This window comes from Argopecten irradians, chromosome 1, assembly GCF_041381155.1.
Source record: "Argopecten irradians isolate NY chromosome 1, Ai_NY, whole genome shotgun sequence".
NCBI classification, from domain to species: domain Eukaryota; kingdom Metazoa; phylum Mollusca; class Bivalvia; order Pectinida; family Pectinidae; genus Argopecten; species Argopecten irradians.
The window spans coordinates 219933-364111 of NC_091134.1; the positions used below are offsets into that span (position 1 = coordinate 219933).

The window sequence follows — 144179 nt, forward strand, 5'->3', positions numbered from 1 at the left end:
CAAAACAGAAAATTGCCCCTCCTGTTTAACCCCCCATAACTCACAAAGGACGCCGACCTGACCTTAATCATATGTCCTATCATCATGTCCTAAAGCCCCGGTATATGTAAACAAAAAATAATGCTGATCGGTGATGGCCACCAGAGGGCCCAAAATGACACTCCTCCTTTACATGCCACACACGAATTGAATCATTTTCAATGCTGGATGTTTTGTAACACTATGGTCAATGGGACGGAATCATAACTCTGACGATCACCTGTCAGAAATCCTCCATCCGTCACTCAGAGCTACATTGATAATATCAGTAGCGGAATATGTATTTCGACTTGTGAGACAAATATTACAGAAAAAGCCAAGCTAATGCCCGGCTAACTAACGACTTTACTGAATCACTTGCTATCACAGATATCAAAAGATTCATTTCCAATCTGTTGGAGAAATGTTGATATGTGTACATTTATTTACTATGGAACAGACTGTTGTGATTGAGACTTATATATACAGGTGATATGTTTGATAATACCAATTAAAAAGATTAAAAAGACTGACAGTTTCCAGGAATCTGTCAACAATATTGACACTGACAGTTTCCAGGAATCTGTCAACAATATTGGCACTGACAGTTTCCAGGAATCTGTCAACAATATTGACACTGACAGTTTCCAGGAATCTGTCAACAATATTGGCACTGACAGTTTCCAGGAACCTGTCAACAATATTGACACTGACAGTTTCCAGGAATCTGTCAACAATATTGACACTGACAGTTTCCAGGAATCTGTCAACAATATTGACACTGACAGTTTCCAGGAATCTGTCAACAATATTGACACTGACAGTTTCCAGGAATCTGTCAACAATATTGGCACTGACAGTTTCCAGGAATCTGTCAACAATATTGACACTGACAGTTTCCAGGAATCTGTCAACAATATTGACACTGACAGTTTCCAGGAATCTGTCAACAATATTGACACTGACAGTTTCCAGGAATCTGTCAACAATATTGGCACTGACAGTTTCCAGGAATCTGTGGGTGTTTATAAAAGTTCATACTGTTTTTGTTCTTGCAGATATGTACAGTGATTTCCATTTACATTAAAATTAAGATGTTGATGATAGGAAAGTGTAGAAAGGATCAGTCTTATAAAATCATATCATTACCTTTTTCACACAGAGTTTAGGAAATTAATTACTATGAAATGGTAAAGACTTGAAAAAACTATGATTTTGACGATATCTATTTTTAAACAAAACTGTAAACAAAAACTTTATACCTTGAAAAATTTAAAGATAGAAATGTTTTATGACAAATATTTGCACCAGGTGGAGGATGTCTAAGGATGCAGGCTGGGGTGTGATGGTCTCACATAGAAGTGGTGAGACCGAAGACACCTTTATCGCTGACCTGGTCGTCGGTCTCTGTACAGGACAGGTAAGGCAATATCTCGTTAGGTCAGGTAAATTTTATCTCAAAATAGACAGGACAGGTAAAATTATAACTCAATATAGACAGGACAGGTAAAATTATAACTAGATATAGACAGGACAGTTAAGGCAATATCTCATTAGGACAGGTAAAATTATATCTCAAAATAGACAGGACAGGTAAAATTATAACTTGATATAGACAGGAAAGGTAAAAATATAACTAGATATAGACAGGACAGGTAGAATTATAACTAGATATAGACAGGACAGTTAAGGCAATATCTCATTAGGACAGGTAAAATTATTTCTCAAAGTAGACAGGACAGGTAAAATTAAAACTTGATATAGACAGGACAGGTAAAATTATAACAAGATATAGACAGGAAAGGTAAAAATATAACTAGATATAGACAGGACAGGTAAAATTATAACAAGATATAGACAGGACAGGTAAAATTATAACTTGATATAGACAGGACAGGTAAAATTATAACTAGATATAGACAGGACAGGTAGAATTATAACTAGATATAGACAGGACAGTTAAGGCAATATCTCATTAGGACAGGTAAAATTATTTCTCAAAGTAGACAGGACAGGTAAAATTAAAACTTGATATAGACAGGAAAGGTAAAAATATAACTAGATATAGACAGGACAGGTAAAATTATATCTCAAAGTAGACAGGACAGGTAAAATTATAACTTGATATAGACAGGACAGGTAAAATTATAACTTGATATAGACAGGGCAGGTAAAATTGTATCTCAATATAGACAGGACAGGAAAAATTAAGCTAGATATAAACAGGACATGTAAAATTATAACTCAATATAGACAGGACAGGTAAAATTATAACTTGATATAGACAGGGCAGGTAAAGTTATAACAAGATATAGACAGGACAGGTAAAATTATAACTAGATATAGACAGGACAGGTAAAATTATATCTCAATATAGACAGGACAGGTAATATTATAACTTGATATAGACAGGACAGGTAAAATTATAACTTGATATAGACAGGGCAGGTAAAATTATAACTCAATATAGACAGGACAGGTAAAATTATAACTTGATATAGACAGGGCAGGTAAAATTGTATCTCAATATAGACAGGACAGGTAAAATTATAACTCAATATAGACAGGACAGGTAAAATTATATCTCCATATAGACAGGACAGGAAAAATTATAACTTGATATAGACAGGACAGGTAAAATTATAACCCAATATAGACAGGACAGGTAAAATTTTAACTCAATATAGACAGGACAGGTAAAATTATAACTCAATATAGACAGGACAGGTAAAATTATATCTCAAAATAGACAGGACAGGTAAAATTGTATCTCAGTATAGACAGGACAGGTAAAATTAAACTAGATATAGACAGGACAGGTAAAATTATAACTTGATATTGACAGGGCAGGTAAAATTGTATCTCAATATAGACAGGACAGGAAAAATTAAGCTAGATATAAACAGGACATGTAAAATTATAACTCAATATAGACAGGACAGGTAAAATTATAACTTGATATAGACAGGACAGGTAAAATTATAACTTGATATAGACAGGGCAGGTAAAGTTATAGCTCAATATAGACAGAACAGGTAATATTATAACTTGATATAGACAGGACAGGTAAAATTATAACTTGATATAGACAGGGCAGGTAAAATTATAACTCAATATAGACAGGACAGGTAAAATTATAACTTGATATAGACAGGGCAGGTAAAATTGTATCTCAATATAGACAGGACAGGTAAAATTATAACTCAATATAGACAGGACAGGTAAAATTATATCTCCATATAGACAGGAAAGGTTAAATTTTAACCCAATATAGACAGGACAGGTCAAATTATAACCCAATATAGACAGGACAGGTCAAATTATAACTCAATGTAGATAAGACAGGTAAAATTATAACTCAATGTAGACAGGGTAGGTAGGTACAGTCAAACCTCGATGTATCGAAGTTCAAGGGACCGTCAGAAAAACTTTGAAATATCGAGACTTCGAATTATTCGTGGTTGAAATTAGACCGATGTTTTTTTTAACATGACCAACTGCGGTAGTTGTGTACATGTCGTCTCCGTTCTGTAAACTTTATAATCATTGTATTTACTACAAGCAAAACAAAATAATAACAAAGTATGCAATTAATCACATGTATTGCTATCGTTAGCAATACATACGTATATCATAAACAAGACTTACGTGTACTAGGCCTAACCCATGTACAAGTGTTCGTTTGGTGACTATTTAAGCGATGGTTAATATTACGGAATGAATATAAAAACGAAAACACGTAAAAACGAAACTAAAAAGGAGGAACCAAAAGCGCTACAACACCTACAAAATACTTCGATTTAGAATGATCGATTTGCTCCAGTATTTACGCCAAAGTTGTGCAATGTAACAGTTTTGAGTATGAGTTACTAATAATGTGGCTCGCTATTTACCGTTCCGTAAATTCTACAAACCGCTACCAATGGCGGCGGCGAACATCAAAAACGACTAACTGTATCTTTGCCGTACTAATGATTTAATAACGCAGCTTGTAAAAACAAAGCACCGGGTATCGGCCTGATTAGTCATATTAATTATCTTGATGATATCAAGCTAGCAACACAAGCCGTCATAATCCCTATTGTCCGGCGAAGGGCCATCGCGAGACAGCTACAGGTGTGACAGCCTGCCGCGGGGTATCGGCAAACACCTGAACTGCACAGGTAAATTTTTATTCGAATCATCGAGTGTCAGTTACCTATGATTCTATAACAAATGGTCCATGAAAAAAGTTTGATACATCGAGAACTTCGATTCATAAAACTTCGATTCATACATGGGTTAGTTAGTAATGTTATATAGTGAAGAAATTCGGGACCAGACAAAAAGTTCGATACAGCGAGAAATTCGATTCATCGAAGTTCGAATCATCGAGGTTTGACTGTATAGGTAAAATTATTATACAAGATATTACCGGTATTGAAATATTATTGTGTGACACAAGAAAATACATTAAGCCACATTATTAGGATGTCCTCATGTTTCATCATGTTTCGTCTGTGGTCGTGTGCAGTGTGTAAACTTTTCTCATTTTGAACATCTTCTCAAGTTCTACCAATGCTATTTAGCTGAAACTTGCATGAAATGATCCTGACATTGTCCCAACAAAGTGTTGTTATTTTTCGGGTCGATCAGAAATCCAAGATGGCTGCCACAACCACCACCTTGAAATCACTTTTTGAACTTCTTCTCAAGTTCTACTGGTGCAATTTGGCTGAATTCAGATTTGATGAAACCTACTCTTCATAGGTTAAAAGGTCTGAAGGCCCTTTACAAAAATTGTGAATTTCTTAGCCCTTGGATCTCAGATTTTCCTGTGGGGAGGGAATTAAAATTTACCATATTTTATAAAGGAAAAAACACTTTTATGAGCATTATTTGATCAATTTTTATAGGAATGAGTGAAACATGGGTAGAATTATTACCCTGAGATATAGCATTTTAACTTATCCATATATGTCCTCGCTGACCCCCAAGGACTAAAGGGGCGGGGCCAAACAGGTCTAAATGACTAAAATTTTAAAGAAAATCTTCTTTTGAATTCACTAATTTGATGGAACTAAATACTCTTCATAGATTAAAAATTCAAATTTATAAAATGACTGACTGATTTCAAGGGCCTGATAGGCCAATATATAGTGTTGATTTGTCTTTGTTTCATTCTGAAACTGGACTCAGGTGACTGCTAAACCCCATGGGCCTCTTGTTACTGTAAATAGAGGATCATGTATAAACATGGGATTAATAAATGTAATTGATTTTACAGATTAAGACAGGTGCTCCCTGTAGGTCTGAGAGGTTAGCCAAATACAACCAAATTCTACGCATAGAAGAGGAACTCGGAGATAAGGCCAAATTTGCGGGTGATAAATTCCGTTTCCCATATTAAGTTTTCAGGACACGAACAGCTGACACAGGCATATTCATTTTTCACATATTCTGATTTTGTTAGAAATGTTGTTTAGTGTGACAGAAACTTTAAAGAAACATTGATTTTTTGTTGATAATTGGTTATTATTGCATTCCTGTGAAATTCCCCCTAAAAGCTTGCCCTGTTTTGTATTACATATGGGATTAGTGGTAATTTGTATGATCACTGGAACCAGCTATGTGAGTGTAATGTAGAATAGTTTGTACCTCTTACATGTTACAACTTTAGAAACTTGTGAAGTAACATTGAACAGTTACAGGCTAAAATTATCAGCCAATAGTAACATTTGCTATTGGTTGTATATGATTGAAACAACGAGATTATAGCAGACCCTGTGCATGATAGGCTCAGACATGCATTGAATTTATTCTGTGACAGAGAGAAGGGCTATTATTGTCTATTAAGCAACCGTGAACAAAAGATTTAAGAACATATACCTCAGCTTTAAAGATGCTCCAACGCCGACAGAGCATAAATGATATTCATCATTTGAACAATAATTTGTGTTTAATTGTGTATAGATATGCCAAATTTATTTTGCCTTTGGTGCATGCACAATCAATACTTCATTCCATATAGGATATAGTGCCACAGATTTGGCATGCAATTAATTATTTTTCATATTTTTAACTTTAAGTGAAATTAGAAGCTTACACTTTTCAATGGTGTTAATGGTGTAAAGTAAGTAACTTTTGCAAGAAAATTTGTCTGCTCCTGTTTTTGATAGTGAAAAAATACCATTTGTCGGCGGTGGAGCATCTTTAAAAGTTTATTTAGATGTCTAGATGATCTAACTTAGATGCTAGCTGTCGCAATTGGCTTGTTCTATCAAGTGTAATGTTGGGGACACCTTGTAATGGGTTTAGTGTAATACCTTGGAGTCCAGTTTTTTATCCTGATGTCTCAAAGATAAACTTTGTCCGATTATATAATAACAGGGTGACATGTTAAGTTTTGATTTTTAAAATCAATTCTGTAAGTTATGATTTCACATTTACTCATTTCGTAGCTGTAATGACTGTATCATTACCTGTTTTGTCTTTATTTCTCTTAGTATGTAGTTGACACATATCTGAGTCTGAAGATAAGTGTAATAAAGCCAGACTTGTACTTACCATAACAAACACCAATATGAGCAATCAGTACCTATTTAGTAAAAGGCTTTCAACATTAAATGGGATTACCATTGAAGTATATATTGGTTGTTGGTTTAGGCTTGGTGATTATGGTGCAAAATTTTCAAGTTTGAACACATATTATAATTAATAGTTGTAGAGAAAGAGAGTACATGTATTTGTATGGGTTATATCAAGCATTAATATATAGCCCACAAGCACACCAAATTTTGTAAATATATAGGTGGATACTTACTAATAAATATTTATTCATGGCACGCCAAACCAACTTTGTAAATATTATTGATAACATTGTGCTGTATGTGTATATATCATGCTTCATGTATTGTAACTTTTCCTCCTTGTAGTATTTATATTGTATTTTTATTGCTTATCATTTTGTAAATTTTCTTAAGCATAAATATTGTTAAGGTTTGCTAGTACAAATTGGCGTAGGTTCAGTCCTAGCTAACTCTAATTACAAGCCCATTAGTGCTAAACTATATATATAACTGATGTGTCTGATTGGTGTTATATACTGTTTTATCATGTAATGCTTAAATGGTCATTTCTTGTGAATGTTAATTTTTGAAAAGTTTGAGTATGTGAAAATGAATGGCAATGAAACTTGTGTAGAAATGGACAAGTCTTTATTTGTGATTAAGATTGAATGTGTGGCTAACGTGATGCTACCAAAATTGGTATACTGTTTGAAGAAAAAAAATTAACGTATGCTTGAATCCAGATTTTTCTTTTAACATTTCACAAATAGATGCCTCCAGTTTTAATTTCATGATTTGTTTACTTGTCAGCTATACATATATTTATTAATAGAGAACTTTAAAGCATGCCCAGTCCAGCCCTGTGTTTCAGCAGGTTTGAGTACCCAAAATGGTACACCTCCTAAATTTGATTTGATTCATAAATGTCTAGACATGATCAAAAAATGTTTGAATTCATTTAAGGAAAGTTCAAACAATTTTTAGTTGATTTAAGTCGCATATCAGTCAAAAGTATCCCATCCAGCCATTGTTTTACGTGTTTTGAAATATATATGGTGTTTTAAGGGTTGGTGCACAACATCGTTTCGCTGTGTTTTTTTCACAATTTCATTTTTTTCATGTTAAAAAAGAGATAATAAGCAACAGGAAATAATATGACTTATAAAAATTGTCACAGTTACTGTTAAGTACCTTAAATTTTGTTCAGAACAGTATGTCGGTTTAGATTGTAAACTGAAAATTCTGCTTCATATATAATTAAAAGTGTACCAATTTAGGTAACTTCACGTAATGTATGTGACTGTATGAAGTTGATTGTAAGTTTAACTCTAGTATATCATGTCTAAGATATACATGGTCTAGACACTACCAGCAGATTATAGTGCTATGTTATCATTTCTATTATAGTTATGTTATGGTATTTAAATTAGTATGTTTTTTACATTTAATCTTATGACTACTACCAGTACAGATAAAAGTGCTATATGTAAAGAAGTTTTACGGTGCAATAGAAGAGTGTGACTGTTAAATAGGGGAGCTCTTCATACAAGACTTCATTTTAACGTTTGTCTGAGTTTATGGCAGGTTGAGTTCTTCACCATCCAACATTTGAAGTCAATATGAAAATAGAAATGTTTATAGATTTACATTACACAGTGAGACTGATATGATGCAATCTAGCTATGACAACGTTTGTTAGGTCTTGACTGATTTGCTTGCGTTAAGTGTTTGTGAAATGTGTATATATGATGCTACCTACAGAATCGGTTGCAGATTAAAGAGATGCCATGTAATTATATAACCTTGTTTTTACTGTACTGCAAGGTTTTGTACCTAATAACTGTATCCTTGAAATAATTGGCATATTTAACAGTGAATCTCTTTTAGTTGAAATCCTTGTATAAAGGCATTTATTTATGATAGTTAATTTTTTCCTCGCATAAAGGCATTTATTTATGATATTTTCCATCAATTTTACGTCCTGTATTAACAAGGTTTTTTACTTGACATATAAAAACTTGACTCCAAGGTGTTACAACATCCATTAGCTCAGAGATTAAAAGTTTGTAATCTACTTGATTGTTTGAGTTGTATATTTTTACCTGGCTTCTGTTTTTTAAGGATGTTCGTCTGTCCGTTTTTCTTCACTACTATGTTTAAATACAAGAAATGTTGATTTGTACAGTGAAACTTGTCAAAACTGGTCATTGCCTAATCCAGATCCCTGTCTTCTCTAGGGTAATTAATTGATAATTTGTAATTGTGGTACATCAGTTTTTTAATTCCGTTAGAGTGGTACACTGGTATTTCAATTCTGTCGGAGCAAAATATTAGCTACAAATTTTGTCAGAGAAAAATGTGAGAGATAGTGACTTAAATTATACATAGAAAGATGACTATTGTGTAATATGCTTCGATTATTGAGGTATGTCACAACATCACTATTTTGAACACTTTATTATTTGATTTTTGGCGAATGTGAATATATAACTCCAGATAAATGCATATTTGTATAGGAAATATGGCAATTAGTTGAAATTAATTTTGTATAGAGGAAGAGTTCTGAAAATTATTTTGTGAACAAGACAATATAAGGGTATTATCATTTGATCATAATGACAGCTAGATCAAAGCCGACAAAAAAGACAATTTTATGGCAGTTTGCTTTGATTGAAATAAAGTATTTGGAACAATGATACATTTTCCGTTCACTACTGATACAATTTCCATTACCTACTGATTGAGATAATATACAATTTCCCTTCATCGTCAAGGAAGATATAAAAAGTTAAAAGTCCGTTTAATTACCGTTGTATTTGGGAAAAAAATTATATTAAGTACCTAGGCGAAGCATGATAAGTGGGAAAAAAAATTCCACTAGATGAAATATTACTGGTTCATCAAGAAACAAGGAATATGCTATTAATTACAAAAATGTACATTTTTCTCACTCTCATCTACAGAAGACCATCACTACTAGTCTTGCCAAAGGTTATTAGGTCATTGTATTTTAAAAGTTATTTGCCTTTTCCATTGTTAACTGTAAACCCACGACGTAGCATTTTCACTGTCAATGCTGCATTCATATTGGTCAAAAGCGAGTGGAAACATAAAAATTTCATATTTCCACTGGAGTGAAGTAAATCATTTTTATGTTCATCTTATATTTCACTGCGAAAAATGCACTAAAATGGTCTAATTCCTTTTCAATTAAAAGTAGCCGACCAATGAAAATAATAGACATCATTGTGCAGGAAGGAGGAGTACCAGGTGTGTCAGGATGCATTTAACACACATGTGTTCTAACACAGATCATCAGAGAGGCCAAGGAAACTCAAAGGAAAGGCGATCTGGCTGTTATATGGTAAAACCTGGAAAATGCTTATGGTTCACGCTGCAGAGGTACCATGTGCCGGAGAAGATAAGCCATCTGCTAAAAGATTACTTTGACAGACTTCAGATGAAGTTTACGGTGCAGGATTACACAACCACCTTGTAGTGTCTAGAAGTTAGAATGGTTACCGAATGCACTGTGTCAGTGATCTTATTCTCTGCGGTTATGAATCTGATGGTTAAATCTGTGGAAAAGATGAGTAGAGGGCCAAGGATGAAAGCAGGTATTCGACAACCCCAGTAATAACTTTCATGGACAACATGACAGTAAGCACAAAGACGGCAGCCGAAGCTAGGTGGACTCTAAGGGAGATTGAGAACATCATTAGATGGGCTCGAATGAAGATGAAGATCAAATCCACGAAGTCCAGGAACTTGGTATTGAAGAAAGGAAAGTTAACCAACATACATTTGAGATAGGAGAAGACACTATTCCAACGTGTCCAACAACTAGAGCAAGATGGGGAACAGCTACAGATGAAAAGAGACAGCTTGTACAGAAGAAAGTCCGCCAGATGGAGGAACATACAAGAACAGCCGGGCAACAAGCATGAAGAAGCAGTGCAGTTGGTTAAATTGGGAAGGTACTGGTCCAAAGAAATTGGCTTGAAGCGATATCTGGTCTATGGATGCGCAGAAACTGCAGTTCCAGCTGAAGTCAGTGTATGATGAATTGCCCTCACCCAACAAACTTCGAAACATAGGATATCAGAGGAACCCAAATTGCAAGCCCTGTGGCAAACTAGGAAATGTAGAGCATAACTTTATGTCTTCATGCTTAGTTGCATTTGGGGATGGACATGGCGTCACAACAAGGTTATATCTGTCCTTGGCAGTTGCGAGCAAATCTGGAATGCCGAATTCAGTTTCCACCAGAGGTAACACCAACAAATCAAAGACCAGGTATTGTTTTACGGTCTACTAAGCAGGTTATCTTGGTGGATGTGGATAAACGCGTATGAAAGGAAGTGGGCGAAATACCAGGATCTAATAGCAGACTGTCAGCAAGGAGAATAGAAGGTATGATGCCTTCCAGTGAAGATGGGATACAGGGGTTTTGTAGGGCAGTCTCTGTAGAAGGCCTTGCAAATCATTGGTGCCACCTGAGCAGAGAACATACCAACTGATTTGCAACCATTCTAGATTGGCGGCAAGCTGAGTGTTCCCGGGCTAGGACCTGATCATCCCAGTCGGCGTACTTCTGCAGATTGTAGTGGACATTGCTGAAACAATTGTGGAAGGAGGATCCACCTGATGATGGGAAGATGTACTTTTTTTTTTGTAATTCTTTTATTTTTCCAAAGTGTCATTTCATCAATACAGTAAATAAATATATAATAATTACACAATAAAGCATCCAATAATCTGTCAAATCGTTCGAGAAGGTTTTGAACTTGATCACATTCCCGAAACAAATGTATAATAGATTCTCTCTCTGAGTTACAGATTACAAAAAGGATTGTCTAGCAATTTAACTTTGAACAGAAAGGAGTTTGTCGTTAGATATGTTGCGAGATTCTAAATTGAAACCACTGTAGTCTTGAATTTTTTGAGATTTTAAAGGGAAGAGTGTAGATGTTAAACCAATCATTCTCGTCTAATTAAAAAAATATCAGTCCATTTTTCCTTACCTTTGGAAGTGACGTTTATTCTCACATTTAACAAATCATAAAAAGCCTTTGAGCCTTTTGTATTATTAAAAAATATTGCAATGTTGTTTGGTAGAATTGGTCGGTTGAGGTTATATTCTCTGTCATTAAAATTTTGTAAACATATTTCCTTACAGCAGTAATTATTCCATTATATTTGAGAATGTTAGTGTTTATATTATATTTTTGAACAAACTCATTAAAAGAGATTAAAGTGATAGAACATATATCATTGAAGAAATTACCAAGAACATATATACCTTTTTCATACCATTGAGAATAAAATACTGTTCTACCACCTGTAAGTATATTTTTATAATGCCAAACTGATGTAAGCAAGAGTGACCTCCCTTTCACCACCTGCATATTATCTGAAGTATCCAATCTTATCCATGCATTTAGTACATCTTTCCAAAAGGTATTACTAATATTTCCTTGACATTTGTCTATATGATTACCTCCAATGTTCAAAAGCTTATTTAGATCTACCAACTTCCCTAAAAGTGTTTTCCATTTCACACATTAGATCGATAAAGACGCTTAAACCATCCAAGTTTTTAAAGAGTCAACAAAATTTTTAATATTGATCATTTCTAGTCCTCCATGAGCATAATCCTGAGTTTTTACATCTCTTATAACTTTATTTATTTTGCTGTGCCACAAAAATTCAAATAAAATAGAATTAATTTTTGCAGCACTTTATCTCCTGGATTTGGTAGTGAAATAAATAAATAGTTGACTTTACCTATTGGAGTTAGATTCCATCTATTCCAAGCTTTAACAGTATTTTTAAGTTTCACTATCTTTTTATCAAAATTTAATTTTATCATTTCATGTAAATCCATGCAAAAATGTATTCCTAATAGTGTAAACAATGATGCATTCCAGTGAAGATGGGATACAGGGGTTTTGTAGGGCAGTCTCTGTGGAAGGCCTTGCGAATCATTGGTGCCACCTGTGCAAAGAACATACCAACTGATTTGCAATCATTCTAGATTGGCGGCAAGCTGAGTGTTCCCGGGCTAGGACTTGATCATCCCAGTCGGCGTACTTCTGCAGATTGTATAGTGGACATTGCTGAAACAATCGCGGAAGGAGGATCCACCTGATGACAGGATTATGTACTTAGGTAATATTGTTATCGTATTTTATTATGGGGAAAAATAAGGAATATTCCAAAAAAAAATTGTACCATATTTGTGTCCTAGTTTTAATTACAGCATGATCTTATCGGACAATGTGAATTTAATGCATTCTAATATATAGGGTTATCCCGTGTCTCTTGGTGAATGATAGTGATGGTTCATACTGTGAGGTGGAGTTGTGAAAAATGTATTTTATTCAGTTTATACTATTTATTAAATTTTGCTCGCTTCCTTTCTCCGGTTCCATCAAATAAAAACTCAATCTACCAGAGTTACTTACGATCCCTAAATGAGTTATCATTCCATTATCTTGCGGGTAGGTGCCGGTTAATACGTATGATGTTTGTAATATTGAGATACCGAGAAAAAAACCTGATAGAGATTGGGAAAGAACACAGTTTTTGCACATAAATTTATGACGTACGTAACAATCGATGTCTGCCTTCTAGGGTATAACAATACTGAATATTTTCACAGCAAATACTGCATTCTGATCGGTCAAAGGCAATTTACAATATCAACACTATGTCATGGTGTTAAAAAGGTAAATAAATATTTCATTTGTATTCAGAAATTTGAACATACACTTTGCATGTAGATCAGTATACATGTATAAATGAAAAAGACTATATAAAAGGCAACTACAAAACTAATGTAAAGCAGTAGTAAATTATCGTAATTGTTTTGAATTTCCTCTTTATTCCCTTCCAAACAAGAAAACTGAATCTGAAATGGTCTTCAAATGAACAAGACAAATATAATATAATTAGCTTTGTTAAAACGATTAGAATTAGAAATACGGATATAAACTTTACAAATATCTTCATTGATGTAAATGGGATATCCAAAGACCTGAACGGAATTTGTATCATTCTACATTTTTAACTTGACAGAAATTTTTAAAACAGTGAAAAAATCTACAATCCATGATTTTGCTTACCAAAAGGTCACTAATTACACAAATATAATAATTATCTTGATAATTATCTAGTTATTATCTATTGAAAATACAAAATACATCGAAAACACACAGAAAGCAATTTTTTTTAACAACTTTCAAGGAAATCATGATATAACTCCATAAACTAGAGGCCCAGAGGGCCTGTATCGCTCACCTGGTTTGTAATGTCAAGTCATTTTCTGAATACAGGTTCATTGTTTCTTTTCTGAAGGAATTTGAATATTTACCTCTTATTTCCCTATTGGGCCCCGCCCCTCCTGCCCCCGGGGGGTCAGAGCCAAAATTTATACAAATTCTGTTCCCCTTTCCCAAAGGATATTTGTGGCCAAATTTGGTTATACAATCCATGCAGAACTCTAGGACAAATAGCGATTTATAGGATTTACCTCTATTTCCCCTATTGGGCCCCGCCACTCCTGCCCCTGAGGGGTCAGAGCCAAAATTTATACAAGTTCTGTTCCCCTTCCCCCAAGGATGTTTGTGGCCAAATTTGGATACAATCCATGCAGAACTCTACGACAAGTGGCGATTTATAGGATTTACCTATAATTCCCCTATTGGACTCCGCCCCTCCTGCCCCGGGGGGTCAGAGCCAAAATTTATACAAGTTCTGTTCCCCTTCCCCCAAGGATGTTTGTGGCCAAATTTGGGTAAAATCCATGCAGAACTCTAGGACAACTAGCGATTTATAGGATTTACCTCTATTTCCGCTATTGGGCCGCGCCCCTCCTGCCCCTGGGGGGTCAGAGCCAAAATTTATACAAGTTCTGTTCCCCTTCCCCTAAGGATGTTTGTGGCTAAATTTGGTTATATCCATGCAGAACTCTAGGACAAGTAGCGATTTATAGGATTTACCTCTATTTCCCCTATTGGGCCCCGCCCCTCCTGCCCCTGGGGGGTCAGAGCCAAAATTTATACAAGTTCTGTTCCCCTTCCCCCAAGGATGTTTGTGGCCAAATTTGGTTACAATCCATGCAGAACTCTAGGACAAGTAGCGATTTATAGGATTTACCTCTATTTCCCCTATTGGGCCCCGCCCCTCCTGCCCCCGGGGGGTCAGAGCCAAAATTTATACAAGTTCTGTTCCCCTTCCCCCAAGGATGTTTGTGGCCAAAATTTATACAAGTTCTGTTCCCCTTCCCCCAAGGATGTTTGTGGCCAAATTTGGGTACAATCCATGCAGAACTCTAGGACAAGTAGTGATTTATAGGATTTACCTCTATTTCCCCTATTGGGCCCCGCCCCTCCTGCCCCCGGGGGGTCAGAGCCAAAATTTATACAAGTTCTGTTCCCCTTCCCCCAAGGATGTTTGTGGCCAAATTTGGGTACAATCCATGCTGAACTCTAGGACAAGTAGCGATTTTAATTAAATGTTGACGGACGGACGACGGACGGACGGACGACGGACGCCGCGCCATGACATAAGCTCACCGGCCCTTCGGGCCAGGTGAGCTTAAAAGCAGATCGCCTCGAAAACTTGACAATTTTGTTTTGTACACAAGGTTGGAATTACTTCCTTGTCCCATAAAAAACTTTCAATAGATATGTATTACCTTAGCTAGACATTAAAAATGTATCCATGTTACGCAAGTAAAAAAGATGGCTTCAATCACACATACTTTCTTCTTTTCAGCTTCAAAGTGCCAGTGTATGGCTTTTTTGCTCCGACGGAATTTTGCTTCGACAGAATTGAAATACTGTTGTACCACTCTGACGGAGTTGAAAAACTGATGTACCACGATTACCCCTTTGCTACAGCGAATTCTTTTTTACAGATACATTATTATAAATATTTCTTCATTTTGCAGAATCTTGCATAACATGATTGTGAACTTCAATTCATACAATCATATTTACATTTTCACTGCAGTTCCACTTTGTAACTTTACCAAGTGCAGTTGGCATTCATACAGTCTATGAACTTCCAGCGCTTATTATCACGTCACAAGTGTCGTGCCAGCGATCACGGAAAACAGCTGTTCCATCCTTGACAATAACAAATGATTTATTCATTATAGAATGCAAAATCCTTTGTTGATTTCATCATAAAAATGTAAATATAAACATTGAACGTCTTTCAGTTGGCATTTATAGCCAAAATAAATGCCAACTGAACAGAGGGAAATCCAACATGCGCATCGCATGCTTCATGGAATTTGCCTCTGTCCAGTTGGCATCATATTGGCTATAAATGCCAACTGATAGACTGAAAGAAATGCTTTTGTGAAAATAATTCTTTGACCAGTTTATAACCTGCTATACAGTTTTTAAAATAGCAAATACTAGTCCAGAGTGTAACTCGATTTGCTCTCTTCTACATCTAGAATACAATTACCAATTACTGGATTTGTAGCTCTTCTGTCAGGTCTTCTTTCTATATGCTGGAAGACTACTTCTCTAAGAAGAGTCAGAAACTATGCTTCATGCCAAGGTATTGTTTTTAAAACGATTATTTTGGAGAATTATCTAGATAACAGTAGCAATAAGCAAATGATGGGTTTTAGCAAATTGTTTTCACAGCCATATCTGAGAAAATAAGGATTGATTGATTGGGACATTATCAACCTCCGATCTACGTTACGTGCACATAAACCTGCACCTAAATACGAAAAGTTACGTAAGGTTTCGTGAAACGCCCTTAAAATTTACGTACACGTTAAGATATGTGCATGTAAATCCTACATGTACCCATTGTGAAACGGTACCCAGACTCTCATCAACCCTAAAACATGTCTGAGGACTTACAAGATGTTAGAAATGACAACAGCAAATTAAATCTTTGGAATGATGTTTTTTATTATTTTTCCCAGTTATTCATTGTTTGCATTTTTCATATTTGTTATTCATAATCTCCATGAGATCTATATAATATTGACTCATTGTTCATTTAACACATACAGTCATACAAAGACACCATACAATTCCCTCCATTCCACATACACAAAACCTCCACACATCACATCCATACAATACAAGTACGAAGCACACATACAGAATCAGCTCTGACAAAAATATCATGGCATCACAATCAGCTGAGTATATAATTTATATAACACAGGAATTCCAAAGTCATTCTGTACAGCCTTTTAAAAAAACATCTACCAACTTAAAATATTGGTACATATACACAAATGAGGAATATCCTGTCATGAATTCTAAAATTAATATCTTGAATAATGATTATCAATGCATACCTTCAAGCATACAACAGTTATTACAACATCAATCCAACACTGATAACTTGTATGTTATAGCATTAGTGTTTCTTTACTACGTATACAGAGTATGTGGTATCAGATGTTCTACCACTTGTCCCAACACTTCTGGGATCTAATATTTAAAACCATCTGCTACTAGGCCACTGTACATGTAGTTAAGGTGTCTGCCATTCTACCACAAGTTTTATACACCCGAGTCATGATAGCAGAGAGGTCGGGGTAATGACATTCTACCACAAGTTTTATACACCCGAGTCATAATAGCAGAGAGGTCGGGGTAATGACATTCTACCACAAGTTTTATACACCCGAGTCATAATAGCAGAGAGGTCGGGGTAATGACATTCTACCACAAGTTTTATACACCCGAGTCATAATAGCAGAGAGGTCGGGGTAATGACATTCTTCCACAAGTTTTATAAACCCGAGTCATAATAGCAGAGAGGTCGGGGTAATGACATTCTACCACAAGTTTTATACACCCGAGTCATAATAGCAGAGAGGTCGGGGTAATGACATTCTACCACAAGTTTTATACACCCGAGTCATAATAGCAGAGAGGTCGGGGTAATGACATTCTACCACAAGTTTTATACACCCGAGTCATAATAGCAGAGAGGTCGGGGTAATGACATTCTACCACAAGTTTTATACACCCGAGTCATAATAGCAGAGAGGTCGGGGTAATGACATTCTTCCACAAGTTTTATAAACCCGAGTCATAATAGCAGAGAGGTCGGGGTAATGACATTCTACCACAAGTTTTATACACCCGAGTCATAATAGCAGAGAGGTCGGGGTAATGACATTCTACCACAAGTTTTATACACCCGAGTCATAATAGCAGAGAGGTCGGGGTAATGACATTCTTCCACAAGTTTTATAAACCCGAGTCATAATAGCAGAGAGGTCGGGGTAATGACATTCTACCACAAGTTTTATACACCCGAGTCATAATAACAGAGAGGTCGGGGTAATGACATTCTACCACAAGTTTTATACACCCGAGTCATAATAGCAGAGAGGTCGGGGTAATGACATTCTACCACAAGTTTTATACACCCGAGTCATAATAGCAGAGAGGTCGGGGTAATGACATTCTACCACAAGTTTTATACACCCGAGTCATAATAGCAGAGAGGTCGGGGTAATGACATTCTACCACAAGTTTTATACACCCGAGTCATAATAGCAGAGAGGTTGGGGTAATGACATTCTACCATAAGTTTTATACATCCGAGTCATGACAGCAGAGAGGTTGTGGTAATGACATTCTACCACAAGTTTTATACATCCGAGTCATAATAGCAGAGAGGTTGGGGTAATGACATTCTACCACTGAGCCATGGTGACTGAGTGGTTAAGGTGTTTGACATTCTAACACTTGCCCTCCATCTCCGAGCAATATTGATTGTGCAGTGAAATGCATATGGCTCCCAAAGCCGGTAAATGAACTTAAGCATGTGCAAAACAATATTTGCAAGTCAATGTTTTTAAGGAGTTTTTGTCCTCTTTCCAGCCTAAATTTGTTTTTCCATGTTAAAACATCGTTTATTGCCCAGTACAAGAGCCCAGTATATGAAGTACAAATGTTATGTTACATGTAACACCTACACCTGTCTTGGAACACCTTTACAGCATACACATGTATTTATGTCTCTGAAACAACATCTGTTTATTATCCAAAATATATCACAATAATTTATTTTTATTTGTCTTCATATTAAGTCCAACTTTCTGAATGGCAGATATTTTTCTTCATTTTACTATGAAGGAAAAAATCTGAGAATGGCGTGACAATAGAGACTTCAACGTTGCGTATTGATTTACAAAAAATAATCCATTGAAAAATCAATGGAATTAAGTATGTTTAAACGTATTTATGTTTTCATGTAGTCTGAAAAGATAATTATATAAAGCATTGATATCATTATATTTTAAAACTTCATCGGGTTATGAAATAAATTTTGTTTGCAATCTTTTGGGAAAAATCTGCTACACGGATTCACAGAGTTGCAAACAAACTTTCTTTCATAGTCCAGTGAAGTTGAAAAAAATGGTGACATTGATGTTTAAATATCTTCACAGTGGATTAACTAACAAGAGGCCCATTTTGTTGTTGAACCCCCTTCCTTATAGACAAGAACAGATACAACAGGAATGTTGACTGCACCATTGCATTACAGTTTACCAGTCATTTACCAGGATAATTTGGAAATATAATTCTACCATATACTGAAATACAAGAAGCATTAAACACCCTATACAGTGTATTTACAAAATCAATTGCTACCTGAAAGAAAAAGAACTCCTCCGTAACTGATAGAATTTTCCAACCTATCAATTTTAAGCTTCAGCAGTAGATTTCATTGATAACATGAACAATGTTTATTGTAATGTACTTCATGAATTACGGTATGTTATTATGCAATTTCAGAAGTATTGAACTTGTTAAGCAAAACAAATGGGAATGATTCTGGAACATGTACATCACTTATATTATATAGGTGTAAAAAGTGAAAATCGTTGACATAACATAATTTTTCAATTTTGAATTATATTTTCATTTTACTGATAGGTACAGATACATGACAGTTGTGCTACAATAATGTAACATAATTACCATGTAATTATTGCATTATTATTTCAATTTAATGTTTATTGCAATATTCTTTAAATACACATGTGTATGCACATATTTTAGCACATCAACAAAAACCCCAAGGGAGGGCCTGTATTGCTCACCTAGTTATTGTAATGCCAAGAAATGTTCTGAATACATAATCATTGTTTCTTTTCTGAAGGCATTTAAAGAGTTACCTCTAATTTCCCTATTGGGACCAATTCTTTTTGCTCCAGGGGGCCGAGGTTTTTTTTTTCTGGGTATTTTGGGAAATTGCCACCTGGTAAAAATTGGGAAATTTTGTGCGATAAAAGAAAGAAATGAAAAATTTAAACTGTGTTGATGGAAATTTTGGAAAAGGTAGAAATAGACAATTATGCTTCTCTAAGAATCAAGTGTAAGAATGGATACTAAAATACAACATTCAGTCTTGGGATTTCTGGAATTTTTTAATTTCCTCGCACAAAATATGCTTCAACTCATTGATTTGGGAAATTTAGACATAGATTTGGGAAAAAATAACAAGAAATACAATTGGGAATGGGGCCTAATTTCGGCCCCAAATATATAGGCAGGAAAAACACTGGGGCCATAGCCAAAATTTATACAAACTATGTTCCCCTTCCCCAAGGATGTTTCTGGCCAAATTTGGTAACATTCCATGCAGAACTCTTATAACTAGCAGCAATTTAAAAGCTTTACCTTTATTTCCCCTATTGGGCCCCATCCCTCCTGCCCCCCGGTAGTCAAAGCCTAAACGTATACAAACTTGTTCCCTTTCCCCCCAAGGATGTTTCTGGCCAAATTTGGTTACATTCCATGCAGAACTTCTATTTACTCTATTGGGCCCCGCCTCTCCTGCCCCTGGGGGGTCAGAGCCAAATTTTATACAAACTCTGTTCCCCTTCCCCCAAGGATGTTTCTGGCCAAATTTGGTGCTCCAGAGGGAGGTCAGAGCCAAAATTTATACAAACTGTTTTCCCCATCCCCCATGGATGTTTCAGGCCAAATTTTTGTTACATTCCATGCAGAACTGTATGACTAGTAGCGATTTAAAGGATTTACTTCTATTTCCCCTATTGGGCCCCGCCCCTCCTGCCCCCGGAGGGGTATGAGCCAAATTTTAAACAAACTCTGTTCCCCGTCCCCCAAGAATGTTTCTGGCCAAATTTGTTTACATTCCATGCAGAACTCTATGACTAGTAGTGATTTAAAGGAAATATTGACGGACGACAGATGACGGATAACGTGCCATGACATAAGCTCACTTGCCCTTTGGGCCAGGGCCTGGAACCATAAAACTTTCTCAGACAAATTTTTTACTCAAGCATATGAAAAATCATATACTTGAGTAAAAAATCTGTCCGAGAATGTGTGCTAAAAATGTATTTGGAGTTAAAATGTGATGGCTCATTTTGAATTTCGTGGTAATCAATTATCATTGTATACATATCTGTTTAAAATCAATTTCCTCTAACATTTGAATGCAGGAAAATAAAAACATTTGACAGTGAACTTTCACTTTATATTAAAATGATGTAGGTGTGAATAGTAATAATATATTTGTGTACAAGTGCATGTAATATATACTGTTGCATTACAAAGTTAATGTACAGATACTGATCGAGCTACACTATTATAGATTGTCTTAAAAATAATGGTATATCACCAGGTGTAAAGCGACACATTTGAATATCAAACAGGACTTGTTAAAGTTAAACCCAAATTTCACAACCTTCCATGGCCCTATACATGACCCTATACATATATATACCTTGTTGATGGGTCTGAAAACTAAACTAAAATAAACAACATTCTGAATTTATTTATCATGAATTCTTATATTCATTGAAAACATTTATAATCGCACTCTCCCACAAAAAATATAAGCTCACCCGCTAATTCTCATAATTAGCATGTGATTTATATATAAAGACATGAATTTAATAAATCACAACCACTTATACCAACCATCACAGATATTTGGTGTCTTAAGCCCTTGTAATCCCACTACTGGAGTATCATAGATATACTTTTAGCATTTTATGCAACATTTTACACACTAAAAATAACTCCTTTTCATAAAAAAATGTTTTAAAAAATGCTGGAATTCTAAAAGTTTAAAATTGTAAATTTAAAGCTACTTGTAGATAACACGCGGTGAAATCAGAGTTGTCTTCATCAAATAGTAGCTAGCTATATAGGAAGCCTATATATAGTATTGTACGGTCTGATATATATATATATATGTCAAATATCATAGAACATTGTCAAGGATATGTTTGAAATTAAGTACAACCTATATATATTATAAGATATATATTAAACATAAAGTATTGCTGATCTCAAGATTCAATAATAATAAGTGCAAAGGGCAATACCTCCGTAAGTTACAATTGAATCAAGCTGATTTTCAAACCCGTCCGAGATCTTTCCAATGTTAGTCTACATTTGATACAAAGTTTCATTAAGCTCAGTGCATATTTTCTCATTTTATCATGTTCACAAGATTCTATAATTGCAAAGGGCAATGACTAAGTTCTATTCAGGTTGATTTTCGAACTTGTCAGAGATCTTTCCAATTTTAGTATAATTATAAAGTTTCATGAAGCTGAGTGCATATTTATTTAAGTTATCATGTTCACAAGATTCAATAATTATAATTGCAAAAGTTACGATATAATCAGTTCGCTTTTCATGCTTGTCCGATATGTTTCTGATTTTAGTCTAAATACGAAGTTTCATTAATCTGGGTTCATATTTATCAAGTTATTGTATTCACGATGTCCAATAATAATTATTAGTGTAAAGAGCAATAACTCCATAAGTTATGATTGAATCAAGTCAATTTGAACTCGTCCAAGATCTATTTTATGTTAGTCTATATACAAAGTTTCATTAAGCTCAGTCCATATTTACTCAAGTTATCATGTTCACAATGTCCAATAATAATTATAAGTGCAAATTTACCATCTAGTCAAGCTGATTTTAAACGTTGTCCGAGATAATTCCAATGTTAGTCTACAAAGTTTCAATAAGTTCGGTTCATATTTACTGAAGTAAATGCGTTCACAATGTTCAATAGTAATTATTATTGCAAAGGGCAATAACTCTGTAATTTACAGGCGAATCAAGCTGGTTTTTGAACTCATCCGAGATCTTCCTAATGTTATTCTACATTTAATACAAAGTTTCATTAAGCTCAGTGAATATTTACTCAACTTATCCCATTCACAAGAAAATGTTATCAGACTTCGCACGGGGAACGAATTCGAAGCACGACGACGGACTAATGACTTACGCAATAGGTCACCATGATCTATGGTCAGGTGACCTTATTAAAGAAGATTTATTTATATTTTTTTATTATTTATTTAAAATTTATTCATACCTTATTGTTATACATTTTGGATTAAAGGGAGGTAACCTAAAGTGTCAAATGGTTTTATACTTAAAAGAATACTTTCCAACCAGAACTTGAGGTTATTATAAAAATAAAATTGAACAAAAAATATATTAATAGGAAACTAATTCTACTTAAATGTAACGTCACACTGAATCTTTGCTTTTATGAAGTATATATACAAATCACTTCATCATTAGACTTTATCATCTAATTTTAGATAAACCACATATAATTCATATGGAAACAATTAGTACAGGCGATGTAAAACATCAATATTCGATAATTCGCTACCAAGGGATAATTTTGTATAATCAAATGACTCAACAGAAACGTTTGGGGGAAAAGTGCATCAATCTTTGTTTCAAATGAACCCATTTCAGGAGTTACTGAAACATCCTAGTTCAATAAATCCTATCAAAAACTTATACTTCAAACAAGACACATTCAAAGATACCTTAAAGCAGTTCAAATACACAAGTATATATTGGATAAAAAGCTCATTACCAATATGAACCATTCCTTTGTAGATTAGATATGTAAGTTAGAAATATAAACCATTGTCCAGTTTGAGTAGAACACATATAGCACCAAAAATTAAAAGTCAGCCACATTTGGCATTTTTTTGACAACAATAAAGTTACAATTTTACATGTTTGAATATATATTACTGAAACTTACTTTGGCAGTAAAATATGAAAATCAAATTGGTGCATTTTCAAGTTTTTGAAAATACAAATGTAGTCTATAAATATACCATCAGCTTAAGGGTTAGGGTTAGGGTTACCATCAGCTTAATAGTAGTATTACCAGCATATTTAATATGAAAAGATGTGGTTTTTACTTCCATTAGTTTCAAAAAGAACAATTTTAAATGATACTTCAATAAAATGTCAATATTCGATTAGAACACATAAAAGGTGCTTAAAACATTTTCTAGAATCTGTAACATAATCCCAAAGTATTAGTAAATATTACACAAGCTTTGGTGTTCCAATATAGCTGTAAATGTCTTAACTTTTATAGTTCATAGAAAGTGTAAATCACTGAATCTTAGCAGAAAAAGAACATTTCCAGTTTAAAACTCGGATACTTTAAGGACAAAATCTTTGATTTCATTCACCCATTCATTAACAGAACCAATGGTATATAACATACACAGTCATATTGCAAATCAAAATTAACAAATTGCTTTTATAATAACATAAATTATAGACTTCAAAAATCAAGTCTATCAGTGCGAAATCAATATCTTATACAATCACATCAAAACTTTGAGTTCTCATCATCAATGTAACATGTACATAGGTGTTTGAATGTAATAGGATTATACATTTATAACAGACTATGAACAATTTTCTGCACATATGCTGTTTGCTTAGGAATCTAAATTATACAGACTTGTTTATGTATTATGCATTTTATCCTTGTCTGTTTAATAATTTGTTTATTAACCAAATCAACATATAAAGAACAATTTGTCCAAATGATTAGTTATGGGGCGAGAGCTTTCCTTTAAGGTACCCCATCCATCGCTGGGCGGTGGTTTGGAACAATGGCTCATCGTTGATGAGACTAAGTAAGAGGAGCTGATTAATGTGTACCGTGTGATAATCCCAGCGTGCTCTATTGGGTGCCACCCCAAGAGATATATGTTTGAGGTCATAGAACGTGCCCGTCCCACTATCATACATTAGTAACATATTCTTTAACGTCTGTATGCCATTGTTATATAACTTGGCCGCATGTTCTGCAGTCTGACCAGAAGACACAACCTTCAAATCATATAATCCAATAAGAGAATAGATAAATCCATTTAACACAAATGTCCCAGGTGTTGTAGGATATTCCTCATACCAATCATATGTATTTGCAAATTTTTGCAACACTCCTCCTTCGGAGCTTGGAATTTCAAAGATTGCCAGAGCCTTTGCGGCACTCTGTAAGTACTTGTTGTCTTTGGTAAGACTATAGGCCCTCACTAACAAGGAGATGGCCTGGCCTTGACCCATAGCCGAGTACCAGCCTGGCTTTAACTCCAGTTTACCTGGAATTATTTTGCGCGTCACTTGGATAGGCCAGCCCCCTCTTGAGTCCTGATAATTCACTAGATAATTTGCTGCATCAAAGAAGTGGTCCAAATGGGCCTCTGATGATAATGTAATATTATCTACAAATCCATGGCCACGGAAACACACTGCCACAATTTTTGCTGGTGTAAGTTTCACTTTGCCTCTTTTGCTTTTGGCAATTTTTAGCATTTGTCCTTTGTCATAATCTATAAGCACTTTGCGTGTGAGATGTGTCCACTTGCCTTGCTTTGATGTACCTATTCCGTAGTAAAGGTCTCGGTCTTCCAGTGTCATGGTTGTGTTGCTGAGGACGTAATGTATTCGGAACAGATTTCCTTCGTTGGTACGTAATAGCACTGTAACACTACCGTTGTTGATGAATTTTACATCTATAGAAAGTGTACTGAGGTTATGGTCCTCGACCGATATGGTGATTCCAGGGTTCTTGAGGAGGTCTGCAAAATAAAAAGGATCACACTATTTAACACAGTGAACAGGACTTTATTCTGATAAATAAGGTATTGCTGGAAAAGCTGTTATAAAGATCATGTGTTTTAGTCCCTAGTTAGGACTATTTTCTGTTAAATCCCATCAACAATTCAAATTATTGTTGTATGTGTGTTTTGGGAGACATCAGTGTTAATGTGTTAAGTTATATGTGTGTTTTGATAGACACCCGTGTAAATGTGTTTTGTTATATGTGTGTTTTGGGAATCAGCAGTGTAAATGTGTTTTAATTGTTAAATGTGTGTCAGTTGTCTTCAGTTATGCCCCTGTAGTAACCTTGACTCCTCCCTCACAGAAAGACTTAAATAGGTACTATCTGTGATTGCCACAAATGGCACTCCTCCTTGCAGAAAATTTAATCCCTTTTTTGTTCTATGAGATTGTAAGTAGAGCCTTCAGTTACCTGGTGTGTCAAACTCTATCAGGTTGTTGTCCTCATTAGTGCGGTCAGTTTTTATTGCAATCTGTGATCGACGGTCCGGCAGGAGCCAGGTATTTAGATCACCTCCCTCCCCATCCTCTAGTATAACATGTTGGGGACTAGGCTCCATCAAATGTTTACTGTAGTGACTCAATCCATACTGAGCGATTTGTATCGGGTAAAAGTGCCCATCATGGTTCCATTGGACAGATACCGGTACACCTAAAACATGAACAAAATCATTATAATTTATACTGAAGTCAATAACAGCTCTGATAACAATGTACAGAAAATACAATTTAAGTGCAATCAGATCTCATCATGAAATTTCCTCTATGAAAAGTGCTACGATAAGTAAACTGTGTACAACCATGATAGGAAGCCTAAAATATAAACTTAGCGACTGTTATGGAATTAATCTAACGGCAGCTTTAATAATCAAAAATTGTTGAAAACAAGATGCAACATAAAACAGTATAAAATGCCTACTGTCGGAGACCCGTGGTTGATTGCACCACACTTCAATTCAGTACATGTTTATCATCAGAGGCCAAAATCCCTGTAAACTACTTGTAAAACTGTGCGAGTGGTAGAGCATAGTGCCATTAAATGTGGGTATCCTACAGTGAAAATACCTTATGATTCACTTTTGCCATAAAAATGGTCACCATAAAGTATAAATTATAAAAAAAAAAAATGGTCACCATTGGTACCTCATTACCTACCCTCAATTCCACTGATACATTTGACACGTCTCCTGTCCTCCACGTTGTAGAACTCAAACGACATGAAGACACCATCTGGCGAATAACTGTCTTGTGGTGGGTGGATCTGGGAGTAACTGTGTTGTAATTCAAACCGGTCATAGCCATCGTAGGAGTTAATGGAACCGTAAACCTGATTAATACAACCAATGAAACTTATGACTCAATGAAATAGAAGTTAATGGAACTGTAAACCTGTATAATACAACCAATGAAACTCATGACTCAATGTAATAGGAGTTAATGGAACTGTAAACCTGTATATTATAACCAATGAATCGGACTTTAATTACTCAATAGTACATTAGGCCAAAAAAAATATGTCTGTTTAGTGTTACATTGGCAAAAAAAATAGGGTCGGTAGGTCGGGTGGATTTTTTTTTTAGTGTCTTCCATTCTAAAATAATAGCCAGAACCGGAGTTTAAGATCGAAATCCTGAGTTTTAATTTTTTTCGTAGAACAGTAGGGTACAAAATTAGGGTCGGGGGGTAAAAATTAAGGGTCGGTCGGATAACCCTAAACAGACATTTTTTTGGGGGGTCTTAAATATGACATCTTTGTAAATATTAGTGCCCTAAACACTTAATGAATACTGAACATGTAGCTCCAGACAGTGATATTATATTGTATATGATTATGGACTAGTTTGCCTATCAAACATTAAGCACATATATAGGGGAATCAATGATAAAGCTAATATATATGTGTTATCTCCCTTTGACTAACAAACCACTGCCAATGATCCTGTTAATTTATTTTTTATTGATGATAGTGGTTTGTAATAATTTCATAAACAGAATCAATAACAAGACGCCCAGAGGGCCTGTATCGCTCACCTAGTTAATGTAATGCCAAGTAATGTTCTAAATACAGAATCATTGTTCCCTAGTAATGATTTAAAGGATTTACCCCTATATATTTCCCCTATTGGGCCCCGCCCCTTCTGCCTCGGGGTGTCAGAGCCAAAATTTATACAAACACTGTAACCCTTCCACAAGGACGTTTCTGGCCAAATTTGGTTACATTCCATGCAGAAATCTATGACAAGAAGCGATTTAAGAATTACTTATATGGCCCCTATTGGGCCCCGCCCCTCCTGCCTTGGGAGGTCAGAGCCAAAATTTATACAAATTCTGTTCCCATTTCCCCAAGGATGTTTCTGTTATTGGTTACATTCCATGCAGAACACTATGACTAGTAGTGATTTAAAGAAAATGTTGACAGACGGACGAACGACGAACCATGAACGACACGCCATGATATAACCTCACCAGCCCTTCAGGCAAGTTGAGGTAATAATGTCTAATCTCTGAAACAATAATGTAAACAGCAGATATTGGCTTTTTTCATTGGGTTCTAACAATTATAACAAGAGATCCCAGAGGGATCTTGGCGCCCACCAAAGAATGATCTATATCTGACAAAGGAAAGATGGATCTTTTCTCTACTTTTTAAACTTTTTCAAACATACTACATATAAAATTTGAGACAGATCGCTTCAGTACCTTTTGAGAAATAGCGGTAACAAACTTCAACTATCTCCTTAACTCCTTGGTGGCCATCTTGTTGATCAATCGGTCCCAAATCACAATATGCACAACTAGGGCCCTAGAGGAACCTACATGTGAAATTTGAGAAAGATCCATTCAATACTTTCTGAGAAATAGCGATAACAAACTTTGAATATAAAAATCCAAGATGGCTGCCTGGCAGCAATCTTGTTGACCGATCAGTCCCAAATCACAATATGCACAACTAGGGCCCTAGGGCCCTTGGGGAACTTACATATGAATTTTGAGACAGATCCCTTCAGTACTTTCTGAGAAATAGCAATAACAAACTTTGAATAACAAAATCCAAGATGGCTGCCTGGCGGCCATCTTGTTGACCGATCGGTCCAAAAATGCAATATGCACAACTAGGTCCCTAGGGGAACCTACATATTAAATTTGAGAAAGATCCCTTCAGCACTTTTTGAGAAATAGGGATATCAAACCTAAACTATCAAAATCCAAGATGGCCGCCTGGTGGCCATCTTGTTTTTCCGATCAGCCTCAAAATCTGTATGGCACAAAAAGGGACCAAGGGTAACCTCCATGTGAAGTTTGAACAAAATTCCTTCAGTAGTTCTCAAGAAATATCGATAACAAACTTCAACTGCCAAAATCAAAGATGGCTGCCTGGCGGCCATCTTGTTTTTCCGATCAGCCTCAAAATCTGTATGGCACAACTAGGGACCAAGGGGACCCTCCATGTGAAGTTTGAACAAAATCCCTGCAGCAGTTTTTAAGAAATAGTGATAACAAGCATTGTTTACGGACGGACGACGGACGACGGAACATGGATGCAGGGCGATTTGAATAGCCCACCATCTGATGATGGTGGGCTAAGAACATCAAAAGTTTCTTCACACTAAAGAAAATTAACACTCTCCATATGAATGTTTACCTCAAAGTATCTCTGGACGAATGTAAATGGTAGATACACCTCCTTATCCTCCAAACGCCCTTTGATGGAGTAGTCACCATTGACAACACACTCTATTTCCTTATATGGGAGGGGACCTTCTTCTGCTGGTTGACCAATCGCATTAACATCCCTGTGTGGAATCCGAGCGGATGAGTCAAACTTATCCACTGGTCCTCGGTAGTATCCATCCCTGTGGAAAATAGAAAACTTTGCATGTAAACAAAATGATAATATCCATTCCTGTATGTATACATTGAACTTAATCCTTACAAGAGGCCCAGAGGGCCTGTATCGCTCACCTTATTTGTAATACCAATTATATTCTGGACACAGGTTCATTGGGGTTTTTTGGGGGGTTTTTTCTGAAGAAATTTATTAAATATATATACCTCTAATTTCTATATTGGGCCTCCCTCATTCTTCTTCAGGAGGCCAGATTCAAAATCTATATAAATTTTGTTCCCCTTCTCCAGAGGATGTTTCTGGCCAAATCTGGTTAAAATCCATGCAGAACTCTATGACTAGTAGCAATTTAAAGAATTTACCTCTATTTCCCCTATTGGGCCCCGCCCCTCCTGTCCCCATGGGGTCAGAGTCAAGATTTATACAAACTCTGTTCCCCTTCTCCAAGGATGTTTCTGGTCACATTTGTTTATTATTTGCATATTCAGTGAAAGAAAATGTTTGTTGTGCATTGTGGAGGATTTAATTGTCAACGAGATGTACTCATATTATCTGTAAATGTACAGACCATTCAAAAATATTGGAATGTATAATTTACAAGTTGATAAATTGAAGTTGGTATCATGATCATCTAATGTGGTATAAATGTTTAGTACACTGCTGTGGATGTTCCATCACAAACTCACACATCTGACATTAATCCAGTAGTTTCCTGTGTATGTTACCTGAAACACCACATGTGTTACTACTCTGTCCATACACTGGTTAACAGGGGCATTCTTATGTATACCCGTAATCTCACAAGATGGCTGTATGGGCCGTAACCTTGGTGTGGAAAATTATCCAATGATGTGTATATACAAGTCTTACATGTGTAATTTGGCAGTGTGAGAGTCTGTCTGTCATATAGATCATCTGTCATAAAGGGAACAAACAACAATGCTTCCAAAAATAAAGCTTGAACAACTTTAGAAACTTGATCCCACAAACTGACCTTTTTAAAATTATTACTTTGTAGCTACAGCTGTAAGACTTCAGAAGTAAACTTGTTTGAACCAACTTAGCAATGTTCACTCCAATTAAAATCAGGAACCATAATCAAAATTGATTGCTTATATATATGACATACATGTATATTTTACATGGTTGTTTCAGCAAACTATCAGAGACATATTATTCTGTACACCTGTATGAGGGAAACCCCTGATTACATGACATCATCATTACATATGATGTATAGCTTATAGGTAATCTATTGATCCAAAGGTTACTTAAATAACTATTACCTGAAGTCTTGATCGTCCAGCCTGCTGAGATCACACTGGCCCCAGTGGTACATGGTGATGAGGAATGGGACGCCCATCATCATCAGTACCACCAACTTCAGGCTAACACGAGGGGCCATCTCGTCCTAACCCTGTAAAACAAATCAATCACTAATATGAACATTTATCTTATAATCAATCAACTTAAAGCTGTCTTTAAAAAAGAGACCTTGGACATGTAAATTTGAGATGATAATTCAAAGATTTGATACATGTGACACATGATGGGGATCAAGGTAATGAACAAATATATCTTGTGGTGAATTGATCATACAAAATCAGGTCTCGATCTAAAGTACATATTGCACAATAATAAATTTAATATATGCATGCATGCCTTACAATATTTTCTTCTTCTCTTTTAGCATCTTCTAGTTTTCAATACCCGATATATTGAACCAGGACACTTATAGCAAAATAATGCATGTGTCATACTATACGTTTAAGTTCACAGAAGGCAAAATTTTTGCAAAATGAAAATTTGTTGAAATCTTCACGATTCAGTAAATACCCCTCATTGTCTGGATCATATGCAATCCGAATGGGATGTGACAGGACTGGATGGGTTATATTATATATTAGCTGACTTGGTTGGGACCGACGTGATCAACAATTCATGCCTCTAATCCATGTACACGTCACAGAAAGCGGATAAAAATCATGCTTGATATCTGTATTCTTTAATAGATTTTATAATTATTAAGCAATAATTGATTTAACAACCATTACCTGAGATACAATTATACCTAATAATAACACTGATCCCCTTATGAATATGTTATCCTAATTACAAGCCTTATAATTCTATGGCTACAATTTGAGCCTCCTGTGACAATGAAATGTTTATGTTAATCGACACAAATTCCACAAAACCAACACTCATACATCAAAAGCATGTCATGCTCAACCACAGCTGCCTGGTCCTGTAGCCTGGCTATAGTACACACACAGGTATAGTGTGTAATAGATTTAACAGACAGATGGCAATCATGTGACATTTTCTGGATCATTGTTAACATGTTCTCCTGTAATATAATACAACTTTTTTTTTATTCAGTGTCCAGAAATTTCAGTGATACAGATGGCTCTTTCATATTTACATGTACTAACTTTCATACCTTTTAATCACTTTGTCCATGGTACAGATGATATACACGTATTTCTTTTTTTTTCTGCCAAAAACTTGTATTAATTTTCATAAAATTTTGATATATTTGTATGAGTTCATGTGATGATAGACAAGATACAGGCATTCTAAGCCAATATATCCTTTTTAAGTACAAAAACTGTACATTTTTTGGCTATGAGGGCCCATGTCACATTTCTGAGCTAGATCAAAAGACACATAATGTACATATGTATACATGCAGATCAACACAATTAAGCCCCTACAGGGTCATGCAATGACCCTTTACAAAAACAGTAATTGATCATGATTTTCCTTTATTCCAGCATCTCAGGTCTGTGAGTACAGAAAATAAAAGGTTATTATGCAATATTATTAACTGAAAAATTATCTTTTCACAAAATACATTGTCCTCAGATGCATTAATTGATTAATAGTGTGATCTTGGTTCTTACATAATGGTTCTGAATCAGGTTAATCTCCGTGTATATAGCTCAATTGATACAGAATGAGCCCTCCGGCTAGTGTTCGAAGGGTCCAGGGTTCAAACCCCTGTCTAGCCATGCATTTTTCCTGCTCCTATTGATGAGTCTAGATCTTTGGGTAAAAAATTAAGAAAGGGAAGGAGGAGAACTGTTATGAATCTTGTTACCATGATGCTCAGTCGGTCGAGCAATTCGGCTAGTGTTTGGATGGACCTTGGTTTGAACCCTGGCCAGGACCTGCATTTTTTCACTCCTATTACACTTAAATTAGCTAACATATAAATGTAACCCTTATATTTCATGAAACCAATAAAGAAGAGGAGGACTTCCTGAACCTCCCAACAATTGAGAAAATGTCTGAAATCATACAAGTTTCTAAAGGTAATTGTTAATTAAAATTAACAATGCCAAGAACTTTTAATTAAATATAAGTACATGATCATCATGCATGCTACATCAGCTTTAAATACAGAGGTCAAGATCCCTAAACTATACGAGTAAAGTAAAATTTACAGTTGATTATAGTCCGGATAGTGATTATGATGTCATCATTTGGCATTTTTTTCATACGTCATATGAACACCAGAAGGTGGGACTAATCATCATGGTAAATTGTACTTTACCCAGGTGGTTTTGGTATCTCAAAACTTCCGTTTTGTAATTAATCCTGCACAAGAACAGCTGTAATTATTTCAGCAGTGCCTGCATTATTTTAATTTGGCATCATTACTTTGTCTTTTGTATGACTGTAAATTTTAATGTTTTGAAATAATACAGTATACAAGATATGTGTGTCGCTGATAATCCCCCTAATTTTAAATGAAAATAGTCTGAATATTGATCACATATCAATCTTGGCCTAGTTTCAAAAATGTACAAAAGTTTACATCAAATTTACCAAAATCTGTGTGCACAGATCAATTTGTCAGAATCCACAAATTGTCTGAAGGAAGTCGCCCAGTAGGCCTACTCTACATGTATTATGTTTACAGGTTGGAGACTAGCAAACATGGATTCAGCAATCAGCTGCAGTTAAATGTTTACAAATATTACACTTGTATTAGATGTTAACTGAATACTTTCAAGAATTAAATCTGTGTACTGCAGGACAGCTGACAGACAGACTTTTCCATCGGTTTTAACAACAAAATCCTAACACCACACTATCTTCACAAAACCGAGTACTGTAGTTCGACACACTGATAGAGACAGGCTACTAGCTTATGCTGTGTTGTCTATGAAGAGCTTGGGGTCCTAACACCCTCGTTTGTGTGTTGTTTACAAGCGTCGTATGTCAATTTTTGAATCGGAAATAAGACAAAAATTATAATCAATAAATAAGACAACATTAAAACACACAGGCAGAGTAGTAAATTAACTTAAATCTTCAATCCACAGTGTAACAGATCATGCCCTACCCAGCTAGCTGAGTGGAAGATGAACGTTTCGATGGATTCGAGCGAGCAGACAGCGAGATGTCAATTCTGAGTTTATGCTTCTGACAACAAAGAATACATACCTTACATAGTGTTTTATCTTTAAACATTACATTAGCCAATCCATGACACCAAAATATCGAACAATGAATCACATTATCCACATTTGCTACATCCCAAACAACAGAGCTTCACAGGCTCGACTGGCCTGCACGAGATCCTAGTACACAATGAATTTCCTCAGGGGGCATAACTCTACAGAGACAAATATTTTCTACCACAGCTGCGTAAGCCGAGTGTGTTTGGACCAGCTGTAATAAAATATATATTTTAAGTAATTTTTCTTAATAAATATGATATATTGAACGTCTTTTATTACAAATGTAATTTAAGCCAAGTGTGTTTGGACCAGCTGTAATAAAATATATATTTTAAGTAATTTTTCTTAATAAATATGATATATTGAACGTCTTTTATTACAAATGTAATTTTATCTAACATTTGTTATGACAAAAAAATAAAGTCACAAAAAATTGATATATTCAGAACATTAATATTGTCTAATTAAAAAAAAATAAAAAAATTAATTCATATAATCTAATTATATAACAAAATCATGTATCTTATATATTCAAACTAAAATAAGACATTTTTTATAAATTTCTTTTTCTATATCGATGTATACAATATCAATATATTTATCATAGTTATTATAAATTAATATTTATCAATTTGCATGCCTTAAATTAACAATGACATTTACATGAGAAATATACATTGGCTTATCTATGCACTTGACTGAAAAAGGACTTGATCGGTTCCAGAAAAATAAAAATAAAATATCTGTTGCCCCCTGGGTATATACTCAGCTAATTAGCCATCTGGTTTGGCCTGAGCTGGGCCCAGTATAATTACTGGAGCATTGTCTAATTGATTTCTTTCACTTTATTGACATTGCAGTCTCGGACAATAATCTTAGTTTATTATAAGACCTTACACAACTCTGATTAAACAAGCAGCCTTCTTATGCACTATGTGATTGTCTACAATAGAGAATGTATTGTTCTTTTTCTTGGGGTCAGTTTTAAGGCAACAAATCAAGAATGCCGAACTACGAGTAAATTTTATCAATTTTCTTACTTACACAATGTATAAACCTTCATTTTTTCCTTCTCAACATTCGTATTTGTTAGCTTTAGTTTGAATTTTAACATACAATAGATGTAAGTTTCTTTATCACACATGAAATGAACCATGCTGACAGACAAGATCAAATAAAATGTATCAAGCTTTTCCATGTTGTATGGATGATTAATTTACACAGCGTTTTATGTCTAAAATGACTATGTTTAACCATTCTGTTTAAAAACAGACATAAAAAAGACATTTAATGATGTCAGATAGTCAATGAACAGGTGTGTGTGGTTTATAAAGGTAAACATGTGTTCTTTTCAACAAATTACTGAGCTTGTTTCCTTGTAACAGTATACCTTAATCCTGACGAGGTTGACCAGGTATATAAAGAACTTTATAATCATTTAGTTAAAATCATTATATAACAGAATAAATACAAAAATTGTACAAGTATACATTAAATATAAGTCAATATAAGCAGACAAAATTGATCTTTAATGTAATTGGTGATAACGAGAACACACAGTTAAACCTGTCATAGCAAGCACCTCTGTATAAAAACCACCTGCTTAATAAGACCACTTTTCTAGGATCAAATTCAACCTGTGTATAAAGACAAATTGGCTATATAAAGACCATTTTTTCCTCTATCCATTGGGTGATCTTTATAATTAAGTTTACTTTTAATGAAGAAACTTAAAACTGGAAATGAAAAAGTCTCCAAATCCCCTACAGCAAAATTACAGGCATTCTTTATTAGCATTATCATCTTTTGCTCCATGATGTTACAAATTTGCTAGATAATTAGTCAAGGCAGTATCCAATATTCCACAAGACTTTTTCCTTTCTGTGTTACTATGGCTGAGTGGTGGAGGTGTCTAATATTATACCACAAGACTTTTTCCTTTCTGTGTTACTATGGCTGAGTGGTGGAGGTGTCTAATATTATACCACAAGACTTTCTCCTTTCTGGGTTACAATGGCTGAGTGGTTAAGATGTCTAATATTATACCACAAGACTTTTTCCTTTCTGTGTTACTATGGCTGAGTGGTGGAGGTGTCTAATATTATACCACAAGACTTTTTCCTTTCTGTGTTACTATGGCTGAGTGGTGGAGGTGTCTAATATTATACCACAAGACTTTTTCCTTTCTGTGTTACTATGGCTGAGTGGTGGAGGTGTCTAATATTATACCACAAGACTTTTTTTTTCTGTGTTACTATGGCTGAGTGGTGGAGGTGTCTAATATTATACCACAAGACTTATTCCTTTCTGTGTTACTATGGCTGAGTGGTGGAGGTGTCTAATATTATACCACAAGACTTTTTCCTTTCTGTGTTACAATGGCTGAGTGGTTAAGATGTCTAATATTATACCACAAGACTTTCTCCTTTCTGTGTTACTATGGCTGAGTGGTGGAGGTGTCTAATATTATACCACAAGACTTATTCCTTTCTGTGTTACTATGGCTGAGTGGTGGAGGTGTCTAATATTATACCACAAGACTTATTCCTTTCTGTGCTACTATGGCTGAGTGGTTAAGATGTCTGATATTATACCACAAGACTTTCTCCTTTTTGGGTTACAATGGCTGAGTGGTTAAGATGTCTAATATTATACCACAAGACTTTTTCCTTTCTGGGTTATAATGGCTGAGTGGTTAAGGTGTCTAATATTATACCACAAGACTTTCTCCTTTCTGGGTTACAATAGCTGAGTGGTTAAGGTGTCTAATATTATACCACAAGACTTTTTCCTTTCTGGGTTACAATGGCTGAGTGGTTAAGGTGTCTAATATTATACCACAAGACTTTCTCCTTTCTGGGTTACAATAGCTGAGTGGTTAAGGTGTCTAATATTATACCACAAGACTTATTCCTTTCTGGGTTACAATGGCTGAGTGTTAAGGTGTCTAATATTATACCACAAGACTTATTCCTTTCTGGGTTACAATGGCTGAGTGGTTAAGGTGTCTAATATTATACCACAAGACTTTTTCCTTTCTGGGTTACAATAGCTGAGTGGTGAATTTGTTTGAATGGCATATTCTACAACATCATATTTTAATTTCAGTATGACACAGTAACAACAAAACTGTTTTAATTTACTAAAAGACGTAAAAGGTACAGGCTAGATACCAGCTATAGAAGTGTGGGATGCAGATAGCTTGAGTACAACTTTTCAACATGCTGTGAATTTTAACAATAGCCAGGAAGTCTTCAGGCTTTTCCATACAACAACTTTCCAAATGCTGGTAGTTTTTTACTCTGTCATTCCACAAAGTAAGCCGACACACTGTCATAGTGCTGGGGGCATTTCACAGTAAAGTACAGTGTTTATCACATTAACTTTACAACACCTCATATTGTAAGCTCTCCAACTATTTCTCATATTCCTTTAATTGACTTTTGTTTGGTAAAAAAAAAACTTGTTGAAAGAACAGGAAATTCTTTTGTTGAGCAAAGTGTAGGATATGGTTCAGGTTTAACTGAAGGATGTAAAAAAATCCCCTTAGGGTATATGTATAAGTTCCAGAAAAGGAATATTTATGTCCTCACAACACCTGGCAGATACAGTTAATATTATTGTACTGTAGTTAATGATTATAAAGCTATCAAACACCATGTGTTCAAACGACATAGGTACAGTACAGGACGCAGCAGCATGTACCTGGCCAGATGGGACAGACTTGAACAAACATGGAATATAACACTACCTGCATCCTATCATAGTTGCAACTCAGAATTCTGTAAACTATAGAGAAACTAGCTAACAGTCAAATATAAACAGTTATCAGGTTTCACTGAAGAGGAAGGGGGCTGCGAGGCCCAGTGGTTAAGATGTTTCAACATATTACCACAAGCCCTCCACCTCTGGGTTGTGAGTTCGAATCACCACCCTGGCTGTTTATAGGACGTTAAATTAACTAACAAGAGATCCCAGACGGATCTTGGCGGCCACCAAAGAATGACCTAAGTCTGACAATGGAAAGATGGATCTTTTCTCTGCTTTTCAAACTTTTACTACAAACTACATATAAACTTTGAGAAAGATCCTTTCATTACTTTCTGCAATATATTGCAGAAACAATTTAAATTTCAATTATCAAAATCCAAGATGGCTACCTGTCGGTCATCTTGTTCATCAATTGGTCCCAAAATGCAATATGCACAACTAGGGACCTAGGGGAACCCACATATATATACAATTTGAGACAGATTTATTCAGTGCTTTCTGAGAAATAGCGATAACAATTTTTTACTATCAATATGCAAGATGGCGGCCTGTCGGCCATGTGGCTGCCTAGTGGCCATCTTGTAGGCCGATCGGTCCTAAAATACAATATGCACAACTAGGGCCCCAGGGGAACCTACATATGAAATTTGAAGAAAATCCCTTCAGAACACTTTGAGAAATAGTGGTAACAAATTTAACTATCAAAACCCAAGATGGCTGCCTGGCGGCCATCTTGTTGACCGATCGGTCCCAAAATGCAATATGCACAACTAGGGCCCTAGGGGAACCTTTTAATGAAATGAGAATAATCCCTTCGGTACTTTCCAATAAATAGCGATAACAAGAATTGTTAACGGACAGAAGGACGGAAGGACCACAGACGAAAGGCAATTTGAATAGCACACCATCTGATGACGGTGGGCTAATAAAACCCAAACCCATCACTGAAGAGGTACTTTAAAAATTATCAAATTAACCCTGATAATACCTCTGCCCTAAGGTCGCTGTGAATCAGCCAAACTATTTAGAAAACCCAGCCAAATTGATGATATTATTTCTCCATGAGCCTTTTGAGTGTTGACCAGACTAAAATGGCCACTACTATGTCAGTAATTATCATCTACACCTGAATCTGGTGATAGCGAGGTGTGTACTTGATAATTTGTTAATGTTTCGCCTATCAGTATTTGTTTGATTGCCTTATCTAAAGCTGTGAGAATTACACAAGGCAACGTTTTCATCTCTCACACTTTATCTTACAGAACTGGGTCAGACGGTTGCCCAAATAGACTCAACATGAACTGTCAACTGTTCCAAGGTTAAAGGTCACAGATATAGTTCAGTATCCTAATACATGTATAATAGAAAAGTCATTGATGCTTTCTATGGAGACATTTTGTAAGAGAATTACCATTGATAACTGTCTTTGTTTGTTGGCTTTGTAACTTTTACACATTGGAGAATAATACCAACAAATAAGCATTTATATCTATTTAGCTCCCAGTATAATTTGGTTACCACATGAATAAGTGAAATCTTACTGAAATCTTGGGTCTTTTAATCTCTTATACAAAAGCGATTCAAATATCCAGAAAAGAGGGTAATGTTCTTGGTCTATACAGAGACCTTGAGCTACATTACATCGTTGTTCAGTCAAGTCTAGTTTAGGGTCAATCGACGAACCTGTTCAGTCTATTTTGGAATCTTTCTAGACTTATTTAAGTTCAGTTTAGTTTTGAATCAATTTGGACCTGTTCAGTCGAACCTATCATATAGTGAATAATTGGTTTTAATATGGTATAAACCTCCATAAACTGTCTACTCTGGGACAGTTACAGTTGAGAACACCATCATTTTAGCAGTAGTGACAATCATTATAAAATATCCCCAACAGATCTGGTTCTTACTGTTTCCATGAATGCCACTTGAACCTGTCTGGTATTAGAGTCTGTCATTATTTGACAGGAATTTTTAGATTTTAACAAGAGATATTGAACATGATACTAATTGAGATGTCAACCTTACTCAATTTTATTTGTTTGAACTCATTGGAGATTGGAATGTTAAAGAAAAGAGTTTTCATAGATGTACACAATAAAATAATAAAAAAAAAAATGATACACCTATTGAAGGCCAGCTCAGCTTAGGTACATATGACAGGACTGAATTCAAAAAGGGAGCAGACATTCCATTCAAATATTCTATTTCAAAGAACAACAAAACATGAACACAATGAGTTGAAAACACAGTCAATCACTTTTAAGCTTAATTATTTTTAGTTGAAGACATTGGAAATCTCAAATCTGGTGAAACATTACTGATCCAGTTCTCTTTTAAAAATCAGAATCCCTACAAAATTAGCAAAATCAATGGATGCTCTTAGACACAAGTATTTTGTCATGAGCTTAAAATTGATAAATCACTCAATATGTAAATCTGCAGGGAATACAGGATGGGAATGTTTTCTTTTGAATTTTCTAAAAAGCATTCTTTTATATTTCTGAAATTAAAGGTAAAAACCTTGTTAATTTGATTTAACTTCAATTTTCAATTTGAAAGTTTTACAATGCATGGTGCCACCCTATTGACTTCAGCGTTATATAAAGATTTAAAGAGTTAATGTTCGGCTGAATATATATTCATAATTGGCAATAAGCTAACAAAACAATGATGTATAATACTGTTTGTTAGTAAGAGTGGTGCGGAGAATGATAATTAAGCCACACATATTGTCTACTGATATAGATGCCATAACACTGTGATAATGGCCAAAAGCAAAACAAACATACAGACTTTCTCAACGGGACCTCAGCTAGGTAAACAATTCGACTGATAACTTGGAAGGATATTTTCTAAATAATGGCCATAAACGTTTCTGATGTTAAAAGAAAAAAAGGATTGCTATCAACAACCACCTCAAAATCTTATCAAATTGCACTCAAAGTATTGAATGTAGAAATGAAAGGGATCCTAATTTAATCATTTCACCTAACTAATAGGCTATGACACTTTATGAAAAGAAACCATTCTTTTCCGCCTTCTAAGTGCCAATTCTTTATCGAGCCACTTGTTGAATCTCACCTATTTAAACATCCAGATATCTGTGATATATTGTGTATAGTCACAGTATACTCTACTGTTCAAACATTCTGTATCATTACATTGTCTGTAGGCATCCCGTAACACTAAACTGAAGATATTTTATCATTTTGTACTATCAATACAATACAACAACTACTTAAACATTCTATATCATGATTTAATTCAGAGAATAGAATTCCTCCGGAATGGATCATTTGTTTGCTTCTGTGTCCTTAGTACCTGATCAATGGCAGTCTCGCCATTATTGAATATTTACACAGAGAGAAGAAGGATACGGTGACACTATATAATTGTGTACAAAGTTTCTGTGTTTATGTAAAACCTTTAATACTTTATTAATGATAAAATAGGTCTTAATAGTTAGTGGTAACCAGGTATATGTACACAAGTTTTATATGCAATCTCAAAACAAAAGGTCTTAATGGTTAGTGGTAACCAGGTATATGTACACAAGTTTTATATACATTCTCAAAACAAAAGGTCTTAATGGTTAGTGGTAACCAGGTATATGTACAAAAGTTTTATATACATCACAGTTCTGTACATTTATATACATTCTCAAAACAAAAGGTCTTAATGGTTAGTGGTAACCAGGTATATGTACACAAGTTTTATATACATTCTCAAAACAAAAGGTCTTAATGGTTAGTGGTAACCAGGTATATGTACAAAAGTTTTATATACATTCTCAAAACAAAAGGTCTTAATGGTTAGTGGTAACCAGGTATATGTACAAAAGTTTTATATACATTCTCAAAACAAAAGGTCTTAATGGTTAGTGGTAACCAGGTATATGTACAAAAGTTTTATATACATTCCCAAAACAAAAGGTCTTAATGGTTAGTGGTAACCAGGTATATGTACACAAGTTTTATATACATTCTCAAAACAAAAGGTCTTAATGGTTAGTGGTAACCAGGTATATGTACACAAGTTTTATATACATTCTCAAAACAAAAGGTCTTATTAGTTAGTGGTAACCAGGTATATGTACAAAAGTTTTATATACATTCTCAAAACAAAAGGTCTTAATGGTTATATAGTGGTAACCAGGAATATGTACAAAAGTTTTATATACATTCTCAAAACAAAAGGTCTTATTAGTTAGTGGTAACCAGGAATATGTACACAAGTTTTATATACATTCCCAAAACAATAGGTCTTAATGGTTAGTGGTAACCAGCTATATGTACACAAGTTTTATATACATTCTCAAAACAAAAGGTCTTAATGGTTAGTGGTAACCAGGTATATGTACAAAAGTTTTATATACATTCCCAAAACAAAAGGTCTTAATGGTTAGTGGTAACCAGGTATATGTACACAAGTTTTATATACATTCCCAAAACAAAAGGTCTTAATGGTTAGTGGTAACCAGGTATATGTACACAAAGTTTTATATACATTCTCAAAACAAAAGGTCTTAATGGTTAGTGGTAACCAGGTATATGTACACAAGTTTTATATACATTCTCAAAACAAAAGGTCTTAATGGTTAGTGGTAACCAGGTATATGTACACAAGTTTTATATACATTCCCAAAACAAAAGGTCTTAATGGTTAGAGGTAACCAGGAATATGTACACAAGTTTTATATACATTCCCAAAACAAAAGGTCTTAATGGTTAGAGGTAACCAGGAATATGTACACAAGTTTTATATACATTCTCAAAACCATGTTAAAATTGTATTTCTTGTAATTTTCATTATCAAAAACTGTCATAAAACATACAATGTGTGAATATAGATGCTTATATATGATGGTTCTGATCCATAAAAACTCCAACATACTATTGACATGGTAATAAATATTGCTTGAAATATCACACATTTAGAAAGAACGGCCACAGTCAACACCATGTTTCAAGCTTTCTGATGATATCGGAAAACCGGATTCCATCACGTTACTGACATCGGCCATACCCGTTTTGATCAAATTCTCCCAATTCGTATCACGTGGCCAAGATCAACAATACCTGTACAGATCGGAACGATTCGGAGACTTCCAAGCTCTTTTAAACGTGCACGTTAAAATTCAATAATTTAATTTAGTTGTTTAATAACTTTGCGAATAATTTACAAAAGTCGGTAAATATGGAAATTTTAAAACTTAGGGAGATAGAGAAAAAATATGTAGAACACTGTAAATACTTTTTCTATGCCAAAAATAAAGCAAGTCACAGACCATACAACTTTGTTTAACACTAAACTGTGCTTACTCTGTTTAGGTAGACACAGTCATATTTCACCACCTTCCATGCTGGTACCAGGAAGGAAATTTAACTTAATATTGTTCTCCCCAGACGTAACTGTCTGAATAGTGAATAAATGCAAAACTGAGCTTACAAAACCATTATTGGCAACAATATTGAACTTTTGTATTGAAAAAATGATTTGCAAGTTAAGTGTATAATTCACTAAGAAAACCTTGAAAGTTACAGTCATATGAATTTTGATATATTGAGTATACTCATTGACCACAAAAGCTGTCGTGTGTAACAATATTGTGTCCTTCACTGTAACCTCTTCACTACAAAACCTGTGTATAACGATATTCTGTCCTTAAACTGTAACCTCTTTACCACAAAACCTGTGTATATTGATATTCTGTCCTTAAACTGTAACCTCTTTACCACAAAACCTGTGTATATTGATATTCTGTCCTTAAACTGTAACCTCTTTACCACAAAACCTGTGTGTAATGATATTCTGTCCTTAAACTGTAACCTCTTTACCACAAAATCTGTGTGTAATGATATTCTGTCCTTAAACTGTAACCTCTTTACACCACAAAACCTGTGTATAACAATATTCTGTCCTTAACTGTAACCTCTTTACCACAAAACCTGTGTATAACAATATTCTGTCCTTAACTGTAACCTCTTTACCACAAAACCTGCATATAATGATATTCTGTCCTTAAACTGTAACCTCTTTACCACAAAACCTGTATATAATGATATTCTGTCCTTAACTGTAACCTCTCTACCACAAAACCTGTGTATAATGATATTCTGTCCTTAAACTGTAACCTCTTTACCACAAAACCTGTGTAAAAGGATATTCTGTCCTTAAACTGTAACCTCTTCACCACAAAACCTGTGTATAACAATATTCTGTCCTTAACTGTAACCTCTTTACCACAAAACCTGTGTATAACGATATTCTGTCCTGAACTGTAACCTCTTTACCACAAAACCTGTGTATAACGATATTCTGTCCTTTAACTGTAACCTCTTTACCACAAAACCTGTGTATAAATGATATTCTGTCCTTAAACTGTAACCTCTTTACCACAAAACCTGTGTATAATGATATTCTGTCCTTAACTGTAACCTCTTTACCACAAAACCTGTGTAAAAGGATTTTCTGTCCTTAAACTGTAACCTCTTTACCACAAAACCTGTGTATAATGATATTCTGTCCTTAACTGTAACCTCTTTACCACAAAACCTGTGTATAATGATATTCTGTCCTTAAACTGTAACCTCTTTACCACAAAACCTGTGTATAATGATATTCTGTCCTTAAACTGTAACCTCTTTACCACAAAACCTGTGTATAATGATATTCTGTCCTTAAACTGTAACCTCTTTACCACAAAACCTGTGTATAATGATATTCTGTCCTTAACTGTAACCTCTTTACCACAAAACCTGTGTATAATGATATTCTGTCCTTAAACTGTAACCTCTTTACCTACCACAAAACCTGTGTATAATGAATGATATTCTGTCCTTAACTGTAACCTCTTTACCACAAAACCTGTGTGTATAATGATATTCTGTCCTTAACTGTAACCTCTTTACACAAAACCTGTGTATAATGATATTCTGTCCTTAACTGTAACCTCTTTACTACAAAACCTGTGTATAATGATATTCTGTCCTTAACTGTAACCTCTTTACCACAAAACCTGTGTATAATGATATTCTGTCCTTAAACTGTAACCTCTTTACACACAAAACCTGTGTATAATGATATTCTGTCCTTAACTGTAACCTCTTTACTACAAAACCTGTGTATAATGATATTCTGTCCTTAACTGTAACCTCTTCTACCACAAAACCTGTGTATAATGATTTCTGTCTTGTTCTTAAAACTGTAACCTTTACAAAACCTGTGTATAATGATATTTCTGTCCTTAAACTGTAACCTCTCTTACAAAACCTGTGTATAATGATATTTCTGTCCTTAAACTGTAACCTCTTTACCACAAAACCTGTGTATAATGATATTCTGTCCTTAAACTGTAACCTCTTTACCACAAAACCTATTTGTCCTTAAACTGTAACCTCTTTACCACAAAACCTGTGTATAATTCTGTCCTTAACTGTAACTCTTTACCACAAAACCTGTGTCCTTAAACTGTAACCTCTTTACCACAAAACCTGTGTATAAAGATATTCTGTCCTTAAACTGTAACCTCTTTACCACAAAACCTGTGTATAATGATATTCTGTCCTTAAACTGTAACCTCTTTACCACAAAACCTGTGTATAATGATATTCTGTCCTTAAACTGTAACCTCTTTACCACAAAACCTGTGTATAATGATATTCTGTCCTTAAACTGTAACCTCTTTACCACAAAACCTGTGTATAATGATATTATGTCCTTAACTGTAACCTCTTACCACAAAACCTGTGTATAATGATATTCTGTCCTTAAACTGTAACCTCTTTACCACAAAACCTGTGTATAATATATTCTGTCCTTAAACTGTAACCTCTTTACCACAAAACCTGTGTAAAAGATTTTCGGTCCTTAAACTGTAAACCTCTTTACCACAAAACCTGTGTAAAAGGATTTTGTCCTTAAACTGTAACCTCTTCACCACAAAACCTGTATATAAAAATATTCTGTCCTTAACTGTAACCTCTTTACCACAAAACCTGTGTATAATGATATTCTGTCCTTAACTGTAACCTCTTTACTACAAAAACCTGTGTATAATGATATTCTGTCCTTAAACTGTAACCTCTCTACCACAAAACCTGTGTATAATGATATTCTGTCCTTAAACTGTAACCTCTTTACCACAAAACCTGTGTGTAAAAGGATTTTCGGTCCTTAAACTGTAACCTCTTTACTACAAAACCTGTGTAAAAGGATTTTCTGTCCTTAAACTGTAACCTCTCTTTACCACAAAAACCTGTGTATAATGATATTCTGTCCTTAACTGTAACCTCTTTACCACAAAACCTGTGTATAATGATTTCTGTCCTTAAACTGTAACCTCTTTACCACAAAACCTGTGTAAAGGATGATATTCTGTCCTTAACTGTAACCTCTTTACCACAAAACCTGTGTATAATGATATTCTGTCCTTAACTGTAACCTCTTTACCACAAAACCTGTGTATAATGATATTCTGTCCTTAAACTGTAACCTCTTTACTACAAAACCTGTATAATGATATTCTGTCCTTAACTGTAACCTTTACCACAAAACCTGTGTATAATGATATTCTGTCCTTAAACTGTAACCTCTTTACCACAAAACCTGTGTAAAAGGATTTTCGGTCCTTAAACTGTAACCTCTTTACTACAAAACCTGTGTAAAAGGATATTCTGTCCTTAAACTGTAACCTCTTTACCACAAAACCTGTGTATAACAATATTCTGTCCTTAACTGTAACTCTTTACCACAAAACCTGTGTATAATGATATTCTGTCCTTAAACTGTAACCTCTTTACCACAAAACCTTCGTATAATGATATTCTGTCCTTAACTGTAACCTCTTTACCACAAAACCTGTGTATAATGATATTCTGTCCTTAAACTGTAACCTCTTTACCACAAAACCTGTGTATAATGATATTATGTCCTTAACTGTAACCTCTTTACCACAAAACCTGTGTATAATGATATTCTGTCCTTAAACTGTAACCTCTTTACCACAAAACCTGTGTATAACAATATTCTGTCCTTAAACTGTAACCTCTTTACCACAAAACCTGTGTGTAATGATATTCTGTCCTTAAACTGTAACCTCTTTACCACAAAACCTGTGTATAATGATATTCTGTCCTTAACTGTAACCTCTTTACCACAAAACCTGTGTATAATGATATTCTGTCCTTAAACTGTAACCTCTTTACCACAAAACCTGTGTAAAAGGATTTTCGGTCCTTAAACTGTAACCTCTTTACTACAAAACCTGTGTAAAAGGATTTTCGGTCCTTAAACTGTAACCTCTTCACCACAAAACCTGTATATAACAATATTCTGTCCTGAACTGTAACCTCTTTATACAGATTATTCTGTCCTTTAACTGTAACCTCTTTACCACAAAACCTGTGTATAATGATATTCTGTCCTTAACTGTAACCTCTTTACCACAAAACCTGTGTATAATGATATTCTGTCCTTAAACTGTAACCTCTTTACCACAAAACCTGTGTATAATGATTTTCTGTCCTTAAACTGTAACCTCTTTACCACAAAACCTGTGTATAATGATATTCTGTCCTTAAACTGTAACCTCTTTACCACAAAACCTGTGTAAACAATATTCTGTCCTTAACTGTAACACATCTTTACCACAAAAACCTGTGTATAATGATATTTTCTGTCCTTAAACTGTAACCTCTTTACCACAAAACCTGTGTATAATGATATTCTGTCCTTAAACTGTAACCTCTTTACCACAAAACCTGTGTATAATGAATGATCCTTCTGTAACCCTTAAACTGTAAAACTGATAACCTCTTTACCACAAAACCTGTGTATAATGATTATTATGTCCTTAACTGTAACCTCTTTACCACAAAACCTGTGTATAATGATATTCTGTCCTTAAACTGTAAACCTCTTTACCACAAAACCTGTGTATAAACAATATTCTGTCCTTAAACTGTAACCTCTTTACCACAAAACCTGTGTGTAAAGATATTCTTCTGTCCTAACTGTAACCTCTTTACCACAAAACCTGTGTGTATACCAACAAAAACCTGTGATTAATATACCTGTCCTAAACTTAAACTCTTTAACTCTCTACCTACCACAAAACCAGTGTATAACGATTTTCGGTCCTTAAAACTGTAACCTCTTTACCACAAAACCTGTGTATAACAATATTCTGTCCTTAAACTGTAACCTCTTTACACAAAACCTGTGTATAACGATATTCTGTCCTGAACTGTAACCTTCTTTACCACAAAACCTGTGTATATCCTGTAATAAAAGGAATTAAGTCCTAAACACTTACCAATAAACCTGTGTTTAAAGGTTTGTACCTGTTTAAACTGTACCTACCATAAACTTTTTAAATGTGAAGTTTGCGAAAACATGAAGACACCCCCATTACAAAATAACTCTTTGATTCTTTGATTCCAATCAAATGGAAATCGTTTTACGGTCTTCAATTCTTTGTTTGGGAGACCCGTTTTGTATAAATAAAAAATGTGTCATTTGAGAGGTTTTATGCTGGTCGTGTAATTTAATTCCTCAATAGTGCGACTGAAATCTATACACAAACTGACTTTAACCCTAGAAATACAATTTAAGTGAGAGATGATGGCAAACTTACAGTAGTACTAGGTATGGTCTTTCATGGCTAATCTTCCCATCTCTGGGCGCAATTCTTGGGCGATCAGGCAGTCATGACACTTCTACACGGACCTGGAACAACAATAGATATTGACGGTTAGCAGATTCATGTTTCTCCGATTAATGTTCTGTGACAAATAATGATGAAATTGACACAACATATTGTGGAATGTGAAAATAAACCCTTTTTTATGATTATTTAGTTGGAATAATAAAAGTTTAAAATCGATGATGTATTCACAAGTCTGTGATGGTGCTTATCGTTTCTTTGTCACTCATTCATGGCCTGATAAATGCCATTGATCATCAGTCATCATCCAGATAATATGGATACCATGTAATGAAAATGACAATAAATTCCTCCACAACCAAAGACCAAGCTTAACATATATGAATGCCATTAGAAAGGGTGAAATATGCTACCATGTGTAACATGACTTGTAATATATTATTCATTTTTGATGTTATAGAATTCTAACTTGAACTGCAAGTTATTGAAACATTGAACCACTGTCAGTTGGTGGTACACAGATGATTTGTATTCAGAATAGTGGCCGATAGACTAGAAAGTCCCATGTTAATGATAGACTAGAAAGTCCCATCTTACCATTTGGTTATAAAATATGCATACATGTACATATATTTGTATTTTTCAATCCATTTTTCTTAACCTCGAACAAAAAAGTCCTTCAGAGTTGCAACATACAAAATATGGATATCATTCCAGCAGATAAATGAAACAGTTTTACCAACCATCCTTAACTCAGTGAACATACCATGATTAAAGCAACAATTTAATTCAACATTTTATTTACTTCAAAATGTTGAGAATTTATCAATCTAAAGAATATATATATATATCTCAAACAGAATTTCATATCTGTCAGGCAACATATTTTTTAACAACAGTTTCATACCTCTCAGGAAACAGAATTTCACCTCTCTCTCAGAATTGCATATATCTTATCAATAGTCCGGATGTATAGTATGATTAGTGATCTGGATATTTAGGCATAATGCCGGCATCCAGTATTATTATTATTATTATCATTATTATATCTCTCAGGTAAAAAGATTTCATATCTTTTGGACAACAATATTTCATATCAATCAGGCAACATGAGTTCATGATCTCTGAGGTCGCCAAAAGGGCATTTCAAGTCTGACAACACATTTCATACCATAAATGCAACAATGATTTAATTTCTTCCCCAATAAAAGGACTTCATATATCTCAACAAAATGATCTCTCAACAAAATGATCTCTCAAGGAACAGGATTTCATGATCTCTAATCAATAAGGCAACAGGATTTCCTCGAAGGCAAAGGAAAGATCTATCAGGAAGCAGGAATTCAGATTTCTCCCTTGGTGTTTAGGTCAGCTACCATGGATTTATACTATCTTAACGGTAATAAAATGTCAGAGATGTAACTCTCCAGAGAACATGTGTATACCTAGAGGCCATGAAAACGTCATTAGAAAATGTCATTAATATTTCCAGACAAAAAGCCTAAAGACGACAAACAATATCAAAGTTTTACTGAAGACAATGCAGAAATCCACATTGTTGGCTATATTTTTGTCCAATAAGAGCTTCACAAGTTGTAGCTATATGAGAACATGGACGATGAAGGTCTGGTAGTGAATACTGACTCTCAAACAACAAAACCTGTCAACACACATAGAATCAATATTGGTGTAAGGGCGGGCACATGTCTCTCTGCGTTTAATGGTCGACACTCGGTACTTAAGGAATTGGAACAGGTAAATGTAAATCTTTGTTTGATATCTAAACTCTGAGGACCAAAGACAAGCATATGTCTTTCTGTGTTTAATGGTCTATTTTGGGTAATGAGGGAGTTAATAAGGAAAAAACAAATGCAATGTTGTGTTTCAAAGAGACATTCAGGTAGACACAGAAGTGAGCAAACATTTATATAGTGAAGGAAAATATCTTTTTGTAATGGTTAACATCCAGCAGTAGGAGTCAATCATTTGAACAAACTTGGTAGCCCTTCACCCCAGCATGTCACAGGCTCAATGCCAGGTCTCTAGGCCTCTAAGTTATTCACAGGAAGTTCTTTAATGATTTCAGCCTTTTTGACCCCTGTGACCTTAAACGAAGGTCAAGGTCATTGATTTGAACAAACTTTATAGCCCTTCATCCCAGCATGTCACAGACTCAATGTCAGGTCTCTAGGCCTCTAAGTTATTCACAGGAAGTTCTTTAATGATTTCAGCCTTTTTGACCCCTGTGACCTTAACATCCAGCAGTAGGAGTCAATCATTTGAACAAACTTGGTAGCCCTTCACCCCAGCATGTCACAGGCTCAATGCCAGGTCTCTAGGCCTCTAAGTTATTCACAGGAAGTTCTTTAATGATTTCAGCCTTTTTGACCCCTGTGACCTTAAACGAAGGTCAAGGTCATTGATTTGAACAAACTTTATAGCCCTTCATCCCAGCATGTCACAGACTCAATGTCAGGTCTCCGGGCTTCTTATATATAATTAATTATTCACAAAATTCTCAAAATTGCACACTTTATCAGGATCAATAAAATCATTCTATATTCCAGGTTAGCGATGATAAACATGAAATGCATTTGTTCTGGCCTTACTGAGAAATCCAAAGGCAGAGGAACATCATGAAGCTCGTCTGCAAACAACTCAACAGAGTCAACACTTGTGGTTAATTCAAGTGTTAACAAATAGATCCCTTGCATGCATCCTTATCATTGTTGACTTTGTAGTAGGAGCCCCATCAACTAAATTCATTAATATCTAACACAGCAATGGAGAAACACGGCCATTTCCTTATCAACACCTCTCATGGAATTACACAAAATAGCTAAATAACAAAACAGTATCATCCTCCTTGAATTAGAAAGTCAAAGAAAAATGACAAGACTAAATTAGGCATTGGTTTAATGCCAGGCATGGGCTCGTTGCCAGACATGGGCTCGTTACCAGACATGGGCTCGTTACCAGACATGGGCTCGTTACCAGACATGGGCTCGTTACCAGACATGGGCTCATTACCAGACATGGGCAAATTACTTTATATGGACTTTTTACCAGACATGGACTTATTACCAAATATGGGGTTATTACAATTGGGCTTATAACCAGACATGGGCTTATTATCAGACATGGGTTTATTTTAAGACATTGGCTTATTACCAGATATGGGCTTAGCATCAGATATGGGCTTATTACCATTGGACTTGATTACAAAATATGGAATTATTGCCATTGGGCATATCATCAGACATTGTCTTATTACCAGACATCAGTTTATTACCATTGGGCTTATTATCATATATGGGCTTATTATCAGACATGGGCTTACTAACAGAGATGAGTTTATTACCAGATATAGACTTATTACTATTAGGCTTATTATCAGACATAGGCTTATTTCCAGATGTGTACTTATTGCCACTGGAATTATTATCAGATATGGAATTATTATCAGATATGGACTTATTATCAGATATGGACTTATCTTTAGACATGGGATTGTTACCAGACATGGGTTTATTACCAGACATAGGCCTGTTACCAAACATGGGCTTATTACCAGGCATGGGCTTATTACCAGACATGGGCTTATTACCATTGGAATTATTGTCAGACATGTTTTTATTACCAGACATGGGCTTGTTACCAGACATGGGCTTATAACTAGACATGGGCTTGTTACCAGACATGGGCCTGTTACCAGACATGTGCTTGTTACCAGACATGGGCTTGTTACCAGACATGGGCTTGTTACCAGACATGGGCTTATTACTAGACATGGGCTTATTACCAGACATGGGCTTGTTACCAGACATGGGCTTATTACTAGACATGGGCTTGTTACCAGACATTGGCTTATTACCAGACATGGGCTTGTTACCAGACATGGGCTTGTTACCAGACATGGGCTTATTACCAGACATGGGCTTGTTACCAGACATGGGCTTATTACCAGACATGGGCTTATTACCATTACCTTGTTACCAGACATGGGCTCGTTACCAGACATGGGCTCATTATTACCAGACATGGGCTTATTACCAGACATGGGCAAATTACTTTATATGGACTTTTTACCAGACAGCTTGACATGGACTTATTACCAAATATGGGGTTATTACAATTGGGCTTATAACCAGACATGGGCTTATTATCAGACATGGGTTTATTTTAAGACATTGGCTTATTACCAGATATGGGCTTAGCATCAGATATGGGCTTATTACCATTGGACTTGATTACAAAATATGGAATTATTGCCATTGGGCATATCATCAGACATTGTCTTATTACCAGACATCAGTTTTATTACCATTGGGCTTATTATCATATATGGGCTTATTATCAGACATGGGCTTACTAACAGAGATGAGTTTATTACCAGATATAGACTTATTACTATTAGGCTTATTATCAGACATAGGCTTATTTCCAGATGTGTACTTATTGCCACTGGAATTATTATCAGATATGGAATTATTATCAGATATGGACTTATTATCAGATATGGACTTATCTTTAGACATGGGATTGTTACCAGACATGGGTTTATTACCAGACATAGGCCTGTTACCAAACATGGGCTTATTACCAGGCATGGGCTTATTACCAGACATGGGCTTATTACCATTGGAATTATTGTCAGACATGTTTTTATTACCAGACATGGGCTTGTTACCAGACATGGGCTTATAACTAGACATGGGCTTGTTACCAGACATGGGCCTGTTACCAGACATGTGCTTGTTACCAGACATGGGCTTGTTACCAGACATGGGCTTATTACTAGACATGGGCTTGTTACCAGACATGGGCTTGTTACCAGACATGGGCTTATTACTAGACATGGGCTTATTACCAGACATGGGCTTGTTACCAGACATTGGCTTATTACCAGACATGGGCTTGTTACCAGACATGGGCTTATTACCAGACATCGGCTTGTTACCAGACACCGGCTTGTTACCAGACATGGGCTTATTACCAGACATGGGCTTATTACCAGACATGGGCTTATTACCAGACATGGGCTTATTACTAGACATGGGCTTGTTACCAGACATGGGCTTATAACCAGACATGGGCTTGTTACCAGACATGGGCTTATAACCAGACATGGGCTTATTACTAGACACGGGCTTGTTACCATACATGGGCTTATTACCAGGCATGGATTTATTACCAGACATAAGCTTGTTACTAGACATGGGTTGATAACAAGACATGGACTTATTACCAGACATATGCTTATTACAAGACATGGGCTGATCATCAGACATCGGCTTGATATCAAACATGGGCTTATAACCAGACATGGGCTTATTATCAGACATGGACTTGTTACATTGTACCATTGGAATTATTATATACATGTATTATTATATCAGACATCAATTAATTATCAGATATAACCTTCATTATCATTTTATGTACTAATTCACACAGCATAGACTACAATGATGCCTAAAACCTTCAGTCTTACCATATCATGTTCATCAATTTCACATAAATCTGCAACACGCAAAGGACTCGCTCATGTGTGAAAAGAACAAAGGGTCAATGATTACTATGCTATGGTCCAGCAACTTTCACAATGGCCAATCAAGCTATAGGGTGCTAAGAGACATTCATAGAGTTCAAACTTAGAAATGAATCCTAATGAATAGTTGTTGAGTTGTCCTGCCACTGGACCTGGGTACGTGACACATGTATCACCACAGCGGTAACAGTGTTCAATGTGTTGACATGAACACATAATGATTCCTATCTAAATCAAGATATAGGTACTGGTAGGCTGAGACCCAACCCTAACATATACCACACGATATAATGTAATACTTTATCAAATTAATGTAATCAATATACCACACATATTATGGCTTACATAAAGGTGAAAATGACTAAAGTCCTGATGGTTTTAGATATAAGTCTGATGATGGCCACTCTTGCAATGCTTTAAATATAAGACTCATGATGGCCACTTTTGTTATGCTTTAGATATAAGACTTATGATGGCCACTTTTGTTTATTCTTCTGATGGCACTTTGTATGCTTATATATAAGACTGATGATGGCCACTTTTGTTATTCTTCAGATATATAAGACTGATGATGGCCACTTTTGTTATTCTTCAGATATAAGACTGATGATGGCCACTTTTGTTATTCTTCAGATATAAGACTGATGATGGCCACTTTTGTTATTCTTCAGATATAAGACTGATGATGGTCACTCTTGCAATGCTTTTAAATATAAGACTGATGATGATGGCCACTCTTGTGATTACACTGTGAAAACTAGGGGGCCACAGTGGCTGTGTCGTTTAGGTGTTCACACATATTACCACCTTCCGGTTTTCAATTTCTAAACCCACAAAAGACAGTTGTCATATACTGACTGTAAGTTGTTGGTTTTTTTCTCAACTTCCTAACCTGCCATTTCCTTATTTAATGACTTTATATAGCTAAGATAAAACAAATTAAACCAAACTAGAAGGTAGTGTCTTTGTTCCTTTAAGTTTTTAGATGGGCTAATGGCGGGTTGACCAACCCCAATTAGGTTAGAATTTTTTATAATGATCAAGTCTGTATTGATGATATTCCAATAAGCATTCCAATTAAAGTGAAACTTCTAGGTAGCCACTGAAGGGCTAAATAGGATAAATACAGTATTGTATTTGATGAATAATTTATGCTGTTGATAAATCTATTAAAAATTTAATTACCAAAAAACAATGCCATTTATTTTTTTGTTATGTTGATTAAAATGATTAGATAAATTCTAGTGAAAAATGACATTAGCTATTGTAAGACTTGGGCTACCATTGGAGTTTGCCTTTCTGAAGTCAGCAGCACAGTTAGATTAGTAAAACTCTTATTAAAATTTGGTCTCCAGTCGAGAAAGCCGTACACATCTCTTGAACTCCCACGGCATCATCTGCTCAGTGGCACAAAACTCCATGCAGAATACATTTGTCCCAAATTATCAACTTCTCTACAAAAATTGATCGAACATCTGAAAGTCAAGTCTTCATAACCTTCCTACACACTCTGTGTTCTATGAAGAAGAATAAATTTTAGAACCGACAAAGACTATTAGAGAGACAGAATCAGTCAAACACATACATAATACAGATTCTCTAGGTAATAATATGTCAATGTCATGGTAAACAGCTCAAGGTCATTTAGTTTATATAAATCAATAATCAAGCAAAATGAAAAACAACAGGCCCAGAGGGCCTGTATCGCTCACATGGTTTGTAATGCCAAGTAATGTTCTAAATACAGGTTCATTATTCCTTGTATGAAGGAATTTAAATATCTACCTTTTATTTCCCTATTGGGCCCCACTCTTTCTGCTCAGAGAGGTCAGTGTCAAACTTTATACAAATACTGTTACCCTTCCCCCAAGGATGTTTCTGGCCAAAGTTGGTTGCAATTCATGCAGAACTCTTTATGACTAGTAGCCATTTAAAGGATTTACCACTATTTCCCCTATTGGGCCCTGGCTCTCTTGCCTCCGGGAGCTAGAGCAAAAATGTAGACAAACTCTGTTCCCCTTCCCTCAAGGATTTTTCTGACCAAATTTGGTTACAATGCATGCAGAACTCTATGACTAATAGTGATTTAAAGGATTTATCTCTATTTCCCTATTGGACCTGCCCCTCCTGCCCCCGGGGTCAGAGCACAAAAACTATACAAATTCTGTTCCTCTTCCCCCAAATATGTTTCTGGCCAAATTTGGTTGCAATTCATAAAAAAACTCTATGACTAGTTGCGATTTAAAGGATTTACCAGTCTATTTCTCCTATTACGGCCTCGCCTCTCATGCCCAGGGCGATCAGAGCCAAAATTTATACAATCTCTGTTCCCCTTCCCTCAAGGATTTTTCTTGCCAAATTTGGTAACATTCCATGCAGAACTCTATTAGAAGTAGGGATTTAAAGGATTTACCACTATTTCCAATATTGGGCCCTGCTCCTCCTGCCCCGGGGGGTCACAGCCAAAATTTATACAATCTCTGTTCCCCTTCCCCAGAGGATGTTCCTGGCCAAATTTGGTTACAATCCATGAACAACTCTACTATTAGTAGCGATTTAAATGATTTACCTCTATTTCCCCTATTGGGTCTAGCCCCTCCTGCCCCGGGGGGGGGGGGGGGGGGGGGGGGGGGGGGGGGGGGGGGGGGGGGGGGGGTCACAGCCAAAATTTATACAAACTCTGTTCCCTTTCCCTTAAGGATTTTTCTGGCCAAATTTGGTTACAATTAATGTAGTGCTCTATGACTAGTTGTGATTTAAAGTAAATGCTGACGGATGGACGGATGGACGGACTGACAACGGATGCAGCGCCATGACATAAGCTCAATGGTGAGCTAAAAAAAAAATATATATCGGGAACAATGTTGAAAAAGCCATGAGATTTTAATTCCTTTGGGAGACCGGAATTGTATTTCATAGAGTTATCACACAGGATTCATCTTTATTACATGGAATAGGGGAAATGGAGTGTGATACAAGAGGAGTCATCACTTTATGTTGTGTAACACAATGTAATGATAACATTAGCTATATCAATACAAGTTTTCTTGATCGATGATAATGGTGAAAAGTAAATATGTCAAGTAAGAGCATTCTTAACTTGTTACTTTGTTGTCAGTTGGTAACCATGGATACAGCTCCAGCATACCATGTGAAATAATGACTGTTAAATAGCCGTTCAGAAAGTCAAGCAGATCTCCTTAGACAACTATCCAGGCCTTCCCACATCAAAGGGCGGCAGCTATATCATAGATATGTAAACAAGGTAAATCCATTCACAGGCCCCACCTCCATACATTTTCCTAATGCCTCGCCACCCAAAAACAGCTCCGAAACATCGATCAGTGGTCCATTCTCCATTTCTTTGGGCCATATAGTGGAATTTCTCATATACACAATATTTCTGCATATATATCAAAAAGGCAAATATATTATGAGTATTAATTTGTTCTAGTTGTGATTCAGGCTAAATAAATTGGTATGCTTGAGCAGTTTTGTAGAATTTGATTGAAAGCACACCAACATGTAAGCTGTGAATACAGGGTAGATGGTCGCCATTTAAAACATTTAGGTTCCTTGATCTAGATTCAGTAAGAATTGGTGACCCTTATCTGGACGATCAGATCAAGATTGTATAAGCCTATAGGACTTATATAGAGATCACGACAAAAGTTGTCAGATCTTAACATAAATCATACACACCATGTCTGTTCTGTCGTCACATCAGGCGACCAGAAACTTTGTCAGTGGCGACAATCGCACCATTCCTACACTCCATTACAATCTCCAGGTCAGCTTAGATTTGTCTTATCTGTGAACTTGTCAACGTTACATTCCCCAAAGATACAAGTGACAATACCTACCAGTAACTTATGAGGAAATCTAGATAGAATGATTTTTACAAACAGACTGACCACAATGACCATTCAGAGAACCCTATTAGGCTGACAACACAAAAATCTGTTCCCTATCACTGTGTTTGTCTGTGTGATTCCCTGGGTAAAGTCTAGTAATACCTACCACAATTAGATGGCTATTTAAAAAGAAATATCAAACAAGTGAAGAATAATCAAACATTACTATAAACACTGCCATCATAAGCAGATATTATATATGTATCCAAATGTAAATTCTCAAACTTGCATTCTGTGCTTTTTGTCTTTAAACAACATACTACAGTCAAAGTGTTTGTGGAGCATGGTCACACTATTTAGAAATCTGTAAACAGAATATCTTTATGAAAACACCAAGACTGAAGTAAGTAACGTGTTGTAACGGATCACTGGAGACTTTTGTTCTTTTCCATTTTTGTTTTGTTTTCCATTCAACATCTATAAATCCAGTTCACAATAAGTTCACAATCTCTAAATATCTCTTATACTCAAAGGTTTCTCTCTCTTCTGTTTTGTATCTCTTAGCTCCAATGCTCTGTTCTTACTCTCTGCTCTTACTGCTCTTCCTGCTCTTACTCTTCTACTGCTCTAGCTCGCTCGCCACACCTAAATTTACATATATATAAGTTCATGGTGACCCTCAGAGAAGTCACCCCCTAAGGCCACCTACTAAAACCCAGGCTGACCCCAGAATCCACAACACTGTGTTTCTTATTAAACTTTAAACCTAATTCCTGACAAAACCAATAATGATATTTAAAATCTATAAACTATCATCCCTAGAACACATTATCTAGATTATAACCATATCAATTTAGTTTTACTTTAAACACATCATATTTACTTAATTTACTCTTTAATTACTTTTACATACCTCAAATGACTTATAAACTAATACAGTGCTCAAGCTACCGCATTGTTTAAGATAATAAAAACATCTTCATAAACTGCATAACTTACTCTTTCAGCTGATATCTATCTTATTCTCTAAATAGTTATTACTAATTAGAAATAGTAAATTTAATCTACTAAACAAAAACAAACTATTCATAGAGGTAGAGTGTCAAGCCTTATCTTGACCCAGTGGGATGTCTGACCTAGCTGACCATCATGATGCTGGCACAGTATGACACTTCCCTTCACAACCCAAATCACAAGCACTTCCATAATATACCTGGCTAACAGGATTTACACTACTACAAACGCCTGAATCACCAAGACTGAAGTAAGTAACGCCTGAATCACCAAGACTGAAGTAAGTAACGCCTGAATCACCAAGACTGAAGTAAGTAACGCCTGAATCACCAAGACTGAAGTAAGTAACGCCTGAATCACCAAGACTGAAGTAAGTAACGCCTGAATCAGTATACATATTGTACTGATGAGCTGATTCCATCAGGTGTCCTGTCAATCTGGAACATTTTTTTTGATTCCCAGGATTCCTGGGCTGTAGTAAATTTGTAGATTTTAATTACCCAGGAAGGAGAGATCTCACTGGCATGGTATGATGGAAAACGTTGTGATTATATTGCCAATCTGAGCACTGACCTTGGAGCACCTAATCCTGTAAATGGATCTTCAGTAACGAGGATGTTCTAATGGCCACTTCCTTCGGAATGACCTTACAGATCCCTGATGAGGCTGACCAAAGCTCTGGACAAATCAATGACATGTTTTATGTAGAGTTAGGTATTAGGTCTACTCAAGTTTAAGAAAGAATATTGTCTTCAATTCCAAACAACTTAACAGTGTCCATCTTCTGATGTACAGATAATAACTGCATTATAAACAATGGTTATATTTATACTGATAAGACTCTGTAAAAACTATTCAGGATTGTAGTATTATATATCTACTATATAATTTATATTTACTCCCTTTTAAACTTAAAATAAAATATCATACTGTAATTCTGGTTTATAAAGCACTGTGTAATATGATACCTGATTATATATGTACATTTATTGAAACTTGTAATAATTCTTACGTGTACAAATTGAGATCAGCTACAGAAAATAAACTCCTTTTACCGAAGTTACAATCAGAGACAATGAAAAAGTCCTTCAGCTACTCTGGAGTTGTATCTTGGAATAATCTTCCACTTGATATTAACAGACTCCAGTCATCCCTTGTAACTTTTAAGCAATAGTTAAGAAATTATTTACTATCGAACTTAAGATTTAAATGGATTATTAACTTATATTGTACTTGGAAGATTAGCTCCATGATAAACATGCTAACCACAATAAATAATGTATTATATTACAGGTTGCTATGCATACTGACTTGTTACTATGGATATCGACTTATGGATCTAGTATACAAGGTCTCCCACAAAATCAATTAGAAGTCTGTAGACAGTATAATTGTGACAAATAATATCTATCAAGCAGACAGAAGATCATTTTAAAACCATCGAAACAGTGAGATATTTACAGGAGAGTAAATTGTATCTATCAGTCATCGATTTGTCCAATCCGATGATTAAGAAATCGCTATGATCACATGATCTAATGTTTTCCGATGAACAGGAAGTGACCCCAATTGGCCAGAAACGCCCGGCAGACTCGGAGCTACATGGGATAATAACACTGATAATGGTGCTCTGTCGATCAGAACACTGATCCTAATTCTGATACGGTCAAGACGTATCGGTCAAGATGATTGGATTGGCCAACTCAAGATGATTATATTGGCCAAGATTATGGATGCATGCAGTTATCTTAATTTAAATGCTAACTATAACCATTTACTGATGCTGTGATTTGCCAGAGTCCTCTCAGAACCAGACGTAGACCTACATAATACCAAGTATTGTCCTATTGTATTGCTCATTTAGCATGAAATTATCTGTCACATTCGGTCTATAGAACTCTATTAGCAGTAAATAAGATAGACAGAAATGTATTTACTGCTATCTAACCAAAGACACAGTCGGCTATATATCGGCGATAGCCACTGTATAGGGTAAGTTAAAATAAAATAAATATTGTCTACTTATGGTGAAATTATACTGTGAATTTTTCATAGACTTATTGCAAACATGGATATATCCTATTGTTCCAACATCATGAAAGTTTAATTTTTATCTGGTTGTAACATTATTTGTAATATTTGAGATATATTACTGGACAACAACCAGTAACATTATAGCTGCTGAGGAGTGATATTTAGTAAATTTTATAGATTCCAATGACCGCACTGAGGTAAATCTCCTAGAGTGTCAACTGTCCCTCAATCTTTGTTTGTAAACAAAACATTGAGGTACAATGGTGGTACAAATCTCAACAAGTACTTCATCATCCTGAACCGAGTTTGACAAGCTGTGACCCCTCAACTTGTCAATGGGTGTGAGGTGTTATAAAGCAGATGGAATTTATCATTATTGAAAATAAACATTCATCCTCGGTGTCTGTTGTTGATAACTTTAACCTTGTAATGACCTTGACATTTCGTTCACACTCTTTGTCTTCAATCTTTGATGATTTTTGTTATTTTTAAAAGTTTCATTTTTTTTTTGTATTGTATGAAGATGATACAATAAAGATTTTTTAACAGCTCTATTGTTGTATTGATTAATAGCTTGATTAAAAATTTTATCTTAAAGACTGAAATATAATCAATTCAAGATCTCTTCAAATGACCAGAATGTCATCCCTGATCACTGAAGGCTCATTTCTAAGACGGGCATTGATAGAAATAGAATAAAATTAATCTCTGGAAAATACCCGATACAAATGTATCATATATCATTACAGTAACTGATCAATGAAAATACCTGATATCATATATCATTACAGTAACTGATCAATGAAAATACCTGATATCATATATCATTACAGTAACTGATCAATGAAAATACCTGATATCCTATATCATTACAGTAACTGATCAATGAAAATACCTGATATCCTATATCATTACAGTAACTGATCAATGAAAATACCTGATATCCTATATCATTACAGTAACTGATCAATGAAAATACCTGAAATCCTATATCATTACAGTAACTGATCAATGAAAATACCTGATAGCATATATCATTACAGTAACTGATCAATGAAAATACCTGATAGCATATATCATTACAGTAACTGATCAATGAAAATACCTGATATCATATATCATTACAGTAACTGATCAATGAAAATACCTGATATCATATATCATTACAGTAACTGATCAATGAAAATACCTGATATCATATATCATTACAGTAACTGATCAATGAAAATTCCTGATATCATATATCATTACAGCAACTGATCAATGAAAATACCTGATATCATATATCATTACATGTAACTGATCAATGAAAATACCTGATATCATATATCATTACAGTAACTGATCAATGAAAATACCTGATATCATATATCATTACAGTAACTGATCAATGAAAATACCTGATATCATATATCATTACAGTAACTGATCAATGAAAATACCTGATATCATATATCATTACAGTAACTGATCAATGAAAATACCTGATATCATATATCATTACAGTAACTGATCAATGAAAATACCTGATATCATATATCATTACAGTAACTGATCAATGAAAATACCTGATATCATATATCATTACAGTAACTGATCAATGAAAATACCTGATATCATATATCATTACAGTAACTGATCAATGAAAATACCTGATATCATATATCATTACAGTAACTGAATAATGAAAATACCTGATATCATATATCATTACAGTAACTGATCAATGAAAATACCATGATATCATATATCATTACAGTAACTGATCAATGAAAATACCTGATATCATATATCATTACAGTAACTGATCAATGAAAATACCTGATATCATATATCATTACAGTAACTGATCAATGAAAATACCTGATATCATATATCATTACAGTAACTGATCAATGAAAATACCTGATATCATATATCATTACAGTAACTGATCAATGAAAATACCTGATATCATATATCATTACAGTAACTGATCAATGAAAATACCTGATATCATATATCATTACAGTAACTGATCAATGAAAATACCTGATATCATATATCATTACAGTAACTGATCAATGAAAATACCTGATATCATATATCATTACAGTAACTGATCAATGAAAATACCTGATATCATATATCATTACAGTAACTGATCAATGAAAATACCTGATATCATATATCATTACAGTAACTGATCAATGAAAATACCTGATATCATATATCATTACAGTAACTGATCAATGAAAATACCTGATATCATATATCATTACAGTAACTGATCAATGAAAATACCTGATATCATATATCATTACAGTAACTGATCAATGAAAACCTGTTGATGTGAAGGTTATATACTATGTGTGGATTAAATTCACTTTCTGAGCAACATTCCTGAATATTGTCTAAACTTTTTGAGGAATGTTTCACAAGTATCTATTTTAATTTTGTCTTGATATGGAATATTGCTTCCCTGAGAATCTTGACACATAAATTAAATTTAGATGAACAATCATTTAAACTGTCAACGGTGTCTGTTTGAATACTGGTAACCCTTAATGTCCCTGTGAATGCCTGTATTTATAAAATTTCTGTGGAAAATTCACGTAATAAAGAAGGAAAATGGCCTCCACCATTAACAGGGGGACATAAATCAACCTGTCATGGTTTTTAATAATTATCTCCGCTTTGTTCTCAATTGAACCAGAAACTCCAATAATTCTATCTATTATTACTTTTCTCCTCAGTGAGTTGTAATTTTGTTTAAATATTTCATGTTTCCATCTCAGATGGGATGTAGTTATTAAAATCACACAGAACACTAAAGCTTTGACTGGCCATCACAAACAGAAAATGTCCTCTTTGATGTTTCTTTATTATTTTTATTTAATATTTCACTTCCTTTTTTTGATTTTGCAGAAATTGAAAATGCAGTACGTGTTGACACTTACAATATTGCCTTGTATCTATATCAGGTATAGCTGTGTCAGACGACAACTCCTGTCGACATTATTAAACCTTTTCTGAAAATATCTTTTCATATTGCTATTGCTTGATTTGTTTATTTAGAATTAAGGTTTAACATTAAAAAAAAATCTTTAAGTCATATCTTGATCCTTACAATTCAGATATGAATATTTATCATCTTTTTAACTAAAATTTGGGTTTACAAACAAGGTATTCAAGATGGCTACCATAGCCAAGTGATCTCTGAGTTACGAGTTTGAATCCCATGTGGGGCAGTTGCCTAGTTCTGACTGCTGGTCAGTGGTTCTTTTCCAGGTACTATGACTTTCTTCCACCATCTAAACGTTAATAGAACATTAAAATAATCAAACCAAAGTGACCATAACAGCCATCTTGAAGGAAGCAGATTTCATTAAGATCCTATAGTGGACCACTAACAGATATGTCTTCTTTCTATCATTCATAAATAACAAAACCAATTTGTCAATAATTACTTATAAACAAAACTATAATTATTATCAGCTGGTGAACAAAGATTTTGTCATGAGGTGGTTTTCTAGGTCAACAGGTGTAACCTGGGTCTTCATGCTCTTCTTGTCACAAAACAACATTTTAAATGTCTCTTTTTAATAAATCAGACAGTTTATATGTACCATTCATAATTAGAAGTTTGTTAATTGATAAGACTAATTATCTTTGATGAGTTGGCGTGCTGTTCTACCCTGTATTTAGAACACACCTGAATCTTTTGTGTTCACTCTAACAATAAACCTAATAAAATAAAAGAAGGAAGAAAACTACAGATGTAAAATTTGTGTAAACATCTTTGGGCTTGATCTACATGTACATTAATATTTATGGTAACAAGTTACCAGTTCACTGACTCAAACACACCATCAGTTCTGATATTTGAATGACAATTTAAACAATGCCCAAAGGAAATCTTCATATGTAACTTGAGACAAATCACTGCAGTACAGAGAAAAAGCAGTAATAAACTTCAACTACCATAATCCAAGATGGCGACCTGGCAGCAACCATGTTGACCGATCGGTCCCAAGATGTAAAATACACAACTACAGCCCCAGGGGAATTCATGCAAATGGAATTTAAGAAAGATTCCTTCAGCACTTTTTGAGAAATAACAGTAATAATTTTTTGCTAAAAAAAGGGGTCCCAGAGGGATCTTAATTGACGCCCACCAAAGAATGATCTATGTCTTACAATAGAAAGAGGCAACCTTTCTCTGCTTTTCAAACTTTTTCAAACATACTTCATATGAAATTTGACAAAGATCTTTTCAGTACATTCTGAGATATATAGCAAAAACAATCTTCAATCATCAAAATCCAAGATGGCTACCTGTCGGCCATCTTGTTTACTGATTGGTCCTAAAATTCAATATACACAACTAAGGTCTTAGAGTAACCTGTATATGGAATTTGAGACAGATTGCTTCAGTACTTTCTGAAAAATAGCTGCAACAAACTTCAACTATCAAAATCCAAGGTCGGATCTGTCCGCCATCTTCTTCATCGATCGTTCCGAAAATGCAATATGCACAACTAGACCCTAGGGGAACGTGCACATGAAATTTGAGACAGATCCCTTCAGTGCTTTCTGAGAAACAAACTTCAATTATGAAAATCCAAAATGGCTGCATATTTGCCATCTTGTTCACTGATCAGTCCTAAAATGTAATGTGCCCAACTAGGACCCTATGGAAACCTACATATACAATTTGAAACAGATCGCTTCATTACTTTCTGAGAAATAACGGTAATAAACTTCAACTATCAAAATCCAAGATGGCTGCCTGTCGGCCATCTTGTTCATCGATTGGTCCGAAAATGCAATATGCACAACTAGACCCCTAGGGGAACCTGCACACATAAAATTTGAGACAGATTCATTCAGTACTTTCTGAGAAATAGCGGTAACAAATTTTATCTAAATCCAAGATGGTGGCCAGTCAGCCATTTTATTGATCGATCAGTCCAAAAATGCAATATGCATAACTAGGACCGTTGGGGAACATACATATGAAATTTGAGAAAAATCCCTTCAGTACTTTCTAAGAAATAGTGGTAACAAACTTTAACTATCAAATTTCAAGATGGCTGCCTGGCGGCCATCTTGTTGACCTATTAGTCCCAAAATGCAATATGCACAACTAGGGCACAAGGGGAGCCTGTAATGAAATTTGAAAAAGATCCCTTTAGTATATATTGTGTACATGAATGATGTCATCCTAAATCATGTACATGAATGATGTTATCCTAAATTGTACAACATGAGTGATGTCATCCTAAATTGTGTGACATGAATGATTTCATCCTAAATCATGTTCATGAATGATGACGTCCTAAATCATGTACATGAATTATGTTGTCCTAAATCATGTACATGAATGATGTCGTCACATGAAGGGTGTCTATGTGGAAGCCATTATAACATACAGTTCTGTAGGTATCTGATCCTCCTACATCGCCAGTTAACAAATCAATTAAATCAATTATCGAAGACCTTTATAATCCTATACAATATAACCCTTTACAAATACAACCATATACAATTAAAGTGCTCTACCCAGCAATTAAACCATTGGAGAATTTCTACGTAGCCAACAGTCAAATTCCTCAGCAGTCAGCCGAACACGATGGCGGTCGATTGGGAACAGGTATTAGAGACCATTACTGCGACTAAAACCTATGTCAGTTCAAACAGATCTAACACTGGTGGTGTAATATCAATATGTCTGTCTCGCAGTGGGGAAATTCTTGGTCTATCATGTTTACAAATACACACGGAGAATGGATATGTGTGTCTTGTAAGAATAATATAACAAGTCACAACAGAACTGGTCACCATATACATCAAACATCTCACTGTATCTAATTGTCTTATGATGCCTGCCTGCATTTCAATTCTACTTTCTCACACCTTCATATTAAACATTAATTTCCATTTACACAGCCATAATTAAATTTCATTACCACTCCCAAATCCGCGAGGTATTTAACCCTAAAGAGGCCATATTTATGATTGGTTTTGGTTACTGAGATTAGTCTTATGATCAATACAGAACTCAAGGAAGAATACTGAAATCATAGCTTAAGCATAATCTAATCTGTGTATCGATTTAACTTGGGTAAGATATAAACAAACTCACACAGAAACTTCAGAAATGATATAAGATGAGAAATCTTTGTCTGAATGCCATCCTAGAAACTGTGCCCGACTAGTACACTTTATATTACCAGTGCTGTTTATGCTTTATCATCACCAATTGCCACTATAAGACCCTATTATCGGATCCCTGTCCCAGCGTGACACAATAATCGGATATTTTTAACAATTCCTATGGTCCACTTTAAATTTTAAAAGACTTGGCTAGAGAAAAACTTTTTACAGCTCTATACATGTGTAAATGGAAGCTTTTGAAAACCTTAAATCTGTGCCATAATCTTTTTTTAAGTCAGCGGTGCTTGCTGGGACAGAATGGTGTTAACAAGACAATGGTCTGCCGAGAGATTCCTACAGCGCTGATTTGTATAAGAATTATAAAGTCATCGCCAATGATAGCCAATGTTTATTACAGCCTTCCTCCATTCTCTCCTTTTTTGGTAACAATGAACACGCCGAGATAATTGGTCGTGTACTTTAGGTGAGCCCTCCATGATTCCAGCCCTCTGTTAGGACAGGTGTACACAATATATATGTAGATGATCCCGTCCCATCTTGATACAGGGATATAGACCATGGATTACTAGGGATGATCCACGATAAATGCGACCCACAATTATTACAATAGTTCACGCTTTATCTCTAAGTAATACACCTTACACCTTCCACAATCAAAGTATTCGTTTTGTGGTCCATTTTAACAAATATAATACAAGCTGTAAATCCTATCTCCGAGTCATGGTGTGAATTTGACATTGCGTTTTGATGTTCATGGATTAGCTGACCTGTGTACTAATCTCTCACCTCCCTGTGGTCAAAACAGTTTGACTTTGTGCACTGTCTCAGAATAATCACTAATATGTACAGATTTAAGTTTTTAAGTCGAAGAAACAGCCTTAAACCATTAACTTATTTGGATAATTTAAAGTGGAGATTAAAGACACTCTACAAAATCCTATAACAAAAGCTACCCATAAAGTTGACTCAAAGCCAAAAGTTGATAATTGTTCTCCAAGTTTTTAGACAATTAATTGAAGTAGGAAAGTCAATTTGAAGATAAAACCTTTTTCAATATATACTTATGTTTGCCTAAGATAACAAATTGTACAATAAAATACATTTAGAATTAATCTGTTGAAGTTAATCGTATATGAATGAAGTTGTTTTTTCTACTCTACAATATAGCCCAGTACTCTGGTCCTATATACAGCTCTCTTAGGAATGGGTACCTAGCATATTTCACATATCCTTGTGGTATTTAACAAATACTGTTGGTTTGTCATAAATCTGTCTACTTTATTGAGTTCTGACTATAATTTGAATATCAATTTTCTATATTGATTATGAGACAATTGTCTAACACTACAATCCAATACTGGACATGGTACAGAATGAGGAGAGTATTGTCTGTTACATCTAACACTACAATCCAATACTGGACATGGTACAGAATGAGGAGAGTATTGTCTGTGGTGTGATGTTATCACAGATACATCTAACACTACAATCCAATACTGGACATGGTACAGAATGAGGGGAGTATTGTCTGTTACATCTAACACTACAATCCAATACTGGACATGGTACAGAATGAGGGGAGTATTGTCTGTTACATCTAACACTACAATCCAATACTGGACATGGTACAGAATGAGGGGAGTATTGTCTGTTACATCTAACACTACAATCCAATACTGGACATGGTACAGAATGAGGGGAGTATTGTCTGTTACATCTAACACTACAATCCAATACTGGACATGGTACAGAATGAGGGGAGTATTGTCTGTGGTGTGATGTTATCACAGATACATCTAACACTACAATCCAATACTGGACATGGTACAGAATGAGGGGAGTATTGTCTGTTACATCTAACACTACAATCCAATACTGGACATGGTACAGAATGACGGGAGTATTGTCTGTTACATCTAACACTACAATCCAATACTGGACATGGTACAGAATGAGGGGAGTATTGTCTGTTACATCTAACACTACAATCCAATACTGGACATGGTACAGAATGAGGGGAGTATTGTCTGTTACATCTAACACTACAATCCAATACTGGACATGGTACAGAATGAGGGGAGTATTGTCTGTTACATCTAACACTACAATCCAATACTGGACATGGTACAGAATGAGGGGAGTATTGTCTGTGGTGTGATGTTATCACAGATACATCTAACACTACAATCCAATACTGGACATGGTACAGAATGAGGGGAGTATTGTCTGTTACATCTAACACTACAATCCAATTCTGGACATGGTACAGAATGAGGGGAGTATTATCTGTTACATCTAACACTACAATCCAATACTGGACATGGTACAGAATGAGGGGAGTATTGTCTGTTACATCTAACACTACAATCCAATACTGGACATGGTACAGAATGAGGGGAGTATTGTCTGTGGTGTAATGTTATCACAGATACATCTAACACTACAATCCAATACTGGACATGGTACAGAATGAGGGGAGTATTGTCTGTTACATCTAACACTACAATCCAATACTGGACATGGTACAGAATGAGGGGAGTATTGTCTGTTACATCTAACACTACAATCCAATACTGGACATGGTACAGAATGAGGGGAGTATTGTCTGTTACATCTAACACTACAATCCAATACTGGACATGGTACAGAATGAGGGGAGTATTGTCTGTTACATCTAACACTACAATCCAATTCTGGACATGGTACAGAATGAGGGGAGTATTGTCTGTTACATCTAACACTACAATCCAATACTGGACATGGTACAGAATGAGGGGAGTATTGTCTGTGGTGTGATGTTATCACAGATACATCTAACACTACAATCCAATACTGGACATGGTACAGAATGAGGGGAGTATTGTCTGTTACATCTAACACTACAATCCAATACTGGACATGGTACAGAATGAGGGGAGTATTGTCTGTTACATCTAACACTACAATCCAATACTGGACATGGTACAGAATGAGGGGAGTATTGTCTGTTACATCTAAAACTACAATCCAATACTGGACATGGTACAGAATGAGGGGAGTATTGTCTGTTACATCTAACACTACAATCCAATACTGGACATGGTACAGAATGAGGGGAGTATTGTCTGTTACATCTAACACTACAATCCAATACTGGACATGGTACAGAATGAGGGGAGTATTGTCTGTTACATCTAACACTACAATCCAATACTGGACATGGTACAGAATGAGGGGAGTATTGTCTGTTACATCTAACACTACAATCCAATACTGGACATGGTACAGAATGAGGGGAGTATTGTCTGTGGTGTGATGTTATCACAGATACATCTAACACTACAATCCAATACTGGACATGGTACAGAATGAGGGGAGTATTGTCTGTTACATCTAACACTACAATCCAATACTGGACATGGTACAGAATGAGGGAGAGTATTGTCTGTTACATCTAACACTACAATCCAATATTGGACATGGTACAGAATGAGGAGAGTATTGTCTGTGGTGTGATGTTATCACAGATACATCTAACACTACAATCCAATACTGGACATGGTACAGAATGACGGGAGTATTGTCTGTTACATCTAACACTACAATCCAATACTGGACATGGTACAGAATGAGGGGAGTATTGTCTGTTACATCTAACACTACAATCCAATACTGGACATGGTACAGAATGAGGGGAGTATTGTCTGTTACATCTAACACTACAATCCAATACTGGACATGGTACAGAATGAGGGGAGTATTATCTGTTACATCTAACACTACAATCCAATACTGGACATGGTACAGAATGAGGGGAGTATTGTCTGTTACATCTAACACTACAATCCAATACTGGACATGGTACAGAATGAGGGGAGTATTGTCTGTTACATCTAACACTACAATCCAATACTGGACATGGTACAGAATGAGGGGAGTATTGTCTGTTACATCTAACACTACAATCCAATACTGGACATGGTACAGAATGAGGAGAGTATTGTCTGTGGTGTGATGTTATCACAGATACATCTAACACTACAATCCAATACTGGACATGGTACAGAATGAGGGGAGTATTGTCTGTTACATCTAACACTACAATCCAATACTGGACATGGTACAGAATGAGGGGAGTATTGTCTGTTACATCTAACACTACAATCCAATACTGGACATGGTACAGAATGAGGGGAGTATTATCTGTGGTGTGATGTTATCACAGATACATCTAACACTACAATCCAATACTGGACATGGTGTAGAATGATGGGAGTATTGTCTGTTACATCTAACACAACATTACACAGATCAGTCGGTAAACTATACTCTCAGTCAATAAATATTTAAAACAGAAAACAATTCAAACATCAATAATTTGTGCATATTGTATAAATGAATTCAAATTGAACTATTTCGAATGGTAAAGGGTTTTGGACAAATAATCTAGGATTTCCACAAAATGTCATGATGGCCTGATTATGTAATCAGAGACTTTAATGTCTACCGTAACTGTGTCTGGTTCCAGGGTATAGCTCTGCTACACAAAATACACATTCAAACAATCCTGTCATTGGAAAGAACAACCATTCAAACTACCATACCAATATAGTGGCTGTTCTCCAGTAAACTAGGTAAATAGATCTAACAACAGAATGGTTTTACAAGGAGCAGTTATAGACTGTAGGATTTTGACCACATTTACTTACTATCCATACTAAAATCTTGTTATCATTTTTTAAATCATAAAAACTGACCTAGAGCTGGTTTGCATGAGAACAGCAAACCTCTCCTCAGGTAGCTTTTACTAACGAGAGCTTGAGTAGATAAATTTTGGCCCATTGGTTCTCTTGAAATTATCCAAATCCTGTATTTTCTTTCTCATAATTGTCCATACACAACATAGCACTTATAATTCTAGATTTAACAGAAATTATAATGTTAGTTGTTAACTCGTCAAGAGTACCATCACCGCTTCCTAACTCGTTAAGGGTACCATCACCGCTTCCTAACTCGTTAAGGGTACCATCACCGCTTCCTAACTCGTTAAGGGTACCATCACCGCTTCCTAACTCGTTAAGGGTACCATCACCGCTTCCTAACTCGTTAAGGGTACCATCACCGCTTCCTAACTCGTTAAGGGTACCATCACCGCTTCCTAACTCGTTAAGGGTACCATCACCGCTTCCTAACTCGTTAAGGGTACCATTACCGCTTCCTTATTCGTTAAGGGTACCATCACCGCTTCCTAACTCGTCAAGAGTACCATCACCGCTTCCTAACTCGTTAAGGGTACCATCACTGCTTCCTAACTCGTTAAGGGTACCATCACCGCTTCCTAACTCGTCAAGAGTACCATCACCGCTTCCTAACTCGTCAAGAGTACCATCACCGCTTCCTAACTCGTTAAGGGTACCATCACCGCTTCCTAACTCGTTAAGGGTACCATCACCGCTTCCTAACTCGTTAAGGGTACCATCACCGCTTCCTAACTCGTTAAGGGTACCATCACCGCTTCCTAACTCGTTAAGAGTACCATCACCGCTTCCTAACTCGTTAAGGGTACCATCACCGCTTCCTAACTTGTTAAGAGTACCATCACCGCTTCCTAACTCGTTAAGAGTACCATCACCGCTTCCTAACTCGTTAAGAGTACCATCACCGCTTCCTAACTCGTTAAGAGTACCATCACCGCTTCCTAACTCGTTAAGGGTACCATCACCGCTTCCTAACTCGTTAAGGGTACCATCACCGCTTCCTAACTCGTTAAGGGTACCATCACCGCTTCCTAACTCGTTAAGGGTACCATCACCGCTTCCTAACTCCTTAAGGGTACCATCACCGCTTCCTAACTCGTTAAGAGTACCATCACCGCTTCCTAACTCGTTAAGGGTACCATCACCGCTTCCTAACTCGTTAAGAGTACCATCACCGCTTCCTAACTTGTTAAGAGTACCATCACCGCTTCCTAACTCCTTAAGGGTACCATCATCGCTTCCTAACTCGTAAAGGGTACCATCACCGCTTCCTAACTCGTTAAGAGTACCATCACCGCTTCCTAACTTGTTAAGAGTACCATCACCGCTTCCTAACTCGTTAAGAGTACCATCACCGCTTCCTAACTCGTTAAGGGTACCATCACCGCTTCCTAATTCGTTAATGGTACCATCACCGCTTCCTAACTCGTTAAGGGTACCATCACCGCTTCCTAACTCGTTAAGGGTACCATCACCGCTTCCTAACTCGTTAAGGGTACCATCACCGCTTCCTAACTCCTTAAGGGTACCATCACCCGCTTCCTAACTCGTTAAGGGTACCATCACCGCTTCCTAACTCGTTAAGAGTACCATCACCGCTTCCTAATTCGTTAAGGGTACCATCACCGCTTCCTAACTCGTTAAGGGTACCATCACCGCTTCCTAACTCGTTAAGGGTACCATCACCGCTTCCTAACTCGTTAAGGGTACCATCACCGCTTCCTAACTCGTTAAGAGTACCATCACCGCTTCCTAACTCGTTAAGAGTACCATCACCGCTTCCTGATTCGTTAAGGGTACCATCACCGCTTCCTAACTCGTTAAGGGTACCATTACCACTTCCTAACTCGTTAAGGATACCATCACCGCTTCCTAAATCGTTAAGAGTACCATCACCCCTTCCTAACTCGTTAGGAGTACCATCACCGCTTCCTAACTCGTAAAGGGTACCATCACCACTTCCTAACTCGTTAAGGGTACCATCACCGCTTCCTAACTCGTAAAGGGTACCATCACCACTTCCTAACTCGTTAAGGGTACCATCACCGCTTCCTAACTTCTTAAGAGTACCATTACCGCTTCCTAACTCGTTAAGAGTACCATCACCGCTTCCTAGCTTGTACCATATTCCTCACCGAGTACACCTTGCACTTTGGACCTCTGGAGATTCTCAAAATACTGCTTTCTCCCTGACAATGATTTCAGATATCCAAAACAACACATACAATATCCTATATCAATTCACAAGTCAATGTCAGTGGTTATGAATAATGTAGCATTTCACAACTAGCACCAAAACCTTCACCCATCAATGTTGATACTGAAGTCTATTCCATGTTAGCCCTCCTCACTTCCATAGGCAAGTTACAAATGAAATACTTCATCATATACTCTTCCCAATCATATGTACATGAAAAAAATGTATATGTTATCAACAAGCTGTGAGAACTTCTCAAAACAAAGGTGGGAGGAGGGGGGGTACATATCAGAAAATAAAGAAATGGGAGTAAGAGAAAGCAACAGAGCAATCCAAGGTCAGGGGTTGGGAGGAGGTGGGGTAAAATAAAATAAGAAATGGGAGTAAGAGAAAGCAACAGAGCAATCCATGGCCAGGGGTTGGGAGGAGGGGGGTACATATCAGAAAATAAAGAAATGGGAGTAAGAGAAAGCAACAGAGCAATCCAAGGCCAGGGGTTGGGAGGAGGGGGGGCACATATCAGAAAATATAGAAATGGGTGTTTGAGAAAGCAATAAAGCAATCCAAGGCCAGGGGGTGAGAGGAGGGGGGGGGGGCACCCACACTGTAAGGTGGTTTGGCCCCAACTGATCTATGGCCAGTGGAGGTAAATCATAAGCTACCATTTGACATGTGTAGTGTTGGCTGATGAAAACCTTAGTACAGGGAGGGGGGATGATTAGTACAGAAATCATTGGATGGATGTCTTCCATTGGAATCAGACTGATGTACTAACACACTTCCAGCATATTGTAAAACTAAAACAGGAAATTCTCCTACATTTAGTACGTCACACAACACCATATTGACCTACATAGGGTACAAGTATTTTGATGTGAAAGTTCATAACATAATCCCATTATTGGCTTAGTATTTTGAAGTCATACATCACATGAGAGAACAAGGGCCAAATGGGCGGCAATCGCTCACCTGCTATAATCTGGTAAGCATGCTGCATACTTAAGACATAAGATAGTCAATAAGAATTTATATGAATGACCCAGGTAATATCAGGTGTCTAGACCTCTTGGTTTTAGAGATTTTATTCTATTTAACACCTGTGCCTTAAATGAAAGTCAAGATGATTCATTTCAACAAATTTTTTAGCCCTTTATCAAAGCATGCAACAACCCAATATCAGGTCTCTAGGCCTCTTGGTTATATAGAAGAAGTCATTAAAAGATTTCAGCCTATTTGACCTCTGTGATCTTGAATCACGGTCAAGGTCATTTATTTGAACAAACTTGGTAGCCCTTCATCTCAGCATGCCACAGGTCCAAAATCAGGTCTCTAGGCCTTTTGGTTATTAAGAGAAGTTGTTTAAAGATTTCAGCCTATTTGACTCTGTGACCTTGAATGAAGGTCAAGGTCATTCATTTTAACAAACTTGGTAGCCCTTCATCCCAGCATGCCACAGTCTAAATTTCAGGACTCTGGAAGTTGTAGGACTCTGTTTAAATAGAAAAGCTGATGCCGGACAGATGGCCACAAGACGAACACCATACCATGGCATAAGCTCAATTGCCCTTGGCTTATATAAGTATTTTAATACAAAAGTATACATCAAGTGACAGAAGACTGACACCACAGTCAGTATAAGTATTTTCAGGTAAACGAATAAATCATATGACAGAATAATGACTTTCATTTGACTTAAAATAATTGAAATATTGCATGACATTGTTCAGAACCTTATAATATTTTATTGCAATGTTCAAAACTTTATAGTTTTGCATGAAATTGTTCAGAACCTTACAATATTGCATGAAATTGTTCAAAACCTTACAATATTGCATGACATTGTTTAAAACCTTATAATATTGCATGACATTGTTCAGAATCTTACAATAATGCATGACAATGTTCGGAAACTTATACTATCGCATGGCATTGTTCAGAACCTTATGATATTGCATGACATTGTTCAGAACCTTATAATATTGCATGGCATTGTTCAGAACCTTATAATAGTGCATGATATTGTTCAGAACCTTATAATATTGCATGACAATATTCAGAACCTTATAATATCACATGACATTATTCAGAACCTTATAATATTGCATGACATTATTCAGAACCTTATGATATTGCATGGCATTTTTCAGAACCTTATATTATTGCATGACATTGTTCAGACCCTAAGAATATTGCATGACATTGATCAGAACCATATAATGTTGCATGATATTGTTCAGAACCTTATGACAATGCATGGCATTGATCAGAACCTTATAATATTGCATGACATTATTCAGAACCTTATATTATTGCATGGCATTTTTCAGAACCTTATATTATTGCATGACATTGTTCAGACCCTTATTATATTGCATGATATTGTTCAGACCCTTAAAATATTGCATGACATTGTTCAGACACTAAGAATATTGCATGATATTGATCAGAACCATATAATATTGCATGATATTGTTCAGAAACTTTTAATTATATTCCATGACATTGTTCAGAACATTTTAATATTGCATGATATCGTTCAGACTCTTATACTATTGCATGACATTGTTCAGACCCTTATACTATTGCATGACATTGTTCAGACCCTTAAAATATTGCATGACATTGATCAGAACCTTATAAGTGAATACTAAAGAGGAAAACCTCCAGGATACTGATGATCTGGCAGTCCTTTGATCTGAACATGTCGACATACACAACTCATTTAAACATTCCAAGGCCTGTCTAGTTACAAATGAGTTGCTCTCCATATCTACAAGGAAACCCATTAGCAGAGACACCAGATCGAAACAATGGGCGTTGTTGTGGTCTGCCATAGGTACTTTTAATGTAACCTCTTGCAAAAAAATAACATTCCAAAAGCAATAGAATTCCACTAGCACATCCTGGATTATTGATGTCTACTGATTCTCAAAACAGGGTAATTTAGAAAGTGTGTCAGAATTATAATAATCAGGGGCAAGATTAAACAGGGTGTCAGAATACTCAGATGTCATATTAAATAGGGTGTTATTTACATCCGAAATTTTTTTTTTTTTTACATAGTTACCTTTAATTTTGTTCATCCAATTTTTAAGATACAAATAAAATCAACAAGAATACAATCTGAACTCCTCAGATGTAACTGCCGTTATGTTTTGCATCCGAGGAGTTCAGATTGACAAGAATATATATACAATAAATAAAAATATAAGTTTGTCCAGCCATTAGAACCTGTCATGTGATAGCACAGGCATCTACTTCTGGTTTTGAAAAATTACAATAGCCTACCCCTACTATATAGTAGGGAAGGCTATTATTTTTTTTAAACCAGAAGCAGACGCATATATTGTATATGGTAATAGCTATGTCATCGATGTAGCCTTGCACAAGTCCCCAAATGCCGCAAATGACATCTACATTTCAAGAAAAATTCTAATGAAGATCTGAAGTAAAAGTCAGTAATCTATTTTCTAGTTTTCAAACTAAATACATGTAAATACATTTTTCCTTCATATATGCAAAATGTAGCTACACGTATAATCCTAAGCTTCATTTATAATGACAATTCTAGGACATATACTCATGATCACGTAGATCAAACAGCATTCTCGATACTCCAGGGGTTCCGATCACCTACGATCTCTACATAGATCGTAAGTGCTTGGAACCCCCTGGAGTATCGAGGATGATCAGAAAGCAATTGGAGACCTACTACATTGTACATCATGAAGCGCTGGTCAGCTGATATTGATCATATGTATTTGATATTGATATGTATTTGATATTGATCATATGTATTTGATATTTATCATATGTATTCAGAGCATTAGTCTTCAAAACTGTTTAAATTAAAATTAAAAAAGACGGAATCCACATTAGCGGTTTTGCTTCTGTTCACATTCAGTAGATGTACATATAATTGTAGACCTATATGTTTCATCATACGATATTAAAGCTGCATTATTCTATCATGAGGCTAGTATGAGGTTCACTATAAGTTGGTAGAAGACATCTATAGATAACATGAAATCAAAACATAGAGGCTATTAAACATGTATTTGCATATTGGAGTATCATTTTTGAAAAAAAAACCACCACTGTAGGTCTTCAATAACAATGATAAAACTAATGTTTTACAAGTAATTAGTAGGGCTATTTTAACAGTTTTACATGTGGTGGAAAACAAACGTACGTAAAACATATGTTAAACATGTTTTGTTCAAACATACGTTTTAAGCATGGTGGCCTAACCGTACATAAAACGCTTGTTTTAAACATACATTTAACGCATGTTTTTTCAAACGTATGTAAAACATGCCTTGCACTTTTGGCTGTGTACCTTTCATGACCAGGTTATACCAACAACATGTATGTCAATTTCATGACCAGGTTATACCAACAACATGTATGTGAATTTCATGACCAGGTTATACCAACAACATGTATGTGAATTTCATGAACAGGTTATACCAACAACATGTATGTCAATTTCATGACCAGGTTATACCAACAACATGTATGTCAATTTCATGACCAGGTTATACCAACAACATGTATGTCAATTTCATGAACAGGTTATACCAACAACATGTATGTCAATTTCATGACCAGGTTATACCAACAACATGTATGTCAATTTCATGACCATGACCAGGTTATACCAACAACATGTATGTCAATTTCATGAACAGGTTATACCAACAACATGTATGTCAATTTCATGACCAGGTTATACCAACAACATGTATGTCAATTTCATGACCAGGTTATACCAACAACATGTATGTCAATTTCATGACCAGGTTATACCAACAACATGTATGTCAATTTCATGACCAGGTTATACCAACAACATGTATGTGAATTCAATTTCATGACCAGGTTATACCAACAACATGTATGTCAATTTCATGACCAGGTTATACCAACAACATGTATGTCAATTTCATGACCAGGTTATACCAACAACATGTATGTCAATTTCATGACCAGGTTATACCAACAACATGTATGTCAATTTCATGACCAGGTTATACCAACAACATGTACGTCAATATCATGACCAGGTTATACCAACAACATGTATGTCAATTTCATGACCAGGTTATACCAACAACATGTATGTCAATTTCATGAACAGGTTATACCAACAACATGTACGTCAATATCATGACCAGGTTATACCAACAACATGTATGTCAATTTCATGACTAGGTTATACCAACAACATGTATGTGAATTTCATGACCAGGTTTATACCAACAACATGTACGTCAATATCATGACCAGGTTATACCAACAACATGTATGTCAATTTCATGACCAGGTTTTACCAACAACATGTACGTCAATTTCATGACCAGGTTATACCAACAACATGTATGTCAATTTCATGACCAGGTTATACCAACAACATGTACGTCAATATCATGACCAGGTTATACCAACAACATGTATGTCAATTTCATGACCAGGTTATACCAACAACATGTACGTCAATATCATGACCAGGTTATACCAACAACATGTATGTCAATTTCATGACCAGGTTTTACCAACAACATGTACGTCAATATCATGACCAGGTTATACCAACAACATGTATGTGAATTTCATGACCAGGTTATACCAACAACATGTACGTCAATATCATGACCAGGTTATACCAACAACATGTATGTCAATTTCATGACCAGGTTTTACCAACAACATGTACGTCAATTTCATGACCAGGTTATACCAACAACATGTATGTCAATTTCATGACCAGGTTATACCAACAACATGTATGTCAATTTCATGAACAGGTTATACCAACAACATGTATGTCAATTTCATGACCAGGTTTTACCAACAACATGTACGTCAATATCATGACCAGGTTATACCAACAACATGTATGTCAATTTCATGACCAGGTTTTACCAACAACATGTACGTCAATATCATGACCAGGTTATACCAACAACATGTATGTCAATTTCATGAACAGGTTATACCAACAACATGTATGTCAATTTCATGACCAGGTTATACCAACAACATGTATGTCAATATCATGACCAGGTTATACCAACAACATGTATGTCAATTTCATGACCAGGTTATACCAACAACATGTATGTCAATTTCATGACCAGGTTATACCAACAACATGTATGTCAATTTCATGACCAGGTTATACCAACAACATGTATGTCAATTTCATGACCAGGTTATACCAACAACATGTATGTCAATTTCATGAACAGGTTATACCAACAACATGTATGTCAATTTCATGACTAGGTTATACCAACAACATGTATGTGAATTTCATGACCAGGTTATACCAACAACATGTACGTCAATATCATGACCAGGTTATACCAACAACATGTATGTCAATTTCATGAACAGGTTATACCAACAACATGTATGTCAATTTCATGAACAGGTTATACCAACAACATGTATGTCAATATCATGACTAGGTTATACCAACAACATGTATGTCAATTTCATGAACAGGTTATACCAACAACATGTATGTCAATTTCATGAACAGGTTATACCAACAACATGTACGTCAATATCATGACCAGGTTATACCAACAACATGTATGTCAATTTCATGAACAGGTTATACCAACAACATGTATGTGAATTTCATGAACAGGTTATACCAACAACATGTATGTCAATTTCATGACTAGGTTATACCAACAACATGTATGTGAATTTCATGACCAGGTTATACCAACAACATGTACGTCAATATCATGACCAGGTTATACCAACAACATGTATGTCAATTTCATGACCAGGTTTTACCAACAACATGTACGTCAATTTCATGACCAGGTTATACCAACAACATGTATGTCAATTTCATGACCAGGTTATACCAACAACATGTATGTCAATTTCATGACCAGGTTATACCAACAACATGTATGTCAATTTCATGACCAGGTTATACCAACAACATGTATGTCAATTTCATGAACAGGTTATACCAACAACATGTATGTCAATTTCATTTAGAAAGGATGCAGTGAATACATATCTAATTAATTTAATCAGAAAAATTAGTTGAAGGTGAATATGTTAGCCTACCAGGTTGTGTATTGAGCTACATCCTAAACATATTTGCCCTGAAATCCCCCTCATATAATCATAGCCTTGTATATAACTACATGAATCCACCATTAACCATATGGTTCTACATTCTCATGAAGTTTGTGGCCTCAGGTCAAGGCTGATTCCCTAATTATAGAGACTTAACATGCAAACCTAATGAAATAAGTCATTTTAACAGCTACCATAATATTTCAAACATGATTTACCCAAACACCTCCTGTTAGAGTGGAGACAAGGCCTTCCACTGACAGGCAGATTGGCATACATATTGAGGAACACTGTTTCCCTTATAATTGGCAAGGGGCGCTTGATTTAGTGCAGGGGAAGCTGTATTAAAAAGGAGTAAGATCCATCAACACCCTAGGGTGGGGAGGAGTGTATTAAAATGGAGTAAAATTCACCAAGCCCCTGGGGTGGGGAGGAGTCAGTGTATTAAAAGGAATTAGATCCATCAATCCCCTAGGGTGGGGAGGGGTGTAGTAAAAGGAATTAGATCCATCAAGCCCCTAGGGTGGGGAGGCTGTATTAAAAAGGAGTAAGATCCATCAAGCCCCTAGGATGGGGAGGGGTGTATTAAAGGAGTAAAATTCACCAAGCCCCTAGGGTGGGGAGGGGTGTATTAAAAGGAATTAGATCCATCAATCCCCTATGGTGGGGAGGGGTGTATTATAAAGGAGTAAGATCCATCAAGCCCCTAAGGTGGGGAGACATGTATTAAAAGGAATTATATCCATCAAGCCCCTAGAGAGGGGAGGCTGTATTAAAAAGGAGTAAGATCCATCAAGCCCCTAGGGTGGGGAGGGTGTATTAAAAAGGAATAAAATTCACCAAGCCCCTATTGTTGGGAGGGGGTGTATTGAAAGGACTAAAATTCACCAAGTCCCTAGGGTGGGAAGGGTTTATTAAAAAGAGTAAGATTCACCAAGCCCCTAGGGTTAGGAGGGGTGTATTAAAAGGAATTAGATCCATCAAGCCCCTAGGGTGGGGAGGGTGTATTAAAAGGAGTAAGATCCATCAACCCCCTAGGGTGGGGAGGGGTGTATTAAAAGAAGTAAAATTCACCAAGCCCTTAAGGTGGAAGGGTTATTAAAAAGGAGTAAGATCCATCAAGCCCCTAGGGTGGGGAGGATTGTATTAAAAGGAGCAAAATTCAGTAAGCCCCTAGGATGGGGAGGGGTGTATTAAAAGGAATAAAATCTAACAAGCCCCTAGGGTGGAGAGAGATGTTTCAAAAGGAGTAAAATTCACCGAGCCCTTAAGGTGGGGAGGGGTGTATTAAAAGGAGTAAGATCCATCAAGCCCCTAGGGTGGGGAGGGGTGTATTAAAAAGGAGTAAGATCAATCAAGCCCCTAAGGTGGGGAGACATGTATAAAAGGTATTATATCCATCAAGCCCCTAGAGAGGGGAGGCTGTATTAAAAAGGAGTAAGATCCATCAAGCCCCTAGGGTGGGGAGGGTGTATTAAAAAGGAATAAAATTCACCAAGCCCCTATTGTTGGGAGGGGGTGTATTGAAAGGACTAAAATTCACCAAGTCCCTAGGGTGGGAAGGGTTTATTAAAAAGAGTAAGATTCACCAAGCCCCTAGGGTTAGGAGGGGTGTATTAAAAGGAATTAGATCCATCAAGCCCCTAGGGTGGGGAGGGGTGTATTAAAAGAAGTAAAATTCATCAAGCCCTTAAGGTGGGGAGGGGTGTATTAAAAAGGAGTAAGATCCATCAAGCCCCTAGGGTGGGGAGGATTGTATTAAAAGGAGCAAAATTCAGTAAGCCCCTAGGATGGGGAGGGGTGTATTAAAAGGAATAAAATCTAACAAGCCCCTAGGGTGGAGAGAGATGTTTCAAAAGGAGTAAAATTCACCGAGCCCTTAAGGTGGGGAGGGGTGTATTAAAAGGAGTAAGATCCATCAAGCCCCTAGGGTGGGGAGGGGTGTATTAAAAAGGAGTAAGATCCATCAAGCCCCTACGGTGGGGAGGATTGTATTAAAAGGAGCGAAATTCACCAAGCCCTTAAGGTGGGGAGGGGTGTATTAAAAGGAGTAAGATCCATCAAGCCCCTAGGGTGGGGAGGGGTGTATTAAAAAGGAGTAAGATCCATCAAGCCCCTAGGGTGGGGAGGATTGTATTAAAAGGAATTAGATCCGTCAAGCCCTTAAGGTGGGGAGGGGTGTATTAAAAGGAGTAAGATCAATCAAGCCCCTAGGGTGGGGAGGGGTGTATTAAAAGAAGTAAAATTCACCAAGCCTCTAAGGTGGGTAGGGGTGTATTAAAAAGGAGTAAGATCCATCAAGCCCCTAGGGTTGAGAGGCTGTATTAAAAAGGAGTAAGATCCAACAAGCCCCTAGGGTGGGGAGGATTGTATTAAAAGGGGTAAAATTCACCAAGCCCCTAGGATGGGGAGGGATGTATTAAAAGGAGTAAAATCTAACAAGCCCCTAGGGTGGAGAGGGGTGTATTAAAAGGAGTAAAATTCACCAAGTCCCTAGAATGCCACCAAAATTTATGTACAAATATATAAGGTCCTGAGGGAGTCTGTGTCATTCCCTAGATCAGCCCTCAGTTACCACCATCAGTCTATAGATCAGCTAGTCCCATTGTACACCTTCACACCTTGAAATCATCTGCCAATCCCAGTTAGCATCAAATAAATTCCTAAGTGGTGCTGTTCAAGACAGAAAGTCCTAAAATGATGAAGGGGACAGATGGAACGGTAGACTATTTATACAGGAGAAGTTCCGGAGTCTAACCTATGACCAGGCAGGTGATTGTACACACAATACCTGGCAGGTGTGATAATCTAATGCCTTTGATTGTATTTAATCACAGGTGAAGAAGAGAAAAGTGTCCACACGACTAAAACATCCGCCCCATCAACCTGACTTCTACACCAACAAGCCCTTGACTGCTCATAGTCTGAGGGACACTGCTGAGACAAGCTTCCTCCAAAAGGCCACACCACACAAAATAATAGTTTCTGACTTAACACCAACAAGCCCTTGACTGTTCATAGTCACTGTTCATTAAAACATGTTAACCAATGAAGAAGAAAAGTGTTGAATTACAATTGAAATGTAAATCTAGTTGTTCCTGTACAACCTTTATATTTAGGCTATGGAATCTAAGGTAAGGAAAGGAAACTGATTTGTGCTTGTACTGCACAGGTGTATTACACTAAGTAAGCTCAAACATTTGATTCCTCAACTGAAGGCTTGGCCTACCTAAATCAGGATTTCAATAGCTGAACCCTTCCTCCATGATGATAGAACTGTAGCTGTTGTCGTGGAGATAGTCCCTTGTAAGTGATTAGTTGTAATGAACCCCTACCATTGTACCAAACTGCCTATAAAAAGCCTTCAGTTCTATATAGGTTCTGATTCACTTTTCAATCATTAGATTACCGAGTTCTCCCTTCATCATGCCTCCATTCATTAAATATTTACAAGCTTCACTGCCATTGCAGATTATTCAGAGCTGTCTCCAACATTGGCTCAGTGAGGCTACATCGATCATCTGCTATCAAATTATCAAATTTTTACATCAAGATAATTTCAAACAAGCATGCTCCTAGCACTTAAATTAGATATTACAGCTTCTTAGTTATAATAAAAAACAAAGAAGATTTTAAGTCTGCTTAACCTTGTGACCTTCAATAAAGGTCAAGTTCATAATCTATCTCTATTGGCCTTCACTCCAGCATACTACATACCGGGTATTCAATATCAGGACTCTGCAAATGTAAAAATTATTTGAAGAAAAAAGTATTAATTTTTAAGAAAAAACTTCTGCAAAATACCAACAAAAATCTTTACAAATAAATACACTGTCCTAGGTAAGTCAAAAATGCTGAATTCTACTAAATACATTCACTAAATTTTGACTTCTTTACAGTTAAAATTTCTACAACGCTCCAAACTTATCTTCCCTTGGCTCATTCATTCCCAAGAAAGCAATTGTACTATTCAAATCCTAAGTCTGGAATAGTTCCTTATCAAATTACAGGGGCAACCAAGTTATGACAAACTAGTACTGCGGGTTAATCTCCTATTGTATCCTCTTTAATCTTTTATATCTATCAGTTGTGAAAGCATTAAAAATCCCTAAAATCCATTTCCGTAAATGTTTTAAAGATTAATCATGCCTGGCCTGTTAATAGCAAGATGCATCCATTAATCCCTGTCCATTGATGAATCACCCTTGGTTTGAAGTCAATACCCCATCTTCACCGAGAGTTCAGCACCAACACCTCCCTGTTCACGACTGAACATAGGATGTTAGACCCTGGTTAAGTGCACTGAAATGCACATTGGTCAATTATTTCATGGATAAATTGACTTGATTGATGGAGAAAATGCTCTGAGTGTCAATTGTCAAACTCCAGAATTGTTCAGATACATACTCTCTTAGGAGAGACTATTCATACACTGTCAGAAACAGTCTGGAGATGGCAGAATTAGTCACCAAAAACTAATATCTTCAGCAAGTAAAAAATTCTGTGTGAGTGGATGAATTCCATTTTTATACAAACCTTTCGCAAGCTTTAATCTTTGTACATTGACAATTTCATGGTAACAGCTAGTAAATTAAAGATTACATGTTGTTATTATCTCTGTATAACTCCAAACATTCTGTATTAACAAGAAACAGCATTACTATCGACATGGATATACGCTCTTCGGTGTGAAATTAGTATAAAGTCTGTAAGTACAAATGTAGCTTACCCTACAATGATTCCAAGGACGAGCACGAGGTCAGATTCATACCATTTATCTCCTGAAAACAAAAGAAAGAATTCCTGTACAATTACACTTATAAACTGCTACGACATGGCAAAGTTAAAAAGTAACAAGGATTTACTGATGGTCGTGTTGGTACATGGACAGTATAACAAAGTAACAAGGATTTACTGATGGTCGTGTTGGTACATGGACAGTATAACAAAGTAACAAGGATTTACTGATGGTGGTGTTGGTACATGGACAGTATAACAAAGTAACAAGGATTTACTGATGGTCGTGTTGGTACATGGACAGTATAACAAAGTAACAAGGATTTACTGATGGTCGTGTTGGTACATGGACAGTATAACAAAGTAACAAGGATTTACTGATGGTCGTGTTGGTACATGGACAGTATAACAAAGTAACAAGGATTTACTGATGGTCGTGTTGGTACATGGACAGTATAACAAAGTAACAAGGATTTACTGATGGTCGTGTTGGTACATGGACAGTATAACAAAGTAACAAGGATTTACTGATGGTCGTGTTGGTACATGGACAGTATAACAAAGTAACAAGGATCTACTGTGGGTCGTGTTGGTACATGGACAGTATAACAAAGTAACAAGGATTTACTGATGGTCGTGTTGGTACATGGACAGTATAACAAAGTAACAAGGATTTACTGATGGTCGTGTTGGTACATGGACAGTATAACAAAGTAACAAGGATTTACTGATGGTGGTGTTGGTACATGGACAGTATAACAAAGTAACAAGGATTTACTGATGGTCGTGTTGGTACATGGACAGTATAACAAAGTAACAAGGATTTACTGATAGTGGTGTTGGTACATGGACAGTATAACAAAGTAACAAGGATTTACTGATAGTGGTGTTGGTACATGGACAGTATAACAAAGTAACAAGGATTTACTGATGGTCGTGTTGGTACATGGACAGTATAACAAAGTAACAAGGATTTACTGATGGTCGTGTTGGTACATGGACAGTATAACAAAGTAACAAGGATTTACTGATGGTCGTGTTGGTACATGGACAGTATAACAAAGTAACAAGGATTTACTGATGGTCGTGTTGGTACATGGACAGTATAACAAAGTAACAAGGATTTACTGATGGTCGTGTTGGTACATGGACAGTATAACAAAGTAACAAGGATTTACTGATAGTGGTGTTGGTACATGGACAGTATAACAAAGTAACAAGGATTTACTGATAGTGGTGTTGGTACATGGACAGTATAACAAAGTAACAAGGATTTACTGATGGTCGTGTTGGTACATGGACAGTATAACAAAGTAACAAGGATCTACTGATAGTGGTGTTGGTACATGGACAGTATAACAAAGTAACAAGGATTTACTGATAGTGGTGTTGGTACATGGACAGTATAACAAAGTAACAAGGATTTACTGATGGTCGTGTCGGTACATGGACAGTATAACAAAGTAACAAGGATCTACTGTGGGTCGTGTTGGTACATGGACAGTATAACAAAGTAACAAGGATTTACTGATGGTCGTGTTGGTACATGGACAGTATAACAAAGTAACAAGGATTTACTGATAGTGGTGTTGGTACATGGACAGTATAACAAAGTAACAAGGATCTACTGTGGGTCGTGTTTGGTACAGTATAACAAAGTAACAAGGATCTACTGTGGGTCGTGTTGGTACATGGACAGTATAACAAAGTAACAAGGATCTACTGTGGGTCGTGTTGGTACATGGACAGTATAAAAAAGTAACAAGGATCTACTGATGGTCGTGTTGGTACATGGACAGTATAACAAAGTAACAAGGATTTACTGATGGTCGTGTCGGTACATGGACAGTATAACAAAGTAACAAGGATCTACTGATGGTCGTGTTGGTACATGGACAGTATAACAAAGTAACAAGGATTTACTGATGGTCGTGTCGGTACATGGACAGTATAACAAAGTAACAAGGATTTACTGATGGTCGTGTTGGTACATGGACAGTATAACAAAGTAACAAGGATTTACTGATGGTCGTGTCGGTACATGGACAGTATAACAAAGTAACAAGGATCTACTGATAGTGGTGTTGGTACATGGACAGTATAACAAAGTAACAAGGATTTACTGATAGTGGTGTTGGTACATGGACAGTATAACAAAGTAACAAGGATCTACTGATAGTGGTGTTGGTACATGGACAGTATAACAAAGTAACAAGGATTTACTGATAGTGGTGTTGGTACATGGACAGTATAACAAAGTAACAAGGATTTACTGATGATTGTGTCGGTACATGGACAGTATAACAAAGTAACAAGGATTTACTGTGGGTCGTGTTGGTACATGGACAGTATAACAAAGTAACAAGGATTTACTGATAGTCGTGTTGGTACATGGACAGTATAACAAAGTAACAAGGATTTACTGATAGTGGTGTTGGTACATGGACAGTATAACAAAGTAACAAGGATCTACTGTGGGTCGTGCTGGTACATCGACAGTATAACAAAGTAACAAGGATTTACTGATAGTGGTGTTGGTACATGGACAGTATAACAAAGTAACAAGGATTTACTGATGGTCGTGTTGGTACATGGACAGTATAACAAAGTAACAAGGATTTACTGATGGTTGTATTGGTACATGGACAGTATAACAAAGTTACAAGGATTTACTGATAGTCGTGTTGGTACATGGACAGTATAACAAAGTAACAAGGATTTACTGATAGTGGTGTTGGTACATGGACAGTATAACAAAGTAACAAGGATCTACTGTGGGTCGTGTTGGTACATGGACAGTATAACAAAGTAACAAGGATTTACTGATGGTCGTGTTGGTACATGGACAGTATAACAAAGTAACAAGGATTTACTGATGGTCGTGTTGGTACAGTATAACAAAGTAACAAGGATTTACTGATGGTCGTGTTGGTACATGGACAGTATAACAAAGTAACAAGGATTTACTGATGGTCGTGTTGGTACATGGACAGTATAACAAAGTAACAAGGATTTACTGATGGTCGTGTTGGTACATGGACAGTATAACAAAGTAACAAGGATTTACTGATGGTCGTGTTGGTACATGGACAGTATAACAAAGTAACAAGGATTTACTGATGGTCGTGTTGGTACAGTATAACAAAGTAACAAGGATTTACTGATGGTCGTGTTGGTACATGGACAGTATAACAAAGTAACAAGGATTTACTGATGGTTGTGTTGGTACATGGACAGTATAACAAAGTAACAAGGATCTACTGATGATTGTGTTGGTACATGGACAGTATAACAAAGTAACAAGGATTTACTGATGATTGTGTTGGTACATGGACAGTATAACAAAGTAACAAGGATTTACTGATGGTCGTGTTGGTACATGGACAGTATAACAAAGTAACAAGGATTTACTGATGGTGGTGTTGGTACATGGACAGTATAACAAAGTAACAAGGATTTACTGATGGTCGTGTTGGTACATGGACAGTATAACAAAGTAACAAGGATTTACTGATGGTCGTGTTGGTACATGGACAGTATAACAAAGTAACAAGGATTTACTGATGGTCGTGTTGGTACATACAGTATAACAAAGTAACAAGGATTTACTGATGGTCGTGTTGGTACATGGACAGTATAACAAAGTAACAAGGATTTACTGATGGTCGTGTTGGTACAGTATAACAAAGTAACAAGGATTTACTGATGGTCGTGTTGGTACATGGACAGTATAACAAAGTAACAAGGATCTACTGATGGTCGTGTTGGTACATGGACAGTATAACAAAGTAACAAGGATTTACTGATGGTCGTGTTGGTACATGGACAGTATAACAAAGTAACAAGGATTTACTGATGGTCGTGTCGGTACATGGACAGTATAACAAAGTAACAAGGATTTACTGATGGTCGTGTCGGTACATGGACAGTATAACAAAGTAACAAGGATTTACTGATGGTCGTGTTGGTACATGGGCAGTATAACAAAGTAACAAGGATTTACTGATAGTGGTGTTGGTACATGGACAGTATAACAAAGTAACAAGGATTTACTGATGGTCGTGTTGGTACATGGACAGTATAACAAAGTAACAAGGATCTACTGTGGGTTGTGTTGGTACATGGACAGTATAACAAAGTAACAAGGATTTACTGATAGTGGTGTTGGTACATGGACAGTATAACAAAGTAACAAGGATCTACTGATGATTGTGTTGGTACATGGACAGTATAACAAAGTAACAAGGATCTACTGATGATTGTGTCGGTACATGGACAGTATAACAAAGTAACAAGGATCTACTGATGATTGTGTTGGTACATGGACAGCATAACAAAGTAACAAGGATCTACTGATGATTGTGTTGGTACATGGACAATATAACAAAGTAACAAGGATTTACTGATGATTGTGTTGGTACATGGACAGTATAACAAAGTAACAAGGATCTACTGATGGTCGTGTCGGTACATGGACAGTATAACAAAGTAACAAGGATCTACTGATGATTGTGTCGGTACATGGACAGTATAACAAAGTAACAAGGATCTACTGATGATTGTGTTGGTACATGGACAGTATAACAAAGTAACAAGGATCTACTGATGATTGTGTTGGTACATGGACAGTATAACAAAGTAACAAGGATTTACTGATGATTGTGTTGGTACATGGACAGTATAACAAAGTAACAAGGATTTACTGATGGTCGTGTTGGTACATGGACAGTATAACAAAGTAACAAGGATTTACTGATAGTGGTGTTGGTACATGGACAGTATAACAAAGTAACAAGGATTTACTGATGGTCGTGTTGGTACATGGACAGTATAACAAAGTAACAAGGATTTACTGATGGTCGTGTTGGTACATGGACAGTATAACAAAGTAACAAGGATTTACTGATGGTCGTGTTGGTACATGGACAGTATAACAAAGTAACAAGGATTTACTGATAGTGGTGTTGGTACATGGACAGTATAACAAAGTAACAAGGATCTACTGTGGGTCGTGTTGGTACATGGACAGTATAACAAAGTAACAAGGATTTACTGATGGTCGTGTTGGTACATGGACAGTATAACAAAGTAACAAGGATTTACTGATGGTTGTGTTGGTACATGGACAGTATAACAAAGTAACAAGGATCTACTGATGGTCGTGTTGGTACATGGACAGTATAACAAAGTAACAAGGATTTACTGATGGTCGTGTTGGTACATGGACAGTATAACAAAGTAACAAGGATCTACTGTGGGTCGTGTTGGTACATGGACAGTATAACAAAGTAACAAGGATTTACTGATGGTCGTGTTGGTACATGGACAGTATAACAAAGTAACAAGGATTTACTGATGGTTGTGTTGGTACATGGACAGTATAACAAAGTAACAAGGATTTACTGATGGTCGTGTTGGTACATGGACAGTATAACAAAGTAACAAGGATTTACTGATGGTCGTGTTGGTACATGGACAGTATAACAAAGTAACAAGGATTTACTGATGGTCGTGTTGGTACATGGACAGTATAACAAAGTAACAAGGATTTACTGATGGTCGTGTTGGTACATGGACAGTATAACAAAGTAACAAGGATTTACTGATAGTGGTGTTGGTACATGGACAGTATAACAAAGTAACAAGGATTTACTGATAGTGGTGTTGGTACATGGACAGTATAACAAAGTAGCAAGGATCTACTGTGGGTCGTGTTGGTACATGGACAGTATAACAAAGTAACAAGGATTTACTGATGGTCGTGTTGGTACATGGACAGTATAACAAAGTAACAATTAAGGATTTACTGATAGTGGTGTTGGTACATGGACAGTATAACAAAGTAACAAGGATCTACTGTGGGTCGTGTTGGTACAGTATAACAAAGTAACAAGGATCTACTGTGGGTCGTGTTGGTACATGGACAGTATAACAAAGTAACAAGGATTTACTGATGGTCGTGTTGGTACATGGACAGTATAACAAAGTAACAAGGATTAACTGATGGTCGTGTTGGTACATGGACAGTATAACAAAGTAACAAGGATCTACTGATAGTGGTGTTGGTACATGGACAGTATAACAAAGTAACAAGGATTTACTGATGGTCGTGTTGGTACATGGACAGTATAACAAAGTAACAAGGATCTACTGATGGTCGTGTTGGTACATGGACAGTATAACAAAGTAACAAGGATTTACTGATGGTCGTGTTGGTACATGGACAGTATAACAAAGTAACAAGGATTTACTGATGGTTGTGTTGGTACATGGACAGTATAACAAAGTAACAAGGATTTACTGATGGTTGTGTTGGTACATGGACAGTATAACAAAGTAACAAGGATTTACTGATGGTCGTGTTGGTACATGGACAGTATAACAAAGTAACAAGGATTTACTGATAGTGGTGTTGGTACATGGACAGTATAACAAAGTAACAAGGATTTACTGATGGGTCGTGTTGGTACATGGACAGTATAACAAAGTAACAAGGATTTACTGATGGTCGTGTTGGTACAGTATAACAAAGTAACAAGGATTTACTGATGGTGTGTTGGTACAGTATAACAAAGTAACAAGGATTTACTGATGGTCGTGTTGGTACATGGACAGTATAACAAAGTAACAAGGATTTACTGATGGTCGTGTTGGTACATGGACAGTATAACAAAGTAACAAGGATTTACTGATGGTCGTGTTGGTACATGGACAGTATAACAAAGTAACAAGGATTTACTGATGGTCGTGTTGGTACAGTATAACAAAGTAACAAGGATTTACTGATGATGTGTGTTGGTACATGGACAGTATAACAAAGTAACAAGGATTTACTGATGGTCGTGTTGGTACATGGACAGTATAACAAAGTAACAAGGATTTACTGATGGTCGTGTTGGTACATGGACAGTATAACAAAGTAACAAGGATTTACTGATGGTCGTGTTGGTACATGGACAGTATAACAAAGTAACAAGGATCTACTGTGGGTCGTGTTGGTACATGGACAGTATAACAAAGTAACAAGGATTTACTGATGGTTGTGTTGGTACATGGACAGTATAACAAAGTAACAAGGATCTACTGATGGTCGTGTTGGTACATGGACAGTATAACAAAGTAACAAGGATTTACTGATGGTCGTGTTGGTACATGGACAGTATAACAAAGTAACAAGGATTTACTGATGGTCGTGTTGGTACATGGACAGTATAACAAAGTAACAAGGATTTACTGATGGTCGTGTTGGTACATGGACAGTATAACAAAGTAACAAGGATCTACTGATGGTCGTGTTGGTACATGGACAGTATAACAAAGTAACAAGGATTTACTGATGGTCGTGTTGGTACATGGACAGTATAACAAAGTAACAAGGATTAACTGATGGTCGTGTTGGTACATGGACAGTATAACAAAGTAACAAGGATTTACTGATGGTCGTGTTGGTACATGGACAGTATAACAAAGTAACAAGGATCTACTGATGGTCGTGTTGGTACATGGACAGTATAACAAAGTAACAAGGATTTACTGATGGTTGTGTTGGTACATGGACAGTATAACAAAGTAACAAGGATCTACTGATGATTGTGTTGGTACATGGACAGTATAACAAAGTAACAAGGATTTACTGATGGTCGTGTTGGTACATGGACAGTATAACAAAGTAACAAGGATTTACTGATAGTGGTGTTGGTACATGGACAGTATAACAAAGTAACAAGGATTTACTGATGGTCGTGTCGGTACATGGACAGTATAACAAAGTAACAAGGATTTACTGATAGTGGGTGTTGGTACATGGACAGTATAACAAAGTAACAAGGATCTACTGTGGTCGTGTTGGTACATGGACAGTATAACAAAGTAACAAGGATTTACTGATGGTCGTGTTGGTACATGGACAGTATAACAAAGTAACAAGGATCTACTGATGGTCGTGTTGGTACATGGACAGTATAACAAAGTAACAAGGATTAACTGATGGTTGTGTTGGTGACAGTACAAAGTAACAGGACATGGTATATGACAGTATAACAAAGTAACAAGGATTTACTGATGGTCGTGTTGGTACATGGACAGTATAACAAAGTAACAAGGATTTACTGATGGTCGTGTTGGTACATGGACAGTATAACAAAGTAACAAGGATTTACTGATGGTCGTGTTGGTACATGGACAGTATAACAAAGTAACAAGGATTTACTGATGGTCGTGTTGGTACATGGACAGTATAACAAAGTAACAAGGATTTACTGATGGTCGTGTTGGTACATGGACAGTATAACAAAGTAACAAGGATCTACTGATGGTTGTGTTGGTACATGGACAGTATAACAAAGTAACAAGGATTTACTGATGATTGTGTTGGTACATGGGTATAACAAAGTAACAAGGATTTACTGATGTTGTGTTGGTACATGGACAGTATAACAAAGTAACAAGGATTTACTGATGGTCGTGTTGGTACATGGACAGTATAACAAAGTAACAAGGGTGTTGGTACATGGACAGTATAACAAAGTAACAAGGATTTACTGATGGTCTGTTGGTACATGGACAGTATAACAAAGTAACAAGGATTTACTGATGGTCGTGTTGGTACATGGACAGTATAACAAAGTAACAAGGATTTACTGATGGTCGTGTTGGTACATGGACAGTATAACAAAGTAACAAGGATTTACTGATGGTCGTGTCGGTACATGGACAGTATAACAAAGTAACAAGGATTTACTGATGGTCGTGTTGGTACATGGACAGTATAACAAAGTAACAAGGATTTACTGATGGTCGTGTTGGTACATGGACAGTATAACAAAGTAACAAGGATTTACTGATGGTCGTGTTGGTACATGGACAGTATAACAAAGTAACAAGGATTTACTGATGGTCGTGTTGGTACATGGACAGTATAACAAAGTAACAAGGATTAGCTGATGGTCGTGTTGGTACATGGACAGTATAACAAAGTAACAAGGATTTACTGATGGTCGTGTTGGTACATGGACAGTATAACAAAGTAACAAGGATTTACTGATGGTCGTGTTGGTACATGGACAGTATAACAAAATAACAAGGATCTACTGATGGTCGTGTTGGTACATGGACAGTATAACAAAGTAACAAGGATTTACTGATAGTGGTGTTGGTACCCAAGGGAGGCAGCCATTTTGCAAGGCAGTTTTCTAATGTCATGTCATTGTTTGATTCATATCATTTATACACTATAGTGACATATACAAAAATGTTGCAAAGGCCATAGCATATCACCATGTTATTGTGGAATAGAGGGTGGGGCAGGTTAATATAAAGTGATCAGGAGGTCGGTGTGACAATATTTTCAATACATTCCACTTGACCTGAGAGAAGTAAACCTCACAGCTTTACAGGATTTAATGGTGGAGCACCAAAACCCAAAAATGTTTCTACTCAGTTGACAATAATACAGGGCCCTATAAGGATCACTCACCCAGGACTGAAACTATATACGTGTGTGTGTGTGTGTGTGTGTGTGTGTGTGTGTGTGTGTGTGTGTGTGTTAGTGTTAATTTTAGCATCTTATGAGTAACAGCCAGACCAGATTAAAACCTGGAACCTCAGGGTTGTATTAATGGAATACTCTACACATTAGAAACAATGACATGATACCACTTATAATCAAACATATCACATCTAAACGCTTGTCAACACAGCTGGAATCTTATCTTCTAAAATCCTTGAGATATCAACTCGATCTTCTTGAATTCTTTCCCATTGGAGATACAAATGGTGAACATGATACCAATGATTATCTCCCTAAGGTTATCTTATCTTACTACATAAGGTGCAACCTGGTCAGACAGCTGACCTCTTAGGCAAGTCAATATTCATCACATCTCTCATATCTGGTCACAACTTTGATGTTTCCCTGGTCACATCTCTGATGTTTACCTGGTCACATCTCTGATGTTTACCTGGTCACAGGAATGATGTTTACCTGGTCACATCTTTGATGTTTCCCTGGTCACAGGAATGATGTTTACCTGGTCACAGGAATGATGTTTACCTGGTCACAGGAATGATGTTTACCTGGTCATATCTCTGATGTTTACCTGGTCACATCTCTGATGTTTACCTGGTCACAGGAATGGTGTTTACCTGGTCACATCTATGATGTTTACCTGGTCACATCTCTGATGTTTACCTGGTCACATCTCTGATGTTTACCTGGTCACATCTCTGATGTTTACCTGGTCACATCTCTGATGTTTACCTGGTCACAGGAATGGTGTTTACCTGGTCACATCTATGATGTTTACCTGGTCACATCTCTGATGTTTACCTGGTCACATCTCTGATGTTTACCTGGTCACATCTCTGATGTTAGACTGGCCACCAGAACCTAAATTGTTGATAAGACTTTCTCAGCAGAGTTCTTTACTAGATTATCTCCCCCTAGTTTAAAACTTAGAATCAGGCATGTTGTAGAGACAAAAATAATCAAGCCAAATTTTAGTGATTTTTTTTAATATTCTAAAGACTGGTGGCCAGTCTACTCTGATGTTTACCTGGTCACATCTATGATGTTTACCTGGTCACATCTCTGATGTTTACCTGGTCACATCTCTGATGATGTTTACCTGGTCACAGGAATGATGTTTACCTGGTCACAGGAATGATGTTTCCCTGGTCACATCTCTGATGTTTACCAGGTCACAGGAATGTTTACCTGGTCACATCTCTGATGTTTACCTGGTCACATCTCTGATGTTTACCTGGTCACAGGAATGTTAACCTGGTCACATCTATGATGTTTACCTGGTCACAGGAATGATGTTTACCTGGTCACAGGAATGATGTTTACCTGGTCACATCTCTGATGTTTACCTGGTCATATCTATGATGTTTACCTGGTCATATCTCTGATGTTTACCTGGTCATATCTATGATGTTTACCTGGTCATATCTCTGATGTTTACCTGGTCATATATCTGATGTTTACCTGGTCATATCTATGATGTTTACCTGGTCATATCTATGATGTTTACCTGGTCATATCTCTGATGTTTACCCTGTCATAGGAATGATGTTTACCTGGTCACATCTCTGATGTTTACCTGGTCACATCTCTGATGTTTACTTGGTCATATCTCTGATGCTTATTTGGTCATACTTGATGTTTACTTGGTCACATCTATGATGTTTATTTGGTCATATCTCTGTTGTTTACTTGGTCATACTCTGATGTTTATTTGGTCATATCTCTGATGTTTACCTGGTCACATCTCTGATGTTTACCTGGTCACATCTCTGATGTTTACCTGGTCACATCTATGATGTTTACCTGGTCACATCTCTGATTTTTACCTGGTCACATCTCTGATGTTTACCTGGTCACATCTCTGTTTACCTGGTCACATCTCTGATGTTTAATTGATCATATCTCTGATGTTTATTTGGTCATATCTCTGATGTTTATTTGGTCATATCTCTGATGTTTATTTGGTCATACTTGATGTTTACTTGGTCATATCTCTGATGTTTATTTGGTCATATCTCTGTTGTTTACTTGGTCACATCTCTGATGTTTACCTGGTCACATCTCTGATGTTTACCTGGTCATATCTATGATGTTTACCTGGTCACATCTCTGATGTTTACCTGGTCACATCTATGATGTTTACCTGGTCACATCTATGATGTTTACCTGGTCATATCTCTGATGTTTACCTGGTCACAGGAAATGTTTACCTGGTCACATCTATGATGTTTACCTGGTCACATCTCTGATGTTTACCTGGTCACATCTCTGATGTTTACCTGGTCACATCTCTGATGTTTACCTGGTCACAGGAATGTTAACCTGGTCACATCTATGATGTTTACCTGGTCACAGGAATGATGTTTACCTGGTCACAGGAATGATGTTTCCCTGGTCACATCTCTGATGTTTACCAGGTCACAGGAATGTTTACCTGGTCACATCTCTGATGTTTACCTGGTCACATCTATGATGTTTACCTGGTCATATCAGGAATGTTTACCTGGTCACATCTCTGATGTTTACCTGGTCACATCTCTGATGTTTACCTGGTCATATCTATGATGTTTACCTGGTCATATCTCTGATGTTTACCTGGTCATATCTCTGTTGTTTACCTGGTCACATCTCTGATGTTTACCTGGTCACATCTCTGATGTTTACCTGGTCATATCTCTGATGTTTACTTGGTCATATCTCTGATGTTTATTTGGTCATACTTGATGTTTACTTGGTCATATCTCTGATGTTTACCTGGTCATATCTCTGTTGTTTACTTGGTCACATCTCTGATGTTTACCTGGTCACATCTCTGATGTTTACCTGGTCATATCTCTGATGTTTACTTGGTCATATCTCTGATGTTTATTTGGTCATACTTGATGTTTACTTGGTCATATCTCTGATGTTTATTTGATCATATCTCTGATGTTTATTTGGTCATATCTCTGATGTTTATTTGGTCATATCTCTGATTTTTATTTGGTCATACTTGATGTTTACTTGGTCATATCTCTGATGTTTATTTGGTCATATCTCTGTTGTTTACTTGGTCACATCTCTGATGTTTACCTGGTCACATCTCTGATGTTTACCTGGTCACATCTATGATGTTTACCTGGTCACATCTTTGATGTTTACCTGGTCACATCTCTGATGTTTACCTGGTCACATCTCTGTTTACCTGGTCACATCTCTGATGTTTACCTGGTCACATCTCTGTTTACCTGGTCACATCTCTGATGTTTACCTGGTCACATCTCTGATGTTTACCTGGTCACATCTATGATGTTTACGTGGTCACATCTCTGATGTTTACCTGGTCACATCTCTGATGTTAACCTTGTCAATGTCACTACAGAGCTATCACAGTGCTGTTGTTTACCTCATCACAGTAGGATATCTGGGTTATATCCTTGACAATGATTGTCCTTATTCTGTACAGATTACATCCTACTTCTGTATTCAATGATGTAACCATTGGATACTAATAATGAATCTACACAAAACAGGTAGGCAGGCATTCTAAACAACCAGAGAGAAATCATTATCATTTTTTTTTATTTCAAAACATTTTGGGTGACAAATCACAATAATGGATTGATATGAAACATGGGCGGTTGGCCTTCATATCTCAGACTCTCCCACAATCACAGCTATATAATCATAATGTTATTGCAATGTTTTAGACATGGACAAACTCAGGGATTTTTTCAGTAAATATACACATCTGTTTATACAAACTAAGGAGTAACTTAATACCGCCCCATGCTTTACACCAGTTTTAAGATCATGTTCAAATGTTTGTTTTTCTATCCCCACTTTGATGTCTTATTTGAAGTCATGTGTGTTTAAAATATTTGGGTTTTAGAAAGTGGATTAACTATACAATTTTCCCCCTAAATTCCAATATTGATTTTCCCCTAAATCCCGGTTTTTGATAAGTATACAGGTGTCCATGTATTTTTATAGCATGATGTCTGTAGGACATTTCAAAATAGGTGTGACCTTTTGACCTTTTTTTTTAACTTTTATGATTTTGTTCAGTTGAACCAAATATTCATTTTCGAATAGATTTGGCTAATCCAGATCAAGCCAGTATGATGACTATGAAACCTTTTGAATGATTTGATATAAATGATCTCCCATTTATATAATTGATATAAATGATCTCCCATTTATATAATTGACATAAGTGATCTCCCATTTATATATTTGACACAAATGATCTCCCATTTATATAATTGATATAAGTGAGCTCCCATTTATATAATTGATATAAATGATCTCCCATTTATATAATTGATATAAATGATCTCCCATTTATGTAATTGATATAAATGATCTCCCATTTATATAATTGATATAAATGATCTCCCATTTATATAATTGACATAAGTGATCTCCCATTTATATATTTGACACAAATGATCTCCTCCCATTTATATAATTAATATAGGTAAGTGATCTCCCATTTATATAATTGATTTAAATGATCTCCCATTTATATAATTGATATAAATGATCTCCCATTGATAAAATTGCTATAAATGATCTCCCATTTATATAATTGCTATAAATAATCTCCCATTTAAAAAATTGATATAAGTGATCTCCCATTTATATAATTAATATAAATGATCTCCCATTTATATAATTGATATATTCATATAATTGACATAAGTGATCTCGCATTTATATAATTGATATAATTAATCTCCCATTTATATAATTGATATAAGTGATCTCCCAATTATATAACCGATATATTAAGTGATCTCCTATTTATTTCAGTTGAAATTAGCATTGAGACTAGCACTGTAGGCAACAATATACTTTATCTATATAGATTGATACATTTTGTCAGCTTTCCTTTACTCAAGCTGAAATCAGATTTAAGGCTTGTGTTCAATGTAATAACCTTTTCTATAGCATTATCCTCTATTGTATATTTAACACTGTTAGGATTGCTTGTCAATAATTTTCCAGAGTTACCAATATACAAAGGTTTTAAGACTGATGATTCATTATCTAATCAATTATCTAAACAAAAGATATATATAGGTAAAGGGGAATCATTGTTTAATTTGTCTACAGCTTCCTCTACTACAATATATATATAGGTATAGGGGAATCATTGTTTAATTTGTCTACAGCTTCCTCTACTACAGGATATATATAGGTATAGGGGAATCATTGTTTAATTTGTCTACAGCTTCCTCTACTACAAGATATATATAGGTATAGGGGAATCATTGTTTAATTTGTCTACAGCTTCCTCTACTACAGGATATATATAGGTATAGGGGAATCATTGTTTAATTTAATGTCTACAGCTTCCTCTACTACAGGATATATATAGGTATAGGGGAATCCTTGTTTAATTTGTCTACAGCTTCCTCTACTACAAGATATATATATATAGGGTAATCATTGTTTAATTTGTCTACAGCTTCCTCTACTACAAGATATATATAGGTATAGGGGAATCATTGTTTAATTTGTCTACAGCTTCCTCTACTACAAGATATATATAGGTAAAGGGGAATCATTGTTTAATTTGTCTACAGCTTCCTCTACTACAAGATATATATAGGTAAAGGGGAATCATTGTTTAATTTGTCTACAGCTTCCTCTACTACAATATATATATAGGTAAAGGGGAATCATTGTTTAATTTGTCTACAGCTTCCTTTACTACAAGATATATATAGGTAAAGGGGAATCATTGTTTAATTTGTCTACAGCTTCCACTACTACAAGATATATATAGGTAAAGGGGAATCTTTGTTTAATTTGTCTACAGCTTCCTCTACTACAAGATAAATATATGTATAGGGGAATCATTGTTTAATTTTTCTACAGCTTCCTCTACAACAAGATTAATATAGGTATAGGGGAATCATTGTTTAATTTGTCTACAGCTTCCTCTACTACAATATATATATAGGTAAAGGGGAATCCTTGTTTAATTTGTCTACAGCTTCCTCTACTACAAGATATATATAGGTATAGGGGAATCATTGTTTAATTTGTCTACAGCTCCCTCTACTACAAGTCTTGTAGTAGAGGGAGCTGTAGACAAATTAAACAATGATTCCCCTATACCTATATATATATCTTGTAGTAGAGGAAGCTGTAGACAAATTAAACAATGATTCCCCTATACCTAAATATATCTTGTAGTACAAGATATATTTAGGTATAGGGGAATCATTGTTTAATTTGTCTACAGCTTCCTCTACTACAAGATATATATAGGTAAAGGGGAATCTTTGTTTAATTTGTCTTCAGCTTCCTCTACTACAAGATATATATAGGTATAGGGGAATCATTGTTTAATTTGTCTACAGCTCCACTACTACAAGATATATATAGGTAAAGGGGAATCATTGTTTAATTTGTCTACAGCTTCCACTACTACAAGATATATATAGGTAAAGGGGAATCTTTGTTTAATTTGTCTACAGCTTCCTCTACTACAAGATATATATAGGTAAAGGGGAATCATTGTTTAATTTGTCTACAGCTTCCTCTACTACAAGATATATATGCAGGTATAGGGGAATCCTTGTTTAATTTGTCTACAGCTTCCTCTACTACAAGATATATATAGGTATAGGGGAATCCTTGTTTAATTTGTCTACAGCTTCCTCTACTACAGGATATATATAGGTAAAGGGGAATCATTGTTTAATTTGTCTACAGCTTCCTCTACTACAAGATATATATAGGTAAAGGGGAATCATTGTTTAATTTGTCTACAGCTTCCTCTACTACAAGATATATATAGGTATAGGGGAATCATTGTTTAATTTGTCTACAGCTTCCTCTACTACAAGATATATATAGGTAAAGGGGAATCATTGTTTAATTTGTCTACAGCTTCCTCTACTACAAGATATATAAAGGTAAAGAGGAGTCATTGTTTAATTTGTCTACAGCTTCCTCTACTATAAGATATATATAGGTAAAGGGGAATCATTGTTTAATTTGTCTACAGCTTCCTCTACTACAATATATATATAGGTAAAGGGGAATCATTGTTTAATTTGTCTACAGCTTCCTTTACTACAAGATATATATAGGTAAAGGGGAATCATTGTTTAATTTGTCTACAGCTTCCTCTACTACAAGATATATATAGGTAAAGGGGAATCTTTGTTTAATTTGTCTACAGCTTCCTCTACTACAAGATATATATAGGTAAAGGGGAATCTTTGTTTAATTTGTCTACAGCTTCCTCTACTACAAGATATATATAGGTAAAGGGGAATCATTGTTTAATTTGACTACAGCTTCCTCTACTACAATATATATATAGGTAAAGGGGAATCATTGTTTAATTTGTCTACAGCTTCCTCTACTACAAGATATATATAGGTATAGGGGAATCATTGTTTAATTTGTCTACAGCTTCCACTACTACAAGATATATATAGGTAAAGGGGAATCTTTGTTTAATTTGTCTACAGCTTCCTCTACTACAAGATATATATAGGTAAAGGGGAATCTTTGTTTAATTTGTCTTCAGCTTCCTCTACTACAAGATATATATAGGTATAGGGGAATCCTTGTTTAATTTGTCTACAGCTCCACTACTACAAGATATATATAGGTATAGGGGAATCCTTGTTTAATTTGTCTACAGCTTCCTCTACTACAAGATATATATAGGTAAAGGGGAATCTTTGTTTAATTTGTCTACAGCTTCCTCTACTACAAGATAAATATATGTATAGGGGAATCATTGTTTAATTTGTCTACAGCTTCCTCTACTACAAGATATATATAGGTAAAGGGGAATCTTTGTTTAATTTGTCTACAGCTTCCACTACTACAAGATATATATAGGTAAAGGGGAATCTTTGTTTAATTTGTCTACAGCTTCCTCTACTACAAGATAAATATATGTATAGGGGAATCATTGTTTAATTTTTCTACAGCTTCCTCTACAACAAGATTAATATAGGTATAGGGGAATCCTTGTTTAATTTGTCTACAGCTCCACTACTACAAGATATATATAGGTATAGGGGAATCCTTGTTTAATTTGTCTACAGCTCCACTACTACAAGATATATATAGGTATAGGGGAATCATTGTTTAATTTGTCTACAGCTTCCTCTACTACAAGATATATATAGGTATAGGGGAATCCTTGTTTAATTTGTCTACAGCTCCACTACTACAAGATATATATAGGTATAGGGGAATCATTGTTTAATTTGTCTACAGCTTCCTCTACTACAAGATATATATAGGTATAGGGGAATCATTGTTTAATTTGTCTACAGCTTCCTCTACTACAAGATATATATAGGTATAGGGGAATCCTTGTTTAATTTGTCTACAGCTTCCTCTACTACAAGATATATATAGGTATAGGGGAATCCTTGTTTAATTTGTCTACAGCTTCCTCTACTACAGGATATATATAGGTAAAGGGGAATCTTTGTTTAATTTGTCTTCAGCTTCCTCTTCTACAAGATATATATAGGTAAAGGGGAATCATTGTTTAATTTGTCTACAGCTTCCTCTACTACAAGATATATATAGGTAAAGGGGAATCTTTGTTTAATTTGTCTACAGCTTCCTCTACTACAAGATATATATAGGTAAAGGGGAATCATTGTTTAATTTGTCTACAGCTTCCTCTACTACAAGATATATATAGGTATAGGGGAATCCTTGTTTAATTTGTCTACAGCTTCCTCTACTACAAGATATATATAGGTATAGGGGAATCCTTGTTTAATTTGTCTACAGCTTCCTCTACTACAGGATATATATAGGTAAAGGGGAATCATTGTTTAATTTGTCTACAGCTTCCTCTACTACAAGATATATATAGGTAAAGGGGAATCTTTGTTTAATTTGTCTACAGCTTCCTCTACTACAAGATATATATAGGTATAGGGGAATCATTGTTTAATTTGTCTACAGCTTCCTCTACTACAAGATATATATAGGTAAAGGGGAATCATTGTTTAATTTGTCTACAGCTTCCTCTACTACAAGATATATATAGGTAAAGAGGAGTCATTGTTTAATTTGTCTACAGCTTCCTCTACTACAAGATATATATAGGTATAGGGGAATCATTGTTTAATTTGTCTACAGCTTCCTCTACTACAAGATATATATAGGTATAGGGGAATCATTGTTTAATTTGTCTACAGCTTCCTCTACTACAAGATATATATAGGTATAGGGGAATCATTGTTTAATTTGTCTACAGCTTCCACTACTACAAGATATATATATAGGTAAAAGGGAATCATTGTTTAATTTGTCTTCAGCTTCCTCTACTACAAGATATATATAGGTATAGGGGAATCATTGTTTAATTTGTCTACAGCTTCCACTACTACAAGATATATATAGGTAAAGGGGAATCATTGTTTAATTTTTCTACAGCTTCCTCTACTACAAGATATATATAGGTATAGGGGAATCAATGTTTAATTTGTCTACAGCTTCCTCTACTACAGCTTTACTTTGGTTTAATACAATGCAAAATATATCTCTACTAAAACAATAACCTTTAACCCCAAATAACTGAGAAGACCTTGACCTTGATAACCCTGACTGACTTATCTACAGACCTAACAGATCACACTATCTAAAACTATTTATATCTATCTAATCTCTCTCCTCCTTAAAACATACATCACGATAAAATACATGTGAATGCAGCAGGTGCATTGTCAACTGGTGCTATAGGTAGTGTCCTGGTCAGGTATTCCCTGTGTCATGCTTTAACTGTCAACTAGAGTAATTCCACCTAGTGGCAGTTCTGATGATAGAAAAGTGCCACATAGTGCCAGTCATGAGGATAGAAAAGTGCCATCTAGTGCCAGTCCTAATACCTTTAATAGAAAAGTGCCATCTAGTGCCAGTCCTAATAATAGAAAAGTGCCATCTAGTGCCAGTCCTAATAATAGAAAAGTGCCACATAGTGCCAGTCCTGAGGATAGAAAAGTGCCTCTAGTGCCAATCCTAATGATAGAAAAATGCCACCTGGGGTCAGTCTTAAAGATAGAAAAGTGCCACCTAATGGTAGTCCTAATGATAAAAAAGCACCAACTAGTGGCAGTCCTGGTGATAGAGAAGTGCCACCTGGGGCCAGTCCTGAATATAGAAAAGTGCCATCTGGTGGCAGTCTTAATGATAGAAAAGTGCCACCTGGTGGCAGTCCTAATGATAGAAAAGTGTCACCTGTTGGCAGTCCTAATGATAGAAAAGTGTCACCTGTCGGCATTCTAACTACCCGGTATACATATAGACTGGGACAAACATCACACCCCAGTACTATCAGCATGGAAATGCAGTGTCAAGGTCAACTGTCAAGGTCAAATGTCAAGGTCAACGTCTACTGTCAGGTCAGCTGTGTCAAGGCCATTCAAGGTCACCATGGTACACATAACCTATTCATAAAAAGATATGAAATGTGACATCAGATCAAAGAACTACATTCCTCCATAGTTAATGGAGTATTCTAGATAATATCATAAGAGGGTATTTGAAATTTTTTATCATTCCAATCTTAATTTGATCTGGAATTTTTAATTACTTGACACAATGCATTTCCACACATAATTAAATGTGTGTAAGCTGTTAACATTAATTGGGTGCAAATAACAGTATACACCTGCCAAAAATCGTCAGGGAATCTTGTTATGTCTACCTGGAAAAACCGTCCATTATCTTGAGGATTAAATGTACTGTAATTTCAAGGCTGTGTCATTTCATTTAAATCATGCAATATATATCAAATTTCCAATTATATCTGTGATCTGCTTTCTATTCTAATCATATCATCTTTTGCATGTCAGATTACATAAAGATAAAGACAATTTCTATTTTCTCAATCCAAAGAAAAAAAATATCTTAACAATTTAAAAGACAATCTCGGTATGTAGTACATGTGAAGCAGGTCTGGGCTTTTTCATTTGCTAGTGATCAACTAGCACAAAATAGCAAAGTATCTGTTAACAACGTATTACACACAATATCACGCTATGGTAATGTCATGTATCAACTACGACCTTCTTAACTAATACAATATACTAACAATTAAGTATTACTCAACATCAGCTAAGTAACTCCTAATGTATTCCCTAACATTAGCTATGTAACCCCTCAAGTGTCACCTAACTTTAGCTAAGTAACCTCCTAAAGTGTCACCTAACTTAAGCTAAGTAACCTCCTAAAGTGTCACCTAACTTTAGCTATGTAACCCATCAAGTGTCACCTAACTTTAGCTAAGTTACCTCCTAAAGTGTCACCTAACTTTAGCTAATATAAGTAACCTCCTAAAGTGTCACCTAACTTTAGCTATGTAACCCCTAAAATGTCACCTAACTTTAGCTAAGTAACCTCCTAAAGTGTCACCTAACTTTAGCTATGTAACCCCTAAAGTGTCACCTAACTTTAGCTTAGTAACCTCCTAAAGTGTCACCTAACTTTAGCTATGTAACCCCTAAAGTGTCACCTAACTTAAGCTATGTAACCCCTAAAGTGTTACTTAACTTTAGCTATGTAACTCCTAAAGTGTCACCTAACTTTAGCTATGTAACCCCTTAAGTGTCACCTAACTTAAGCTAAGTAACCCCCTAAAGTGTCACCTGACTTTATCTAAGTAACCCCCTAAAGTGTTACCTAACATTAGCAATGTAATCCCCAAAAGTGTAACCTAACATTTAGCTATGAAACCCCGGCAATGGTTAGGTGCCCTACTTAGTGTAACCTAGTGCCTGTTAAGTATCCCCCTTAAGTATCCCCCTTTAGTGTCCTCCGGCAATGGTAAGGTGCCCCACTTAGTGTAACCTAGTGCCTGTTAAGTATCCCCCTTAAGTGTCCCCCAGCAATGGTTAGGTGCCCCACTTAGTGTAACCTAGTGCCTGTTAAGTATCCCCCTTAAGTGTCCCCCAGCAATGGTTAGGTGCCCCACTTAGTGTAACCTAGTGCCTGTTAAGTATCCCCCTTAAGTGTCCCCCGGCAATGGTTAGGTGCCCCACTAAGTGTTACCTAGGGCCTTTTGAGTATCCCCAGTATGTCACCCTGTGTCAGTGGTTTATAACCCTGCATTAGCTAAGTAAAACTAAAAGTATATTTATCAAACTCAAGTAAAAAGTAAATTCATCTGACAAATTTATGATCCCTGCATAACAGGGGCTCATTTTTGCCAAGCAACTGTAAAATACACCTTAGCTATCTGGAGAGGACAAATTACATAACGGTGATAACTTCTCAGATAGCGAGAGTGGCATTTAGGAAAGGACTACAAGCATTTTACAACACTAAAGGGGCTCCAAGATACACCAATATAAGGTACCTAGAAATGACAGATAATCTGTCAGAGAATTAAAGTTTTCATTTTTATTTTACAAGTCTGAACCAATCATTTCAAATATTACTCATAAAAAACAAATGGAGAATATAAACTACAATGCAGTATCCCTGCTATGCTTCACATGATACAATGTATTTCTTTTATTTAAAACATTAATCATGACAATAATTAACCACAACTAGTTACCATGGAAACTACTTATTGTGTTTAGGAATCTCTCTCTATCTAAATCTATGTTTGTATATAGAGTGACAATAAAGTAATAAGGAATTGTACAGATCAGCTTGAGACTTGTGGAGTGTTACAGTAATTCACCTGGTGATCAAGTACATGTATTGACAACTACCAGGCGAGACACTTTTATTACATTCCTAGCTAATCTTTCTCTGTTTGGTTACATAATTATTTAGACCAGTTAAAAATGTATATAAAAAAATGTTGAGAATAACATTCTCTAAACATTTGGCGGCTGACAAAGAATTCTTGCTAAATCCTTGCTAAATGCATAATGTTCATACCTCTCCTCATTAAATATAACAGGTATGTTAATTGTTTGTAAACGGAATTAGGAAGTAATCCAAGACGGTATTAGGAACTAAACAGCTTATTACACGTCAACACCTGTACTAAATGACAATCTAATTTCTGATACAATGCTCAGACACCTTCCATTTACAGGTATTTAATCTTAAGTTACCTCCGTACAGTACGACACTGACAGTCCCCAGGGGCCTATAATGGAAATAACAAGATACAGTGCTGGTTTTCACCACAGTGCTGGTTTTCACCAATTTTAGTGAATATCTACACAAGTTATCATGTTCACAACAAAGGTCCAATAATAATTATTACTGCAAAGGGCAATAACTCTGTAAGTTACAGTTGACTCAAGCCAATTTTCAAACTCGTCTGAAATCTTTCCAATGTTATGCTACATACAAAGTTTCATTATGCTGGGTGCATATTTATTAAAGTTCTACAGCTGGATCAAGCCGATTTTCAAACTCATCCGAGATCTTTCCAATGTTAGTCTACATATAAAGTTTCATTACGCTTGGTGCATATTTACTCAAGTTATCATATTCATAAGAAAATGTTAATGTGACCTAGTAAAAAGAATGAAAAGATAAAATTAATCACAGCTACTGAGAGTGTTTAGAATTGCACATAAAAGTTATCAGAATTTGTACATAAGATAAGTATTACAATAATTAATTCATAATTGGAGGTTTGAAAATAAGATTCACTATTAAGCATATGCATACATTCCAATTTAAAAAAAAATATACATGCATGCATAATATCAAATATATTTACCCTAAAATTAGTATACATACACACTGAGTGTAAATTCAACTGCTTAAAATATTGTCAATGAAGAAAAACCTACTTTAAAAAATGAACATTTTGAGATAATATCCATCAATTTATAACAGATATCTCCTTTAAGATAATCAATGATTACCACAATCATTTTAGTTGAATGTAATTCAAACTTCTCTGGACAGCTATCCAATCAAAGTCAAACATAAATAAACCATGTACCGCACATAAATAGTAGGACTGTTTTGTGTGACATGTACTACACATAAATAGTATGACTGTTCTGTTTATCGATCCTTACCTTTACCAATTGCTGCTTCCATACAGTGTTGTAAGTAAATGGTGTCAAAACCTGAAATGTTTTTGAAAATTTGAGAGCGTACCTTTCACTCAGGTGAGTAAGATTATAGTACTAAGTCCACCTGCCAGGTAAAAATACAGGTATACAGGTACGCTAAACCTGAGTACACATGTCAGACACAACAAATCTCAAAAACAAACATTGAGCTCAACAATTGACATTAACACTGCATAGCCTTTCCTCAAACGGCCTGCCAAATGGCTCAATACAGTGACCACGACTTTATAGTTAGACAGCCCACTATTGACAATGTTTTTTAATGCAGTACAAAGCTACTACGCCATTAACAAGGGATACCACGGGACTGCTCCACCCCTCAGGCTCCGGGTGCTAGTACATTGTATACTCATTTGAAATCTCCATTAGTACAGCTTTGTTTTAGGGCACATTTCACTTTATATTCACCTATCCCAAGGCTTTTTTTACAGTATCTGGGCAGAAATCTGTGTTCAGTAAAATGTTTTACTTCCAAATCATTTTAAAACTTTGCTTTATGGGCATTGTAAGAGTCCCCCTGTGTTGTCAGCTGAATCTAGTACACAGGTTACAATGGTTTACAGTGAATATCATTTATAACCGTTCTCTCATATGAAGGAAGACTTTTTGAATCTTTAATTGTATAGTACAGCATGGGCAGTGCATGTCAAACTGTGATGAGAAACAAAGATATTTCCTTTGGCCTATTTTACCCTACAGATAGACTTGTCAAAGAACACAAGCATATGTCCTTTGGCAGGCTCTCTCATCATGAGATGTAATACAGACATTAAGAAATGAAGTCTTTCTTAGAACAGGCCTGTATACATATATGTTGTACATATGAAGAGCTATATGAGTCTATTTCATTTGGCCTCTCTCATCTTGAGACCCCAATTATTGACATAAAAAATAAAGACCTGTCTTAGAAACAAACAGATATTGAGACTTACTGAGTGTTTTATTTGGTTTCTCATAATACAATGTAATACTGACATTTTAAATGTTTATTTAGGAAACAAACCTACAGCAAAACACATTAAAAACGAATCTCTGGGGACCATCAAAATCACTTTGTTGTAAGTATAGTTTGTTATACAAGTATTACAGACATTTTTAGGAACATTGATGGGGAATGAAAATAAATTGTATGTAAGGCTGGTATCATGTGTGTTATATGTAAGGCTGGTATCACCTGTGTTATATATAAGGCTGGTATCATGTGTGTTATATGTAAGGCTGGTATCACGTGTGTTATATGTAAGGCTGGTATCACCTGTGTTATATGTAAGGCTGGTATCAACTGTGTTATATGTAAGGCTGGTATCACCTGTGTTATATGTAAGGCTGGTATCATGTGTGTTATATGTAAGACTGGTATCACCTGTGTTATATGTAAGACTGGTATCACCTGTGTTATATGTAAGGCTGGTATCACCTGTGTTATATGTAAGACTGGTATCAACTGTTTTATATGTAAGGCTGGTATCACCTGTGTTATATGTAAGGCTGGTATCACCTGTGTTATATGTAAGGCTGGTATCACCTGTGTTATATGTAAGACTGGTATCACCTGTGTTATATGTAAGGCTGGTATCACCTGTGTTATATGTAAGGCTGGTATCATGTGTGTTATATGTATAAGGCTGGTATCACCTGTGTTATATGTATAAGGCTGGTATCACCTGTGTTATATATGTAAGACTGGTATCACCTGTGTTATATGTAAGGCTGGTATCACATGTGTTATATGTAAGGCTGGTATCATGTGTGTTATATGTAAGGCTGGTATCACCTGTGTTATATATAAGGCTGGTATCATGTGTGTTATATGTAAGGCTGGTATCACGTGTGTTATATGTAAGGCTGGTATCACCTGTGTTATATGTAAGGCTGGTATCAACTGTGTTATATGTAAGGCTGGTATCACCTGTGTTATATGTAAGGCTGGTATCATGTGTGTTATATGTAAGACTGGTATCACCTGTGTTATATGTAAGACTGGTATCACCTGTGTTATATGTAAGGCTGGTATCACCTGTGTTATATGTAAGACTGGTATCAACTGTTTTATATGTAAGGCTGGTATCACCTGTGTTATATGTAAGGCTGGTATCACCTGTGTTATATGTAAGGCTGGTATCACCTGTGTTATATGTAAGACTGGTATCACCTGTGTTATATGTAAGGCTGGTATCACCTGTGTTATATGTAAGGCTGGTATCATGTGTGTTATATGTATAAGGCTGGTATCACCTGTGTTATATGTATAAGGCTGGTATCACCTGTGTTATATGTAAGACTGGTATCACCTGTGTTATATGTAAGGCTGGTATCACCTGTGTTATATGTAAGGCTGGTATCACCTGTGTTATATGTATAAGGCTGGTATCACCTGTGTTATATGTAAGACTGGTATCAACTGTTTTATATGTAAGGCTGGTATCACCTGTGTTATATGTATAAGGCTGGTATCACCTGTGTTATATGTAAGGCTGGTATTACCTGTGTTATATGTAAGACTGGTATCACCTGTGTTATATGTAAGGCTGGTATCAACTGTTTTATATGTAAGGCTGGTATCACCTGTGTTATATGTATAAGGCTGGTATCACCTGTGTTATATGTAAGGCTGGTATTACCTGTGTTATATGTAAGACTGGTATCACCTGTGTTATATGTATAAGACTGGTATCACCTGTGTTATATGTAAGACTGGTATCACCTGTGTTATATGTATAAGGCTGGTATCACCTGTGTTATATGTAAGACTGGTATCACCTGTGTTATATATAAGGCTGGTATCATGTGTGTTATATGTAAGGCTGGTATCACGTGTGTTATATGTAAGGCTGGTATCACCTGTGTTATATGTAAGGCTGGTATCAACTGTGTTATATGTAAGGCTGGTATCACCTGTGTTATATGTAAGGCTGGTATCAACTGTGTTATATGTAAGGCTGGTATCACCTGTGTTATATGTAAGGCTGGTATCATGTGTGTTATATGTAAGACTGGTATCACCTGTGTTATATGTAAGGCTGGTATCACCTGTGTTATATGTAAGACTGGTATCACCTGTGTTATATGTAAGACTGGTATCAAATGTTTTATATGTAAGGCTGGTATCACCTGTGTTATATGTAAGGCTGGTATCACCTGTGTTATATGTAAGGCTGGTATCACCTGTGTTATATGTAAGCTGGATCACCTGTGTTATTGTAAGAGGCTGGTATCACCTGTGTTATATGTAAGGCTGGTATCACCTGTGTTATATGTAAGGCTGGTATCATGTGTGTTATATGTATAAGGCTGGTATCACCTGTGTTATATGTATAAGGCTGGTATCACCTGTGTTATATGTAAGGCTGGTATCACCTGTGTTATATGTAAGGCTGGTATCATGTGTGTTATATGTAAGGCTGGTATCACCTGTGTTATATATAAGGCTGGTATCATGTGTGTTATATGTAAGGCTGGTATCACGTGTGTTATATGTAAGGCTGGTATCACCTGTGTTATATGTAAGGCTGGTATCAACTGTGTAATATGTAAGGCTGGTATCACCTGTGTTATATGTAAGGCTGGTATCATGTGTGTTATATGTAAGACTGGTATCACCTGTGTTATATGTAAGACTGGTATCACCTGTGTTATATGTAAGGCTGGTATCACCTGTGTTATATGTAAGACTGGTATCAACTGTTTTATATGTAAGGCTGGTATCACCTGTGTTATATGTAAGGCTGGTATCACCTGTGTTATATGTAAGGCTGGTATCACCTGTGTTATATGTAAGACTGGTGTCACCTGTGTTATATGTAAGGCTGGTATCACCTGTGTTATATGTAAGGCTGGTATCATGTGTGTTATATGTATAAGGCTGGTATCACCTGTGTTATATGTAAGGCTGGTATCACCTGTGTTATATGTAAGGCTGGTATCACCTGTGTTATATGTAAGACTGGTATCACCTGTGTTATATGTAAGGCTGGTATCACCTGTGTTATATGTATAAGGCTGGTATCACCTGTGTTATATGTAAGGCTGGTATCACCTGTGTTATATGTAAGGCTGGTATCACCTGTGTTATATGTAAGGCTGGTATCACCTGTGTTATATGTAAGGCTGGTATCACCTGTGTTATATGTAAGGCTGGTATCACCTGTGTTATATGTAAGGCTGGTATCACCTGTGTTATATGTAAGGCTGGTATCACCTGTGTTATATGTATAAGGCTGGTATCACCTGTGTTATATGTAAGGCTGGTATCACCTGTGTTATATGTAAGACTGGTATTACCTGTGTTATATGTAAGACTGGTATCACCTGTGTTATATGTATAAGACTGGTATCACCTGTGTTATATGTAAGACTGGTATCACCTGTGTTATATGTATAAGGCTGGTATCACCTGTGTTATATGTAAGACTGGTATCACCTGTGTTATATGTATAAGACTGGTATCACCTGTGTTATATGTAAGACTGGTATCACCTGTGTTATATGTATAAGGCTGGTATTACCTGTGTTATATGTAAGACTGGTATTACCTGTGTTATATGTAAGGCTGGTATTACCTGTGTTATATGTAAGACTGGTATCACCTGTGTTATATGTAAGGCTGGTATCACCTGTGTTATATGTAAGACTGGTATTACCTGTGTTATATGTAAGGCTGGTATCACCTGTGTTATATGTAAGGCTGGTATCACCTGTGTTATATGTAAGACTGGTATCACCTGTGTTATATGTATAAGGCTGGTATCACCTGTGTTATATGTAAGGCTGGTATTACCTGTGTTATATGTAAGACTGGTATCACCTGTGTTATATGAGTCTTTTCCACCAGGCAGGTCATCAGCTGTTATATATATATAATTATATAGAATTATCAATCTGTAAACCCCAGAGATATCATTGATGGGGAATGAAAATAAATTGTATGTAAGGCTGGTATCACCTGTGTTATATGTATAAGGCTGGTATCACCTGTGTTATATGTAAGGCTGGTATCACCTGTGTTATATGTAAGGCTGGTATCACCTGTGTTATATGTATAAGGCTGGTATCACCTGTGTTATATGTAAGACTGGTATCAACTGTTTTATATGTAAGGCTGGTATCACCTGTGTTATATGTAAGACTGGTATCACCTGTGTTATATGTAAGGCTGGTATCACCTGTGTTATATGTAAGACTGGTATCACCTGTGTTATATGTAAGGCTGGTATCACCTGTGTTATATGTAAGGCTGGTATCACCTGTGTTATATGTAAGACTGGTATCAACTGTTTTATATGTAAGGCTGGTATCACCTGTGTTATATGTAAGGCTGGTATCACCTGTGTTATATGTAAGGCTGGTATCACCTGTGTTATATGTAAGACTGGTATCACCTGTGTTATATGTAAGGCTGGTATCACCTGTGTTATATGTAAGGCTGGTATCATGTGTGTTATATGTATAAGGCTGGTATCACCTGTGTTATATGTATAAGGCTGGTATCACCTGTGTTATATGTAAGACTGGTATCAACTGTTTTATATGTAAGGCTGGTATCACCTGTGTTATATGTAAGACTGGTATCACCTGTGTTATATGTAAGGCTGGTATCACCTGTGTTATATGTAAGGCTGGTATCACCTGTGTTATATGTATAAGGCTGGTATCACCTGTGTTATATGTAAGGCTGGTATTACCTGTGTTATATGTAAGGCTGGTATCACCTGTGTTATATGTAAGACTGGTATCACCTGTTTTATATGTAAGGCTGGTATCACCTGTGTTATATGTAAGACTGGTATCACCTGTGTTATATGTATAAGGCTGGTATCACCTGTGTTATATGTAAGGCTGGTATCACCTGTGTTATATGTAAGGCTGGTATCACCTGTGTTATATGTAAGACTGGTATCACCTGTGTTATATGTAAGGCTGGTATCACCTGTGTTATATGTAAGACTGGTATCACCTGTGTTATATGTATAAGGCTGGTATCACCTGTGTTATATGTAAGGCTGGTATCACCTGTGTTATATGTAAGACTGGTATCACCTGTGTTATATGTAAGGCTGGTATCACCTGTGTTATATGTAAGACTGGTATCACCTGTGTTATATGTATAAGGCTGGTATCACCTGTGTTATATGTAAGGCTGGTATTACCTGTGTTATATGTAAGACTGGTATCACCTGTGTTATATGAGTCTTTTCCACCAGGCAGGTCATCAGCTGTTATATATATATAATTATATAGAATTATCAATCTGTAAACCCCAGAGATATCTCTAATAAAATAGATTATATAAGTCAATATTTAAATTAAGATTTGGGAGTCTGCACCTGTACCCTAATACCTAATCTCATACATATTGGCCTAGATAGGATTTTGTACACAGCCTATTCTTAGGGTTGTTATATATCCATGTCTATGGTTATAGTTTGGTGACAAAGGATGTGATAAAAAATCATTTATCAGAAACATAAAAGAGAAAAAAAGTATGTTTAGGTATAATAGTAATATCCTCAGCTCATGCCGACTAACATATATAGTAATAGCAATGACTGGATTATAAAAGTTATTGATCCTGATTGGTACTGACACATCACATGTTGATTGACCATTAGCTCCATTGTTAGGACTGATGTTTGGAGGTTTTGGATTTTATTCTTCACTTTCATTTTTCAATTCCTATGTAGCTTTAGGATAACCAGTTCAATAAGCGGAACATCCCGCTAATGTTCAGAGGTCCCGGGTTTGAGCACCTGTCTAGTCACAGCATTTCCTCCTCTTCTCGTACAAGTATTATGAAACCATTTGTAACTGTAGAGGAAAATTGTTTAACCAAGTCCTCTTAACAAAATCAATCAACCATGCCCTGACCCTAATGCATATAGGTATGAAACTGATCAATTTTAAATACTATGATCATTTTTAGTGTGAAATATGTCAAGAAGATATTATTCAATAATTCTACAATCACTTAGAAAAATAACTCTGACAGAAGCATGACTTTAATTTCACTATCTAAATGTTTTAACAAGATTTGACTTGTTAAGCTTATGTGTAACTTGTCCTTGATTGATACAAAGACATCCAATGTTTGGCACTTAAATACTGTTTGTGAGAGACTTAACAGGAACCAATGGTTAGCTGTATCATCACAAGTAACATATCTACACTATTATCTAATAGTACCTCCATAAGAACAGGGTAAATGTTTTCTTCTCCAAGTTTGTTTATACCAGAACAGTATTCCATTAATCAAAACTGGTCACTATGACAGAAGAAATGTAGCAGATTATAGAATCAAGGCTATATTGATTAAGCTTGGCGCTATTTACGAAGGGCACACAGATTTGATTGAAAGGTTTTTACATAACACTAATCCCACTCTTACCAAAACCAATTATTGGTAAAATAATGAACAAACAGGTAAACAAGCCACTCAAAACCAGGTAGAAAAACATTACAATATCTTTGGAAGTTATTGAATTACTAGAACTTATTCTTCAATTGAAAGGTTGATTATATAAATACCATCACAGGTTTGCTGTCAATAATTTGTACAAGTTTGACAATAGATGTACGTCCACGATGTGAAGACAAACAAACAACTACACTCAGTAGGTTTATATACCAATATTAGTATATCATTACAGTCAAGATTACCAGGGTATAAGTTTGACTGCCTTCCCTATAGTGTAGACCTCTTGAGGGGTGTGCCAATATTTGTAAGGCGAGAATCACTTAATCTTCTATTAGAAATAAGTTCTTGCCTTCAGTCCATGTCCTCAAGACCACCCCGGTAGTAACACCCCAGCTCTGTCCAGTATTTGTGTATGACCCCCAGTACTGTCCAGTATTTGTGTATGACCCCCAGTACTGTCCAGTATTTGTGTATGACCCCCAGTACTGTCCAGTATTTGTGTATGACCCCCAGCTCTGTCCAGTATTTGTGTATGACCCCCAGTACTGTCCAGTATTTGTGTATGACCCCCAGTACTGTCCAGTATTTGTGTATGACCCCCAGCTCTGTCCAGTATTTGTGTATGACCCCCAGTACTGTTCAGTGTAGTAACAGCATGTCACAGGCACTATTAGGTCTCTACGCCTCTTAGTTATTCACAAGAAGTCCTTTAAAGATTTTCACTATTTTGATCCATGTGTCCTTAAATGAAAGTCAAGATCATTCATTTGAACAAACTTGGTAACCTTTTCTTCCAGCATGCTACAGGCCAAATATCAGTACTCTGGGCATTTCGGTTATTGACAAGAAATTGTTTGATTGAAAAGTTTACACACAGCACACGACAATACACAACTGCATGACCTTGACATTTTTTTAGACTACATAACTGCATGACCTTGATATAGACTACACAACTGCATGACCTTGATATAGACTATACAACTACATGACCTTGACCTTAAACATGTGCATACTAAAACAGATGACCTTGACATAGTGTAGGCTATACAAAAGAGATTATAACCTAGTTTATCACAATCAAAATGGAATCCCTCAGTTATATAACCTGGTATTAACCATATTTTTGATATTGGTATTGATATTGCATTTGACATATATATACTTCAGGCAAATTTATTGCTTAATCATAAGTGATGGTGTTGGAGCAATCATTTCACTTACCTGATAGCAGCATAAGTGATGGTGTTGGAGAAATCATTTCACTTACCTGATAGCAGCATAAGTGATGGTGTTGGAGCAATCATTTTTACTTACCTGATAGCAGCATAAAAGATGACATTGGAGCAATCATTTCACTTACCTGATACAAACATAAGTGATGGTGTTGGAGCAATCATTTCACTTACCTGATAGCAGCATAAGTGATGGTGTTGGAGCAATCATTTCACTTACCTGATAGCAGCATAAGTGATGGTGTTGGAGCAATCATTTCACTTACCTGATAGCAGCATAAGTGATGGTGTTGGAGCAATCATTTCACTTACCTGATAGCAGCATAAGTGATGGTGTTGGAGCAATCATTTCACTTACTTGATAGCAGCATAAGTGATGGTGTTGCAGCAATCATTTCACTTACCTGATAGCAGCATAAGTGATGGTGTTGGAGCAATCATTTCACTTACCTGATAGCAACACAAGAGGCCCATGGGCCTTAACGGTCATCTGACTCATGGCACAAAACAACAAAGTCACAGTATAAAGTATTGGTTAACCATTAATATAAACAATACAAGGAACTCCTTAGTTGAATATGTAAGTTTCTGAAAAAGGTAAATGTTATTTGTTGAACAAACTTGGTAGCCCTTCATCCAAATATGGTCGAAACCCATTCAAGGATTAATATAAGGAGGAGTCAGATTTTAAAGCCAAATTTCAGCAAAGCTCCCATTTTGGACCTCGGTCATACTATCCCCATGGGTCTTACCTCGGTCCTTTATAAAATATGATTGTCCTTACCTAAAGTTCCCCCTTCTGAATCAATTAAAACCACTATTGACCAATTTTCATTGAGATCGGAGACTGAAACCTTAAAACAGGAAGTGGGCCAACGGCCATCTTGGAATACCAAAATCTTTACGAAAATGTTTGCATGTTGTTCGGCATCAATTAAAACCCCTATAGACCAATTTTCATTGAGATCGGAGACTGAAACCTTAAAACAGAAAGTGGGCCAGCGGCCATCTTGGAATACCAAAATCTTTACGAAAATGTTTGCATGTTGTTCGGCATCAATTAAAACCCCTATAGACCAATTTTCATTGAGATCGGAGACTAAAGCCTTAAAACAGGAAGTGGGTCAGCGGCCATCTTGGAATACCAAAATCTTTACGAAAATGTTTGCATGTTATTCGGCATCAATTAAAACCCCTATAGACCAATTTTCATTGAGATCGGAGACTGAAACCTTAAAACAGGAAGGGGGCCAGCGGCCATCTTGGAATACCAAAATCTTTACGAAAATGTTTGCATGTTGTTCGGCATCAATTAAAACCCCTATAGACCAATTTTCATTGAGATCGGAGACTGAAACCTGAAAACAGGAAGTGGGCCCGCTAAAATTAAGAAAATTTGCCCTTCTGGGGCCCCACCCCTCAGTTCCTAGGGTTCAGACCAGACTTATTTATATAAAATATAATTGTGTTTCTCCAATGATGTTTCACACCAAATATGGATAAAATTCATCCAAGGATGGAGGAGGAGTAGGATTTTAAAGCTAAAATTAAGAAAATTTCCCCATTTGGGGCCCCACCCCTCAGCCCCTAGGGGTCGGACTAGGCTCATTTATAATATGATTGTCCTTCCCCAATGATGTTTCACACCAAATATGGATAAAATCCATCCAAGGATGAAGGAGGAGTAGGATTTTAAAGCTAAAATTAAGAAAATTTGCCCATTTGGGGCCCCACCCCTCAGCCCCTAGGGGTTGGACCACGCTCATTTACATCAAATATGATTATCCTTCCCCAATAATGTTTTACACTAAATATAGATGAAATCCATCCAAGGATGAAGGAGGAGTAGGATTTTAAAGCTAAAATTAAGAAAATTTGCCCTTTGGGGGCCCCACCCCTCAGCCCCTAGGGGTCGGACCAGGCTCATTTATATAAAATATGATTGTCCGTCCCCAATGATGTTTCACACCAAATATGGATGAAATCCATCCAAGGATGAAGGAGGAGTAGGTTTTTAAAGCTAAAATTAAGAAAATTTGCCCTTTTGGGGCCCCACCCCTCAGCCCCTAGGGGTCGGACCAAGCTCATTTATATAAAATATGATTGTCCTTCCCCAATAATGTTTCACACCAAATATGGATGACATCCGCTTAGCAATTAAGGAGGATTAGCGTTTTAAAGGAAAAAGTTTAACGCACGACGGACGGCGCACGGCGGGCGACGGACGGTGGACGACGACGAACAAATTACGATGACTATAGGTCATCCTGACCCTTCGGGTCAGATGACCTAATAAGTGATGGTGTTGGAGCAATCATTTCACTCAAAAAATATAAACCAACCATAAAACTTTGATTCAACGACAGCTAGGGTGGAGGAGTGGATTGACAGAAGGAAGGATAAAATGAATAAATGATTAACTAATGAACAAATTAATGTTTGAACAAACCATATATGAATGACTGGTATACGTAGGCTCAAAACAGTTTTAAATAAAATCATGATTCAATCCATTTCCTCTGTTTAGTATATATACACCACCTTTATCAGAGATGTGTGCAGTGAATTTTTTATGATGAAGCTAATATATTTCAACAATGAGCTTAAGATTTCTTTTCAATACACGGTACCCCCTATACTTAGGTACTCATAAACATCACAAAGCCTGTAGATTTGTGCATATGTAATCTGTCTCTCAGCCTAAACCATACATCACCAAACATATAATACATTCAATCCAGACAACATTCAGCCGTTTATTATCCGTCTGTTCAAACACTGTCAAACTTCGATCCTTACCTTAACCAACATTTTGTTGTAGGTTAATTTGATGCCATTGAAATGTGACTGTATGGGTAAAAAATGAAATGTATGACTGGTCTGCTTTACATTTGAATATGTCTTTGAATAAACATAAATAAGTGTAAGTATTCATTAACTATGTACATTCCTGTCAAGGCCCTACTGCACTGGTAATCACATACACAGTGATGGGATAGCTAATGGATTTAATGTTCTGTAGGACGATAGTTAAAGTAGAGTCTGGATCAGATTTAATGTTGATATCCTGTAGGACGGTAGTTAACATAGAGTCTGGATCAGATTTAATGTTGATGTCCTGTAGGACATTAGTTAACATAGAGTCTGGATCAGATTTAATGTTGATGTCCTGTAGGACATTAGTTAACATAGAGTCTGGATCAGATTTAATGTTGATGTCCTGTAGGGCTATAGTTAACATAGAGTCTGGATCAGATTTAATGTTGATGTCCTGTAGGACGATAGTTAACATAGAGTCTGGATCAGATTTAATGTTGATGTCCTGTAGGACGATAGTTAACATAGAGTCTGGATCAGATTTAATGTTGATGTCCTGTAGGACATTAGTTAACATAGAGTCTGGATCATATTTAATGTTGATGTCCTGTAGGACATTAGTTAACATAGAGTCTGGATCAGATTTAATGTTGATGTCCTGTAGGACGATAGTTAACATAGAGTCTGGATCAGATTTAATGTTGATGTCCTGTAGGACGATAGTTAACATAGAGTCTGGATCAGATTTAATGTTGATGTCCTGTAGGACGATAGTTAACATAAGATAGATGTCTGGATCGATAGATTAATGTTGATGTCCTGTAGGACATTAGTTAACATAGAGTCTGGATCAGATTTAATGTTGATGTCCTGTAGGGCGATAGTTAACATAGAGTCTGGATCAGATTTAATGTTGATGTCCTGTAGGGCGATAGTTAACATAGAGTCTGGATCAGATTTAATGTTGATGTCCTGTAGGGCGATAGTTAACATAGAGTCTGGATCAGATTTAATGTTGATGTCCTGTGTAGGCGATAGTTAACATAGAGTCTGGATCAGATTTAATTTTGTCTGTAGGCGATGTTAACATAGAGTCTGGATAGATTAGGGCGATAGTTAACATAGAGTCTGGATCAGATTTAATGTTGATGTCCTGTAGGGCGATAGTTAACATAGAGTCTGGATCAGATTTAATGTTGATGTCCTGTAGGACGATAGTTAACATAGAGTCTGGATCAGATTTAATGTTGATGTCCTGTAGGACGATAGTTAACATAGAGTCTGGATCAGATTTAATGTTGATGTCCTGTAGGACGATAGTTAACATAGAGTCTGGATCAGATTTAATGTTGATGTCCTGTAGGACGATAGTTAACATAGAGTCTGGATCAGATTTAATGTTGATGTCCTGTAGGACGATAGTTAACATAGAGTCTGGATCAGATTTAATGTTGATGTCCTGTAGGACGATAGTTAACATAGAGTCTGGATCAGATTTAATGTTGATTCCTGTAGGCATAGTTAACATAGAGTCTGGATCAGATTTAATGTTGAGTCCTGTAACGATAGTTAACATAAGTCTGGATCAGATTTAATGTTGATGTCCTGTAGGCGATAGTTAACATAGATCTGATCAGATTAATGAGCCTGTAGGACGATAGTTAACATAGAGTTATATTTATGTAGTCTGGATCAGATTTAATGTTGATGTCCTGTAGGGCGATAGTTAACATAGAGTCTGGATCAGATTTAATGTTGATGTCCTGTAGGAGGATAGTTAACATAGAGTCTGGATCAGATTTAATGTTGATGTCCTGTAGGACGATAGTTAACATAGAGTCTGGATCAGATTTAATGTTGATGTCCTGTAGGACGATAGTTAACATAGAGTCTGGATCAGATTTAATGTTGATGTCCTGTAGGGCGATAGTTAACATAGAGTCTGGATCAGATTTAATGTTGATGTCCTGTAGGACGATAGTTAACATAGAGTCTGGATCAGATTTAATGTTGATGTCCTGTAGGACGATAGTTAACATAGAGTCTGGATCAGATTTAATGTTGATGTCCTGTAGGACGATAGTTAACATAGAGTCTGGATCAGATTTAATGTTGATATCCTGTAGGACGATAGTTAACATAGAGTCTGGATCAGATTTAATGTTGATGTCCTGTAGGCGATAGTTAACATAGTCTGATCAGATGTTGATGTCCTGTAGGCGATAGTTACATAGAGTGGATCAGATTTAATGTGATGTCCTGTAGGCGATAGTTAACATAGAGTCTGGATCAATTAAGTTAGTAACATGACTGATAAAGTTATAGAGTCTGGATCAGATTAATGTTATATCCTGTAGGCTGTAACTGAGTCTGGACAGATATGTTGAGTAAATAGAGTCTGGATAGAGTGTCTGGATAACATAGAGTCTGGATCAATTTAATGTTGATGTCCTGTAGGGCGATAGTTAACATAGAGTCTGGATCAGATTTAATGTTGATATCCTGTAGGAGGGTAGTTAACATAGAGTCTGGATCAGATTTAATGTTGATGTCCTGTAGGGCGATAGTTAACATAGAGTCTGGATCAGATTTAATGTTGATATCCTGTAGGGCGATAGTTAACATAGAGTCTGGATCAGATTTAATGTTGATGTCCTGTAGGACATAAGTTAACATAGAGTCTGGATCAGATTTAATGTCCTGTAGGACGATTGTTAACATAGAGTCTGGATCAGATTTAATGTTGATATCCTGTAGGACAATAGTAAATATAGAGTCTGGATCAGATTTAATGTTGATATCCTGTAGGACGATAGTTAACATAGAGTCTGGATCAAATTTAATGTTGATGTCCTGTAGGACGATAGTTAACATAGAGTCTGGATCAGATTTAATGTTGATGTCCTGTAGGACATTAGTTAACATAGAGTCTGGATCAGATTTAATGTTGATGTCCTGTAGGACGATAGTTAACATAGAGTCTGGATCAGATTTAATGTTGATATCCTGTAGGAAGGTAGTTAACATAGAGTCTGGATCAGATTTAATGTTGATGTCCTGTAGGGCGATAGTTAACATAGAGTCTGGATCAGATTTAATGTTGATGTCCTGTAGGACGGTAGTTAACATAGAGTCTGGATCAGATTTAATGTTGATGTCCTGTAGGGCGATAGTTAACATAGAGTCTGGATCAGATTTAATGTTGATGTCCTGTAGGACGATAGTTAACATAGAGTCTGGATCAGATTTAATGTTGATGTCCTGTAGGACGATAGTTAACATAGAGTCTGGATCAGATTTAATGTTGATGTCCTGTAGGGCGATAGTTAACATAGAATCTGGATCAGATTTAATGTTGATGTCCTGTAGGACGATAGTTAGCATAGAGTCTGGATCAGATTTAATGTTGATATCCTGTAGGACGATAGTTAACATAGAGTCTGGATCAGATTTAATGTTGATGTCCTGTAGGGCGATAGTTAACATAGAGTCTGGATAAGATTTAATGTTGATGTCCTGTAGGGCGATAGTTAACATAGAGTATGGATCAGATTTAATGTTGATGTCCTGTAGGACGGTAGTTAACATAGAGTCTGGATCAGATCTACGCCTAACTATCTTTGTCAAGAGGAATAGAAATGCATTGTGAGATCAGAGTTTGAACCAGGATCCTCAAACATTAGGCGAATAATAGGCAGACATTCCAGTAACTGACACTGATTATAGATATGACCTATGTGACCTTGATGTAAAATGTGCTAATTTTGATGAAACTTCTACACCTAAATATACTACAAACACTACTATACACAAACATCTTCCTCAGCTTAAAATTTGTTGTCTTAGTAATTGCAAAATATTCTAGACTCAACAGAATATTTGACCTCTTTGACCTTGAACGTAAGTCAAGTTCATTATATTTGAAAAAAATACTAATAGCTCAGCAGTGTGTAAAAGTCATTTTAAAGATATCTGCCTTCTGACAGAGCTCATATCAGTTTTGGGGAAAGATCTAATTTTATAACCATATTGATGAGCCACTTTACGCTGATGTACTTGATTTCAGACATGCAGCACAAGTATATACACAGTTGTTATCCTTCATGTAGCGTCTTGTTTTTTAATGTGCAGGGTCCAAAGAGATTCTAATAAATTGACAAAGAAAATGTCCATTAGCATAGCTAAAATACCTGAATGTGCAACTCTATAGTACAACAAATCCAAGCTGATCACCTCAAGTACATGGTTATTGATTTTACTTCAGATAGGAGGAAAAACTTGACATTTTTAGATATCAAGTAAACAAGATAAGAATTAATTTACCATGATGACATGATGGTTTTATTCGGATAGAGAAAAACATAAGTCGAAGAGACAAGGAGACGTGAATATTAGAACAATGATAGGTAACAGTGTATATTACTTCTCAGACAAAGAGACGTGACCAGTAGAACGATGATAGGTAACAGTGTATATTACTTCTCAGACAAAGAGACGTGACCAGTAGAACGATGATAGGTAACAGTGTATATTACTTCTCAGACAAAGAGACGTGACCAGTAGAACGATGATAGGTAACAGTGTATATTACTTCTCAGACAAAGAGCCGTGACCAGTAGAACGATGATAGGTAACAGTGTATATTACTTCTCAGACAAGGAGACGTGACCAGTAGAACGATGATAGGTAACAGTGTATATTACTTCTCAGACAGACGTGATAGAACGATGATAGGTAACAGTGTATATTACTTCTCAGACAAGAGACGTGACCATTAGAACGATGATAGGTAACAGTGTATATTACTTCTCAGACAAAGAGACGTGACCAGTAGAACGATGATAGGTAACAGTGTATATTACTTCTCAGACAAGGAGACGTGACCAGTAGAACGATGATAGGTAACAGTGTATATTACTTCTCAGACAAAGAGACGTGAATATGACCAGTAGAACGATGATAGGTAACAGTGTATATTACTTCTCAGACAAAGAGACGTGACCAGTAGAACGATGATAGGTAACAGTGTATATTACTTCTCAGACAAAGAGACGTGACCAGTAGAACGATGATAGGTAACAGTGTATATTACTTCTCAGACAAGGAGACGTGAATATTAGAACGATGATAGGTAACAGTGTATATTATTACTTCTCAGACAAAGAGACGTGACCAGTAGAACGATGATAGGTAACAGTGTATATTACTTCTCAGACAAGGAGACGTGACCAGTAGAACGATGATAGGTAACAGTGTATATTACTTCTCAGACAAGGAGACGTGACCAGTAGAACGATGATAGGTAACAGTGTATATTACTTCTCAGACAAGAGACGTGACCAGTAGAACGATGATAGGTAAACAGTGTATATTACTTCTCAGACAAGGAGACGTGACCAGTAGAACGATGATAGGTAACAGTGTATATTACTTCTCAGACAAGGAGACGTGACCAGTAGAACGATGATAGGTAACAGTGTATATTGACAGGTAACAGTCAACAAGGAGACGTGACCAGTAGAACGATGATAGGTAACAGTGTATATTACTTCTCAGACAAAGAGACGTGACCAGTAGAACGATGATAGGTAACAGTGTATATTACTTCTCAGACAAAGAGACGTGACCAGTAGAACGATGATAGGTAACAGTGTATATTACTTCTCAGACAAAGAGACGTGACCAGTAGAACGATGATAGGTAACAGTGTATATTACTTCTCAGACAAGGAGACGTGACCAGTAGAATGATGATAGCTAGGTAACAGTGTATATTACTTCTCAGACAAGGAGACGTGACCAGTAGAATGATGATAGCTAGGTAACAGTGTATATTACTTCTCAGACAAAGAGACGTGACCAGTAGAACGATGATAGGTAACAGTGTATATTACTTCTCAGACAAGGAGACGTGACCAGTAGAATGATGATAGGTAACAGTGTATATTACTTCTCAGACAAAGAGACGTGACCAGTAGAATGATGATAGGTAACAGTGTATATTACTTCTCAGACAAGGAGACGTGACCAGTAGAACGATGATAGGTAACAGTGTATATTACTTCTCAGACAAGGAGACGTGACCAGTAGAACGATGATAGGTAACAGTGTATATTACTTCTCAGACAAAGAGACGTGACCAGTAGAATGATGATAGGTAACAGTGTATATTACTTCTCAGACAAAGAGACGTGACCAGTAGAACGATGATAGGTAACAGTGTATATTACTTCTCAGACAAAGAGACGTGACCAGTAGAACGATGATAGGTAACAGTGTATATTACTTCTCAGACAAAGAGACGTGACCAGTAGAACGATGATAGGTAACAGTGTATATTACTTCTCAGACAAAGAGACGTGACCAGTAGAACGATGATAGGTAACAGTGTATATTACTTCTCAGACAAAGAGATGTGACCAGTAGAACGATGATAGGTAACAGTGTATATTACTTCTCAGACAAGGAGACGTGACCAGTAGAATGATGATAGGTAACAGTGTATATTACTTCTCAGACAAAGAGACGTGACCAGTAGAACGATGATAGGTAACAGTGTATATTACTTCTCAGACAAGGAGACGTGACCAGTAGAATGATGATAGGTAACAGTGTATATTACTTCTCAGACAAAGAGATGTGACCAGTAGAACGATGATAAGTAACAGTGTATATATTACTTCTCAGACAAGGAAATGTGACCAGTAGAACGATGATAAGTACATGTAACAGTGTATATATTACTTCTCAGACTAGGAAATGTGACCAGTAGAACGATGATAGGTAACAGTGTATATTACTTCTCAGACAAAGGAGACGTGACCAGTAGAACGATGATAGGTAACAGTGTATATTACTTCTCAGACAAAAGAGACGTGACCAGTAGAACGATGATAGGTAACAGTGTATATTACTTCTCAGACAAAGAGACGTGACCAGTAGAACGATGATAGGTAACAGTGTATATTACTTCTCAGACAAAGAGACGTGACCAGTAGAACGATGATAGGTAACAGTGTATATTACTTCTCAGACAAAGAGACGTGACCAGTAGAACGATGATAGGTAACAGTGTATATTACTTCTCAGACAAAGAGACGTGACCAGTAGAACGATGATAGGTAACAGTGTATATTACTTCTCAGACAAGAGACGTGACCAGTAGAACGATGATAGGTAACAGTGATTCTCAGACAAGAGAGTGTAAACGATGATAGGTAACAGTGTATATTACTTCTCAGACAAAGAGACGTGACCAGTAGAACGATGATAGGTAACAGTGTATATTACTTCTCAGACAAAGAGACGTGACCAGTAGAACGATGATAGGTAACAGTGTATATTACTTCTCAGACAAGGAGACGTGACCAGTAGAACGATGATAGGTAACAGTGTATATTACTTCTCAGACAAAGAGACGTGACCAGTAGAACGATGATAGGTAACAGTGTATATTACTTCTCAGACAAAGAGATGTGACCAGTAGAACGATGATAGGTAACAGTGTATATTATTACTTCTCAGACAAGGAAATGTGACCAGTAGAACGATGATAGGCAACAGTGTATATTACTTCTCAGACAAAGAGACGTGACCAGTAGAACGATGATAGGTAACAGTGTATATTACTTCTCAGACAAAGAGACGTGACCAGTAGAACGATGATAGGTAACAGTGTATATTACTTCTCAGACAAAGAGACGTGACCAGTAGAACGATGATAGGTAACAGTGTATATTACTTCTCAGACAAAGAGACGTGACCAGTAGAACGATGATAGGTAACAGTGTATATTACTTCTCAGACAAAGAGACGTGACCAGTAGAACGATGATAGGTAACAGTGTATATTACTTCTCAGACAAAGAGACGTGACCAGTAGAACGATGATAGGTAACAGTGTATATTACTTCTCAGACAAAGAGACGTGACCAGTAGAACGATGATAGGTAACAGTGTATATTACTTCTCAGACAAAGAGACGTGAGTAGAAGATGATGATGATAGGTAACAGTGTATATTACTTCTCAGACAAAGAGACGTGACCAGTAGAACGATGATAGGTAACAGTGTATATTACTTCTCAGACAAAGAGACGTGACCAGTAGAACGATGATAGGTAACAGTGTATATTACTTCTCAGACAAAGAGACGTGACCAGTAGAACGATGATAGGTAACAGTGTATATTACTTCTCAGACAAAGAGACGTGACCAGTAGAACGATGATAGGTAACAGTGTATATTACTTCTCAGACAAAGAGAGACGTAGAACGATGATAGTAACAGTGTATATTACTTCTCAGACAGAGACGTGACCATAGAACGATGATAGGTAACAGTGTATATTACTTCTCAGACAAAGAGACGTGACCAGTAGAACGATGATAGGTAACAGTGTATATTACTTCTCAGACAAAGAGACGTGACCAGTAGAACGATGATAGGTAACAGTGTATATTACTTCTCAGACAAAGAGACGTGACCAGTAGAACGATGATAGGTAACAGTGTATATTACTTCTCAGACAAAGAGACGTGACCAGTAGAACGATGATAGGTAACAGTGTATATTACTTCTCAGACAAAGAGACGTGACCAGTAGAACGATGATAGGTAACAGTGTATATTACTTCTCAGATAAAAGAGACGTGACCAGTAGAACGATGATAGGTAACAGTGTATATTACTTCTCAAACAAGGAGACGTGACCAGTAGAACGATGATAGGTAACAGTGTATATTACTTCTCAGACAAAGAGACGTGACCAGTAGAACGATGATAGGTAACAGTGTATATTACTTCTCAGACAAAGAGACGTGACCAGTAGAACGATGATAGGTAACAGTGTATATACTCTACAAGAGACGTCAGACAAATGAGACAGTGTAATACTCCAGTAGAACGATGATAGGTAACAGTGTATATTACTTCTCAGACAAAGAGACGTGACCAGTAGAACGATGATAGGTAACAGTGTATATTACTTCTCAGACAAAGAGACGTGACCAGTAGAACGATGATAGGTAACAGTGTATATTACTTCTCAGACAAAGAGACGTGAACCATTAGAACGATGATAGGTAACAGTGTATATTACTTCTCAGACAAAGAGACGTGACCAGTAGAACGATGATAGGTAACAGTGTATATTACTTCTCAGACAAAGAGACGTGACCAGTAGAACGATGATAGGTAACAGTGTATATTACTTCTCAGACAAAGAGACGTGACCAGTAGAACGATGATAGGTAACAGTGTATATTACTTCTCAGACAAAGAGACGTGACCAGTAGAACGATGATAGGTAACAGTGTATATTACTTCTCAGACAAAGAGACGTGACCAGTAGAACGATGATAGGTAACAGTGTATATTACTTCTCAGACAAAGAGACGTGACCAGTAGAACGATGATAGGTAACAGTGTATATTACTTCTCAGACAAAGAGACGTGACCAGTAGAACGATGATAGGTAACAGTGTATATTACTTCTCAGACAAAGAGACGTGACCAGTAGAAGATGATAGGTAACAGTGTATATTACTTCTCAGACAAAGAGACGTGACCAGTAGAACGATGATAGGTAACAGTGTATATTACTTCTCAGACAAAGAGACGTGACCAGTAGAACGATGATAGGTAACAGTGTATATATTACTTCTCAGACAAGGAAATGTGACCAGTAGAACGATGATAGGCAACAGTGTATATTACTTCTCAGACAAAGAGACGTGACCAGTAGAACGATGATAGGTAACAGTGTATATTACTTCTCAGACAAGCAGTAGAATGATGTGAACAGTATCTCAACAAGAGATGAAGTAGAACGATGATAGGTAACAGTGTATATTACTTCTCAGACAAAGAGACGTGACCAGTAGAACGATGATAGGTAACAGTGTATATTACTTCTCAGACAAAGAGACGTGACCAGTAGAACGATGATAGGTAACAGTGTATATTACTTCTCAGACAAAGAGACGTGACCAGTAGAACGATGATAGGTAACAGTGTATATTACTTCTCAGACAAAGAGACGTGACCAGTAGAACGATGATAGGTAACAGTGTATATTACTTCTCAGACAAAGAGACGTGACCAGTAGAACGATGATAGGTAACAGTGTATATTACTTCTCAGACAAAGAGACGTGACCAGTAGAACGATGATAGGTAACAGTGTATATTACTTCTCAGACAAAGAGACGTGACCAGTAGAACGATGATAGGTAACAGTGTATATTACTTCTCAGACAAAGAGACGTGACCAGTAGAACGATGATAGGTAACAGTGTATATTACTTCTCAGACAAGGAGACGTGACCAGTAGACGACGATGATAGTAACAGTGTAACAGTGTATATTACTTCTCAGACAAAGGAGACGTGAATAGTAGAACGATGATAGGTAACAGTGTATATTACTTCTCAGACAAAGAGACGTGACCATTAGAACGATGATAGGTAACAGTGTATATTACTTCTCAGACAAGAGACGTGACAGTAGAACGATGATAGGTAACAGTGTATATATTACTTCTCAGACAAGGAGAACGTGATAGAACGATGATAGGTAACAGTGTATATTACTTCTCAGACAAAGAAACGTGACCAGTAGAACGATGATAGGTAACAGTGTATATTACTTCTCAGACAAAGAGACGTGACCAGTAGAACGATGATAGGTAACAGTGTATATTACTTCTCAGACAAAGAGACGTGACCAGTAGAACGATGATAGGTAACAGTGTATATTACTTCTCAGACAAAGAGACGTGACCAGTAGAACGATGATAGGTAACAGTGTATATTACTTCTCAGACAAAGAGAAGTGACCAGTAGAACGATGATAGGTAACAGTGTATATTACTTCTCAGACAAAGAGACGTGACCAGTAGAACGATGATAGGTAACAGTGTATATTACTTCTCAGACAAAGAGACGTGAATAGTAGAACGATGATAGGTAACAGTGTATATTACTTCTCAGACAAAGAGACGTGAATATTAGAACGATGATAGGTAACAGTGTATATTACTTCTCAGACAAAGAGACGTGACCAGTAGAACGATGATAGGTAACAGTGTATATTACTTCTCAGACAAGGAGACGTGACCAGTAGAACGATGATAGGTAACAGTGTATATTACTTCTCAGACAAAGATACGTGACCAGTAGAACGATGATAGGTAACAGTGTATATTACTTCTCAGACAAGGAAATGTGACCAGTAGAACGATGATAGGTAACAGTGTATATTACTTCTCAGACAAGGAAATGTGACCAGTAGAACGATGATAGGTAACAGTGTATACCAATGAAAATATCCAATATATACCAATGAAAAATATCCAATATATATACCAATGAAAATATCCAATATATACTAATGAAAATATCCTATATATACCAATGAAAATATCCAATATATACCAATGAAAAATATCTAATACATACCAATGAAAAATATCCAATATATACCAATGAAAATATCCAATATATACCAATGAAAATGTCCTATATATATCAATGAAAATATCCAATATATACCAATGAAAAATATCCAATATATATACAAATGAAAATATCCAATATATACTAATGAAAATATCCTATATATACCAATGAAAATATCCAATATATACCAATGAAAAATATCTAATATATACCAATGAAAAATATCCAATATATACCAATGAAAAATATCCAATATATACCAATGAAAATATCCTATATATATCAATGAAAATATCCAATATATACCAATGAAAAATATCCAATATATACCAATGAAAAATATCCAATATATACCAATGAAAAATATCCAATAATATACCAATGAAAAATATCCAATATATACCAATGAAAATATCCTATATATACCAATGAAAATATCCATATATACCAATGAAAATATCCAATATATACCAATGAAAAATATCCAATATATACCAATGAAAATATCCAATATATACCAATGAAAAATATCCTATATATATATATACCGATGTAAAATATCCAATATATACCAATGAAAAATATCTAATATATACCAATGAAAAATATCCAATATATACCAATGAAAAATATCTAATATATACCAATGAAAAATATCCAATATATACCAATGAAAAATATCCAATATATACCAATGAAAATATCCTATATATACCAATGAAAAATATCCAGTATATATACCAATGAAAATATCCAATATATACCAATGAAAAATATCCAATATATACCAATGAAAAATATCCAATATATACCAATGAAAAATATCCAATATATACCAATGAAAATATCCTATATATACCAATGAAAATATCCAATATATACCAATGAAAAATATCCAATATATACCAATGAAAAATATCCAATATATACCAATGAAAAATATCCAATATATACCAATGAAAATATCCAATATATACCAATGAAAAATATCCAATATATACCAATGAAAAATATCTAATATATACCAATGAAAAATATCTAATATATACCAATGAAAAATATCCAATATATACCAATAAAAAATATGCAATATATACCAATGAAAAATATCCAATATATACCAATGAAAATATCCAATATATACCAATGAAAATATCCAATATATACCAATGAAAAATATCCAATATATACCAATGAAAATATCCAAGATATACCAATGAAAATATCCAATATATACCAATGAAAATATCCTATATATACCAATGAAAATATCCTAATATGGTATACTTTTCATTTTTATCACACAAATTGTTTGATCTGTTCTCTTGTCTGTATCCAAGTTATTATACCCATCCATAGGTAAAACAAAATGTAATTATAACAATTACACCTGTTTTTTTGTTTACATTATTGAGAGACCTTCCTCAACTCTGATAGTCCATTACAATGGAAGGGTCTGAGAGCACAGACTATTATTGTGTTTGGGTTGTCATAAATCTGCTGACAATGATTTCTGAGTTTAAATACCTGCCACCACGCTGCTAATGTAGAGCTGCTCAGTGGTTTCTGCAATAATACTAAGAGAAAAGGAGTCAGGTAGTCTCCCCAATACAATCCCTAATACCAGCATAACTCTCTTAAAAGTCAACCATGTCCTCAAGTTTGATGGAATAATTATAAAGCCTTACACACAATAACATCTCTGTGGGCAAAATATTCAAATAATCAATCAATTCTAATCCCCCCTTTTTAAACACAACTTTATTCTTGTTTGATTTTTTCGATAAAATCACTAATAAAAGGAACGGAACCCCAAATTTAAAGACATTAGGATTTAATTTCTTCAACACTTTTTAGTATCACCAGAAATAGCTGCATGTACTGTACTGCTTGCATATTCCCTTACCAATTTGAAACATTTACATACTGATATGTATGCTGAAATCATGCTGCAATATATGAAGCATGATTGTATCATGTGCAGCATTGTATATGCCATGTTGCAATGCATCATATCTGTACAATCATTGTTGGTTTGATTAATTTAAGGTCCTACTAAAAACCATGTTCATGCATTTAGGGATATGATAGCTTAAGATAGTGGACGAAAGTTGGGGTACCCAGAGAAAAATCACCAACCAGTGGTCAGTATACTTGACCCAAATGGTATTCAAACTCACGACCCAGAAGTGGGGGTCTTGAGACCGTGATATCATACTACAAACTGATAACATTGACACTCTCTGACTTAAATATAGGAAAGAAAAATATTGTATGTGTATTTTATCATAAACACATATCTATAAACATTTTGTACCTATAGGGTCTATATGTATAGGGAGTATATAAATACATGTATGTAGTATAGCCATATGGTAATAGGTTTTAAATACATGTACGCTAGGTATTTTTTACTGTCACACTTCACTGTGGACTCAAACAGTAGAACATCATGTCACTAAAGCAAACATCTGTTTACAATTTTCAAACAAAAAGAAACGGTTAAAAAGTCCTGAATCAATGATGCGTGTTAAAGGCTTTGTAAAGTGACGTACTACTTTATTATTGTATTATAACCTGAAAAGATGGGCCCTTATAATTGTTTAACTCTAACAGTGGAACAGTTGTTACTGTAATAGATATCCATACAGCATAATGCCGTCTACCATTTGTACATTCTTAGATCTAAAGATAGATTTTAAATGTTTCAGGTGACTTAATGTTGCAGTTTTTTTGTAATCACAACTGCTAATGTATTTTTAGTTATTTGTTTGATGTTTAGTCAATACTATAAGTAAATAGTACATGTAACGGGAGGGGCGGTGTACTCGGGTGCACGCCCACTCCACGTTTAGTACTTCAACACAGGTTCAATTTGAGTGTAAATACTATTTGACAGAACATGGAAAATAAGACTGACAAATATAAACAGTTAACAGCAAATATCTATTTAGATATCGCAGGATGTAGACAAAATATAACAAGGCACATGGCCGCTTTTATGATTAAATTTGTGAGCGAACGGTCTTCCATTTCCTTTCACTCTAATATCGCTGATAGTTATAGGCTAATGTGTTTATTAGGAACTAGGTGGTAATTAACTGCGATAGGGGTGGTCTCAATGTTAAACCTGTAATGCCATGTGTGGTGAGTGTCATTTAGTTTTGTATACCTGTGTAGAGGGTTTGGACTGGGTCGATCATTGGTGACCAGGAAGCTCAGTCGGTAGAGCACTTGGCTAGTGTACGGAGGGTCCCGGATTCGAATCCCGGTCTGGCCGCTACATTTTCTCCTCTCCTGTTACACCTGTAAGTGCCGTGGCCATGTGCCTTATTATGATTGTCTACATCCTGTTATATCTAAATAGATATTTGTTATTAACTGTTTACATTTGTCAGTCTTATTTTCCATGTTCTATCAAATCAAATTTTTCACTAAAATTGAACTGGGTTGAAGTAATAAACGTGGAGTGGGCGTGCACCTGAGTACAACGCCCCGCCTGTTACAGTACATATGTAACAGGAGAAGAGAAACTGTAGCAGCAATACCAGGATTTGAACCTGGAACTCCGAACACTAGCCGAATGATCTACTGCTGAGCTACCTAATTATATATAATGGTCACCGATGATCGACTCAGTCCAACCCTGCTGCACTCTGCTCTCCTTTTTCCAAGTCTTTGCCCTCGAAGACATACAAGACCACAGTGGATATTATAGATGTGTACCAAATTTGTAACAGGAGAAGAGAAAATGTAGCAGCAAGACCGAGATTCAAACCCGGAACTTCCAAACACTAGCCGAATGATCTTCCGTTGAGCTAGCTACCTCATGGTTGCCGCTGATCGACCAAGTGCAACCCTGCTGCACATACATGTATATCTTATTAAGAATCACGCAATTAAAGCTTTTTAGGTGACAAATCTGAATAAAAATATACAGGACCAATCGATACATATAACCACAGCAACACAGACTAGACCATTTCTCAGTTGAGAAGGGTAAATCAAATGATAAACCACCCCTTGTCTAATTTAAGCAGCCTCATTATGGTGTTTTTGTCACCAGGACACGCAATAATGACAAGCTAGGTCATTGAAGTGCAGTATATATAAAATAACAAAAATATTTATACTAATATTAAATCATCTTTTTCCAGTTGATATGCATGAAACTCGGAACACCTGTAGGTTAATTGTTATCCCTCAGTATGTAAATATCCCTATTGTTTAAACATTCTAAATCAATCAATCCCAAATTCCCATCCTTCACCTCGGACTGTGTTGTCATTAATTAGGCTAGCGTATAATAAATGTGATCAAGGCTTTAATGAACAATCAGCCCAGTATGATTAAATTAACATCCGACATTCATGTGTTACCTGTTTGAAGTGTTACCTGGTGTTGATGACCCGGTGATCTCGTTGATTTACCTGTACGATTTACCTGTCAGAGTTTAAACATGACAAATGTAAAGGTGATTTAAAGGGACCATGGCTATAAATAGAGGCAGTCTTTACATATACAAGATTGTTAACACTTCTATATGTCATACTGATCGAAGTCTAACTAAGGCTGTACCAACACTTCCCTCAGATCTCAAATCGTAAAAATTAACTGTCAATTTATTTTGACAAAACGTGACAGTTAAACAGTGATTCATGCATTTTAATGACATGAAATAAACAGGGATGATTTATACGTATAATATCATGGTATTTATGTTTTATGCAGTGATTTAGAGGTATATTAACCACATCAATAACTTATGATTCAATACAAATTAACAAATATACAGTAGTTCATGGTAGTAATTCATTGGTATATAATCATTAACAGATATACAGTAGTTAATGGTAGTAATTCATTGGTATATAATCATTAACAAATATACAGTAGTTTATGGTATAGCAATTCATTGCTATATAACCATTAGCAAATATACAGTAGTTTATGGTAGTAATTCATTGGTATATAATCATTAACAAATATACAGCAGTTTATGGTAGTAATTCATTGGTATATAATCATTAACAAATATACATATAATCATTAACAAATACACAGTAGTTTATGGTAGTAATTCATTGGTATATAATCATTAACAAATATACAGTAGTTTATGGTAGTAATTCATTGGTATATAATCATTAACAAATATACAGTAGTTTATGGTAGTAATTCATTGGTATATAATCATTAACAAATATACATATAATCATTAACAAATATACAGTAGTTTATGGTAGTAATTCATTGGTATATAATCATTAACAAATATACAGTAGTTTATGGTAGTAATTCATTGGTATATAATCATTAACAAATATACAGTAGTTTATGGTAGTAATTCATTGGTATACAATCATTAACAAATATACAGTAGTTTATGGTAGTGATTCATTGGTATATAATCATTTACAAATATACAGTAGTTTATGGTAGTAAATTGGTATATAATCATTAACAAATATACAGTAGTTTATGGTAGTAATTCATTGGTATATAATCATTAACAAATATACAGTAGTTTATGGTAGTAATTCATTGGTATATAATCATTAACAAATATACAGTAGTTTATGGTAGTGATTCATTGGTATATAATCATTAACGAAAATACAGTAGTTTATGGTAGTAATTCATTGGTTTATAATCTCCAAAATGACTGATGAACATCAATATTTCCTCGTTGATAGACTACATGACTTATATACTTCATCTGGTACATTGATCTGGAGACTGACCAATACATGGAAACAGGGTTTTAGCAACAGGACACCATCTTGAAACACAAACTTTGGTATCTTTAAATTTATATGTGATTGTAAAATAACCTGTCAGCCAGGGCATCTTTCTTGATCCAGACTAGTCACCAAGCCCTTCTCAGTAAAGTTCTAAACCTCAGTTATCTCCCCTAGTTTGAAGATTAGAGCCATTTATTTCAGAGACAAAAATCATCAATCCATTTACTTGATAATTTTAGATATTCTAGAATTTTGCTTTTGTTTATCTTCTTCCAGTAGTACTTGGATTACCTACATTACTATTTTAAGTTAGCTAAAGAAATACATTATGTATCACAGTTAATGCCCTTCATTTCACTCCATGATGGAGTAAAGGGAAGTAAACCTGATAGATCAGAATGAGGAAGTCCTGCTATGACCTTAGCTCATATGATAAGAGGTTACAGCAAACATTAAGTCTTACCTAAATATGACATGAAGCTAGACTTGTATATGTGTGTATTTACACTGTTTATCTCACAAAACACCCTGCTGTCCCTCACAGTCATACATGACTGGTAAAGGTTCCCATTCTGGTAATCAGCTCTGCATCTACCTCCTTAGAGTAAAAGTACCAGTGACACTGTACAGGAGTGCAAGTCTATATGGAATGTGTCTCCTTTTAACACTGGTAACAATGCAATGTTAAAGATACTCTACCACTCTACAGAAACATAGTTTGAGGTGGTAGGTATAAACTATTATGATGAAATTAGGTCAAGTTTGTGTGACTGATGGGAGCATGCTCCTGAGATACCATAGCTGACTCAACAAATGTCAGGTCTACATCAGTACAGGTATTACAGCTGACTAGAAACTCCCCTACACTTGTATACACACAAAAAACATGCTCATAATTCTCACATAATATTTCGTCTGGTTTGCTTATACAGCCAGATTTTTGGCGCTGAACTAAAGATTTTTCTCTAAGCTATTCTGGTTCTGTTTAAGCACATTTCCTCTTTGTATAAATCCCCCTCCTCCCTCTTTATCTCCAAATTTTTCCAGTAATGCTCTTTTAAAAAAAGTATTATAACCCTTCCCCTCCATTACTAACCCTTCAATTCCTAACCTTCCACTTCCCCCCTCTATCTATATCCCCTATCTTCCTTTCCCTCCATTTATAACCAGTCCCCTCCTACCCCTCCTCTCCATTTATAACTAGTCCCCTCCTACCCCTCCCCTCCATTTATAACTAGACCCCTCCTACCCCTCCCCTCTATTTATAACCACTCCCCTTCTACTCCTCCCCTCCATTTATAACCTGTCCCCTCCTACCCCTACCCTCCATTTATAACCATTCCCCCCTACCCTCCATTTATAACCAGTCCCCTCCTACCCCTCCCCTCTATTTATAACCACTCCCCTTCTACCCCTCCCCTCCATTTATAACCTGTCCCCTCCTACCCCTACCCTCCATTTATAACGATTCCCCCCTACCCTCCATTTATAACCAGTCCCCTCCTACCCCTCCTCTCCATTTATAACTAGTCCCCTCCTACCCCTCCCCTCCATTTATAACCTGTCCCCTCCTACCCCTCCTCTCCATTTATAACTAGTCCCCTCCTACCCCTCCCCTCCATTTATAACCTGTCCCCTCCTACCCCTCCCTCTCCATTTATAACCATTCCCCTCCTACCCCTCCACTCCATTTATAACCATTCCCCCCTACCCTCCATTTATAACTAGTCCCCTCCTACCCCTACCCTCCATTTATAACCATTCCCCCCTACCCTCCATTTATAACCAGTCCCCACCTACCCCTCCCCTTCATTTATAACCACTCCCCTCCTACCCCTACCCTCCATTTATAACCAGTCCCCTCCTACCCCTCCCCTCTACTTATAACCACTCCCCTTCTACCCCTCCCCTCCATTTATAACCTGTCCCCCTCCTACCCCTCCCCTCCATTTATAACCACTCCCCTCCTACCCCTACCCTCCATTTATAACCACTCCCCTCCTACCCCCCCCCTCTATTTATAACCACTCCCCTTCTACCCCTCCCCTCCATTTATAACCTGTCCCCTCCTACCCCTACCCTCCATTTATAACCATTCCCCCCTACCATCCATTTATAACCAATCCCCTCCTACCCCTCCCCTCCATTTATAACCACTCCCCTCCTACCCCTCCCCTCCATTTATAAACCTGTCCCCTCGAACCCTCCATTTATAACCATCCCCCTACCCTCCATTTATAACCATCCCCCTCCTCTCCATTTATAACCACTCCCCTCTTACCCCTCCCCTCCATTTATAACCACTCCCCTCTTACCCCTCCCCTCCATTTATAACCTGTCTCCTCCTACCCTCCATTTATAACCACTCCCCTCCATTTATAACCACTCCCCTCTTACCCCTCCCCTCCATTTATAACCACTCCCCTCCTCCTCCTCCCCATCCTACCCCTCGTATCTATCTATAGCAACTCCCCTCCTACCCATCCCATCTATTTATATAACCAATCCCCTCCTACCCCTCCCCTCCATTTATAACCACTCCCCTCCTACCCCTCCCCTCCATTTATAAACCTGTCCCCCCTCGAACCCTCCATTTATAACCATCCCCCTACCCTCCATTTATAACCATCCCCCTCCTCTCCATTTATAACCACTATCCCCTCCATTTATAACCACTCCCCTCTTACCCCTCCCCTCCATTTATAACCACTCCCCCTCTTACCCCTCCCCTCCATTTATAACCTGTCTCCTCCTACCCTCCATTTATAACCACTCCCCTCCATTTATAACCACTCCCCTCTTACCCCTCCCCTCCATTTATAACCACTCCCCTCTTACTCTCCTCCCCTCCTACCCCTCGTATCTATCTATAGCAACTCCCCTCCTACCCATCCCATCTATTTATAACCACTCCCCTCTTACCCCTCCCCTCCATTTATAACCACTCCCCTCTTACCCCTCCCCTCCATTTATAACCAGTCCCCTCCTACCCCTCCCCTCTACTTATAAACCACTCCCCTTCTACCCCTCCCTCCATTTATAACCTGTCCCCTCCTACCCCTCCCCTCCATTTATAACCACTCCCCTCCTACCCCTACCCTCCATTTATAAACCTGTCCCCTCGAACCCTCCATTTATAACCATCCCCCTACCCTCCATTTATAACCATCCCCCTCCTCTCCATTTATAACCACACTCCCCTCCATTTATAACCACTCCCCTCTTACCCCTCCCCTCCATTTATAACCACTCCCCTCTTACCCCTCCCCTCCTTTTATAACCACTCCCCTCCTACCCCCCCCCCCCCCTCTATTTATAACCACCACCTCCCTTCTACCCCTACCCTCCATTTATAACCATTCCCCCCTACCATCCATTTATAACCAGTCCCCTCCTACCCCCTCCCCTCCATTTATAACCACTCCCCTCCTACCCCTCCCCTCCATTTATAAACCTGTCCCCTCGAACCCTCCATTTATAACCATCCCCCTACCCTCCATTTATAACCATCCCCCTCCTCTCCATTTATAAACCACTCCCCTCCATTTATAACCACTCCCCTCTTACCCCTCCCCTCCATTTATAACCACTCCCCTCTTACCCCTCCCCTCCATTTATAACCTGTCTCCTCCTACCCTCCATTTATAACCACTCCCCTCCATTTATAACCACTCCCCTCTTACCCCTCCCCTCCATTTTATAACCACTCCCCTCTTACTCCTCCCCTCCTACCCCTCCCATCTATCTATAGCAACTCCCCTCCTACCCATCCCATCTATTTATAACCAATCCCCTCCTACCCCTCCCCTCCATTTATAACCACTCCCCTCCTACTCCTCCCCTCCATTTATAAACCTGTCCCCTCCTACCCTCCATTTATAACCATCCCCCTACCCTCAATTTATAACCATCCCCCTCCTCTCCATTTATAACCACTCCCCTCCATTTATAACCACTCCCCTCTTACCCCTCCCCTCCATTTATAACCACTCCACTCTTACTCCTCCCCTCCTACCCCTCCCATCTATCTATAGCAACTCCCCTCCTACCCATCCCATCTATTTATAACCAATCCCCTCCTACCCCTCCCCTCCATTTATAACCACTCCCCTCCTACCCCTCCCCTTTATCTATAGCAAACCCCCCTCCTACCCCTCCCCTCCATTTTTTAACCACTCCCCTCCATTTATAATCACTTCCCTCTTACACATCCCATCTATTATTAACCACTCCCTTCCAAACCCTCCACTCTACCTATAACCACTCCCCTCCTACCCCTCCCCTCCATTTATAACCACTCCCCTCTTACTCCTCCCCTCCTACCCCTCCCATCTATCTATAGCAACTCCCCTCCTACCCATCCCATCTATTTATAACCAATCCCCTCCTACCCCTCCCCTCCATTTATAACCACTCCCCTCCTACCCCTCCCCTTCATCTATAACAACCCCCCTCCTACCCATACCCCATCTATTATTAACCACTCCCTTCCAAACCCTCCCCTCTATCTATAACCACTCCCCTCCTACCCCTCCCCTTTATCTATAACCACTCCCCTCCTACCCCTCCCCTCTATCTATAACCACTCCCCTCCTACCCCTCCCCTCCATCTATAACCACTCCCCTCCTACCCCTCTCCTCCATCTATAACCACTCTCCTCTATCTATAACAACTCCCCCCTACCCCTACACTCTATTTATAACCACTCCCCTCCTACCCCTCTCCTCTATCTATAACCACTCCCCTCCTACCCCTACACTCTAGTTTATAACCACTCCCCTCCTACCCCTCTCCTCTATCTATAACCACTCCCCTCCTACCCCTACACTCTATTTATAACCATTCCCCTCCTACCCCTCTCCTCTTTCTATAACCACTCTCCTCTATCTATAACCACTCCCCTCCTACCCCTCTCCTCTTATTATAACCACTCCCCTCCTACCCCTCTCCTCTATCTATAACCACTCCCCCTCCTACCCCTACACTCTATTTATAACCACTCCCCTCCTACCCCTCTCCTCTATCTATAACCACTCCCCTCCTAACCCTACACTCTAATTATAACCACTCCCCTCCTACCCCTCTCCTCTATCTGTAACCACTCCCCTCCTACCCCTCCCCTCCATTTATAACCACTCCCCTCCTACCACCTCCATCCCCTCCTACCTCTCCCCTCCATTTATAACCACTCCCTTCCTACCCCACCCCTCCATTTATAACCACTCCCCTCCTACCCCCCTCCCCTCCATTTATAACCACTCCCCTCCTACCCCTCCCCTTTATCTATAGCAACCCCCCTCCTACCCATCCCATCTATTATTAACCACTCCCCTCCTACCCCTCCCCTTTATCTATAGCAACCCCCCCCCTACTACCCCTCCCTCCATTTTTAACCACTCCCCCTCCATTTATAATCACTTCCCTCTTACACATCCCATCTATTATTAACCACTCCCTTCCAAACCCTCCCACTCTACCTATAACCACTCCCCTCCTACCCCTCCCCTCCATTTATAACCACTCCCTTCTTACTCCTCCCCTCCTACCCCTCCCATCTATCTATAGCAACTCCCCTCCTACCCATCCCATCTATTTATAACCAATCCCCTCCTACCCCTCCCCCTCCATTTATAACCACTCCCCTCCTAACCCCTCCCCTTCATCTATAACAACCCCCCTCCTACCCATCCCATCTATTATTAACCACTCCCTTCCAAACCCTCCCCTCTATCTATAACAACTCCCCTCCTAACCCGTCCCCTTTAATCTATAACCACTCCCCCTCCTACCCCTCCCCTCTATCTATATAACTACTCCCCTCCTACCCCTCCCCTCCATCTATAACCACTCCCCTCCTACCCCTCTCCCCTCCATCTATAACCACTCTCTCCTCTATCTATAACAACTCCCCCCTACCCCTACACTCTATTTATAACCACTCCCCTACCCCTCATTTTTTAACCACCCCTCTCCTCTATCTATAACCACTCCCCTCCTACCCCTACACTCTAGTTATAACCACTACCCCCTCCTACCCCTCTCCTCTATCTATAACCACTCCCCTCCTACCCCTACACTCTATTTATAACCATCTCCCCTCCTACCCCTCTCCTCTATCTAATAACCACTCTCCTCTATCTATAACCACTCCCCCCCTCCTACCCCTCTCCTCTTATTATAACCACTCCCCTCCTACCCCTCTCCCCTCTATCTATAACCACTCCCCTCCTACCCCTACACTCTATTTATAACCACTCCCCTCCTACCCCTCCCTCT

General features: G+C 36.5%; 5 protein-coding genes across 8 annotated transcripts in view; 1 reads left to right on the forward strand and 4 right to left on the reverse strand.

Moving 5' to 3' along the window:
* LOC138314384 (enolase-like) overlaps nt 1-8640 on the forward strand; it is a 53989-nt gene extending 45349 nt beyond the window's left edge. For all 3 annotated transcript variants that reach the window (XM_069254688.1, XM_069254706.1, XM_069254697.1), the window contains exons 13-14: nt 1330-1438; nt 5285-8640. In XM_069254688.1, the coding sequence (XP_069110789.1) occupies nt 1330-1438; nt 5285-5407 (232 nt within the window). In that variant the 3' untranslated portion in view covers nt 5408-8640. The remainder of the gene's footprint in view (nt 1-1329; nt 1439-5284) is intronic.
* Nucleotides 8641-16490: 7850 nt separating this feature from the next.
* LOC138314367 (D-glucuronyl C5-epimerase-like) lies at nt 16491-109347 on the reverse strand. Of its 2 annotated transcripts, XM_069254680.1 has the most exons (8): nt 109185-109347; nt 85669-85720; nt 48255-48346; nt 30662-30792; nt 29172-29382; nt 26684-26855; nt 25941-26180; nt 16491-25485 (listed from the first exon to the last, which is right to left on the reverse strand). In XM_069254680.1, the coding sequence occupies exons 4-8, from the start codon at nt 30778-30780 to the stop codon at nt 24449-24451; spliced, it is 1779 nt and encodes a 592-aa protein (XP_069110781.1). In that variant the 5' UTR covers nt 30781-30792; nt 48255-48346; nt 85669-85720; nt 109185-109347; the 3' UTR covers nt 16491-24448. The 2 variants fall into 2 exon arrangements, with proteins under 2 accessions (XP_069110781.1, XP_069110773.1); XM_069254672.1 differs by lacking the exons at nt 48255-48346; nt 85669-85720; nt 109185-109347 and adding an exon at nt 33831-33980.
* LOC138308528 (uncharacterized) lies at nt 51488-52255 on the reverse strand. The gene has a single exon (XM_069249548.1). It carries the CDS (start codon nt 52253-52255, stop codon nt 51488-51490), a length of 768 nt encoding a protein of 255 aa, XP_069105649.1.
* On the reverse strand, nt 52586-53650 carry LOC138308536 (myosin light chain kinase, smooth muscle-like). The gene has a single exon (XM_069249560.1). It carries the CDS (start codon nt 53648-53650, stop codon nt 52586-52588), a length of 1065 nt encoding a protein of 354 aa, XP_069105661.1.
* Nucleotides 71732-74826, reverse strand: LOC138308544 (putative per-hexamer repeat protein 5). Its single transcript, XM_069249572.1, has 4 exons — nt 74799-74826; nt 73199-73744; nt 72112-73113; nt 71732-72063 (listed from the first exon to the last, which is right to left on the reverse strand). Exons 1-4 carry the CDS (start codon nt 74824-74826, stop codon nt 71732-71734), a joined length of 1908 nt encoding a protein of 635 aa, XP_069105673.1.
* Nucleotides 109348-144179: the final 34832 nt, after the last annotated feature.

Excerpts from the sequence above, each read along its gene's own strand:
- LOC138308528 (XM_069249548.1), bottom strand. The coding sequence starts at position 52,255 with ATGTCTGGTAATAAGCCCATGTCTGGTAACAAGCCCATGTCTGGTAAT.
- LOC138308536 (XM_069249560.1), bottom strand. The coding sequence starts at position 53,650 with ATGGTACAATGTAACAAGTCCATGTCTGATAATAAGCCCATGTCTGGT.
- LOC138308544 (XM_069249572.1), bottom strand. The coding sequence starts at position 74,826 with ATGCAGCATGCTTACCAGATTATAGCAG. Across the intron at positions 73,114-73,198 it reads TCTTAACGAGTTAGGAAGCG|GAAGCGGTGATGGTACCCTT; the intron begins GTGATGGTACCC and ends TTAACGAGTTAG. Across the intron at positions 72,064-72,111 it reads CGAGTTAGGAAGCGGTGATG|GAAGCGGTGATGGTACCCTT; the intron begins GTACCCTTAACG and ends TTAACGAGTTAG.
- LOC138314367 (XM_069254680.1), bottom strand. The coding sequence starts at position 30,780 with ATGGCCCCTCGTGTTAGCCTGAAGTTGGTGGTACTGATGATGATGGGC. Across the intron at positions 29,383-30,661 it reads CTGGACGATCAAGACTTCAG|GGATGGATACTACCGAGGAC; the intron begins GTAATAGTTATT and ends TATTTTCCACAG. Across the intron at positions 26,181-26,683 it reads ATGTATCAGTGGAATTGAGG|GTGTACCGGTATCTGTCCAA; the intron begins GTAGGTAATGAG and ends TTCATGTTTTAG.